This window comes from Sphaerodactylus townsendi, linkage group LG01 (assembly GCF_021028975.2).
Source record: "Sphaerodactylus townsendi isolate TG3544 linkage group LG01, MPM_Stown_v2.3, whole genome shotgun sequence".
Classification (NCBI taxonomy): Eukaryota; Metazoa; Chordata; class Lepidosauria; order Squamata; family Sphaerodactylidae; genus Sphaerodactylus; species Sphaerodactylus townsendi.
In genome coordinates, this window is record NC_059425.1 from 23,983,338 (window position 1) to 24,101,578 (window position 118,241).

The 118,241-nt window shown below is 46.2% G+C and overlaps 5 protein-coding genes across 9 annotated transcripts; 3 read left to right on the forward strand and 2 right to left on the reverse strand.

Annotated features, from left to right (window-relative positions):
• Nucleotides 1–1,431: 1,431 nt before the first annotated feature.
• TSACC (TSSK6 activating cochaperone) lies at nucleotides 1,432–12,946 on the reverse strand. Its single transcript, XM_048513869.1, has 5 exons — nucleotides 12,701–12,946; nucleotides 8,802–8,870; nucleotides 5,653–5,679; nucleotides 4,008–4,163; nucleotides 1,432–1,859 (listed from the first exon to the last, which is right to left on the reverse strand). Exons 1-5 carry the CDS (start codon nucleotides 12,780–12,782, stop codon nucleotides 1,636–1,638), a joined length of 558 nt encoding a protein of 185 aa, XP_048369826.1. The 5' UTR covers nucleotides 12,783–12,946; the 3' UTR covers nucleotides 1,432–1,635.
• Nucleotides 12,947–13,113: 167 nt separating this feature from the next.
• Nucleotides 13,114–30,805, forward strand: CCT3 (chaperonin containing TCP1 subunit 3). The gene is made up of 14 exons (XM_048513858.1): nucleotides 13,114–13,264; nucleotides 15,796–15,857; nucleotides 16,519–16,569; nucleotides 16,704–16,766; nucleotides 18,225–18,321; nucleotides 19,765–19,882; nucleotides 21,148–21,334; nucleotides 22,463–22,612; nucleotides 23,250–23,382; nucleotides 23,486–23,567; nucleotides 25,417–25,597; nucleotides 26,655–26,900; nucleotides 29,105–29,236; nucleotides 30,426–30,805. The coding sequence occupies exons 1-14, from the start codon at nucleotides 13,234–13,236 to the stop codon at nucleotides 30,528–30,530; spliced, it is 1,638 nt and encodes a 545-aa protein (XP_048369815.1). The 5' UTR covers nucleotides 13,114–13,233; the 3' UTR covers nucleotides 30,531–30,805.
• A 5,557-nt stretch (nucleotides 30,806–36,362) lies between these two features.
• Nucleotides 36,363–53,833, forward strand: LOC125442509 (glycosylated lysosomal membrane protein). Of its 2 annotated transcripts, none has more exons than XM_048513880.1 (6): nucleotides 36,363–36,488; nucleotides 42,179–42,436; nucleotides 45,541–45,738; nucleotides 47,570–47,788; nucleotides 50,710–50,984; nucleotides 51,759–53,833. In XM_048513880.1, the coding sequence occupies exons 1-6, from the start codon at nucleotides 36,402–36,404 to the stop codon at nucleotides 51,925–51,927; spliced, it is 1,206 nt and encodes a 401-aa protein (XP_048369837.1). In that variant the 5' UTR covers nucleotides 36,363–36,401; the 3' UTR covers nucleotides 51,928–53,833. The 2 variants fall into 2 exon arrangements, with proteins under 2 accessions (XP_048369837.1, XP_048369845.1); XM_048513888.1 differs by lacking the exon at nucleotides 36,363–36,488 and adding an exon at nucleotides 36,494–36,528.
• TMEM79 (transmembrane protein 79) lies at nucleotides 37,682–67,597 on the reverse strand. 4 transcript variants are annotated; one of them, XM_048513923.1, is made up of 4 exons: nucleotides 67,460–67,597; nucleotides 63,123–64,053; nucleotides 60,109–60,322; nucleotides 37,682–37,720 (listed from the first exon to the last, which is right to left on the reverse strand). In XM_048513923.1, exons 2-4 carry the CDS (start codon nucleotides 63,865–63,867, stop codon nucleotides 37,711–37,713), a joined length of 969 nt encoding a protein of 322 aa, XP_048369880.1. In that variant the 5' UTR covers nucleotides 63,868–64,053; nucleotides 67,460–67,597; the 3' UTR covers nucleotides 37,682–37,710. The 4 variants fall into 4 exon arrangements, with proteins under 4 accessions (XP_048369880.1, XP_048369871.1, XP_048369857.1 ...); XM_048513914.1 differs by lacking the exon at nucleotides 37,682–37,720 and adding an exon at nucleotides 42,918–43,048; XM_048513900.1 differs by lacking the exon at nucleotides 37,682–37,720 and adding an exon at nucleotides 56,331–58,557.
• An 8,489-nt stretch (nucleotides 67,598–76,086) lies between these two features.
• Nucleotides 76,087–116,464, forward strand: SMG5 (SMG5 nonsense mediated mRNA decay factor). The gene is made up of 22 exons (XM_048513949.1): nucleotides 76,087–76,363; nucleotides 79,539–79,637; nucleotides 82,813–82,936; nucleotides 84,901–85,057; nucleotides 88,696–88,785; nucleotides 89,258–89,347; nucleotides 91,333–91,411; nucleotides 92,125–92,250; nucleotides 94,603–94,671; nucleotides 95,212–95,420; nucleotides 96,890–97,027; nucleotides 101,392–102,102; nucleotides 103,105–103,274; nucleotides 104,471–104,546; nucleotides 105,764–105,939; nucleotides 108,409–108,567; nucleotides 109,760–109,819; nucleotides 111,384–111,543; nucleotides 111,811–111,901; nucleotides 112,264–112,338; nucleotides 113,852–113,990; nucleotides 115,644–116,464. Exons 1-22 carry the CDS (start codon nucleotides 76,293–76,295, stop codon nucleotides 115,725–115,727), a joined length of 3,153 nt encoding a protein of 1,050 aa, XP_048369906.1. The 5' UTR covers nucleotides 76,087–76,292; the 3' UTR covers nucleotides 115,728–116,464.
• Nucleotides 116,465–118,241: the final 1,777 nt, after the last annotated feature.

Consider the following 118,241-nt stretch of genomic DNA (forward strand, 5'->3'; position numbering starts at 1 on the left):
CTACGCCCCCCAATAGAATAACAATAAAAGGTGCCAGGAACCGGCAGACGGGAGATTCGCTAGGAACACGGACCTCCGGTCTCCCGCTGCTGGCGATCTCCACCAGATGTTATCTCCGCGTCTCGTCTCGTTCTTGCGCTGACCACGTGGGTCGACTACATCCCCCATTACATTTCCAAAGCTCCACCCCCCATTTGTGGAGTTTTTGTATTTTTAGTAGGTTTTTTTGGTTTTTGGCCTGTAGGGGGCACAGCTTTTAGGCTAGCAGCACCAAAAATTCAGGGATTTTTTGGGGAGACTCTCCTGATGATACCACCCAGGTTTGGTGAGGTTTGGTTCAGGGATTCCAAAGTTATGGACTCCCAAAGGGGTTGCCCCCATCCCCCATTGTTTTCAATGGGAGCTAACAGAAGATGAGGGCTACACCTTTGAGGGTCCATAACTTCAGAACCCCTGAACCAAACTTCACCAAACCTGGGTGGTATCATCAGGAGAGTTTCCTAGATACCCTGAAAGTTTGGTACTGCTGCTAGCTTAACAATTGCACCTCTGACAGCAGGCACCCCCCAAATTTCCCCAGATTCCCCTTTTAAATCCACCCCCTTCGGCATGGATTTAAAGGGAGAATCTGAGGTCTCCAGTTTAAACATTGAAAGTGATGCTGTTTCAGGATGGGGGATAATCAACCCCAAAACAATATCACTTTCAATGTTGTTTTAACTGGGGATCTCAGTTTCTCCCTTTAAGGTGGATTTAAAAGGAGAATCTGAGCTCCCTAGTTTAAACACCATTGAAAGTGATACTGTTTGGGGGTGGATTCCAGCATCACAGCAGCTGTTGGGGGGGGGGGGCGCAAAACTCAGATTTTGCACCAGGCTCCATTTTCCCTAGCTACGCCTCTGCCCGGAGGGGAGGGCAGAAGGGACTGCTGACTGGGAGCCCTGCCGGTGGGGGGAGGGGGAGGGCAGTCTGCTGTCCCCGGCCTCAGCAAGCTGCTTTTATAAGCACTAAGGCCAGGGGCGGGGCTTGGGAAGGTGTGGCCACACCCCCAGGGGCGGGTGGAGGCATGGCCCCCCTGAACCCACTCCATTAAAAAATCTATACTACGCCACTGCCTTGTTGCTCTCCCATCAAAGTACCAACCAGGACCAATCCCGTTTAACCTCCAAGATCTGATGTCCAGGGCCTCATCAGCTACTTTTGGGAAAGTCACTTCCGCACAACCTAGCCTGCCTCACAGATCTTGTTGTTAGGCTAAATATCAAGGAAGGACTTTGCCTGTTAGAAAAGCCGTAGAATAGAAACTACTGCTAGACCTTTATTTACAACACATCTAGGCAAGTAGGATTGTGTAAAGGACCCCTTAGGATATCTTCCCCACTTCTACAATGTTCCACATAACAGATTACTGCAAAAGGGAGAATCATACTGTAAAATGTATAATTTTTTATTTTCAAGTTCCAACTCGCTCTGCATCCCACAGCATTCCCGGCTGGCAGAGAAACCCACATTCTGCAGCCATAGGTAATACACAAAGACCTTGCATGATCACGGAACGCGCCGTGGCGGCACAATTGCTCTGGGCAGATGGTGAGGGTTTCTGAGTCGGAAGGAGGAGGTAACTAGTGCATGCTGTTAGCTGAGGGGCTGGGGTGAGGAGGCCGACCCCTTCCTGGGGCGTTGCTCTGACTGCCCTGGGGATTCGTGGCTTTGCTGCTCCTGCACAGAGAGGGCATTCACGGTATCTCGTATGTCCTCTAGGAGTGACAGCTGCGCCTGAGAAATCTTTGTTTGAACCTGGATGTTGTTGTGCATGCACTCCAGCAGGCCGAAGCATTCCTGAGGTTGATGTTCAGGCGCTGGGGAGGGAAAGGAGAAATGGGCTTGTGCTGGCTTGTTGGGTTCACCTTACATGGATTTTTAGCCTTGCCCTTCCCTCAAACTCTGGACACACATGAAGCAGCCTTACACTGAAAGAACCCTCAGACCAACAAGATTAGTATCATCCCTTCAAACGGGCAGTGGCTCTCCAAGGTCTAAAAGCGAAAGAAAAACAGGGCTAACCTGGGAAAGTGTCACCAAACCAAAAAAGGGAGAGAGACGGCAATCTAGTAAAGCCCCTGCATGTTTTGCTACATAAGCTTCATCAGAAGATCAGCATTCCCTTGTGCTGACCCTTTCCACGGCAACTGAGGCCCCTTCCACACACATACCGCAGAATAGCAGGAGCAGCTCAATCCCACTTTCAGTGCGCCCATGGCCATGGCTGGATTTTTACCTGTCGAGGAATAGGAAAATCCACTTTCAAACAATTGTGAAAGTGGACTGAAAATGCATTATTTTGCATGTGCAGAAGGGGCCTGAGTTGTGTTGCTGCAACAAGACAATAAATTTGTCACCTGTTACCTGGCATCTTTTTTTTTCTTGAAGTCTCCAAGGTTTAAGGCAGAGCTCTTTCCCATCTCCTACATTCTGATCCTTTTAACAGGAGGTGTTGGTGATTGAACCCTGAGCTTTCTGCATGCAATGTGGGCACTCTACCCCTGAGCCAGGAACAAAATTACTCAGAGCCTTTTTATTCATTCAAACTAAACCCAGAGATTAGATGGGCTTTGCTGCACACAATAGCCTTTGTGGTTGGTTGATTACATTTGTAGACTCCTCCTCCTCCTCCTCATACACTCTACTCTGAATTCCCAGATCCAGCATCTAATAGGCTGAGGGGACCAGATTCTGAATCCAACACTTTCAGTAATGTTTTCTCTCAAGCAGGTTTTGGGAAAATGGAAAGATAGGAAAAATCCAGGAAATAGACATCTGGCATGACAACGTGAAAGGCAACTATAAAACTGATGCAGTTGGGGCAGGGGATACAGACCAAGAGCTCTATGTGGAAGCAGGCAGCTGTTCCTGTTGGCAGCAGAGGATAGGGCTTGCAAAAATGGGTTTAAATTACAGGCAGAAAGGTTCCAACTGGATATTACGAAAAAAATTGCTGTAAGGGTTGAGCAACAGTGGAATCAGCTGCCTACAGAGGTGGTGAGCTCCCCTTCACTGATAATCTTTAAGCAAAGGCTGGATAAACACTTGTCTGATATGTTCTAGGCTGATCCTGCATTGAGCAGGGAGTTGGACTAGATGGCCCATATGGCCCTCTCCAACTATTTGATTCAAAGTCAGTTTAATCCTGAAGGTATGAAGACCTTGGTGAGTTTGCTGTGGCGGGAAGCTCTGTCAGTGGGAGACAGCGACAAGCCTCCTTTTAGTGTCACCTGACACACTGTAGGGTGTCTACCAACATGCCATTTCTTCAGGTTCTTCCTCCATTCTTCAGGTTCTTCCTCTGCTCTCTACTCTTCAATCACTCTTCTTGCTTCTCCCTTTCTCTGAACTTCCAATGACATCTTCCCAGTCTCCAACCATTCCTTGTGTGAAGTTGGAAACCCCATCCCAACTGACAACTTTCCCATCCCTCACAGAAACTGGATTGCAAATGACAACATTCCCTGAGCAATTAAACATTCTATGGAATCACACCAGCATAGCCAACCAGTCTCAGACCACCCCAAATGCACTTTGGCATAGTGGTGAAGAGCAGGTGCATTCTAATCTGGAAGAACCGGGTTTGATCCCCTGCTCTGCTGCCTGAGCTATGGAGGCTTATCTAGGGAATTCAGATTAGCCTGTGCACTCCCACACACGCCAGGTGGGTGACCTTGGGCTAGACACTGTTCTTCGGAGCTCTCTCAGCCCCACTCACTTCCCAGGGTGTTGTGAGGGGGGAAGGGAAAGGAAACTGTAAGCCACTTTGAGTCTCCTACAGGAGAGAAAGGGGGAAATAAATCCAAACTCCTCCTCTTCCTCTTCTTCTTCATCATCATCATCATCATCCACTGAATTTGGCGTGTGGCACAATCACAAAAAATGCTTGCCACCACTAGGTTACACCTTCTAGGATACCTTACTAGACTCAACATGTGAAATAAAACAGGATTTCCATCACTTACAGAAATGTCTCTTTCCTTTTCCTATCCTAGCCGTCTGAGTATACGGAAGGCCTGGGCTAGGCTTCCACTGAGTGGATGGAAGCTCTAGGAAACTGGGTGAGGGTTTGGCAGGACAGTGGCCCTTAATGGAAGTGAGTGGGCCTTCAAACTCGCCTCCTGTTGAGAAAGAGAGAGAACAGAGGAGGAAAAATATGTTTTGCATGGTCTAAATGTTGGGAAACTTGGGATCAATTCACATATTATTTTCCGGGGTGGTGAATAGTCTCATGTCACTCGTTTCATAGGCTTTGGTAAAACCTGGTATTTCCTGTCTGAGGGAAATATTCTCCTGCCTGAGAAAGAGCAAACTAAGCACATGTGTCAAGGCTAGCATGCATCTGTTGCAGAAAATGGCAGTTATGAGTCGAATTTTACCATGTAATTATTTGTGTTCTCATCTTTTGCCATTCCATGTTTCATCCTCTACTGCTGCTGCTGGAGCTATAGTGGAGCCACCCAAGCAAGTAATTCCAGGGTGTGTGTGCAAGATGAGCCAGCTATTTCCCCTACTTATCGGGACTTTAAAAAGGTTTTTGAGGAGAGGGGAATGTGATAAACTACCATCCCACTGGAAAACAGACTGTAAAATCGAACTCATTCCAGGAGCTAAGTGGCCAAAGGGATGGTTTTACCCCATGAGTCTGGCTGAGGCGGTAGCCCTCCATGAGTTTTTGGACAAGAATTTGGCACGCAAATTTATTAGACCAACCACTAGCAAACTGGCTGCCAAGGTTCTCTTCTGGAAAAAGAAGGCTGGGACCCTGCGGCTATGTACAGACCTTAGAAGCTTGAATGCAGTATCTACGTGCAATAAATACCCCCTTCCCCTCATCAAGGACTTATTCGCAAGGTTGGGGCAGGGGAAAGTGTTCACCAAATTAGACTTATGAGAAGTCTACTATAGAGCCCGAATAGCCAAAGGGATGGAGTGGATGACAGCTTTTAACACCTGTTATGGCCAGTTTGAGTACAAAGTTATGCCCTTTGGACTGAATGGGGCTCCTAGGGTATTTATGAATTTGAACAACAGGGTGCTGCAAGATCTCCTATTAAAGTGTGTAGGGGTCTATTTGGATGATGTGTTGATCTATTCTAAGACAATGGAGGAGCATGTCCAATTGATGCGGGAGGTGCTGAAAAGACTGCTTCAAAATGAGCTCTATGTTAAACTGTCAAAATGTGAATTCCATAAAGACACAATTGATTTTTGGGTCTATAGGGTGTTGGGGGGAGGAACTGAGATGGATCCATCCAAAGTGAATGATGTGTTGGGATGGCAAGCCCCCCAGCACCGTAAGCAATTACAATCGTTCTTGAGATTTGCTAACTTTTACTGTGACTTTATTCCTCACTTTGCTGAACTCTAAAACTTCCTGTTCTGCTTTTTGCATTAAAAAAAATTAAATTCCTTTTTAAGATGTGACAAGTAGGACTGGCAGTAGTTTCATATTTATAATTGCTCCTAACAAGAAGGCCTTGAACATGTTCTGGGGATAGTGAAAGCGCACCCCAAAAGATGGCAACTCTAATTATGTTAATTGATTGATTTTTTAAAAAATTAATAAGTTTAACTTTGGCTAAAGACAGAAAAAAGCAAAACACCTACGTGGGACTTGCGAAGATCTTCTGTTACCTGAAAAGACAACAGTTATTGTGCTTTTAAAAATTCATGTGATACATTTGCTTCCTATACCAAGCATGATCATTTAAAAATAAAGTCCTTTCTTCTGATGCAGACCCCCCCCCCACACACACACACACACTTCCCTGCACTGCATCCCCACTCAAATCCTTGGCAGCAAACTGAGCCGAATCGCAGTCATTTGATAGCGCAGAGGTAAAGCTGGGCAAGAGGAAGCATTTTCATGTTTTTCTTTGAAAGGCACATTAAGGACATTAACAGCCCAATCCAAAGGGCTTCCCTGTGGTGCAAAAAGCCCCCCCCCCCCAAAAAAAAACTAGCAAAAATCTCCCAAAGGGGATAATGAAGATAGGCCACAAAAAAAGTAGCCAACTCTGTCAGCGGGGGGGGGGGGGGGTGGAAGCCAACTAAGGTTTGCTCCACTGCTGGGCCCACCCTTGAAATGCCCCAGTCATGCCAGTGCAGCTTTCTGCCAACAGGCCAAGGGAAGGACAATGGCTTCTGGTTCAGGCACTGTGGAACCACACAGTGCCCGCCTGTCTGGTTAACTTACCCTGACGCTGGCACATTTGCCTCTTGTGCAAGCATGGTTGGCACTTGTGCCAGCACAGGGCCGCACTGGCTCCAGAAGTGGGTCCAGCCCCCCACCCCAATTGGGCTGCCTGTCTGAAAGAATGCAAACATTACAGCAGTGAATCACAACATGGTGCCCGCTGGTGCTGTGGCACCCACAGATGCGTTTCCTGGCATTCCACTTGCTTCTTCTCCAAAGCATCTCCTTTTTCAAATAAAGCCGGTCCTGGCTTCCCTCCACTTTGTTGCAGTAGGAAATACTTCAGAAGTACACAGGAAGCATCACTGCAAGTGAGCACTAAGTCTTCACGAGTGGGAAATGATACTGATCAAATAGCTGAGATCGTGGGGTGGGGGTGGGGGGCTGAACTTTCCACATTCACTGCGGTGCCACTGACTCTTATTTATATATCAAAAGTATTTATACCCTGCCTTTCTATAGTTACATTCACAGCAACTTCCAAAATATAATGAAATATAATACAATACAGTGACATATACAATTACAATAAAACCAATAATAAATCCTAGTATAGTACAATACAATCACACCATACCATATAAAATCAAGTCTACAACAAAATAAACCTCTAAAACATACATCTTTTGCTAAGACCTAGATGTTAAAAGCTGTTTGAAATAAAAAAGTCTTCACCTGATGATGGAAAGAGAGCAAGGAGGTGTAGGCTTTTCAAGAGTGTAGAGGGTATACTGGAGCCCACATTCCTGCTAGAAAAGCAGTCAAACTCACAGCCCTCCAGATGTCATGGACTACAGTTCCCATCATCCCCTGCTAGCATGATGATGGCAGGGGATGATGGGAACTGTAGTCCATGACATCTGGAGAGGCGCAAGTTTGACACCTACACAGCACTTCATGGCCTGGGACCTACATGCCCAGTTACTCCTGACAGGCCCCGATACGCTCACCTGAGCAAAGTATCATTCTGCAGAATGTTTGAAATGAAATTATCTGAGAAGTTATTTTTACAAAGGAAACAGGAACGCAGCAAAACAAAAGTTCTGCAAAAGATACTTTTATGTTGAAAATAGGATTGTAGTTTTAACGCTGAAAAAAAATTTAGGTTGTTCTCTGCCCCACCCCCTCCAACTGCTTTGTTCATGGGATATATTATTCTGTTGTTATTTTATTTTTATCTACTAGTGTAACTCAATATTATTGATTTGTTTATTGCCTAAGAAATGAGACTGCAAATGAAGTAAATAAACACACTTACATAAATAAACAAACAGTAAAATGAACAATAAAATAAATAAACAAGCGGCCTCCACTACCTGATTCTTGGCTTGGAATCTCCTAACGTCTTATGAAGTCTCCCAAATGTACGTAATTGGACCCAGTCTCCAACCTCTCATGATAGCTATTTTACGGCTGGTCCATCCCCATGGCAGCCTCTTTGTTGTGCCGCTCCCTGCTTGTTCTCATAATTCCACAAACACCCACAGGTTCAACAAGTGTATGTGTGGGGGGAGGGGGGGTGCTCCTGAATAAACTATGGCTTTTTTGGCTATTTTGACCATTTCTGGGTCTTTTAAAGCCAAACTGAAAAATACCAGGGGAAAAATGATGCCCAGCCCCTACTCCTGATAGTTCTCTGTAATAGAATTGCTAGAACGGGCCAAAAGGTGGCATTGCGAATATCAATCACAAGGGATCAGCTACCACCGTGGTGGCGAACCTTTGGCACTCCAGATGTTACGGACTACAATTCCCATCAGCCTCTGCCAGCATGGCCAACTGGTCATGCTGGCAGGGGCTGATGGGAATTGTAGTCCATAACATCTGGAGTGCCAAAGGTTCGCCACCACTGAGCTACCACAACTCCAGTAGGGTTTCCCTTGGTTCTATAAAACTGCTGATGTTGATGTCCTTTCTCAGACTAAGATGAGGGTTTGACTTAAATTGTAGGGACGTCTCCTTGTCCTCCGGAACTCTACAAAGGAGAAGAGTTTGGCTGAGGATCAAGAAGTGGTGGTGGAAAGTGCTGTCAAGCTGCAGCCAGTCAGTGGCAACCCATTATGGGGTTTACAAGACAAGAAATGTGCAGTGGTATTTTGCCACTGCCTGTCTCTGCATAATCACAATTTAAGTCAAACCCTCATCTTAGTCTGAGAAAGGAAGTCAACATCAGCAGTTTTACAGAACCAAGGGAAACCCTACTGGAGTTGTGTCACTTGATCCCTTGTGATTTGATCTTTGCAATGCCACCTTCTTTGGTGGTCTCCCTTCCGGGTGCTAACCAGGCCAACCCTGCAAAGATCCCAAGCTGTAATGAAATTGGGCTAGCTAAGCTGGAAGACTGGCTATTTTATGCTTGGCTTCTGCTCTTCCATCAGTCTCTATCCCCAAGGCTGTGAGTACAGGCAGGCTTCATCCCTTGACCCATCAGATCCCACCCCATAAGCTCCACCGCCTAGACCTCAAAGGAAGAGTGCCTTTCAACCCAGCACCGTCGCTTCAGCGTAAGATGTAGACTGAGCTTATGACCTTGCATCTGGAGTAGAGCAGGCCAACCTACTTTTCCGATGCTGCTTTTCATCCTGAGGGTTTACATCTGGGTCCATCCGAACAGGACTGGAGGTTGTGCCTACAACAGAGAGGGAGAGAAAGGGAAGAATTGTTACTTGCATAATTGAATGATACAAGACAGTTCATTAAGGGCAGGGGGAATAAACTCTGAGGCTGGAAAGCAACTCCTCTTTGATATGCAGTGAAGGGAGAGGGATAGGTTTTTTTATTTAGGTCAAGATGGTCTTCCGTTTTCTCCCTGGTTTCATACCGCTGCAGTTAGAAATGAATGACAAATTAGAGCATAGCCATTTACCCATTGGGTATCCAAGGCTTTGGCCGCTTAAAACAGCAGATACAATCCTTTCGTGGGCCTCCAAGTTAGAACAGGGGTTCCCAACATGACGCTCGTGAGAACCATGGCACCCACTAGCACCCTTTTGGGCACCTGCGAAGTGTTCTTTAGATAATGGATGGGGCCAGGGAGGGCTTTTATGCAACAAGGCTTCTGATTAGCTGTTGGAGATTTGATTGACTGTGCAGGTTTTTTTCAACATTGCTTTGGCACCGGCTGTCACTACAGCACAAGGACCTGCATTGTGTTACTGATGTTAAGCTGTGGCAATCCTTTCTGTGGCTGGCTCTGCCTCCTGTAGCAGCCATTTGGTTGATGCATAGGTTGCCAGATCTGGCTGCTGACAGAAGAGGGAGGGGTGAGGTTGCCAAGAGGCTGGGGAACTCTTGTAGATTTCCGGAGGACATGGACCCCAGTGGGCAACAATGTCACGCAGTCCACTCTCCCAAGCAACATTTGGTTCCAGGCGAACTGATCTCTGCAGTCTGGAGAGGAGCTTGTACTCTGGGAGATCCTCAGGCTCCACCAGGACATTTTGCAGCAGTCGGAGTTTTCAGAGCAGACTGCAGTCCCTCACGGTTTCAAATGGTTGCCCTTCAAACAAACTTTTGTACATTGTGGAAGCACAAACATATAGAATGTATGTTCTACTAGCCTTGAAGCTTGGATGAGGCCTTTACACATCCGGGTTCTGGTTTGCTTAGTAGACTTTTATTGTAATACATAGGACCTTTGTTTTGTACTACACAGGATTTTAAAATCAGTGTTATTAGGGTCTGTATTTCAGATACCTTGTGGTACTGTTGTGTTGGACATCCACTGGTGTTGGACATCCACTGAACTTATAACAAGACCTCTTCTGAAAGTAGACAGCAATGGTTGCTAGCCTTCTTTTGGGTTGGAGGCTGGCATCCCTATTGCTGTGCCCAGCATTCCATGTTAAATTTCCAAATGTACCCACAAGTTCAAAACGTTTGAGGAACCCTGATTTAGAGCCTTGGTAATGCAGCAGACCACGTGCTTAACATGCAGAAAGTCCCCAAGACAATGCCATGTATCTCCAGTTTTGGAAAAGACCTTTCTCAGCCTGCGACCTTGAAGGACTATTGCCAGACTAGCCCAGTGGGGTTCATGAACTAATCTCTGTATAAATCAGCTTTTGATGCTACTATAATTCCACCACTTGGTTCAGCTGGCACCTCCTTTTTTGCAGAGGTAAGGCCAGACATGCATCCAATGAAGAAAAAGATCATCTTGAGAGCTTCTGCTTTCGTTGGTTTAAATCAAAACAAATTTCTGCACCTTCCAGTTGCAACCCTATGAGGTAAAATAGGCTGAGAGTATTGGACTGGCCAACAACCATCCACCAAGTTTCCATAGCACTCTAGATTCCAACACTCTAACTGCTGCAACACAGACTTTCCCATGTGGCATTAAGCTGCACCTTCCAACTTCTATGCAGCCACTAAAACCCAGGAATCTTCTGCCTTCTTCACATTTGAAATACCCAGAGCTACTTGCAGCTCTGTGCCAAATTTAAGTTCTCAATTCAGATGCAAGAGAAGTTTTTTTTTTTAATTATAAAACATTTACAAAATAATTCATGTGGAGAAAATGGATAGTTACTTTCACTTTCTAGGAAACAACCCTGTTGGTAGAGAATTGGTACTTTATAAACCACAGTAATGGGAGAACCAGCATGGTGCAACAGTTTGAGCGTCAGTCTACATCTACAAGTTGGTTTATGCAGTTGCTTGGGAACACAGTAGAGTTTGGGGTGCTGCGTGGTTTCCAGGCTGTATGGCCGTGTTCTAGCAGCATTCTCTCCTGACGTTTCGCCTGCATCTGTGGCTGGCATCTTCAGAGGATCTCAGACACCACACAGCACCCCAGTGATTCCGGCCGTGAAAGCCTTTGACAGTACAGTAGAGTTTACTTCTGAGAAAGTTTTATGAATGAGGACCAGGCAATAAGTAAGGTTTTCAACCTCTAGGTGGGGCCTGGAGATCTACTGAAACTGTATGAGGATCAGGTTATAAAAGCCTCATTTGCAAAGCAGGTATGACTTGCTGGAGTTTCTTCAACAAGCAAGTGAAGCTCATACAGCCTTATTCCCTCATCTGCAATATGAGGTTAATAATACCAGTGCATCTTACATGGCTGTTGAAAGGAGTGTGAAGTGTGTAGAACACTATACCCTTCAAGCAATATTATTCACAATATGAGAGAAGGCCACGCATCCAGTAGGAGCCAGCATGGTGTAGTGGTTAAGAGCAGCTGAATTCTAATCTGGAGAACCAGGTTTGATTCCCCACTCCTTCACCTGAGTGGCAGAGGCTTATCTGGTGAATCAGGTGTGTTTCCACACTCCTACATTCCTGCTGGGTGACCTTGACCTAGTCACAGTTCTCTCTGAATTCTCCCAGCCCCACCTACCTCACAAGGTGTCTGTTGTGGGAAGAGGAAGGGAAAGGAACTTGTAAGCCACTTTGAATCTCCTTGCAGGAGAGAAAGGGGGAATATAAATCCAAACTCTTCTTCAGTATAATTGGAGGATATTAAAGATATTAATTTATAGTGTGCACTACAGGTGGTGTGGTCCAGTAATGGGGCAAAAGTTTAAAGCTGCATGATGAACAACCATGGTCTTCTTTCAATCCTGTCAGTGTGACAGACAAGAACCAAACAGCCTTCATATTACATGGACCTAGCTAGAGATGAATTTGTTATACGTACCTTGAATGCTTAGGTAAGTAACTTCAGGAATAGCTGTGAAAGGGAGGCCTGAATGTAAGAGGGAATATAGTGTGATATAACAGCCTATGGGTTGGTATTTCAGAAGAAAACGATGACTCTTTGTTAAGCATTTCAAGGCTATTATGGAGATACAGATGTAGACAAGCAGTCCAGGCACTAAGAAAACCGACCCAGAAAAGACAAAAATGTAGTAAGTAGGCTAGGAATAGTCTTAAGATGGTATGGGTAGAAAGCTCCAGAAGAATGTTCTGCATCTATACTAAAATTACTCACTGCTTTGCATAAAAGTTCTGGTCACCAGAGATTGGATGAGCCCTTCCCCCTTTCACTTGCTGGACAACTCTTTATTCAAACAATGATTTTTCAACCTTCCAGCTGGCGTCCTTCGTTTGGCTGAAGGAACACCAGGAAAAGGCCCAGTTTGGCTATCAAGTGTATGTTCAACTGTATAGATAACCTTCCCGTCTATCTATGAATCTATAAGCCCTATCTCTATATATGGTCTTATGCACAGATATAAACTATTAGAATCTATTCCTCAGATTATGCTGACAGAATAGGGACTCGCTGCATAACGGACGCTTTTAATAATTGACTTTTGCACCGCTAAGCACGTGTTGAGAAAACAGCCGCCTACTGTTCCCATAATGCCTAGCAATACTAGAGGTGTAAGTCCGGCCTGAGCCAGGACTTCAATTCCCATGATGCCCTTAGGCAGATAAGACTACAAATTCCATGATGCCTATTCTTGGGCTTGGTGAGACTCCGCAGTTCCTTCGTTGTCCCCCAAAACTCGCCTTTGGGGTGTTGCTGGTCAGACCCAGAGTGGACCAAGTGTTGAAGCGACCGTCGATGCCAAGGTTTCCCACCTCCATCCATCCAACCGCTGACTAAAGAGTTATGCGCGTGCGCTGTTCTCCAACCGCCGCTTTTAAAACCTTTGCGCAGGCGCAGTGGGTTTCACTACGCCTCGTTCGGCTCTGCCGCACGCATGCGTTCAGAGGAGTGGCCACGCAAGCGCGCTGCTTCGTCCCTCTAAAGCGGCTCTGCACGCGCTGGAGTGAATAAGGAGGGGCGGAGAAAAGAACAGCCAGCAAAGTCTCGTCCGTTGTCTTGTCAACCAATCTTGCTTGACGAAAGTGGGCGGTACTCTCGTGACAGAGACTACTTCTCTATTGGTCAAAGAGGCCGCAGTGGCCGCGGTGATTGGCGGCCGCCCCTGAGAGGCAGTTTAGGCTGTCCGGGAGCGGTGAAGCGGCGCTTTTCTCTCCCTCCCTCTCTCTCCTCCAGAAGGTTCCTTGCCGGTTTAGTTGCTCGCCTCGTCGCGGAGATGCTGGGCCCGCGCCCCGTCCTCGTGCTCAGTGAGTTGGTTGAGGGTGGGGCGGGAAGAAGGACTTTCTCTCTCGTTTGGGGGGCCCCCAAATAGCCCTTCTCCCCCGCCCTAAAAGACCCCCCAACATTCCCCCTCCTAAAGCCTCTCTTCCAGTTCCCATCAATGCCCAGGTACACCCTCGTCCCCTCTCGAGTGGGGGGATTATTGGGAGCCCCTCCTGATCCCCCTCAATAAGCACCCTTTTGCAGTCCCTTGGGAGGATTTTGCTCCGCGTTCCCTGCACCCCGTGTGTCCCCCCTGCGCAAACTGATCTTCATTGCCCCCCTCCCCCATATTGTATTCCACATCATCCCCAGACTTTTTGCTCCCCTCCCCACGTGTGCATATGGGGAACCCCGCCCTGATTTCCCCCTTTCCAGCTAAATATTCCCTGTCATGATCATTTTCGGTTATTTCAACCAAGTGCGTGTCGAGAACTTCTGTGCAGGGTTTGGTGTCTTTTCATCCTTTTCCCTCCTAGCTGACAACCCCAGTTGTGTCCTTCTGGGGAGCAGCTAGTGATTTTCTTCTGTCGAGATCTCTCACAGTTTCCTTCCTCTTGCTTGTCTCCCTGCCCTCACCCACTGGCGGGCCTGTGAGTTCATCTTCTCCTTTGTGCTGTGCCCCTTGCCTTTTATGCACAGCCCCCCTCCATACTTACCTCCATTCAAGCCCCTTTTATGTTTCCGTGTTTCATTGTGTTCCACAATGATTTTCTCTATAATCTCATCCTACCTTTTGTGTCCACACCACCAACAAGTGTGGGTACTCCACTCTACCTCCACCCCCCATCACCTTCTTGTATCATGTCTGTTTGGGATCCCCACCCTACCAAAAGAATCATTCTTCCCATATTAAAATCTATTCACTCCTTCCAAAGTTATCATAGGACCATAAAGTGTTTCCTATTGTTTTTCAGTTTTATTTTAAAAATGTCCAGAACACTACAGAAATAACAAGGCTATGAGTCCTGCCCCAAAATATTTTTCCATTGCCTCTGGCAGTTGCCTCTGTATGTCTCCTCAATGGGAGAGCTTGCCTATTTTGTTTTGCTTGACTTCACGTACTTCCCTTGAGTATTGCATTACTCCCGAGTCTCTGTGCCATTTTGAGTCCGCCTTCCTTCCATTCATAAAAAAGAAACTGGAGTGAGATTTGATGCAACAGTAGATTTATCCAGCACAGGAAGTCACCTGATATGGATGTGGATCCCTGGCACATGTGTGCGGCAGATAACGGGTTGTCAAAATGCTAGTGGGGCAGAGGCGAAGAGCTGAATTGGGCCAAGTGGCATTTGTTAACGTATGTGTGAGAGAGGGAAGAGTAGAGCCTGAACGCAGCTTTCTGGCGTGCCATAATGTCTCTGTTGCAGGCATAGACTTTGTGAGATAATTGGGTACCTCTCCATTGACAGACCAGTAGATTTCTTTTGGCCAGTCTCAAAATGTAGATGTGCTTTGGGAAAGGATAAGAGAAAAGCAGAAAACTGAAATTAGTCAGTGATGGCTTTCCTGATATAGTCTCTCTCTTTCCTAACTGCTTGCTGGAGAAGGGTTGCTCTTTAAAGGCTCTTAAACAATAGTCTTTTGTTCAGTAAGAATGTTAAGTCTTTTTTGGAGAAAGTGTGCGCTCTGCAGCGAAAGGAGATTTTTTCAAATGCACGGGTTTTCATTTTTTTATGGAAGGTATGTGAAGGTGCCCCATGTTCTCTAGAGCTACCCAGTGTCAGGAAGCTCTCTGGGTGGTTTGTGGCCAGTCACCCTTTCTTGTTCTAACTATTTCATAAAGTTGTTGTGAGGATAAAATGAAAGGAAAATCCTATATGCCATCCTGGGGGGAAGGGGGGGAGGAAGGTCGGGTAACAAGTGTCACATACCTAAACATTACTGAGTGCACATCTACTTACCATACCGATTTGTCAAAAGAGACTCTATTGCATTATTGAGCAATTCATCAGCTGGCCATATAATGGGGCGACAGTTCAGTAGATTGGCAGTTTATTGTGATGGGTTGTGAAAGATGGTGACAAGCCAACACTTTTACTCCTGCTGCATCCTACTGAGCATACCCTTAGGAGCACAATAGGGGAAAAATTGAGATCTGCAGTAGAAGGGGGAATAGACAGAAATGACTGCCCTCTCCCAAAGTTGGAAGTGCCCTGAAGTCTTGGGAGCTGCATATCTGGATTTAGTGGCTTGTCTTTGTTTAGAAAAACAAAACTTTGCAACAAATGTTGTTCCAGTAGTAATTTGTACTGTTGTATCCTCGGTGTACATAAATAAGCAACCCAGACAGCTTCTCCTTCCAAGGAATTTAGGATCTAGCTTTCAAAATCTGGCCATGGGGCAAGGAGGTATTAGAGCAACCATGGAAGCAAAGAATGGATGTGACCCAAGGCAATTATACGTACTGCTGTTTTGTTGCAAGTGGTGGGAACAAATGGGGATAAGGTGTAAAGACTATCAGGAGAAATTTAAATCAACTGCTTGTACTGTGTTTTTTATTCTTTATCTGTTTTAGGTCAGAACACAAAACGTGAGACTGGCAGGAAAGTCCAGGCTGGAAACATTAATGCTGCTAAGGTATGCTTTCTTGATATGAAACATATTGCAGTTGTGGCTAGGAGATAAATGCGGTTTGTCTGTTTGTCTGCCAGTTGCAGTATAAAAACTGATCTGTAGCCAGACTACTAATAAGCAGTGAGTTGGAATCTACAGATCTTTTCTGCTAATGGTGCTGCTTACCATTGAAACAAAGTAAGAATATAAAAACAAACCACAGGACAAAAACAGCATTGAAATTGTCCATTAAACATTTTAAAAGTTGGTAAGATACAACATGGAGTTTGAAAGCCTAAAAGAGAATAAAATGAGCCCTGGACAAGCCTGAAAAAAAAGGGGGGGGGGCATTCCAGAGACAATCTGCCACCACAGAAAGTGCCCAGTCTCTAGTTGCCATCTGTCTCATCTCGGGGGGGGGGGGGTGGCTGTAGCAAGCAGAGCATGAGAGGCAGATTTTAAGTGGCAGTCTGGATAGTAAGGGAGGAGATGGTCCTGCAGGAATCTGTGCCTGGCATGTCTGAATACGAGAGGTGGCTGGCAGCTACAAGGGGTGGATAGAAGAGAAAATTTGACATGGAGGGAAAATTTGTTTTAACTGTGAATTGAGGGCTTGTGAAGAAGAGGTTTGTTCCCCTTGCAGACCATTATTAGTTTTTTCTTAAACTCTGTGTTTTTTTTCCAGACTATAGCTGATATTATTAGAACATGTCTGGGACCAAGAGCCATGATGAAAGTGAGAAATTCGTTTTTCCTTCCTTGGATTTTTAAAACTCATGATAAAAATATACCATGAGTATAGTTGTGCTTTTGATTTGACTGACACGTTTCTTGGAAGCTAACAAAAATACTCTTAAATCTCTGACACAGATGCTGTTGGACCCCATGGGTGGGATCGTCATGACCAACGACGGCAATGCTATCCTAAGAGAAGTAAGTTGACGTCATTCTGACACCAGGTACTTGATGTCTTAGTTTGGCTGAAAGCATGGAAGAGCTAGCGTGATACAGTGGTTAAGAGCAGCAAACTCTAATCGGAGAACCAGGTGTGATTCCCCACTCCTCCACATGAAGCCTGCTGGGTGAGCTTGGGCTAGGCACAGTTCTTTCTGAACTCTCTCAGCCTCATCGACCTCACAAGGTGTCTGTTGTGGGGAGGGGAAGGAGTTTGTGAGCCATCATGAGACGACTTACAATAGAGAAAAACAGGATATAAATCTGAATTCTTCTGTTCTAAAATTTGTAAATTAGTAGTCTCCGCTAAATAGTGCTTGAGACTGGAGAAACAAATTAGGATGCCTCAACTATAAGCTTGCTTAACAGCCTCCCTACGCTGCCGAAAAGCCCTCTGTAGGTGGTGGAGCGTCAAGGCAGCAGCACCATCCCCGCCCACCTGGGCCTCTGGATTGAACTGCTCAGCTTCCTAGCACTACATTCATGCGACTGACATCTACTGACTTTCTTACTGCTTTTCCAAATAGACCCCCCCCCCAAAAAAAACCCCTGCATTCATCTAGTTCATACTGTTGCTCTGAGCCTCACTGCCTCAATACCCAGCCATTGTATTGATCTTTCCTCGCATTCTCATATATTAGTGTTCCTTCAGTCTGGGGCATTCTACTGGCTGCACCACCTTGTCCTCCCCCTAAGTTTGACAGTTAGTCTTGCCCAGAATTGGGTTTCACTCATCTTCACCGGATGGCCAAAATGGAAGATACGAGGGAAAACTAGCTATTAGGTATTAGGTAAACAATACTGTTTATAACACAAACATCTGAGAATATTTTTGAGAGCAGAGATCTCATGCTGTAACTGAAAATGTTTATCTCAGCGGTAAATGGTCTTTAAGCTTTAACAGAATTATTTACAAAGGTATATTTTGAAGTTTTGGAACAAGTCACTCTGTTGTAAAGATCTATGCCCTGCATTTTGACCAGTTGATCTCTGGGGTGGCTTATAACAGATCAGAACAAAACAAGATGGCTTCAGATGGAATGTGGTTCCTGGCTCACCTCTGTGCAGTTAAGCAGTTGAAAAAGATGCAGATGAATATAAAACCTTCCTTCCCTCTCCGTGGTGTTCTGACTACTGCTATTGTTCTTACGCAGTGAACCTAGGGAACTATCCCCTCTTGAAGTTTGCCACCAAGCTTTTCCTGTTGGTTATCTCCCACTCTTCCTTCATAGAATACAACAAACATATGATACTTCCAGCAGTGTTTGGGCCAGGTCCTGTAGCTTCAGCTTTTGAATCTAAATATACACCTTCTACTTCCTCCAGCTCAAAATTGGCCCCATTCAAACCTTTAGCGCATTTCAAGAGGTTCCAGTTGAGCTTTGGGAAGCAGACATGATCCAGAACTTAGAGCCTATGCTTCCTTCATTCTTACAGATTCAGGTCCAGCATCCAGCTGCCAAGTCCATGATTGAAATCAGCCGCACTCAGGATGAAGAAGTGGGCGACGGGACCACATCTGTCATTATTCTTGGTAAGATCGCTTTGTGCCTGGGTACAGTTGGTGGCCACACGACTGGTGTTTCTAAAACCAGAGGTAACCTTGCTCTGGAGTAAAAGTGCGGCTGCTCCCTTGGATGCTACGGGTTGGGTGTCATCTCCTTCAGGAGGGAGACCATTAGGACTCTTCTGCTGCATACCCTGCTGAAATGAGTGGGAGAATCCGAAGAACATGTGTAGCTTCCATTCATTTCAGTGGGGCTCAACGAGGGAGTCTGCCTTAGTGGATTAGGTTTGTTTAGTTTGTAAGCTGCTTTTCTACACAAACATTCCCAATGTGGTTTATGTAAAAATAAACTAATTAAAGCATAAATTGAACAGCTTGTAAGAGCTTTATGAATGGCACTGGATCTAGACATAGTGGAGGATGCCTCTCTTTCCCCTGATGTTCTAGGCCAGGGGTAGGGAACCTTTAACACTCAAAGAGCCATTTGGACCCATTTTCCATGGGAAAAGAAAACACTTGGAGCCGCAAATAATTTTTGACATTTAAAATAAAGATAACACTATATATATTGGGGGTTTTTAACCTTTTACTCAGCTCATTCTGAGAAGCGCATGGATGCGTCCGCCCTGCTGCCTGCAGGGCGGGCAAGGATGGGGCCAGCGGCTCAGCCTCGCCTGCTGCCGGGAAAGCGCCCACCCTGCTCGAACAGGGCAGGCGAGAGGGGAAGCCAGCGGCGTGGCCCAGCCGGCTGCGGGCCATTGGTGCGCCTGCCCTGCTGCCTCCAGGGCGGGCAAGGATGAAGCCGGTGGCTCAGCCTCGCCGGCCACCGGGAAAGCACCCACCCCGCTCCAACGGGGCGGGCGAGAGGGGAAGCCCGCGGCTAGGCCCAGCCGACCGCGGGCAGTTGGTGCGCCCGCCCTGCTGCCTGCAGGGCGGGCAAGGATGGGGCCGGCGGCTCGGCTCGTGGAGCCGCAGTGCAAGGGCAGAAGCGCATGCGGCTCTCGAGCCGCAGGTTCCCTACCCCTGTTCTAGGCAGTGGAAGCCTGAGGCAGGGGTTACACCCCATGTTGATTAGTTTGGGGGTAGAGGCACTTGCGTGTTCGTGAACCAATTCAGGAGTCATCTCTCCTTGAAATAAGGCCGATATTGGCTAGCGAAGTGGAGATGCCATAGACTCCTCATGGGGCAGACCAGAAAAGGAAGCGACCTGTTGATCTAGAGCAGCTCTTTGTGCCTTGGGCCACAAGGAGTGCTGCTGTCTATTCTTCCTGTTCTGTGGCCAGAAGTTCTGAAATCTTAGCTGCCCTTTCCACTCCAGCTGGGTAAAAGGCAGTGGGGAACAGACTAGGGGACTGAAAGCACAATCTACTTTAAAATACCTGCAGTTCAGAAGTGTTTGTGTTGTGGTGATGCAAGTGTAACACAGTATAGGCAATAGTTCTGTTTTCCTGACTTCTGCTTGCTGTTTAGCTGGAGAGATGCTGGCAGTGGCAGAGCACTTCTTGGAGCAGCAGATGCACCCGACAGTCATAATTGGGGCATACCGTAAAGCACTGGATGACATGATCAGTGCCCTGAAAAAAATCAGGTGAGTAGGATGGCCCTAAGTGGGAGAGGGGGAGCACAGTGGGTGTGTGAATTGTGAAGTGCTGGCTGCATCTCTGGACATGCTGTGGGGGATATGATGTGGGAAGTGAATCTTATAGAAGGGAAGTCATGCCAGAGGTATAACACTTGAGTTAGTACTAAGATACTTCTCTATTGGATCTGCATGTTAGAATATTTATTTATTCATTCATTTATTAGATTTCATAGACTGCCTCATCCCCGGAGGACTCTAGGCATTTCACAACACAAAACTAAAGAGCAGTCGATAAATAACTTAAATTAACTCTAAAAACATTAAAATCAGTATGCAGCATAACATCCCCATATTAGCGGCACCCGGTCTTAAGGCTGGGAGGGACTGGCAGCACCCCAGATGGAATTAATATAGAGCACTGCCAGAGATGACGCTACGACAGGGCCTCACAAGGGGGCAGAGTACAGACTACAGAATACAGACTCTAGCTTTGTGACAGAGCATGCCATTTCCAAGTCCAGATTCGTGATAGCAGAGCTAGGAAAAACCTTATCTCGCTTCCGTTCAGAACAAAGAACTGGACTAGATGGACTGATGGTTAGGCAACATAAGGAAGCTTCATAGGTTCGGGAGAGACTGTAGAGCCAAGTCTCCATTCCCAGCATCTCCCAGTTAAACGATCTTAGGTTCCAGTTATGGGAAAGATTTTTCCCTGCTTGACGACTTAGAGAAGATCTCCCAGTTGAAGTAGATAGCATTGGTCTAGATGAGTCAATGACGGGACTAGGATAACATTACAAATTGAAATGGATTTTAAACCCATCAAATTGCTACAGCTTCCAGCTCAGGTAGGTGCCTGAAGCAGCTTTAGGGATTTCTGACAAAGAACTCTTAATGCTTTCAAACTGAGGATCCATAGGGAGAGCCAGGACTATTTTTTGTGATGATATCGAGTTCTCCCAAGTCCGAATCCTTGTGCACTGGCCTACCCTGCTTAGCCAGAAAAAAAGAGCAGAACCTGATGAACAAAACTGGGATGTGTCCAGTTGTTGGAGAAAACTAATGGATATTGGCACGAACTTTTATGAGTACTGGAACTTTTTTTAACCAAAACACTATGGGGACCTGTGATGGCTAATTTGTTTCCAACATTTACAGTTGCTATATTGTTGTTCCAAAGTCATCTATTCAGCGGATTAGGAAGGTGAATAGCAGTTAATGTTTGTTTGTTTTTTGTCTTCTGGTTTGTGTGCCTCACGTGGCTTCCACAGCACTCCAGTCGAAGTCAACAACCGTGAAGCCATGCTTAAAATAATCAACAGCGCCATCAACACCAAGGTGATCAGTCGCTGGTCAGACCTGGCCTGCAACATTGCCCTGGATGCCGTCAGGACTGTGGAGCTTGAGGAGAACGGCAGGAAAGAAATTGACATCAAGAAATATGCCAAAGTAGAAAAGGTGCAAAGGAGACCTGTGTGTGTTTGTGTTACTTTAGCAAGGTGGTGCTTACTGTTGGTTGATGTGGGCAGAAGGGATTTGGGAATAGATGACATTTCCTTATTTCTGGTTTCCTCAGTATGTAGAAAAGGAGGTGTTCGTGTTTAGCTCATAGTTTGTTAGATTGGAAGAGCTTTTTTTTAAGGCAAGGAACTCTCGCATCCTTCCTTTCTCTCTGATATTTCTGCTAACAAATACATTCTTCTCTGGAAAGATTCAGCACTTTGGCCCCACCAGATCATACTTTGGAGGAAGGTGTATTTAATTACTATTTTTCAGTATCTTTAAATAGTTTATATAAGAAGGAGCCTAATAAAAGTTGGGGAGAGATTTGTGGCTGCATCTGTGTCTAGGCCCAGTAGGCATCTTTCGTCCCCTGGGTTGATTTCCTCCTGCCTATCAGAAGATGAGGCTCAGTACTGCTTCTAGGCCTGGAGAGGACTTAGCTCAGTTGCCTTATGACACAAACATCCAGGATCACTGAGTTGTTTAAGGCTTAATAGTGCCTTTTGCTTATTCCAGATTTTATGTTGGTCATGTGACTAGTTCACACGTTTCATTCAGGCTAACAATTAAGTATCACCAATCAAGTAAGTCAGGCACTCATAGTGATACTGATGAAGACTTCGAAAAATGCTGGATGCGTTTCTTCACTGATTTCACTGAAAAAATTAAGTGACTTTTCTACTACAAGAATTTATGAATGAGTTGATGATTTGTAATATAATGAAATTTGACTGAATTGACAGTTTGAAGATAAAACTCTGGTATTTGGTATGGATATGCTAAATGAGATAGTCCAACTTAATTGTTAGGATAGTATATATTGATGACAACCTTATGGGGTTTATGTATTGTGATACTTACAATTGATAAAAGTTCATTAAAAAATACAAATTTCTGTTGATGTTTACAGCCTGAATGCAGCGTGTGAACTGTTGGATATTTGGATGTTATAGACGTCGCATTCATTGTTGATTGTAATTTAGGTCATGTGACTAGGCCATGAAGGAAACTCATTTGCACATCTCCCATACTCCTTTGCCTTGCTACAAAAACTGAATGACTCCTGGCCTCTTAATCCCCCAGATTCCTGGTGGCATTATTGAGGAGTCGTGTGTCCTACGTGGGGTCATGCTTAATAAAGATATCACTCACCCTCGCATGCGTCGCACCATCAAGAACCCTCGCATTATCTTGTTGGACTGCTCTTTGGAGTACAAGAAAGGAGAGAGTCAGGTATGTCTGCTGGAAAAATTGAGATTCATCAGGAATCGTCCACAGAGGTTCAAGTATGACTTGGGAACCGCATGGATCAGAAGCTTGTTTTGTATTTTAACTGGGGGAGATTACCCAGGAGTAAATTGTTACTTCTTTATGTAACCAGTTCAGCAACCTCCCATTTATTTCTGAGGTAGGGCTAGGGCCCCAGTGGTGGCGAACCTGTGGCACTCCAGATGTCCATGAACATCTGGAGTGCCATAGGTTCGCCACCATGGGGCTAGGCAAATAACTTCTGTTCTTGGTTCTTCCCAGTGGGAGAAAACACACAGCCCATGCCCACTGCAGTTCAAAGCAACAGGGCTTTTGGGAGCTCCAGCTTTGTGAACTTCCCAGGCATGCAGCTCAACCGGGACACTTGCTTTTATCTCCCACCACTTGGAGAACTTTCATCTTTTAAGTTGGCAGCAGTGCCAGCTTGTTGCACAGAGGCAACAATTATTCAGGCTAGCAACAAAAAGGAATGGAAGAAGCTTCTGTTGAAAAGATGCTTCAAAAAGAAGTCTATAAACTTGCCTTTCTAAAAACAAACAGAAAAGCTAAGCTTCTTAAGAAGCTGGACTTGGTCAGGACCGTTGGCATTCTTTTCATGCAGACGGACATTGAAATCACCCGCGAGGAGGACTTTGCCCGCATCCTGCAGATGGAGGAGGAATTCGTTCAGCAGATTTGTGAGCACCTGATCAGAGTCAAGCCAGATCTCATCATCACAGAAAAGGGCATCTCAGGTAAGCGTCCTGCCTACTCTGGAGGTATATATGAATGGGGCTACAAAACCTCTAACTTGTATGAGTGTCTGTGGTGCTTAATGGGCTTTTCTCTTGACTTCAGACTTGGCCCAGCACTTTCTGATGAGAGCCAACATCACCGCCATCCGCCGAGTGAGAAAAACAGACAACAACAGGATTGCAAGGTGAGGCGAACTTGAGTTGCTGCTGGAACCCCTTTGACATTTTTGTAGTGTCATTCCTGAGGTGCTTTTGCATCTCTTGCATTTCATTCATTTGCACTGGATTGATAAGAGGGCAGCTGATATAACCAGGGCAGAACAGGAGGGTGAAGAGTGCCAGATTTCCCATTTTCTCCCGTGTCTGTCAGCTGTCTAAATGAAATCTTCAGACTGATTGCTGCTTGGGCAAGTGTTTTTTAACTGTGGAGGAGTTTGGGAAGCATGATAGAGAGCCCAACAGAAACTTCTTAAAGCTTTCCTTCTGATGCCAGCTATTGAGGAAGAGCTGGCTGATGGTTTCAAAAACTCTATTGGAATTTCTGCAGTTATAAGCCAAAGAAGCCTCGTTGCCTAACGTAACTGTAAATATTTCTGGAACTCGGCAGAGCAAGGAAATTGACAACCTGACAAGGAAATGGATTTTCAAAGTCATAAGAACATAAGAACTAGCCTGCTGGATCAGACCAGAGTCCATCTAGTCCAGCACTCTGCTACTTGCAGTGGCCACCAGGTGCCTTTGGGAGCTCACGTGCAGGATGTGAAAGCAATGGCCTGCTGCTGCTGCTGCTCCTGAGCACCTGGTCTGCTAAGGCATTTGCAATCTGAGATCAAGGAGGATCAAGATTGGTAGCCATAGATTGACTTCTCCATAAATCTGTCCAAGCCCCTTTTAAAGCTAGCCAGGTTAGTGGCCATCACCACCTCCTGTGGCAGCATATTCCAAACACCAATCACACGTTGTGTGAAGAAGTGTTTCCTTTTATTAGTCCTAATTCTTCCCCCCAGCATTTTCAATGAATGCCCCCTGGTTCTAGTATTGTGAGAAAGAGAGAAAAAATTTTCTCTGTCAACATTTTCTACCTCATGCATAATTTTATAGACTTCAATCATATCCCCCCTCAGACATCTCCTCTCCAAACTAAAGAGTCCCAAACGCTGCAGCCTCTCCTCATAAGGAAGGTGCTCCTTCAATCATCCTCGTTGCCCTTCTCTGCACTTTTTCTATTTCTTCGATATCCTTTTTGAGATGTGGCGACCAGAACTGAACACAGTACTCCAAGTGCGGTCGCACCACGGCTTTATATAAGGGCATGGCAATCCTTGCAGTTTTATTATCAACTCCTTTCCTAATTATCCCCAGCATAGAGTTTGCCTTTTTCACAGCTTCCATGCATTGAGTTGACATTCCCATGGAACTATCAACTGAGACGCCCAAATCCCTTTCCTGGTCTGTGACTGATAGCACTGACCCCTGTAGCGTGTATGTGAAGTTTGGATTTTTTGCCCCTATGTGCATCACTTTGCATTTTGCTACATTGAACTGCATTTGCCATTTCTTAGCCCACTCACCTAATTTATCAAGGTCCACTTGGAGCTCTTCGCAATCCTTTGTGGTTCTCACCACCCTACATAATTTGGTATCATCTGCAAACTTGGCCACCACGCTACCCACCCCTACTTCCAGATCATTTATGAATAAGTTAAAGAGCAGTGGTCCCAAAACGGATCCTTGGGGGACACCACTCCCTACATCTCTCCATTGTGAGAACTTCCCATTTACACCCACTTTTTGCTTCCTGTTTCTTAACCAGTTTTTAATCCATAGGAGGACTTCCCCTCTTATTCCTTCATTGCTGAGTTTTCTCTGGTGAGGAGACTAGCACTTCCATCTTTAGAATTGATCATTAGTGGTACCTTAGTGACAAAGTCTGTCTTTCAAGAAAGGAGTCTGTGTGTGTCCAGAATTGTAATTCTGTTGCTTCCAGGTTCAAACAGACCCTCAGCATGGGGGGGTGGGTCTTTTGTGTGGCAGGGCCTGCGGAGCTCGTATCGTCAGCCGTCCAGAAGAGTTGCGTGAAGAGGATGTGGGCACTGGGGCAGGGCTTTTTGAAGTGAAGAAAATCGGAGATGAATACTTCACCTTCATCATTGATTGCAAGGAGCCCAAGGCCTGCACCATTATGCTTCGGGGTGCCAGCAAAGAGATCCTAGCAGTAAGTAAACTACAGGCTTTAGCCTTTTGAAAAATGAAATTTCTGGGGAAAGGTGGGTAATGGATTTTGACTGAGAGTGGGGGTGTTTTGGAGTTCTGATTTTAAAAGCATCCCCAAATCTGAGGGGGGCCTATCTTTGAATTAAAAAAATTAAAAACTAGTTCAGTGCTCTGTCCTATTTCAGGACGGCGTCCAGTACCTAAAGAAGTACTTTTCATGCAGCTGATAGGTCATGACATAGTTTAATTTTGAAAGGATTTGAAGACGCATTGCATCTTTAACACCCAAAAAGTTTCTTTGGAACTGTTAATTAAGGAATAAAGGCTACCTGCCTTCAGTAGAGTCCAATTCCTAATTGGAAGAAGGCATTTGAAAAGGAAATAGTAGCTTAGTGGTAGATCATGTGTATTATATACTGAAGGGCCCAATTTCAGACCCTGTTTTATCCAATTAAGTGGTCTCAAGTAGCGGTTGAGGGGGTGTCTTACCCTGAAGCAATGGGAGGGACAGTACTGAGCTAGCTAGGTCAGGGGTAGGGAACCTGCGGCTCTCCAGATGTTCAGGAACTACAATTCCCATCAGCCCCTACCAGCATGGCCAATTGGCCATGCTGACAGAGGCTGATGGGAATTGTAGTTCCTGAACATCTGGAGAGCCGCAGGTTCCCTACCCCTGACCTAGGTCAACTAGTTCTCTGACAATATATAAGCTAGCTTCACGTCCTCCTAAGAAACAATAAGAGGGCACTGACTCCTGCAGGGACCTAGCAGCTTCCTTTGGGTATGGGTGATATCTGTGATCACTCAGGCACTCCCACTACAGATTTGCATCCAGTGCTGAAGGGTGGGCAGAACTACCAGGAAGAGCCTGGTTGGAAGGTAACAAGGACAGAGCTGTGATTTATGCAGTGTAGCCAGCTTCCTCTGTGGGTAGGTAGACTTGATTTCATTAGTTAATATCTTGCAGCATGCTAGTAATTCTTTGAGCGTTTCCGTAGCTTGCTGTACCTTGTCCGTCCATGGTGCAAACTCTTTGCTCAAACCCTCCCTTCTTACAGGAGGTGGAGCGCAATCTCCACGATGCCATGCAAGTTTGCCGCAACGTCATGATAGACCCCCAGCTGGTGCCGGGAGGTGGTGCTTCCGAGATGGCCGTCGCTCATTACTTGACAGAGAAGTCAAAGGTCATGACTGGAGTGGAACAATGGCCCTACCGAGCTGCTGCCCAAGCCCTAGAAGTCATTCCTAGGACACTTATTCAGAACTGCGGTGCTAGCACCATTCGTGCACTCACTTCGCTACGGGTAAGGACCATGTTCGTGCTGCTCCACTATGGCTGCTGCTCTAATGTTCATACTTGGTGGGGCTGGCATGCCTGTCAGTCAACTCACTGGGTTTAAGTGTTTCAAATAGTCCTGGCTAGCCTGATCTTGTCAGATCTCAGAAGCTAAGCAGGGGGTCAGTCCTTTCAAGTATTTGGATGGGCGACCTCCAAGAGAGAACCAGGGTCATAATACGGAGGCAGGCAATGGCAAATCAACGCTGAATGTCTCTTGTCTTGAAAACCCTATGGGGGTCACTTAAGTCAGCTGTGACTTGATGGCAAAAAAAGTCAGGGTGGCAGCCAAAGAGAACAGTTTAGTGAATTGTTCACTTGTCTAACACTGGTCAGTTAATTTTTCATCATTACAGTTAACTGATTTGGTTTAGCCATTGCACCTACTGATAACCAAACTATGCTTCTTTTCTGGTAGATCATTTTAAAATAATATCTGACAGTATTTGGTCAGTTAGATAGCAGGTACTCATTTGAACAGCAGTTTGCCAAGCCTTCTTTGACCAAATTTCTCTCCTTAGTGTATAAATACAAACCGAACTAAATCTTAGCCTTTCAGTCACTCTTCCTGCTGCTGTTTGATGGATGTCTAAAATGGTCCCTGCGATGCCCACTCTTATTGCTTTACAAATAAGTGTAATAGGTTCAAAATAATGTCTATTTATTCCTTTCTCTATATATATTCTGCTGTCACCAGGAATCTAATTCCCCACCCCTTTATTCTTTCATCTGAAGAAGTGTGTCCAAGGTTTAAAGCAGTTCAAAGGGCTATGTGGTCCTGAGGAAATTACTAGTGTGAGAATCCTGGTTACTTTTCACAAATTAAAACTTTATTTAAATATGTTCTGTAGCTTAAAAGTTTCAAAAAATAATTTACAATAAGTAAAACAAACTGAGGCAACAACTTCTGCTGAGGTGATGTTCACTTTACATCAGTCCGTTCTCTCCTTTTCATCTCTGAGACCATCATAGGATCTAACTCCTTTTCTGGCCTCTTAAAGGCCTGTTCCACATGGGCCAGAAAGACTGGCATGGGGCCCGTAAAAACGCCGTTGTGGGGGGAACTTTGCACCGCTGCTGAAGCACAGCTGCAGCGGCATCCCCCCCCCCCCAACAACGGCATTTTTGTGACTTGCTAGTTGAGCAAGTCTTTTTGAAAGCGGCATCTTCCCGCTAGCCCCATGCAAAGAACACTGGCGTGAGGGCATCGCTTTTAGGCACTGCCTATTGGTTTTGTTTTCCTACCTTTTCTTCCTTCCAGCTCTGGAGGGCGGGAGGGACATGCCCATGCTGAGTTGGAGGGCAGCGTGTGCATGTCCCTCCCGCCCTCTGGAGCTTCGGAGTGAAGAAAGGGTAGGAAAACAAAACAGACCGGAGGTGTCTCCGTGCAGAGCTGCCTCTGCTGCCTGCTGCTGCTTTGGGGCCACCCACACGGGCCCGTGCAAATGGTTCTGTGGCTTCACCGGCATGAATTATGCCGGTGGCCAGCTGCTTCTTCCGCCAGTGGGGAACAGGCCAAAGTTTCTACACATTCTGACTCCGTTTAGTTCAGACTGACTCCCTGTCAGTCTCCAACAAAGACTGCTGTATCTGTCCCAAGTTATACACACGCTCTCTCACACACTCAGTCCTAGCTCAGACTGACACTCTCAAGTTCTGTACAAACTCTGATTTAGCTTAGCTCACACTGACCCTGTCAGTCTCCAGCACAGTCTGCTGTCTCTCCCCGATTCACATGCACTCTCTGATTCTCTCTCAGTTCAGCACAGATTCTACTCAGTCACTCTCCAGTGTAAACCAATCACCACGCTCTTTCACCCCACTTTCCTACTACAACTTACCTCTCAGTTTAAAGAAGCACACACATAATTTAAAATGTTATGTCCCTCCGTGCTAAGTACTGTCCATGGGATAGCCATGACAAGGGGGGAAGGGGGGGGGGAGAAATGAGAGTTACAGTGTGGATCTTAAGAACCCAGTTTCATTTTCAAAGCAAGCTGAGTGGGAGCAGAAGATGATTGAATGGGGTCCTTAAATTACCATACAGCTAGCATCTGATATTTTCTGTGTTTTGGAGGCAGGGGTGGGGGTGGGGGGATTGTTGGGCTTGAGCCGTCAGTGGAAATCAGCCCTTCTGGCATCTTAACATTCATTGCTTTCAACTCCTTACAGGCAAAACACACCCAGGAAGGCAGTCAGACCTGGGGGGTAAATGGGGAGACTGGAGCCTTGGTGGACATGAAAGAGCTGGGTATATGGGAGCCTTTGTCAGTCAAACTGCAGACGTACAAGACAGCTGTGGAGGTAAGGATATGCTGGAAGCATGAGGCTGTTGGGACTCTGGTAGAACCTGTGGCCAAGAGGGAGAAGATGTCAGTGTTGTCTTATTTTTCTCCAGTGCAATGTCAGTTCCTCTTTTTTTTAAAAAAAAACAAACCCCTCCAACATCCTTCCTGTGTCTTCTTGTATTCTGAGGAAAGTGGGAGTGTTCTGTCCGAGAGGGGGCATCCAGGCTGGGCTACTTCTCCCACTAAGAAAGCGGGGCAGTTCATGAGCCATGTTTGTGATTCCAGCCAAGGGGAGGAAGGTGCTCCCTGGTCTTGTTTTTCTCTGCAGTTAGACTATTTATGTTCTCTTTCAGGTTTGGTACCTTCTGCCATTCTAGTTTTTCTGATACAGCTACTTGCTTGCGCACCCACTCTCTTTCTGTGTAGCTAATAAACATGAGGAGCAAATACAGTATAACGTAGAATGGAAAGAAAGAAGTATTTGAACCGAACCATAGCTTTGATTCAAAATCCATAGAATTAAGCAAGGATCTAGCTCTCATGGAGTGGGAAGACCATTTGGAAGCAACAGCAGAGAGACAGAAGTGAACTAGGGAAACCAGAGTTCAGTTCACTTTCCTGCTGTGAAGCTTCCAGGTCCAATTCTGTCCCTTGGTTAAACCTCCCTCCCAGTGTTGTAAAATGTGGCAGTGGAGTCAGTTTGTTAGATATGTATAGAGATCCACAAAATTGTTCCCCCCTACCATTTTATTCTCCTAACAGGGCAGCTGTTAGACTAAGGCAGAGTCAGACTACCCTGTTTCCCTGAAAATAAGTCAGGGTCTGACATTAATTTTTGCTCCCAAAGATGTGTTAGGGCTTATTTTCAGGGGATGTCTTATTTTTTCCCATGATTTTGCGCCCCCCACATGACCAGATCAGCCACGTCGGGGAATCTGTAACTAGGGCTTATTTTTGGAGTAGGGCTTATAATTCAAGCATCCTCCAAAAATCCTGAAAAATCATGCTAGGGCTTATTTTCGGGGAAACAGAGTAGTAGGTTAGACTAAGGCAGAGTGACGGCCACAAGGTCACCCAGCCGGCTTCCACAGCATGAGGATTTGAGCCTTACAAACCCAGTCAGGGGATTGGAGTGGGATTTGTCTCTGCAAAATTCTCCTTTTGATCATTACCCCTTCCTTATTGTTCTTCCCCCTTCCATGCAGACTGCTGTCCTCCTCCTGCGTATTGATGACATTGTTTCGGGGCACAAGAAGAAAGGAGATGATCAAAATAAGCCGTCTGCAGCCCCAGAAGCAGCCCAAGACTAACTCTGCAGGTTTAGGAAGCCTCTAAGGGAAAGCCACGCACCTTGGATTGCAGGATATGGAAGCAACCTGAACCACGTTCCAACTGCTGCTTTCCTTCTCCACTCTCAGTTCAGGTGCAGTCAGAGTCCAAGTTTGTTCAAAGTTGGCCAGGGAAAAGCGGGATTGCTGACCATGTGTGAGCTCCCCCTGTTCTGTTAAGGAGACACTGACGCTTTATTTAAGGTATATACTGTAGCTTCTTCGTGGCTTTGATAATAAAAACGTCACTTCACGTTCATGGCTTAGATCTAATTCATTTACCCTATAACTCCATCGTGTTTTTTCTCCTTGGGTGAGCTGAAGTACAGCTATGGTTAGGGTCATTTGCTATACTGCAGCAGTAAATGCAGGTTTGTAACAAGATACTGCAGCCCTTAGGGGATTATGTTCAGTCATTGGTTATCTGTACGATGCAACTGTTTGCAAACATCTGACCCATACATTCACTTGTTGCTATATGCTTTTCAAAGCGTTCAGGCACATATTATCTCAGGGGTCCCTGAGTCTGTTGAGCCTGTGGGAATTTTGAGAACAGATGGCGAGTGCCACAGTAGAAGGGCGGCTACTAAGTAGGTGGGGCCAATCTAAATCCTCCAATTGCAAAACTAAAGGATTGCACCAATTCTAGGAGGTTCTAAGCCCAGTCTCCTCCTCTGATGGAGGCAGTTGTTTCCAAATGGGTGCCCTCTCTGCAGTCACAGAGGTGACGCTCTTTTCTTTTTTTGACCCATCTCTTGTAGTGGAGGAAACTGACTGTAAGCTTTGGGGAAGAAGCAACTGGGTGCTTGGAAACGTATAGATACTCACGGGCACCATATTGAGGATCACTGCATTGTCTTGTCATGCAATTCAGTATCTATGCTTTAAAAATGCATTGGATGCCCAAAGCTAAACTATGTAATAGATACAAAGGGGCTCAAATCAGGGCAGTGAGCACCTTCCAGTGGCGTAGTGGCTAAGAGCAGCAGTGGCGTAGTGGCTAAGAGCAGGGGCTGAGAGCAGGTGCACTCTGATCTGGTGGAACCGAGTTTGATTCCCTGCTCTGCCGCTTGAGTTGTGGAGGCTTATCTGGGGAATTCAGATTAGCCTGTACACTTCCACACACGCCAGCTGGGTGACCTTGGGCTAGTCACAGCTTCTCGGAGCTCTCTCAGCCTCACCCACCTCACAGGGTGTTTGTTGTGAGGGGGGAAGGGCAAGGAGATTGTAAGCCCCTTTGAGTCTCCTACAGGAGAGAAAGAGGGGATATAAATCCAAACTCTTCTTCTTCTTCTTCCCCCATGTTGCCATCTCCCTCTACAGGTCCCTTCATATCAAATTTACCTGCTTTTGTGGGTTGTCAAGCTGAAAACACAGTCAATGCCAATCAAAATTCCTAAGCTCTTAAAATTACTATTATGAACAAAGGACTAAACACACGTGCTTACAAACTTAAAATCAATATAAAAGGAAAAGTAATGGAACTGACGGCAGTCGTGGTGAGGAAGCAATTATTTTAACACTCTTGACATACAAGGCTTGTTACATGTACAGGGCAGCTGTGTAGTGCCTTGTTTATTGAGAAACCCAAGACTGGTTGGCACAAAGTGGGGGGAATCCTTATGATGCTCTGTGCCCATCTCCAGTACAGCTCAAGGGGAAAACTTTAAGATTGGTGCCTGCTGCCTTGAGCCGCTTAAACTAAAAGGTGTCTTATAGAGTCAAAGGGAGACAGCTTTTGAGGATTTGAATTTGTCTTCAGCCACAAGAGATGAAATATGTACTCTGACTTCTATCTTTATCGTGCCTGTTTCCATAGAGTTGGAAACACACTTGGGTATTTGGAGAATAGTTCTAAGAAACTTGGATTGTACCCGCTGCACAGCTGCAAAACAAGAAGCTGGTGGTCCCAAGCGAGAGCCACACAGAAGCTCTGCTTGTGTCTTTACTTGAAACAGGAATGTAGCATGTGTGTCCCCTCCCTGGAGTACAGTTATTCCTTTGTGTCTTGGGAAAGGTGGCTGAAGAATTTGGAAAGGCCTTTGTTTACCAGACTATATGATCACACACTTCATCCTGTCTCCTAAAAGAGATTCCTTTGGTTTATAATGTGCTACTGTATTTAAATATTAGCTGGTTAAAAGATTACCAACTTCAGTGCTGCCAGTGCAATGAAAGTCCTCTTTTCTTCTTTAAGAAACATACAGCTGGGAAGGGATCTCATCTAGTCCACCCCCCTGCACAAAACATGAAATTCACAACTATCTTCCCTCCCATAAACTCCTCCAGTTCCCCCTGCTTTATGCCCAGAAGAATTAAAAAAAAAACCCTCCTTGTTCTCTTTCCCAGAGAAAAATACCTTCCTGACCCCAAAGTGGCAATCAGCATTACCCTGGCCATATAAGAAAAGGCCATGACAGCCGAGCACTGACTCATCCCTTCCTGTCCTCCCTCACATGATTTGCCTAAGTTCACAGAATCAGCCTTGCTGTCAGATGGCCATCTTGCCTCTGCTTAAAACACCTCCAAAGGAGAATCCCAACACCTCCCGAGGAAGCCTGTTCCACTGAGGAACCGCTCTGTCAGGAAGTTCTTCCTAATATTTAGCTGACAACTGTTTTGATTTCATTTCAACCCATCGGTTTTGGTCTGACCTTCTGGGGCAACAGAAAACAACTCAGCACTATTCCCTAGATGACAGCCCTTCAGGTGCTTGAAGGTGGCCATCACATCATCTCTCAGTTCCTTCAATCTTTCCTCACAGGGCTTGATCTCTAGACTCCCTCACCATCTTTGTTGCCTTCTGGACACATTCCAAATTGTCACTATCCTTAAACTGTGGTGGCAAAACAATGCAGTACTCCAAATGGGGTAAAGCAATGCCCTCATTTTACATAATATGGCCACGATGGTTCTGTGGATGCCACCCAGAATTGCTCTTGTAGCTACCACACGCTGAAACAACTGTAAAATGAGGCCAAACTGAAACACACCACCAGCAGACCAAACAACCTTGAGCCAAGGGACTTTGTATCATTCAACAGTTTTTAAAAACTATGCTACTGTGCTGCACACATACAAAGTTGCACATGTAAGTGCTAGCTGATGGGTTTGAATTGTGCTTAACATGGTTTTTGCCCTGGAGTTTACCTATTTTCAGCACTGAACATGCCTGTACAGGCTGGAATATTAATATGTCCTTAGCTATGCTTTCACAACAGGATCTAAGCTACGGCATTCACTGTGATTTGTAGCATGGCTTAGATTAAAGGAGTGTCCATTTCTAAAGCACAAACCTATTTAATCAACTCTTATTATAATATCCACCTGCCCGCCCACCCCCTCTTTCTTATTATAATTTAGAGTGCTATTGAGAGGAGAGAGCTGAGTTCCTTGAGTTATAAACATCCATTTTGAAATATATTACTGGCGTCATAGAATTTGGAATGTTTTAGTGGTACATCAAAAAGTTCTTAGTTGTGTTTTAAAATTTGTGTTTAAATGTTTTACAGGATTTTATACAATATTGTTACATAAAAGTTGTTAGCTGCCTGAGCCTGGCCTGTGCTGGGAAAGGGTGGGATATTCAATTGAATAAAGTAAAAATAAAACAAAACAAGCTCTCACACTTTCAATTGACCTCTTGTATTACAAATTTAAGAGTTGAGGTGAGGTAAGTGGGTGTGCTGCCCTGTCTGGAAAACTGATCATACCCCAACAACAATCCTTAAGATTAGGCTTATCATCTTGTGATGGGAGCTTCGCTGAAAGAATGACAGCTTGTTTTTGAACCAGACAAATTGTGGTTAAACATTAAACGTTGGTAAGCCGCAGCTTCCACCCACCAATCCAGCTCTGCAGATAAAAAGAAGAGAAGAGTTTGGATTTATACCTCACCTTTCTCTCCTGTAAGGAGACTCAAGGTGGCTTACAAGCTCCTTTCCCTTCCTCTCCCCACAACAGACACCTGGTGAGGTGGGTGGGGCTGAGAGTTTTGTGAGAACTGTGACTAGCCCAAGGTCACCCAACAGGAATGTAGGAGTGCGGAAACACATCTGGTTCACCAGATAAGCCTCTGCCACTCAGGTGGAGGAGTGGGGAATCAAACCTGGTTCTCCAGATTAGAATCCACCTGCTTTTAACCACTACACCACGCCGGCTCTCAAGAATAAATAAAATCCTGTAGCACCTTATAAAAACTGTTCCCAGATAAACTTCTGGACTAGAATCCACTTCTTCAACCACAATGAGTAGACTTCAATATGCCGTCATACCGTACTTCACTGCCATAAAGTGGATTTTCACAAGCACTCAAATCATGATGCATCTATTGCTGTAAGCTTGGAAGGGTGCTGAAATGGAATGAAGACTGATTTAAAGAAGTAGGTGATAATTTATGAACCAAAATGACATTAAGTCTATAAGTTTCTTATACAAGTAAAAGACGCTCAATATAGACAATTGGGACAGTGATGAGAAAGGATTGGTAACGGTGCTGGGTCTCTGACAAAGATCCCAGCAAATGGGCAGACTCCTGGGAAAGCAGATATTCTTCAGATAGCTGGGGGCGGGCAGGGACTCTTAACTTAAACTCAGATCCTGCACAAGGGTACATACAGGGGTCTCCAATGTGGGGACCATAGTGCCCACTAGGTGTTTTTGAAGCTAGGGAAGACCAGGAAGGTCTTTTGCCTAACAAGGCTTCTGATTGACCACTGCACTGCTGTGTTATTTTTTAAATGTTGCTTTAAAAGCAGCTGAGGGGAAGCCCGCGGTGCGGCCCAGCTGGCCACGGGCAATTGGTGCGCCCGCCCTGCTGCCTACAGGGCGGGCAAGGATGAAGCCGGCGGCTCGGCCTACCAGCCACTGGGAAAACACCTGCCCTGCTCCAATGGGGCAGACAAGAGGGGAAGCCCGTGGCGCAGCCCAGCCGGCTGTGGGCAGTTGGTGCACCTGCCCTGCTGCCTGCAGGCGGGCAAGGATGGGGCCAGCGGCTCGGCTCGTGGAGCCTCAGTGCAAGGGCAGAAGAGCCGCATGCGGCTCTCGAGCCGCAGGTTCCCTACCCCTGCTCTACAGCATCCTCCCCTGGCTCCTGAAGAGCTGGAGAAAGTGTCCAAAAGGGCTACCAAGATGACTTAGGATCAAGGTGAAAAAGTCTTTCCTAGGAGGAAAAACAAGTCTGGGTCTTTTCATTTTAGAAAAAAAGATGATGGGGCCGGGGGTAAGATATGATAAAGATTTATAAAATTCTGCATGGGGTGGAAAAAGTGGAGTCAGAGACTCTTTTCACCTTTCCCATAACACTATAACTAGGCAGCATCCCATAAAGTTAACAAGCAATAGATTCAGGAGTGACACAATCCTGCTTTACGCAACCAGTGTAATAAATTGTGGAGTTCATTGTCAGTGGAAATAGTGGTGGTCACAAGTACGGCTTTAAAAGGGAATCAGATGAATGGAGGAGAGGTGTATCAAAAGCTACTAGGAACGGTGAGTAAAGGGAACCTCCACATCCAGAGGCAGCAGATCTTTGAAACCCAGTACCAGTTCAGAAGGCAACATCAGAAAAAGTTCTCCTGCTGGTGTCACAAGATTCTCAGCGAGTGTTTTGCCTCCATCACTCTATAAGCTCAGCTAGCTACGCTGGTCGCCTGTCCAGCCCGGAAGGATTCAAATAAACCCTAATAATTCGACTCGCTTCAACTCTCTCTGAACTCCGTGCAGCGGCCCCATGACGAGGCGCATGCCCCTTTAAGGGGTGGGAGGGAAATGCCTTGCCCTTTTAAGAAAGAACCGGAATGATCAGTTGCCGAATCATGTGGCTGGCCGAAGAATTGCTACATTGAAATCAACATGCTGGTTGAACGAAGGTGGGCTTTGCTGCCTCTCCTGTGGTTGGTGGGCAGCTTGGCGGGGAGTCCGGAGGGTTACAGGAGGAAGGTAGGTTGGAAGTCACAGGCGGCTTTCTGGACTCCAGAAGGTACCCCTTCGTGTCCTGCTAAGATTTATCTGTTTAAAATAGTCATCGGCGTATAGTTTCAACTATAGTCTGTTCTGTACCTAATGCTTTTAAAAAAATTGCTGCTGGGACTTACACGTGCCTGCCTGCTATGCAGTCTGGCCTAGGGAAGCTGAATCCTCAGTGTGTTGAATGAAAATGGGGATTGGAGAGAAAGAAAGGCACTCTGTGTATGATCAGAGGCACGCGCTTCTTTTCCTCTGTTAGTCCAGCTGAGGGACTGTAATCTCGCCGCAAGCGTCATGCGCAACAGCAGGCCTGCGGGGTGGGGGAGAAGAAACAGAGACCAAAATAATTGGGAGTTGAAGAAGAAAGTGCATTGGTCTTGGGGTGGAGAGATCTGGTTGAAAATCCCAGTGTGTCCCAAAGCTTTGTGAGTTGTGTGGCAGTTCAGAATGTGGACTGAGGTCTAGGGGGCTGCCAGTTTTCAGCTTGCTGTGCTCGAACTTCTCCCCAGCTTCATCAGCAATATGAGGCTAGTAGTTCTGGATTTTTATATGTTCTGTAGTATCATGCAGCATCTGGTTTTACTGCTTTTATGGTCTCAGCCAATATTGCTCCCTCCCCCCACGACACACACACAATAGTGATAAACTCTGGTGCCTTTTGAAATCTGTTTTGCATTTTGCCCCATCTATAATTAGGGTTGCCAACCTCTAGGTGGGTCCTGGAGATCAGGAATTACGGCAGATTTCCGGAGTTCCCCTAGAGGAAATGGCTGCTTTGGAGAATGGCATCTACTCCATCACAACCCTACTGTGCCCCTCCCCCATCCCAGATTCTGTCCTCCCCAATTTCGACCCTAAATTTGCAGGAAGTTTGGCTGGGCAGCCCTGTGATCTAGTCCAATTCAGTCTGCAAGAAGCACTTTGTCCCCCTTTAAAATTCTACAAGATTCACAATCAGGCCCTGATAAAACTTTCGCTTTCTCTTTCCTTCCGCTTTTTAGAAACTGAGCATCCAGCTTGGCACAGCATTCGGTGGAACTGTAAAGCTTGCTTGCCTCTCTTGGTTATATTTTAATTGGTCCTAATCAAAGATCATGGGGGCTACTTGCTGTCTTTGCACCCATGTCCGTGGTCTGCTTATAATGCTGAAAGCGTTCTATAATTCTGTTGTAATTAGATGTCCATGGGCCAGTCGTCATCTTTTCCTAGGAGGGAAAATAGGGTGACAGTCTAATAAAGGCAAGGAGATATGACTTAAGAACAACGCCTGGCTCCCATTTTTTCAGGGTGAGATTTCGTGCGAGTCCCCAGTCTGAGACTCAGTTCTGACAAAGTTCTGAGGTTTAGCCCAACTCTAGTGCAATTCCACGTATGCTCTGGTCTTGTGTGGGCCTCCTGTGTAGAATATTCCAACTTGGGTCTCACCCGAGGGTTTTTGGCTCTGTGATTTTGCCTCCTTCCATGTAGAGGAAAATGCAAAGCCTGGACCAAGCTTTTATCTGTATTTATTTAGTATTTGCAATGAACACCTTTCATTAATCCTCCTTGAAATTCACCTTGATCTAACCTTAAAGCCTTGCACCTTAAGGGGCCACCTAGTTTGCCTATAATATATGGATGACCTCCCCTGTTCCTGTTTGATATTTTTGAGACAATCTGTTTCAAAAACAAGCTCAGCGTCACAGATACAGCAAAAAACATAGAGGATGTTGTGGTACACATAATCAGAACAAACCTGACCTCAGGTAAGCTTGCCGAAGAGCCCCAGAACAGAATAGACTTGAAGGGCAGTAAGAAGAAGAGGGCAGAGTGGCAACAATTATATGGCTTTGTGTAGATTAGAAGCTGTCTAACCCATTATCAGTAGTTGCAATGTTTTGAGGCCCAGGTACAGCCAAATGTCTGAGAATTGCAAGAATGTCAAACTTCGCAGAAGTGAAGTTATGATACAAAGGTGGGAATAATTGGTTGATGGTCAAAAGATATTCATGGGTATGAGAAGCCTGTAATCACTGTTTTTAAATAGACTTTGCCAAGATAAAAAGTAGTGAAAATGAACTAACTTTTAAATATATTCTGTAAGGTTATTTTAAGTGTGGTGTATGGTATTTGAAGTTATGAGATGAGTCAGCCAAGAACGTGCGCACTTATCAAGTGCAACAGTTAGCTATTGTTGGGAGATTATTTTAAAAATCCTATCAATGGAGGAAGCTATACTGATTGGGAGCATCTTCTCAAATGGGACTCTTTATCTGTGATCTGCTTATTTTGGGGGTTAGAAATCTTTGTGGACTCATGTAGTTGTTCTCCTTTAATTATATATATAATAAGGATGGATGATAGTCTATGTTGTGGATGTAGTCTATGTTAAGAACAAAATGCCCATCTCGCTGGGGATAAAATGTAGGCAACTGGGGGAAGGCAATGGTAGATCACCCCATAAATGTAGTCTACCTAGTTAACATCATTATGTGATGTCTCCTTATGGGTCACTAATGACTTGGTGCTTTTACAGGGGGCTACCTTTACCTAAGAATGCAATAATTGTGCTTTAATAAGCAAGCTTGGAATAGAAGCAGAGAGTCTCTCATAGTATTTACTTGTGCACTATACCCAGAACGAACCTACAATTTTACTGAGGTGAATCTCTGCCTAGGAGTTAAATTATCTGGTATAGGAAAGCTACAACTTTAGAAGTTTAGGATTTCTTAGGTACACACCTGTACCAGAATCAGACCTGGCCAGACTCACTCAGAACATCCAAAAAACTCAACCCAGAATTTCATGTTCACTGTGTCTTCACAAGGTACACAGTTTTAATTTGAGAAATTCACTGCCATGAGTTGTGGTAATAACCACTAACTTGGATGGCTTTTGAGGGAGTCAGAGAGATCTATCCAGAGGTGGGATCCAGCAGGTTCTCACCAGTTCCTGAGAGTGGGTTACTAATTATTTGTGTGTGCCGAGAAGGGGTTACTAATTGGGTCCGCTTTTCCATCTCCACGCCCTTGCCTCCCCGAGAAGCATACTGCCTTTGATCGTGAAGGTTCCATACAGCAATTGCGACTAATAATGTAACTCGCTGAACTGGGTTAATCCCTTTCAGGTACTGCAATTCATTGATTCATTGATTCGTACCTTTTATCTCACCAGTCTCTATCAAAGAACCTGTGTGTTTCACCATTGCTGTGTTCAGATTTGTGAGTTGAGGCATTTTCTATAATGTGATGATGATTTAGAAATGACCTGGTGCAAAAAAAATTTGGGGGGGTCGTGGTGGGGTGGCTGCCCATGGGGGGGCATCCAACTCAGGTTTTGCCCAGGGCTCAGGTTTGCCTAGGTACGCCTCTGCCCCCTTTGCTGAGGGTGGGGGGGCTGGTGAGGGAACCTGTTACTAACATTTTTGGATCCCACCACTGGATCTATCCACAGTCATTAGCCGTTATGGCTAAATGGGAAGCCTCCACATTTAGAAGCTCTAAGTACTAAATGAAGGGACAAACTGTAGGAGAGAGATGTTGTTGCGGGGGTCCTGACAGGGTTTCTCTGGAGGCATCTAGTTGGCTACTAGTGCAGATGCTGGTCATGATGGACCATTGCCCTGATCCAGCAGGGCTTTGCTATTCGGTCGTGTTTAGTTTATTCACCCCACTTCTTCCTTTGAGGCTGCTGGTGACAGTGAAACAAATCTGACTGTTCCCTGTGAACTCGAATCCAAGTTTGTGATAATACCAGCGGAATTACTCATTTGCAGTGAGGCGGGCTTGTTTTTTATGTGCTCTGCCCAAGAAAAAAATTCTCCTTGGTAACTTGCCAAGGGATGAACGTTCCTTGTTTTCTGCACTAAGCTGGTTTTGTTTTTCTCTGAGGAAGAAGTAGAAACGCTTATGTGGGCACTTTTCTTGGGAACTACAGAGAGCGTGGGTGTCAGCTGGTTTGCTTTGTCTACAAAGGCTTTGATGCAAATAAAACCATTAAAAAACTTGTAAATCTTTAACTGATCCAAAGTAATGTCAGTTTCCTCTTGCGAGTGAACCACTTCTTGTTCCCTGAAAAAGCACCTGAAAAAACAGCTACCAGGACTTCAGACCCCGACTTTCAGTTCAGAAAACTGTGTCCCTAATTCTAGAAACATGGTGACACCATTGGAAGACGTTCTGCACATGCTCAGGGACACTTTTTAAATTCTGCACACAGTCTTGGTGTGAAATGGGTGGTAAAAAATCTTGGGGGGTTGGTCAGGCGAATAGATCCAACTCTCACAGATCAATATTCTCCAAGGAGTCTTAGCTGGGTGTTATATAAGGGCTGGGTGCTATAATGTTCTCACGCGCCGGTCAGAAGTAGATACGTTTAATTATTTACATTTATTCCCACCCCAGGGCAGGTTACAATAAAAACCATACAAAATCTAATCCATGAGTAGTCAAATCACGATATAACCCTAAAACGATCTAAAATCTCAAACACCCCACCCACCCACAAAAAATTGAGGGGTGTTTGGACATCTGGGGGGGGGGGCTCCCAATGGGGGGGAAATCAGCCAAATGCCTGGAAGAAGAGGATGGTCTTTGCCAAGTGCTAAAACTCCAAGAGAGTGGGCACCTGGTGAACCTCTGGAGGGAGGGCATCCCAAAGTGTAGGGGCCACTATCGAGAAGGCCCTCATCCCCGCCCCCCAGTACCTCTGAATGGGAGGGCAGCCATGCCCACCTCCCACTCTGACCTCAGTGTCCGGGCAAGAATATATGGGCGGATTCACTCTTTCAGGTACCCAGGTGTTAATAATATGAATAATAACATGAACGTTCTCAGGTGTTAATGATATGAATTTCTCCACTTCTCTTTTGATGCCAGAGAAGCCAGTCGCTTGCGGTGTGGATGCCATTGCAGTAATTATATATTTTCTTTGTCTGTCCATCAAATTTCATTTAGCATTCTAATGATTCTGGGTGGGGGGAAAAACTTATACACTCTCTCCACAGTACGTGTGACGTTATAATCCTTTGTAATGTCACTCCTTGTCACCTCCTTTCTCCTAAAATAAAAAGGCAGCAGATGCGAGACCGTTGTAAAGAATGTATTGTCCCGATTGGGCTCACTTGTGCTGATCATTTCTTGGCCTAGTTCAGGGTGCTGGTATTGGTTTTTAAGCCCTACATAGCTTAGCGCCAAGATATTTGAGTGATCCAAAGTCTGTGTGTTCTCTTCGATTTTTTTCTGTAAGATTGGAAAGCATCCCGGTCAGAGCTTTTTAAACTGTGCTTTAAGGTGTTTTTTCAACAGGGTTTTTCTCAGTCTGTCCCCTGTCCCCCCCCCCCCAAAAAAAACCACACACATTGGTTCTGTTCAGGTTACCACTAGTTCCTGTTTCATTATTGTGTTAAACTTATTACATATTTTTATAGTATTGATGTCCTTAATTTTTAATGTTACATAAACATAAAGGATAGAATTACTGTTTTAACACTGTGGGTACTGTAGAGTGAGGACAGGTTTTCCACATCACCATCAACAACCTGTTCTCAGCAAAATTGCCCCCCTGCAACCCACCTGAAAGAGAAGTCAATGTAACTAGCCAGGGTCTGGCTTGTTATGCTGGAAGTGGGAGTTCTACTTTGTGCAACTGAATTAAACTTTTGCATGAATGTCTTTTTTTTTTAGGTCTCCATGGAATACAACCCTGGGTTAAACAGCTCCTCTCATAACCTCTTGCATGTCTGGGCTGTGGGCCACAATGATACAATCCATTATGTATGGAGCACCATTGGGGCACCCACAGTGTTGCTGGTGTACACGGGAAGCCAGAACAGCACCCTTCATGTGAACTGGACCAAGCTTTTCTCCCCCTCTCCCTATGGAGCCATCTACGTTGAACCCGCTGACAGTGTCTTGTATTCCACAGCAGTGATCTTTGCAAAGGTGGGTTCCAAGAGAGTCTGAGGATCGCCAACCTACTTGAGCCTGCGAGCTCTTCTGGAATTTTGAGAGGGTAGTGGGTGCCATTAACAAAATGGCTGCCATGAGGAGGAGGTAGAAACAGATTTTGCTTTGAGGAAGAGATGCAATTTGGTTTTGGTTTCCAAAGCAAGGGAGGGCTTGCTCCCAGTGTGGTGCGGGAAGAGGCTGACAAATCCCCAGGTGTAAATCTGGGCCTGTGTGTAAACTGAACACACATGAGCACTCCCAGTGAGCTTTGCTGGTTAATCAGATGGTAAAGAGGGGATCTACAGCTCCCTGTTTTCTTCCATTTGTTTCAAGCCCCTTTCCATTCTGGACTTCCAAGCAGGGGCATACCATCCATGGGGACATGGGGTAACCCATGTGTGTGACGTAACCCATGTCCCCAGACGCACATAGTCCTGGGTGCCGGCACCAGCTCCAGGCGGTAGACCTGGACGCCTGCATCACCTCTGAGCAGAAGACCTGGATGAGCTCCAGGTAGTACACCTCAGTGCTGGCACAAACTCCAGGCAGCAGACCTAGATGCTGGCACAGGCTTCAGGCAGTAGACCTGGGCTCTGGACGGTTGACCTGGGGAGATGTGGAAAATTCAGATTTTGTCTCCAGGCTCCAGTTTTCCTAGATACGCCTCTGCCGCCAAGATTCAGGCTGGAGAAACATCTTAGGGCCAATTGGCCATGCTGGCAGGGGCTGATGGGAATTGTAATCCATAACATCTGTAGTGCCAAAGGTTCGCCACCACTGTCTTAGGGCTTCCAGCTCCAAGTTGGAAATTCTTGGGGATTTGGGAGTGGAGTCTGGGAGAGGCAGGGTTTGGGAGGGGAGGGGCCTCAGCTGGCTGCAATGCGATGGATTTAGGCAAAACATCAAGGCACCAAGACAGTTTTATCATTGTTATATCAGTCATCCTCACAACCGCTCTGTAAGAAAGGCCCTCTTTACAATTATTATCTTGCTGATAGGATTGACTGAGAGGCTGAGTTGGGGAAACAGTTGACATAAGGATACCTAGAGAGGTAATGATTGATGGGAGAGCTGAACCAGGGGCATCCCGGCTCATTGTCCCCTTTTTACAATATTTCTGTGCTAGTATACAGATATGCTGCATCAACAAGCAGCCGACTTTGTGATCTTCTTGATATTCCATTGTGTGCAAAATGTGGGGTCAAACGATAACTACAAAGGATCCCTTGTGGGCTGTTTTGAGACTTAGGAGATGGGGCAAAATCTGACCCTATGCATTTCCTAGCAGACTCAATTCAAGGTGCTGGTATTGACCTTTAAGACCCTAATAACTCGGGCCATTAAAGGCAGCCTTTTCCTATATGAGATGACTCATTCACTCCAGTCATCTCTTGAGTGAGACCCAGGCCCTGCAGGACTTGGTCCAATTCCACAGGGCCCGTAAGACTGAGATGTTCTGCCAGGCTTACGGCTGGGGCTGTGACCCTTTACATCTCAGTTGACCTTCATATCCCCCTCTCTCTTGTGTGTTAGTATCTTTAATTGTTTTTTTATTCCTTTCCCCTTCTTTTTCTCCTTCCCTCCTTCTCCAGGACCCCCATCAATGTACTATTAAGGGTGCCGCTTGAATTTTTACAGTTGGAATTGTGAAGTAATAGGATTTTAATTATTGTAGAGATTCTTAACATTCATGTTTGAACTGTGATGCGAGCCACTCTGTGGCTGACCATGACCGGGAAAAGGTAACATACAAATCCAATAAAAGAAATAAATTGGAGGCCCTCCTGCGGTTGCCACTCCATCTGAGACTAGAGGGGTGACAACCCAAGAACAGGGACCAAAACTTTGGAACTCCTTCCCATGGAGATTCATCTGTCTTCCTCTGTCAGTGTCTTCTGCCAGTTGATGAAGATTTTTTTTTTATTTAGTTGGGCTTTCCCCCAATAATTGCTGTTGGCCTCCTCCCTGGTTCGGTGTTGTAGGCTTATGTATTTTTATTGAATCATTGTAAATGCTGTTTTAATACTCAAACGATTTAATGCTTTCATATTTGCTGCCTTAGAGACCTAATTGGGTGGAAAGGCGGCTTAAAAACATCTCAAATGATAATAAAGGTGTTGATGTCTGATGAGGGTGAGAAAAAAACTTATTTTTTCGTACGAAAAAAACTACTATTTTTCGTAGATTCCTTTTGGTTCATCTTGTGAAGGTATGGGGTAAATCCCCTATAGCAGAGTAGCACAATATTCTCACATTAATTCACAAGCAAAGTGCTTCGCAAGGCAAAGCGAAGAAAAGTGTCTCATAGTCCTCAGTATATATCAGTGATGGCGAACCTTTTCGAGACCGAGTGCCCAAATTTCAACTCAAAACCCACTTATTTGTCGCAAAGTGCCAACACGGCAATGTAACCCGAATACTGAGGTTTTAGTTTAGAAAAAACGGTTGGCTCCGAGGCATTCGTTACTTGGGAGTAAACTTGGTGGTAGTCGGTGACTTTGCTTTGAAGCAACCGTGCAACTATTCCAATGGGTGAATCACGACCCTAGGAGGGATTACTCTGAAGCAAGCCCCATTGCCAGCAACTGAGCTTACTCCCAGGCAAAGGATTGCACTTTAGTTCTTCGCATGAAAATCAGTGGGGTTTAACAGCGTTTTACAGGGTTACCTACACTGCTTCCCCAAAACTAGGTCTTAGGTTTAATGCTAATATCCAAGCCCAGAGACCCAGGCCAGCCTAGATGTGTGTGTGTGTGTGTGTGTGTGTGTGTGGAGAACTCTTTTTGCGTGTGCCCACAGAGAGGGCTCTGAGTGCCACCTCTGGCACCCATGCCATAGGTTCGCCACCACTGGTATATATCCTCAGTATATATATATATGCAGCCTTATATCTGGTTTACTGGCCTATCACAGTTCTTTACCAATCAATCCCAGAATGACTCTGTGTCAGGTGTTACCTGTCAGTTAGCTGTCAGTTAGATTTTGATGATCAGACAGATGTTACATCAGTGCTCTGACAATCTTCATCCAATGCAGGTTAGCAACTGGATTGTGGAAAAAGCTGTACATTCATGGGTTTCTCATCTGAACATTTCTAGGTGTTTGAGTACAACGGTGTCAACACGTCCAATCTCCTCAAGGTGCCTGCAGATCAGTTCTACCCCACCTATGATTTGGCCAATTTTACATGGGAAAGCCTTGATGGCAAGATGAACGAGACCATGCTGACAGCTACATTTCAGGGTGCTGCCTCAAGCCCCCATGGAGCCTTTGGGAATGGCAGTATATCCTTTGAGGTAAATAGCAGGGCAATTGAGTGTTTCTTAAGCAGCAGGAAAGAAACTGAGCAGAACAGAGGATGAGAAATGATGGGTTGGTTAGGAGAAGGTGGATGTAGGGGACTGAGAGGCAGAGTATCTGAAAGGAGAGGAAATATCTGTTCCTATAAGCCTGAAATTATGGGCAGGGCTTGGAGGAATTTCGGAAACTGGAGGGGGCTAGAGTTCCCTGTAGTTGGCCAATGAAGCCTTCTTCCTGACTTAGAATCATAGAGTTGGAAGAGACCACAAGGGCCATCAAGTCCAACCCCCTGCAATGCTGGAATACACAATCAGAGCATTCTTGAGAGATGGCCATCCAGCTTCTGTTCAAAAATCTCCAAAGAAGGAGACTCCACCACACTCCAAGGTAGTGTATTCCACTGTTGAACAGCCCTTTCTATCAGGAAGTTCTTCCTAATGTTTAGGTGGAATCTCTTTTTTTCACCTTGAATCCATACCTTGTCTCTATCTCTGGAGCAGCAGAAAACAAACTTGCTCCATCTTCAACATCACATCCCTTCAAATATTTAAACATGGCTATCATATCACCTCTTAACCTTCTCTTCACCAAACTAAACATACCCAGCTCCCTAAGACCCTCCTTGTAGGGCATGGAATGCAGACCTTTTAAGAACATAAGAACAAGCCAGCTGGATCAGACCAGAGTCCATCTAGTCCAGCTCTCTGCTACTCGCAGTGGCCCACCAGGTGCCTTTGGGAGCTCACATGCAGGATGTGAAAGGAACGGCCTTCTGCGGCTGTTGCTCCCGATCACCTGGTCTGTTAAGGCATTTGCAATCTCAGATCAAGAGGATCAAGATTGGTAGCCATAAATCGACTTCTCCTCCATAAATCTGTCCAAGCCCCTTTTAAAGCTATTCAGGTTAGTGGCCATCACCACCTCCTGTGGCAGCATATTCCAAACACCAATCACACGTTGCGTGAAGAAGTGTTTCCTTTTATTAGTCCTAATTCTTCCCCCCAGCATTTTCAATGAATGCCCCCTGGTTCTAGTACTGTGAGAAAGAGAGAAAAATTTCTCTCTGTCAACATTTTCTACTCCATGCATAATTTTATAGACTTCAATCATATCCCCCCTCAGCCGTCTCCTCTCCAAACTAAAAAGTCCCAAACGCTGCAGCCTCTCCTCATAGGGAAGGTGCTCCAGTCCCTCAATCATCCTTGTTGCCCTTCTCTGCACTTTTTCTATCTCCTTTTGCCATTTTGGTCACCCTCCTCTGGACCCATTCCATTCCAATATCCTTCTTGAATTGCGTTGTCCAGAACTGGACACAGTAGTGCAGGTGAGGTCTGACCAATGCAGAATAGAGTGGTACTATTGCATCCCTTGGTCTAGACACTATACTCCTATTGATGTAGCCCAGAATTGCACTGGCTTTCTTGGCTGCCGCATCACACCGCTGTCTCACGTTCAGGTCTACTCCCAGATCCATTTCACATGTACTGTTGTCAAGTCAGGTGTCACTCATCCTATATGTGTGCATTTCATTTTTTTCTGCCTAAACGTAGTATCTTACATTTATCTCTGTAGAAATTAATTTTGTTAGTTTTAGCCCAGCTCTCTAAGCTGTCCAGGTCCGTTTGAATTCTGACCCTGTCCTCTGGGGTATTAGCTACCCCTCCTAATTTGGTGTCATCTGCAAAATTGATTAGCATGCTGTCTATTCCATCATTACCACTGGATAACTTCTCATCCCTCATCACAGGTAGCAGAAGCAAAGACATAAGTGAGGAACTAACTTGCCAAATTATCTTCCAACATTGATGTAATCCTTCCCATCTTCAGGTGACGGCTTATGAAGAGAGCAGTCGTGACACCCAACTCCCCCATCTCCTCCACACAGCCAACTGCTCCAAGGTCAACTTTGTCGTGAATGGGGTGCCACCACGGGGTAACCACTCCCACTTTGCTCTGGAAATCATCACAGTGGAAGAGGGAGGGGAGCACAAGCGCATGGACTCTATCCGCTCCATTGATGATGAGTATACCCCAACAATATTTGAGGTACAGTGTAGGCTTGTTGTTGGAATTCTTTCAATACCAGGGACTCGAGACCTGGGGCACCCTTTTAAACAAGTATAATGTGCCTTTAGCCAAAAAATTAGATTTGGCTCCATGCACCTGAGATTATGGAAAGGTGTTTCTGGGGTATGGCAATTGGGGCTAGGCACAGTGATTTTCAAACAAGCGTCAGCCTTTGTGTAGAACTTAACTATTGGATAAGGAGCTAGCTCAGGGGTCTGCAACCTGCAGCTCTCCAGATGTTCATGGACTACAATTCCCATCAGCCCCTGCCAGCATGGGATTTGTAGTCCATGAACATCTGGAGAGCCGCAGGTTGCAGACCCCTGAGTTAGAGCAAAGTTGCCTTCTAACATGTTTTTTTGTGATGGGTTAAAGCAGAGTTTGGCTAATAGAATTTCGACAGAATTCTGGGCATGCCAAGTGGTGCAAATGATTTTTTAAAAACATTGAAAGTTTTTATCCTACTCTCCTCCACAGAACTTGTGATTATGGTTCTCCCTATCCCTGTTTTTATATCCAAATCCAAATCCAAAACCTTTATTAGGCATAAAACCAGTGCCAAGAATTTCAAATACAATAAAAAGATCATTATTGCTCAACTTTCAGTACACAGAGTAAAAATCTAGCAACAGCTTCTGAGATTTCAACATTAGAATTATTTAGAAGCTTAGGCTGTTTTTATATTTGCAACAGTTCTGTGTTGAAGGTTAGGTGGTGAGTGGCCCCTCAATGAACCTTGAGTGGAGATTTCAATCTGGGTCTATGTGTGAATTAATTCCTCACATCTTCCTGGGTCATCTTTATGTTGAATATCCGCTGGGTCCTAATGCCTGCTTTCCCCATCCTCCCGATTCCCTGGGAGTGTTTTAAAACCTTATTTAAGTTCCACTCCAATCAAAATGATTATTATCTGTCCCGGGAAACATAGCACTTTGATAAAATAGCATTTATATTGTTTTGGACACCTATTATCAAGACTTCCCTTTTTGTAAAGTTTCCCTGCCATTTTCTTTCCCACAGCAGGGGCAGGAAAGAAAATGGAGCACGCAGCTTTATAAAAAAAGGATGTCTTAATAACAGGCATCTGGAACAATATAAATGCTAGTTTATCACAGTGCTATGTTTTCCAGTATAGATAATTGATTCAATGGAAGTGAACTTAAATAAGGTTTTAAAATGCTGTCAGAGAATCGGGCCACTTTACAGTGCTGCCACATGTTGCTCCGACTTCCGCCTGAGCATGCGCGACCTCACTTAGTTCTTTTTGTTGAGCAGAGTGTACATAGTCCTATTCCAACAGTCTTAACCACTATACCACACGGCTTTCCTCAGATAAAATTCTAGCCCATTCTGCCCAGTCACTGATGAGAGATTAACCCATTCACACCTTTAATTGCTTTAGTTAATGTGATGTCTAGGCTATGATTGACTTGCTTTAGAGGCAGTGTGGTGTGGTGGTTATACTATCAGGCTAGGATCTGGGAGACCCACGTTCAAATCCTGGTTTTGCCATAACATTTGCTTGGCAATGGTGGGCAAGCCACTCGCTCTCAGATGAACCTGCACCACTGGGCTGTTGTGATAAAATGGAGGAAGGGTTCAATGCATAAACTGCTCTGAGTTCTTTAAAAGAAAGTTCTGATTTAAAAAATATTCTGAGTAAGTTAGTGATATAACATCTGTCCCTGTTGTCACCTGAGAAAAGAACCCGATTAGGTGGTCTGGAAAAAATGTGGTTCCTGCGCTCTTCCTCCAACTTTCTGTTTTAGTACCCAAGAGGAGACGCAAGAGATGTAGATCAGTGGTTCTCAACCTTCCTAATGCCACGACCCTTTAATACAGTTCCTTATGTTGTGGTGACCCCCCAATTCTAACATTTATCCATTTTACAGATGGAGAACACTGATGCAGAGAATCTTAGGCGACCCCTGTGAAAGGGTCGTTCGACCCCCAAAGGGGTCGCGACCCACAGGTTGAGAACCACTGCTGTAGACACTGCTACGATTCATATGTTTGACTCAAATTTTTAGCCTGGATTTGGAATGTCGGCAACTAGCAAAGCTAACAACTGATTTAAAAAGTTCAAATCCACCAACTTTGTGCTGTGCTAGTCTTCTATCAGGATTGTTCCAAGCTTAAAGAAAATAATCCTGCAAGTTTTAAACTGACCATAAACAGATGATGGGGTGAGGGGAGTAGTTCTGAAGAAAAAGGCATACCCTGGGTTTAGATATGTGCATTCATTGCAGGAATCTTCATATTAAAAGAGGCATTTTCTTCTTCTCTTAGAGGAGAGAAGACCTCTTCTGAGTGGGTACTTCTCATTTTCAGCCTTACCATTAGTTTTTAGAAGATTTCTTCTATTTGGTTGGTCTAACTGACTGAGGTTGCAGTCAGTGGTGGGATTCAGCCCATTCATACTTGGTAGAACCAGTAGCTACTTTTTTGTCTAGTTTGGAGAACCAGTTGTAATCCCACCACTGAGTCCCACCACCAGAAGTTCGGAACCGGTTGTTAAATTATTTGAATCCCACCACTGGTTGCAGTCCTTTGCATGCAATACTTAGATGCCAATAGGACCTGGACATTTTGAAGTAAAGAAAAAGGTTTGCATGCAAATCTAGTTTTTTTTATGTAGGGAAGCATTAAAGGTGCCATGAAGCACCGTTGTCCTCTCTGGGCTCTTTTCCCCAATTCCCAGAATTCTTTGCAGTGTCCAGGCTTCCATTGAAAGAGCTTTTCAGCTGAAAACATAACGCAAGGATTTTCTAAAGAAAGAAATCTTTCAGAAAAATCACTGGCCTTGGAGAGATTGTTGTTGAAAGAGTTACATAGCGGCCACCCATATTTCTTCTGTCCAATTTGATAGCTGCCCCCTTTCTCACCTCACTCTCCAACAGATGGCGCAACTGGTTTCTGTGCCCCACAATCACAGCACCATGACCAGTTTCCTCCAATGGAAGACGACAGCATACAGGTCCCAGCATGCTGAGCGGGCGGACAGCATCCATTGCCAGTATTACCAGTTGCAGACAAACTGCATCGTTCCCAGGTCTAGCATAGCCCATGCCTACTTTCTGGAGGACCTTGAGAGTCACTATGGTGTAGCTGCCATCAATATTTCCTTTGGCAGTGAGGACAGCAAAGCCTATGAAGAGGGACGCTACTTGAGCTGGTGAGAGGTTATCTTTGAATTGCTGGGTGGTGTTTTTTGTGTGTGTATATGACATCTTAAAAAGCACCTGCTGGGATCCAGAACTACGGCATGAGTGGTTCAGATCTCACGGAAGGTCATACGCAACCGCTCAGGGGAAGCAGTCAGCAATAGACATTAACAGAAAGTTCAGCTTCTGTTAAGGAAGTATAAGATTTTGAGTTTCGTTTATATGTTTAAGGTGGAGAGAGAAAGTTCATGCTAGGCCTAAGTGTGTTTATGACAGTAAATAGAGTCAAAAAGGCCCTAACTTGATGTGTATTATAATCAACACTATCAATCTACTTGGTATTCTAGAGCAGGGCTTTCCAACTTTCTCAAGCCTGCAGGCACATTTGAAATCCTGACATGGCGTGGTGGGCACTGCAACAACATGGGTACTGCAGGAGGCACAGGGAGCCACAAAATGATTACCACAGAGTAACTTCAGTGGCAAAGTGTAGATCCTTCTGCTGAGGTGGCAACAGCAGTGAAAGCAACATCTGTGCAGCCAATCAGAAGCCTTGCTGGGCTAAAGCTCTACTTGGCACCATGCACTTTCTAAACACACCTGATAGGTGCAAAAATGGGTGCTGGCAGACACTGAGTTAGGGAGCCCTGTTCTAAATAGTTGCATCTTGGCAATGGGGGAGACTTTGGGGAGGGAAGGGAGCAACAGCTACAAATGGATCATCACTAATTAAGGTTTCTCCTCTCACTCTCCCCTCTCTCCCCCAACACTGCCATCCCTTGTAGGTCTGCCCTGATTGGATTTGGTGAACCACCAAAGGACACTTTTTCCACCTTGGTGATTGCCATCCTTGCTGTGGGACTGGGGACTCCAGTGGTGCTGCTGGTTGCAGGGAGCATCACTGCATTAGTTACACGAAGGAAACGGTATTCTGAATATGAACCAATCAACTGATCATTGCGAAACCAGAGGCCGACAGTTTGTCCCGGACTGTGAGACCAAACTAACCTCAGACTCTTTTCTGGTGTTTGTTCCAAAGGGAAGCTGCTATTGGGGCGAGTTATTTACTACAGGGTTGCCTCATGGTGGCATCACTGATCTCAGAAGAGAGACTTTTCATATGCTTTGGTACCCTTAACAAGACTTATGGCGCTATTTCGGGGTGGGGATGGGAGTTACTTTCATGTCCAGACATGCGGCTTGTTGTGAACTGAGGAAAAGAGCATATTTAACAGTTCAGCTACTTCGGACAACCATTTCTTTACAATGTTTGCTTCTAGTGCTCAAGCAATACTTGAAAATGATGCACCACTTAATGTGTTCCTTTGGGATACACAGGGCACTGTTTTCAGTTTGTGCGTGACTTCGGTTCTACGTTCAGTGTGTCCAAAACAGTTCTGTGGTTTGTTTTTTTGTCTTGGGTGTGTTTTAAATTAGGTATGCTGGACAGGTTGAATTTACTTTCCTGTCTCCAGATATCTCAAGAAATTTTGGGGCTGAGGAAAGCTGGATTTTATGGGGCTCTGTTCCCAGTTTGCACAGACATTCAGTTAAAAATGTTTACTTTTTTTTTTGGCCTGTTCAAGGAAATTTTTACCCTAAAAGCAGGCTGGTGGATTTTTTTCAATTTTATTTATTTTATTTTATTAAATTTGATACCACTCCCTACCCCAACCAAGGGGTATTTTCTATTCTCAAAAGCTGGCTTGGAAATGATTCCTTTCTTTAGATTTCAGCTGTATTTTCAATCAACATTAGACCTCTCCTTTACCGGCTCCCCCTCAAAAAAATGTTCCCTTATGTCTTTAAAAGAAAATTTTGTCTTAATGCAGGGAGGATATTCATGCAAAACTGCTAATATTGTTGATTCTTCTGCTGTAAAATGCTTCATTTGGCTGACTACCAGCATCTCCAAATGAGGCTCCCGTGAAGCTCTTCTCCTTTGAAGATGGAGGCATGGCAGCAGTTTCCGTAGATATAAATGACTTTTTAAAGCAATGTTTTAATTCTTTTTTTTTCAGTGGTATTACTGTCAAAATTGCTGGAACCTTGGTCAGGGAATGGAAACTAGCTTTTTAATTTTTTTGGTATTTTTAATAGAAAAAGGCTTACTGTATCACAGTAGTTTTGTTTACAGGCTGCTGCCTTCTAAAGACAGACAAAATTGCACTATAAAGTTACACATCTTTTTTTTCTCGTAGAGGTTAGTTTCCTCTGCCCCACAAAATATACTGGTTTATTAATGCCCTTCACTCTGAGCAAAAAGGCTGGTTTGTTCCATTTGGCCTTCCTAGTTGTCTCCTGAGCTGGTAGAGGGCTGAATTGGGGCTTGTGCTAAGGTCAGGTAAAACCTTTCAGCCTTGGTGGGAGTCGAGTAATTCCTAGTTTGTTGTTGGTGTTGGCCATTTTGTTTTACTCCCAGAGGGATACTTCTCAGCATTGACGAGCTGTGATGTAGGACCTGTGATACTTGTGCCAGATGCCTGCACATGGGCATGTTTCATGGATCCTGACCCATTAGAAGACTTCCCAGCCATTTTGGTTCTTAGCTTTGTCCTTGGTGGAACAGCATGTTCTTCACTAGCCCTGCTTCTCAGCCTTAGTGTATCTGAGGCCAGAAGGTACCTGATTACATGAAGTCTTCCATTGAGATGTGGACTTAAACTGAACAGGTGTAACTTGCGGGGAGGGGGGGCTTTCAGGATGAGTGAATTTGTGGTTTCTGCTCTGCACAGCATTGAAATGTCATCAAACCAGTGCTTTTATTTTCTGTGGTTTTTGGAAGGGGGAGGCTCGGGTTATGTTTGTCTCCCGTTTTATCTGTCTTGGACCAATTAAAGAAGTTTATTATTTTTTTTCATACTGTTTTCCTTCAGTTGCTGTGTGCTGGAGTTTAGTTAATGCAGCGGTTCTCAACCTGGGGGTAGGGACCCCTTTGGGGATCGAACGATCCTTTCACAGGGGTCGCCTAAGACTCTCTGCATCAGTGTTCTCCATCTGTAAAATGGATAAATGTTAGGATTGGGGGTCACCACAACATGAGAAACTGTTTTAAAGGCTCACGGCATTAGGAAGGTTGAGAACCACTGAGTTAATGGAAGTGAAATGTGCTGTGGGAAAGCTTAGGCTCTATGAGAAATTGTGTAAAGAGAGAACGATTTGGATATATCTCCCTAGAAGTGAAATTGACTAAACTGAAATTATCATATTTTGGCCACATTATGAGAAGACAGGATCATATTGGGAAAAGTTAAAGGAAATGGGAAAAGAGGAATGCCCAGTATAAGATGGGTTGACTCAATGAAGGAAGCCACGGTCCTCAGTTTGCAAGACCTGAGTAAGTAATAGAAGCTTTTGAGGTCATTCATGCATAGACTTGACAGGCTTAACTGAACCTTCCTCCAGAATTGATTCATTCTCATCACTACTGCCCCGTTTCTGTCACTCTTTTCAGCAGCTGGTGGTGTGCTTAAGAGCAGGTGTATTCTAATCTGGAGAACCAGATTTGATTCCCCACTCCTCCACCTGAGTGGCAGAGGCTTATCTGGTGAACCAGATGTGTTTCCACACTCCTACATTCCCTCCTGGGTGACCTTGGGCTAGTCACAGTTCTGTCTGAACTCTCTCAGTCCCACCCACCTCACAAGGTGTCTGTTGTGGGAAGAGGAAGGGAAAGGAGCTTGTAAGCCACCTTGAGTCTCCTTGCAGGAGAGAAAGGGGGGATATAAATCCAAACTCTTCTTCTTCTAATAGGTAGACTGCCTTTGAACATAAACGTTCCATACAGGCACCAGGGATGATAGCTAACCATATAAGTTTGTCAAGTCCTTTTTTTACCCATAGAAGTCAGTCTTCTGATGGCAAATTCTTTAAGACAGTTATGCTTACTATTTAGTACTTCTGTCGTCTGTCCTGACCCTATTGTCCATCAATTGCAATGGGTCTACCATAAGAAGAGAAAACATTCTCTCTCATTTCCTTCTTACCATTTTTGTTTTCATAAAACTCTTTCATGGCCCTGCTCTTCAGCTAGTTGTACACCTTGGCCTCTCTGCTGCATTTGCAGGAAATTGCAGGCTACATACAGTTCTGAGAAAAGGTATCCACTATGTCATATGTCAGTGGTGGCAAACCTTTGGCACGGGTGCCAGAGGTTGCACTCAGAGCCCTCTCTTTGGGCACGCACAAACAGAGTGCCCCCCCCCCCATCTAGGCTGGCCTGGGCCACTGGGCTTGATTATTAGCATTAAACCTAAGACCTCGTTTTGGGGAAGCAGTGTACGTAACCCTGTTAAGCGCTGTTAAACCCCATTGATTTTCATGCAAAGAACTAAAGCGCAATCCTTTACCTGGGAGCAAGCTTGATTGCTGGCAACGGGGCTTGATTCTGAGTAAACCCTCCTAGGGTCGTGATTCACCCATTGGAAGAGTTGCATGGTTGCTTCAAAGCAAAGCCACCGACTACCACCAAGCTTACTCCCGAGTAATGCATGCCTTAGAGCCAACCGTTTTTTCTAAACTAAACCCCCAGTATTCAGGTTAAATTGCCATATTGGCACTTTGCGATAAATAAGTGGGTCCTGGGTTCCCATTTGGGCACTTGGTCTCAAAAAGGTTCGCCATCACTGTCATATGTGTTGGGCATGCCTTTAGTTAAAAATTCTTACCAACAGGGCTCCACACTGTACCCTTTTCTGTAGCAACCTTGGCTGTCATTTGGGGAAATAAAAATGCAGGAGAACGAGACAGAAACTTCCTGATCTGGTGGCAGAATTGCAGGCTCTTGCTGCCTTAGATGTTTGCTAATTGGTGAAACTGTTTCAGACCTATCAGGAAGGTGTTACTTTCTGGTTTTGCAAGAATGTAGGAAGTGGGAGAGCTTAAAGGTGTGTCACACAGGAAGGCTGTGCTAGGAGAAAACTGCAGTTGAAAATGTGAAAAAAAGCGGGGAGGGTGGATTTGTGTTGTCTTTCCCACATCAGAGGGCAAGTTACTTTCCTTGAAGGGAAGCATATGCAAGGGAAGCAATCTAAAAAGAAAAAGCAACTGCCTGTCTTACAGTGGCTTGGTTTATGCTATCTTCAGCCTGTTTTATGTTGCTTGGTAATGGTGCCTTTGTTCCAGCAGGCCCAACTAGACATCATAGGGGATATTCTTGCAGGATGCAAAGGTGGGGAGGTGGGGCAATACTTTTTTTTATTGAAAACAGAGCCTGTGGGGGAGAATAGCAAAGCCCCTCCCCCTTGCCCTACCTAAATTGGAATGCTGGAGCTAAGGGGCAGAATTTTACTGTCTAGTTCAAAGCAGCCTTTATTTTAACAAACCACCCCAATCACAGATACACAGGCAGACAAACCTACTTCTATATTATCTTTATTCCACCCTTCATTTGCTTCTTAACTTAAATTGACTGACAATCAAGAATAACACAGATTATATTTTTATTATTTTCAGCCAGAATTGAATCTCAAAGCAGTACACACAATTTAAATATATATACACACACACGACAGTAAAACTCAGTACAAATGTTCTTGGACAAGGGACAGAAAGGTGCCTGTCTATGGGTTACTCTTTCTCTCTGATGCCTTCTGTCTGGGGGTGGGGGGAGCTGCAGCTGAAACTAGCCAGCATACAAGGCTGTCTGGCTACCAGAATGTGCTCCCCTTCCAGTCTGAAACAGAGGAAAAGAACCCATCCTTCCATGGGAAAACTCTCCCCTCAGGAAATGTAGACTCAAAAGGAACTATAGGACAAAGGACAATACTCTTGTCAAAAATGCAACCCGAAGTGGCAATCTAATGCTACTATGTCTTTGTAGGCAGACAACTGTGCTTATCCCCATTATTTTAGGTAGCAAGACAGGTGCTTTTTTTGGAGCAGCAAGCTATCCTTCGCTCACTGAGCTCATTCTGCAAAAAGTTATCTGAAGTACAAGCAAGCCAATACATCAGTGTTTCCCAACTTTTTCAACATCACGGTACCCTTGACCTCACTCTTCATATCTCACGGTACCCCTGCCATCCCCCCACCTTCCCCTCCCAGGGTGAAGGGAAGCACTGGGGTGGTGGTGCGGGAATTGGCTGCTGACCTTTCGGCAGGCCTTGCCTCCTGGGCTAGCTCCATGTCCTTGCTAGCGCCAGTGGGAGACACCACAAAAGTGAGGGGGGCCGGTAGTGTTGCCGCGGTACCCCTGGGACATGCTCACAGCACCCCAAGGTACCACGGAACCCTGGTTGGGAATCGCTGCAATACGTCAATTCAAAGCAAGGGAGATAAGGAGCAACCTTAACATGGGAAGAGAAGATGCTTTTTTTGTGACCTGCAGCAGTAGCTGAGGAAAAAGCCTCAAGGGAACGATGCCCAGTTGGGAAAAAAACAGCACTGGACTAAGCTGACAACTGGTCTAATTCAGCAGTAGGGACTGCCTTCTTTATAACAAATTTAACTTGCATGGGGCAAGGACAGGGTACATATGATTGGCTCAGGCTACTGCCACAAAACACCCTCTTTCAAATTTCAAAATCTTGGAAGAGGCAATATAGTTCAGTCCCCATTTCACTCTGGGTCTGATGCAGTTTGGTCTGTGTTAGAAAGATGTTCCTTGTTAAGGCATCACACTTTATTAAGCCTTGTAGAGGGACATCGTTTGCTAGGGCTGACAACAGCAACTTGGGAAATTCCTAGAGGTTTGGGGGAGCTGGACGGGGAGGGCAGAATGTGCAGCCTGGATGCAATACCATAGGAGTTGCTCTCCAAAGATCCTGTTTCCTCCAGAGAAGCTGATTATTGTAGTCTGGAGGTCTCCTGGAATCCTTGAAGAAGTTCAGGGCCCATCTTGACACTGATAGCCCTACAACTTACTTCCCCCCATTTGTAAGGACAGATTTATATATGGCTCCCTCACCTGTTTTGTCATCTAGTTGCAACTGACAAGGTGGTCCCTTAGGATTTCAAGGCAAGAGACATTCAGAGTTGGTTTGCCATTGCCTACCTCTGCATAGCAACTCGTCTTCCCTGGTAGTCTCCTGTTCAAGTGCTAACCAGGGCTGACTCCGCTTACTTCTGAGATTTGATGGGATTGGGCTGTTCAGGTCCAGGTCACAGTCCCCACCATTACAGTTAAACCATTTTATAAAAGCAGAGATATATGGGCATTTCAACTAACAGCAGAGAAGTTTCCTATTTTGAGGCCCAGCCAGAGTTTACCTCTTGTGTTGGAGAATGTCCTCATTGTTGGCATATCTTAGCCTACGCCCTCTACCAAATTAACACTTCTGAGGAAGTCCCTCACCTGTTTAACCCATCAGTCATTATGTTTATGTCTCCTTCACCTCAGAATCTGTTTTTTTCTGGCCAATGTTGCTTCACCCCCAGTATCTAGGCCTGGAGCCTTCCAACTGCCTCTCCTTCTCCAATGGCGTCTCTGCACTGTTGTCTCCTATGGCAAACATACTCTCTGGGTCCACGAGAAACATGCTGTAGAGGTTGAATAGAAGCATGGCGACAAGGGGCAGGAACGTTAAGCCAAAGCCAAACCCCCGGAAAGAACGGCCCATGGCATAAGCTAGCCAGTACAGAAGCCTGAGGGGGAAAAAAGAATGAAGATAGGGAGATGGTCAAAAATATGACAGAGAACTCCATAATAGACCTTTCCTCCAAGAAGAACTTTAATCCATTTTAGTGATGCCAGTGGAGGGTGGGGGTGTTAACCAAATGAGTAATCTTGAGGCAGCAAATGAAGGGTATAGATCATTAAAAGGGAAATAAGATTTTTGCTACACATTAAAAACCCATCATAGTGGTAAAGTTATGCCGGTCATCCCAACTGCCAAGACCTCAGTTCTTTGAAGAGCAAAAATATTTTGAGGAAATATTTGAGGGAGCAGCTGTTACTCCTTGGAGTTATTTGGACGTTTGTGGATAGAGTCTTCACAGATCCTACTAAACACCAGAAATATTACAGATCTTTGTGGCAGCTTAGCCAGCCTGGTTGTTTCTCCAGAGATAAATAGACCAGTGTGTGAAAAGGGGTTTGGTTGGTAAATGAAAGATAACAAAATACAAGCTATCTCCCCACAAACCTGTAGAATTATCACAGACCCTGCTTCCAGAATATTAAAGAAGAAGAGTTTGGATTTATACTGCCTTTCTCTCTTGTAAGGAGACTGAAGGTGGCTTACAAACTTTCCCTTTCTCTACCCACAACAGACACTTTGTGAGGTAGGTGGGGCTGAGAGAGTTCTGAGAGAACGGTGACTAGGCCAAGGTCACCCAGCAGGTTTTATGTACAGGAGAGGAAAATCAAAACCAGTTCTCCAGAATAGAGTCCACTGCTCTTAACCACCATACAATGATGGGACTTTTTATATTCTTTCTTCACAATACCACTTAGCGTGGTATAGAAGAGGAGTTTAGATTTATACCCCACTTTTCTCAACCATAAGGAGTCTCAAAGCAGCTTACAAACTCCTTCCCTTTGCCTCTCCACACTTTGTGAAGCAGGTGGGGCTGAGACACTGAGAGAACTGTGTGGTAGTTAGAGTTCTGGGCTAGGATTTAGGAGATGCAGTTTGCATTCCAACTCCAACATGAAACTTACTGGGTGACTAAGCCAATTCTAAGCCTAACCTGTGTCACAAAACAAGAGAACAATGTTTGAATGAGCTACTTTGGGTCATTGCGGGTGAGGAAAGAAGCATATAAATTAAATAACTAAACACTGGCTACGCTTCATAATGCATCAGACAGACACTTCCACACTTCCTCCACTGTGATGATCTTGATTAAACTCTTTCCTGTATCAATACATTTCCCCAGCTACCCAAATTAAGCTAGCCATCAGCTAGGCTGTTGTGGGTTTTCTAGACTGTGTGGCCATGGTCTGGTAGTTTTAGCTCCTAATGTTTTGCCCTCCTCTATGGCTGATATTTTGAGAGGCATGCAACAGGACGATGTGTTTTTGTCTGTGGCACAGGAGAGAACTAACACTGCCAGACCAGGGCCACCCAGCCCAGAAAACCCACAACAGCCTGTTGAGTCTGGCTGTGAAAGCTTTTGACAATATACCACCTGGGAGAATTCCCCAAGACAGCCATGGTTGCAGAAGGATGCTGGCAGGACAGCTTCTCTTACCGTGAAATGGCAAAAAGGGCTGTCAGCAGAGGAATGAGCTTGAGGCCTTCCTGAGGCAGGTAAGTGGAGAGAACGGCGATGTTGAAGAAATACAGGATGAAGAGGTGGACCGACTGGGACACATAGTGGCGGTGGATCTCAACTTCCCGCCGCAGCTCCCCAAAGGGCTGTAGAGAGGAAAAGCACAGGCGGGACAAGCCGTATACAACCATGCCTGGAGTGGAAAGGAAGGCCAAAAGAGAGCACATCTGAACATCAACGCGTGTTTTTTTTCTAGCAGACACCAATCCTGTGCCAGTGGTGATATAAACTGCGCCCTAAGGGCCAAACTAGACAAAGACAGTTTTTCATAAGTTGGGTGTGGATTCCCCAACCAGGCTTTCAAACATTTAACACTTCTGGAAACCCATTGGCCAAGTTCGCAGGATCCCAATTGGGAGCAGAACTGTAGCATGATCGCACAGGGATTTTGGCCTCCCCTTCACAATTCTCCCAGTTGGGAGTACTATTAGACCAGGGGTAGGGAACCTGCGGCTCAAGAGCCGCATGCGGCTCTTCTGTCCTTGCACTGTGGTTCCACGAGCCAAGCTGCTGGCTTCATCCTTGCATGCCCTACAGGCAGCAGGGCGGGCACACCAATTGCCCGCGGCCTACTGGGCTTCCCCTCTCGCCCGCCCCATTGGAGCTGGGCGGGCGCTTTCCTGGTGGCCAGCAAGGCCAAGCCACTGGCCCCATCCTTGCCCGCCCTGCAGGCAGCAGGGCGGGCGGTATCCATGCGCTTCTCAGAATGCGTGGAGTAAAAGGTAAAAAAAACCCAAAATATACAGTGTTATCTTTATTTTAAATGTCAAAAATTATTTGCGGCTCCAAGTGTTTTCTTTTCCCGTGGAAAACGGGTCCAAATGGCTCTTTGAGTGTTAAAAGGTTCCCTACCCCTGTATTAGACCTACTGGGAAACTGTACATGTTGGGAAAACAGCACAGGGGAGGCTGAAGCCACTTCCCCCCTCCTCTGTGGTCACGATCCCATCAGTATGACGTTTGGTTGATGGCCTGAAAGTCAGGTCAGAAAACCCTCACCCAACTGACGAAAAACTGTCCAATTCGGCTCTAAAGAAAGATGGATTCAGGAACCTGAATAAATAACACAAGCCTGTGTTACTTTGCTTTTCAAATATTTTCCAGCTGTACCAAGCTACCAGGTGCAGTCCAGTTTTCTATTTCTACCTTTGGGGGATACCTTTTTTCATTTTTTAAAAGCTAATTACTAGACATGTCATTCTTCAGGGGTCAGTTCCATCCCCAAGGACCCAGAGAGTTCAGTCTCAGAGTTGTCAAGACAAATGTTTCCATGTGATTCACTCACTTGTCTCTAATGTCTTACACTGTATTTTTATCACTTTGGGAGCCATACTTTAGCTGAAGAGAAAGTTATAGAATATAATAAACATTTCTGAAGTTCATTGGAAGGTAGCAGCCAGTTCTGGCACCTGTCTCTATTGCAGCATTTCTGAAGGGTAATCAGGCTGGTTATACACCACCTAATTGTTTTCACAAAAGGCAACAAGTTATACAGCTTTACAGTAAGTTAGATCTCTAATTGAGATACTTGGATCCTCTCAACCTCATTCTTCACAGGGGTGTTATGAAACCAACAGTCTCTGAGCTCCTTGCGGGAGGGAAGGAGGCAGATCCATGGAGGCGTATTCTGTATGAAACAATATTTGGTCATTGCCGGAAGCATATTTTATTATGACATCTTGCTTTTGCCCTTCTTCCAAAGAGCTCAGAGTAGCAAACCCAGCTCTCCCGCTTCTTATGCTCATGACACCCTGCACAGTAGGTTGCAGGAAGTTAGTAATAGAGTTGTGTGTACCGGAGAAAAGTGGGGAAGAAATATTTTAAAGAAACAAAAGCAAGATTTTTCAGTGAGCTACACGGCAGAGTAGGAATTTCCTGCTCCTGTTCTACCACTGTCCCAGACACGGCCTCATCTTTCATTGTTTACAGGCAAGCTCTCTACACTCCATACTACATGCTGAAGATTTAAGAAGGAGAATACCTTTAAAACAACTCACATGTTTCCCCTCCCCTTGTGGTGTGTGTGTGTCCTGCTTCCCTAGCCTTCACAATGTTTCTGACAGATCTACTTAACAGTACTCCAAACACCGATTGCAGTCATCTGGCCCTGTTCTTTCCTACAGTGTTCAAGGTTAACCTTCTAAACTTCTTCCAACTGCAGTCTGATATATCTTCAGGTTCTTTAAAGAAGGAAAATCTATTTTAACAAAAGATGTAAAACGCAAATGGGGACAGATGGAACTGTGATGTGTTTGCAACTGGCCAATCAGTGCTGTGCAAAGCCGGCTTCTGCTGCAAACTGACAGAACAGGTTTTCCCAAAACTCAATACAGTGGAACAGGTGTGCTTCCAAAGCTTCTGGACTGTCCTAGACAATGTATATTTCTAAACCACACAAGAGTCTCAACAGGAAAGCGAAAATGTCCTTAAAAATATCAGAAGGAAGCAGACATCATGACCAGCACAAGCTTCCTCCCTGCATAAATGCAGACTCCAGAACTGGCCACAGAATTCCACACTGAGAATCTCCTCTTTCTTCTCCCCGCCCCCAATAAAAGCAAGGTTCTAGCCTTTACGAGTACAAACAATAGACAAGTAAAATATAAGAGAGGAGGTGAGCCAGTGTGGGCCCTACACTTTTTCCCCTCCCCAAAACAAGCGGGAAATGAATACATTGTGCAAAACAAATGGATCGTTAAAAATGTATTTATACAATCAATAAAGACTGCAGAATATAGCTTGCTGCAAATGCATGAGGAGATGAAGCCTGGGATTCTCCCACAATACTTTGTTTATGAGCTCCTACCAGGGACATCTAACTGGTTACTACTTGTAGACAGGATGCTGAACTAGTGATGTTGCTAGGAAATTCTTTGTCCCTTTCTTACAACCATCCTCATGCTAAAAAGACACAAACCATAAAGTTTTGCTCACCTATGATGATTGGGAAAGAAGCAAACACCCCACAGCGAAGCGTGTAAACCAAACGGGCACTCATGGAAGACATCAGAGGTGCATCAAAGGGCAGGAAGACGTATGCGCCATAAATCAGGCAAGGGAAAATTATTGTGGCGCCAATCATGGATGCCACAGCTTTAAGATTGGCAGAGTTACAGTTGCGGCACTGTAGGCACTGCACCCTCTCAGAGAATGACTTGGCTCGGTCTCCATCACAGCTTGGCAAGTCATCGAACTGTGTGGAATACCCACGAGCGATGAAGTTCTGCTTCTCGGGGTCACCTTTCTCCTTTTCGCAGCGCACAATTTCCTCTTCGTATTCCTGTTTCCTCTTCTTTTCGTCCCCTGTTGGGGTGCGTTGGATGCAACAAGGGTCAATGGGGACGAAGACATGAGCTGCCACTTCAGGCATCCCATTGCTATCCCCATCTTCCTCACTGGTGGTGACAGCTTTGGGAAAGACTTCATCCACAACAGACCCCTTATTGGCATCTTCTCTGCTCCCCTCCGGATTAGGCCTCATGTCACTCTCAGATACTTCAGGCACTGGAGCCTTACAAGCGGAACTGTGACAGCCATCACTCCACCGTAGGGTAGCCTCCGGATCCTCAGAACTCTGCTCGTGAGGGTAGCTTTGGTTCACCTTGTCCCGTGGCAATTCGTTCCCCAAAACCACCAATGCCACCTCCTCAGAAAGGATAACAGAGGTGGTAGCTGCCATTTTGGGTCTCCAACCCTTTCAGAGCAATCCAAACTCTGGCAACCCCTGGTACTGCAAAGGTTTATCAAGCTAGATGTCCATGACTGCAATTTCTTCTTAGCTCACGAACAAAATATCTCAGTGGAGATTTGGGAAGGAGAGGTGGTCATCTGTGGAAAGTTTAGGCTGTGGGCCATCTCATTGTCTCTAGAGTGGAAAGTACACAAAAGATTTAAAGACGTGCACACATAAGATGATTTCATAAACATTCGGTAAACTGAGACTCCGAGTCAAGACAACATTGTTGCTTACAAGGAAATCACAAGGTCAATTTTACAGGAGTTTATAAAGGAATGAATAAAAGGAGTTCTAGTCCATGGTTTATCTTTGAGAGAGATATCAAACATCAAGCTTGGAGGGGAAGGGATGTAATCTGACCTGGACTTTGATCCTGATTTCAACTGTTGAAAGGAATGAGCTCTGGTTACTGTAGAGCTACTGCCTGGCCAGAAACCAGAACCAAATTTAACCTGAACGTTTCCTTCTTGGCCTGCTGCCAGGTTTGAAAAATGTGTATCCTGGGGGGGACGGGCTTTAGCCAAGCCACCCAAAAGTCTCTTGCTCCTTTAAAGCAACCCGACACATTCTCCCTTCCCCTTTATTCCTGGAACTTCTCCCCAAATGTAGCCCTATTCCCATCTCTCTTCTTTTCAAATCCTCATAATTAATTCATTTTGTAAAGTTGTTGTGCTGGATCTAGATTGACTTTTTCACAGGCAAAAGGACTTCAACCTGCAGAGTACAATGTTATTGTTTCATCCCTCCTGCAACAGCCCAAAATCTTCCTCTCATCCTTTTTCTGGGAAGATTTTGGATGCTTTTTGAGCTGCTGTGGGAGAGAGGAAATGAGAACATCACACACTGCAGGCGGAAGTCTGCCTTGATTCCTTAGTCCTCATCCCCAGACCTGAAATTCCATTCCACCAATTTGTCATCAATGAAAATAAGATGTTTGTGGCACTCCTGTTCTTATACCAAAAAAAACCTGCTCGCTTCTCCCTTAGATCCAATGCACTGCTGAAGCCTTTAACCTGCCATAGCTGATTCTCCATTGAATTAAGAGCCAAGATAGTGTTTGTCCAATATAGAAAAGCATACTTACCTGATGCTTTCCTAACCTATCACCCTCCAAAAGAGAACTCAGCCTCTGCAAGGTGTTAAACTGCAGCCATGCATTTGTCAACTGGTGCCTTAATGTCCATGCACCTGAGCACATCAGCCCTGGAGACAAGATGCAGCCACTCAGACAGAGATTTCACTTGCAAAAATGCTGAGGAGGGAACTGAGCCCTGAAGCAGTGACAGTAATTTGCACTCACAAGGATTAAACAAAGCATCTCCCAAAGACAAAATACAAACAAGAACAGCAATTTGCTAACAACAGGTAACAAAAAAACAGGAACGCTGCTTGGTAAATAAGGGTAGTTGTAGCTTATAAAGTATTTACTATTGCACATATTCATATTTGTTCTCTATTGCACATATTGCACTATTGCACATATTCATATTGTTCATATTGTTACCCCCTTTCCTCCCCCAATCCCATTTATTTTCTTCAAAGTCACACCTGTCAGATTGGGGGGGGGGGCAGGACCTGTCTTTTAAAATCTGTAACCCCACCCCTCCCAGTTTCAGTGAAAAATGCAGGCTATAAAGTAAATAAATAAGTAATTTGTGGGGGGTGGGGGTGGGAAAGCACCACACATACACAGATACTAAAGATCAGATAGTCCAGGCGCATGCACTTTTATAGGACATCACCACAGCCAGCACAAACTTCAACTTGTAAATTCACTTCAACCCTGATATCTAATTCCGGATTGCTGACCAATAACTAAACCATACTCCGCCAATTCAAATAGAGTGCCCAACAAAGTTACGCTTCCTTAACCTTGGTCTGCTGTGAAGTCTGAACTGATGCCTACAACTACAACAGCCTTGTGTAAAGTAAGTCGATACTGAGAGCTGAAAAGTGCCCCATAGTTCATTGCAGAACAGAGATTCAAATGAGGTACATACTTGTCAATCTATATCGTCCCCACGTCCCTAGTGGAATGCTGCTACAATTCTAAGGAAGAGGAGGAATTGTTGTTTGGATTTATATCCCACCCTTTCTCTCCTGTAAGGATACTCAAGATGGCTTACAAGCTCCTTTCCCTTCCTCTCCCCGCAACAAAGTGGGTGAGGCTGAGAGAGTTCTGGAGAACTGTGACTGGCCCAAGGTCACCCAGCAGGAATGCAGGAGTGCGGAAACACATCTGGTTCACCAGATAAGCCCCCACCACTCAGGGGGAGGAGTGGGGAATCAAACCCAGTTCTCCAGATTAGAATCCACCTACTCTTAACCACTACACCATGCTGGCTCACTAAATGCAGTTTCCTGGAAGTAAGCCCCATTAAATAAAATGGGTCCTATTTCTAGGTAAACCAGCTTTTGGGCTGCTCCCTTTAGCACCAACATGAAGAATGTAAGAGGGAAAATAGTTTAGATCTAAGAAAAAAAGAGAGACAGGATTTTCACAGGGATAGGTAAATTAGAGTGAAAATGCTGAGTCTTCCCATTCCAGCCCTGTTAAATGATGTTCAAATTTGCCCCGAGAGAAAGACTATGGAGGAGGGCATCAAGACTATATTGTTTGAAGGCTTTCCCAGCTGGAATCAACTGGTTGTTGTGGGTTTTCTGTGTTATCTTGCTGTGACATACTTCTGGAGATGCCAGCCACGGATGCAGGCAATAACTATCAGACTATGGCCGTGGTGGCGAGCCTATGGCACTCCAGATGTTCATGGACTACAATTCCCATCAGCCCCTGCCAGCATGGTCAATTGGCCATTATGGCCACACAGCCTGGGAACCCCACAACAGCCAATGTCAAGACTGTTGCTACAGTCTCAGTCTGGGGACCCTCTATGTTTGGGAGTTCCTAGAGTCACTGTGCTAGAACTTAAAACCAGGACAGGCTTTTACCCTGTCCCCTTAAAACCTACCTGAAAATGGCCACCTCTCTATAGCCCCCAAACTGTGAGGGCATTCTGTGATGTTCGGAGGAGCCCTGGCACAAAAATAACACATTCCTGCACTAAACCTTGGCATAATTTACAATAACAACAACAATACTGATTCCTGGCCAATGAGTTAAAACCAGATTTTTGGCACATAGTAGCATAAAGGATGATTACACGGAAAAAAGCTAAATCCGCAAGGGGGAAAGGCAAGACTACGTAATCCACTTCAATAGGGTCCCTTTGATCATTTTACAGTTCCACCCTATCAAAAGTCCCACACGTAGACATGAGACCATCAGGCGTAAAAAGGAGAGCAAGAAAGAAATCGCCGCAATCAGGAAAGTGTTTGAAGCCGGTTTAGAACAGGAGGCAAATCATAAAGGCAGAAGTGAATTTACAGGGAAGAACAACCTCCAAAAACTTCACAGAAAAAGAAAGAAAATGGATCTTACCCAGGCAGAGATACGCATACATAAACTCACCAGGCCACACACCCTTCGCCCTGTTACCTGCTCCACCCAACCCACCTTCCCCTCTTTGAAACTCACTTTTTAACCTGAGGAAACAAAACTGAGCTTGCTCCCGATTGCTAGGAAGTAAATCCGGTTGCTGAAGGTCTGCTTCTGCTGGGAACTGTAATGCGTATTGTAATGCTTCCCCTGTGCTTTCCCTTGGACTTTCAAACCAGTCTAACCAGCCCAGGTGGGGCTTGCGTAAAAGGACAGGAGGGCTGGCTGGCTGGCTTAGACCCACCCTCCAGCACCTTGAGGCGGGCCAAAACGGTTTCTTTAAAAATACGTCAACTGAAAAATGTAGCTGTATTCACCCACATATAGTAAAAAAAAAAATTAACAGCAGAACTAGTTTACTCAGATACTTGGTTAAATCAAGATAAGAAAGAATGGTGTTACGACACTGTAAAGGCCCAACAATGATTACAGCATTCATGGCCTTCAATTGAAGAAGAAGAATTTTGATTTATACCCTGGCTTTTTCTCCTGTAAGGAGACTCAAGGCAGTTTAAAACGCCTTCCCTTTCCCTCTCCACAACAGACACCTTGAGAGATAGGTGGGGCAGAGAGTTCTGAAGGACTGTGACAAGCCCAAGGTCACCCAACAGGAATGTAGGAGTGGGGAAACAGATCTGGTTCACCAGATAAGACTATGCTGCTCATGTGGAGGAGTGGGGAATCAAACCCAGTTCTCCAGATTAGAGTTCACCAGCTCTTCACCACTACATCATGCTGGCTCTGTTTCCATAAAACTTGGAAAGGGGAGGGGAAATTGATTTTAAAAACTCAGCTGCCATAAACTCATCCGGTCTTTCATAATCCTACAATATGTCATTCCAAAATGCAAAACAGGTGGATAAGCAAGCCAGTCTTCCTTTCGGTTTACACACACTACACACAAGCCAGTCTTCCTTTCGGTTTTTACACACACACACACACATGCACGCACGCACGCACGCACGCACGCACACACATTTAGAAAAAAGGGAAACGTAAAAGGGAAACATCTTTTTAAACTTGAGCTCCATCTGTCTCTGTTTTTGTCCCTGGTAAACGACCGTTCCTATTTTTTGTCTTTGAGGGAATAGCTTGTTACATTTTAATTTGGATTTATTTTTATTTACATTACTGGTAGTCAGCTGGTCTCATTGGGGCTCAAGGCAGATTACAGAATATCAATTAAATCGGCAGAATGTTGCGTCCAATAGACAATGCAATAAGAATTGGCTTGTAAAAAAAAGTCTGGAACCAACCAAAGATCGAAAACAGTGGTTAGACATAGCATAAGTATTAGCCTGACACACATTAAACAATACAAAAAGAAACCCACATACAGCAACAGATACAAGCTACACACAGTATACTCTATGTTGTATTCTCTATAATTGTATACTCTACAATCCCTAACCCTTTCCCCCCAAGCTGCTTTCAGAATTGTTTTCTTACACAATAGCTCTACTTTCTGCACAAAATTTTTGTTTTGCATTGTTTTTTGGAAAGCCATAGAGGTAGGAACCTTCCTGACCTCAACAGGCAAATAATTCCATAAAATAGGAGCCACACCAGAGAAGGCACATGAATGGGTGGTAGGGTTGCCAGGCCCCCCACCAGCCAGAAGCAGAGGGTGGGGAATGGGAGCGTTGCCAGATCCAGGTTGGAAAATTACGAAAGGTTTGTGGATGAATCCTGGGGAGGACAGGGGTCTCAGTTAGGTCCAATGGCATTGAGTCCATTCTCCAAAGCATCTACTGTGTCCAGGGGAATTGATGAGCTGTGATTTTGGGGGATCCCCATGTCCCACTGGACATTGGCACCCCTAAAAGACAGTTGTTGATTTTGTCCAGTTGCAGGGTGGTACCTGCAAAGTGAGTGAAGATGTCATGGTGGAACATTGGGGACTGACTGGCCCCACAGGGACCAAAGGCATAAAGGGGTTGTATGTGATAGCCAGTACCTTAAATTGCACCTGGTGATGGATGGGCAACCAATGGAGCAACTGCAGAATGAAAGTGAGGTATGCTCTGTCTGGCTCCTGATAACAGCTGAGCTGCAGCATTCTGCACAAACTGCAGTCTCTGAATTGACTTGTGGGAGAGCCCTTGGCAGAGAGGATTACAGTAGTCTAGTCTCAATGTTACCATGGTATGGTAACTCAGGTAGCCAGATCATCCATATCAAGGTAGGGGGCCATCTTGCAGGCTAGATTTAGTTAGAAAAAGTGTTCTTTGCAGCTATATTAATTCCTCCAGCAGTAGTGTTGGATCCAGAATGACCCCAAGGCTCTTAGAATCATAAGAGTTGTAAAATACCACAAGGGCCATCAAGTCCAGCCCCCTGCCATGCAGGAATACAAATCAGACAGATCAGATGAATCCTATCAGATGTGGAGAGTATAATGTCTTTCAAGGCCTCCATAATCTTGATCAACACTATCTCTGTTCTGGTATTCATGGCTTTTCAAGTCTATGTGCTTACAGTGTGGGGGCAATTTTGCGCCCCCCATGTGACCAGATTAGTTGCGCCCGGGAACAGGGGTTACCCCTTGTCCCGGACAGATACGCCACTGCTTTTAATTGTGACATTCTACCCAGTTTCCCTGAATATAAAACATCCCCTGAAAATAAGCCGTAGTAGAGGTTTTGCTGAAGTGCGAAATATAAGGCATCCCCCAGAAGTAAGACGAACAGAACACAGAAAAATAAGACATCCCCTGAAAATAAGACATAGCGCATCTTTGGGAGCAAAAATTAATATACGATCCTGTCTTATTTTCGGGGAAGCACGGTAGCAAGGTAAACCTTTTATTCTAACTTCAGCCACAGCCATTTGTACCTGTAAGCAGTGAAGTATTCTGTGCTTGCAGTTTTATGACATCTTTGAGTTTGCAGCTGGGCTCTAACTCACAGACAAATGGCTGTTCCTATGGCTGATTTATTGGGTGCATTCTCAGATGGAAGGCACGTTTCCACACGCACCAGTGAAGAATTGGCCATCTCCATATATTGCCATATGTTTATTCATTTACTACACCAGTGTCCTGGCCGTTATTGGTTTAAAAGCAAGGAGTGGTTTGTTCTTTAGGTGGAAGATATGCTAGAAAAATGTAATTGTTCTTATCAGTAAATCAAAACAGCAGCTGCAGCATGGGAAATAGCCACCTCTGCACTATGAGACACATAGCCATCTGTCCTTTATGTCCATGTGCACTAAAGAAAAAAGCCCTTCATTCCCAATTGGAAGATTTAATTTCTAGAAACCCTGGAGAAGGAGCTGACCTCTAGAGCATGATAACATTAGCAGTTTCACACAATGAAGTTTTTAAGCTGCTTTGAATTGCCTTTGGATGATAGAACAGAAATATATTAATAAATGAATCCAAAAGGCCCAAGCAGGAATTGTGATTTATCAGGGCATATAGGGTTGTCAGTTCTGAGCTGGGAATAACTGAATATTTTGCAGGGGGTGGGGGCGGGGAGCCTAAGAAGGAAAGGGTTTGGGGAGGGACATCAATGGAGTATAATACCATGGTGTCCACCTTCCAAAGTGGCCATTTTCACTTGGAAATCAGTTGCAATAGTGGGAGATTTCCAGCCACCGACTAGAGGCTGGTAACCCTAGAGACGGAGATTGGGAAATGGGATTTTCCTGGTAAACAGAGACACTGAGTTAGGTATGGGAACTATATATTTAACAGGTAGCCGGAGACTCTTCCTGTACTGTTACTGGCAGTGAAGAACAGAGAACTTTGCCCAGCATTTGTTTCTCCAGTGATCCACAGCAGAGTCCTTTTTAGTGTTCAATGAAGACCTCTTTTTCCCTTTTCACAAATGGAGGATATAAGGACATAAACTCTGCTGGGTTAAGCCAGCTGTCCATTTAATCCACCATCTTGTTTGTCAGGTCCTATTCCAGTTGTTGGCAGAGATGCTAAGAGTTTCTGGAGGCAAAAAAAGTTTACATTCCAGAGTGCTTGTCCTGTAGCTTCCAGTAGCTGCCTGAGTACTTGCTTGTCTACATTTGTAATACCTATTCAACCTGTACATTTGCAAACTGTAATAAAATCATGAGTGGAGGGGTCCATTGCAATCCCCTCTAGCAGGAAACACGCGCTAGGCAGGGAGCAAATTCCCACCACAGAAGCATGCACAACACTATTTCATTGGTTTATGTTTCTCTATATCTCTGTGATAAGCTTGGCAGGAGAAATATTGACTACAGTGTCCTACTGTTCTATCAATATTTGTTTTGCAGAATTGTACTTTGCCTGAAGTGGAGATAGGTTTGCATTGCAGACTTGAAACTACCCACTCCAGGAAGCAATGTTGTTTAGTGAGGTCACTCTCAGAGGGAATGTTCCAAGGACTTGGGAATTAAGAGGGTGTTCTGTCTGTCGTGCTGACCAATTCATTTGGTACTTATTTACATCCTGGTTTTTCCCCAAATTGGACTTAAAAGCAGCTTAGAATGTTGTTCTCCCCTCCTCCACTATCTCACAATAATTCTCTGAGGTAGGCCAGGCTGAGTGTTTGTGGTAGGCTCAAGGTTATCCAGTGAGTTTCCACGGTAGAACTGGGAATTTGAATCTGGGTCTTCCAGGAACCTAGTCTAACACTTTATCCAGTACTAGCTGCACTGACAAACTAAAGCCATCCTCAGTTTTCCTTTTTCACTCAGACAAAGCTTTTGAGTATAGTGGTGGTACATTGAAGTATTACATTAATTAATCTCTTGAAGTATTACATTAATTAATCTATTACATTAATTAATCTCTTGTTAGGTCCCCAGCGACACAAACTCTGGGATGACTTATTCAACAACAGGTGTGCATGTGGTCTTATCCTCTGTAGAAGAGTGCCGTGGTCTGACCACTATGTCCTGAAGGCTCGGATTGATGCTCCTATGCCCCCCCGTCTAGGTGACGGGCATATTTTAGCCCGCCCACGGAGACTAATGGAACCAGAACGGTTCCAAAATGCTCTACGGGAACTCCCGCCCACTGGCGCTACTCTAGATGAGCTGGTAGAGAGCTGGGACACCAGGCTCTCTGAAGCCGTCAACGGTATCGCTCCAAAGCGTCCTCTCCGTACCCGCATCAACCCGGCTCCTTGGTACACCGAGGAGCTGAGGAAGATGAAAAGGGAACTGAGACGGCTTGAGCGAGGGTGGCGGCGGGTACTTGACGAGGGGTCAAGACACTCATATCGATCGTTTATGAAGTCCTATGAGAGTGCTGTGAAGGAGACGAAGCGGGCATATTTTGCTTCCGCTATTGAATCTGCTAGTTCGCGCCCAGCACAATTGTTTCGTGTAATTCGGACGTTGACGACCTCTTCGATAGGTCCAAAAGAGACTGATTTGGCATTAGACTGTGAGGCTTTTGCGAACTACTTCACACACAAAGTCCTGACCCTCCGCCAATCCCTCCCTGCCACTATTGATACGGTATGTGAACTAGAGGCCCCTGGGCCGTCTTTGGGTCCTTTCTTGGACCACTTCAGCTTACTTGACCCAACGAATGTTGACAGGATCCTGGATGCTGTACGATCTACCACTTGTCCTTTTGACCCGTGCCCTTCCTGGTTGGTGAAAGCCGGCAGGGAGGAGCTTCGGAGCCACCTGTTGGATATAGTCCCTTGAGCAAGGAGTTTTTCCTGGTCAGCTTAAAGAGGCAGTGGTCCACCCGCTCCTAAAAAGACCGCACTTAGATCCTGGAGATCCGGCCAATTACCGCCCAGTTTCCAATTTACCATTTTTGGGCAAGGTAATTGAGCGAGCGGTGGCTGCTCAGCTCCAGCGATTTCTGGATGACACAAACGTACTGGATCCCTTCCAGTCTGGCTTCCGCGCTGGTCATGGGACCGAGACGGTGCTGGTCACTGTTGTGGACGACCTCCGACTACACTTGGACAGAGGCGGTTCGGCGCTGTTGGTGTTGTTAGATCTCACCGCAGCGTTCGATATGGTAGACCACGACCTTTTGGTCCACCGCCTCGCTGGTATCGGGGTTCGAGATTCAGCCTTAAATTGGCTGATCTCGTTCCTCCGAGATCGGGGACAGCAGGTGGCATCGGGGGGTGAGATCTCCAAGCGTCGCCCCATTATGTGTGGGGTGCCGCAAGGAGCGATACTCTCCCCGATGCTTTTTAATATCTACATGCACCCCCTGGCGAGTCTAGTTCGGAGTTTTGGGCTGCAGTGTCATCAATACGCTGATGACACCCAGCTCTTGTTCACAATGGAGGGCAGCCCGACCTCGGCCCCTGATGCTCTCCAGCGTTGTCTTGATGCTGTGGCTGGTTGGTTGAGTGCAAGTCGGCTGAAGCTGAATCCCACTAAGACGGAGGTCCTGTGGCTGGGCCGGGGGGAATGTCCAGTGGCCTTTGGCCTGCCTACCCTTCTTGGCGAGACGTTAAAATTAACTTTGTCTGCCAAGAGCCTGGGGGTGACTCTGGATCCATCTTTATCATTGGTGGTCCAGGTCACCCAGACAGCCCAGGCAGCTTTTTACCATCTGCGGCAGGCACGACAACTGGCCCCGTATCTCTCCCGTTCTGATCTGGCCACTGTGATCCATGCCACGGTCACCTCTAGATTAGACTACTGTAACTTGCTCTACGCGGGCTTACCTTTGGCCATGATCCGGAAACTGAAACTCGTACAGAATGCGGCAGCCAGACTCCTTTCTGGAGCAACAGCAAGGGACCGGATTACTCCGGTCCTATACCAACTGCACTGGCCGATCAAGTACCTGGGTCATGTTTAAAGTTTTGGTTTTGACCTTTAAAGCCATTCGCGGCCTTGGCCCTGCATATCTAAGGGACCGTCTCTCCCTATATCGCCCTTCTAGGCCCCTCCGTTCATCGGAGGTGGACCTACTGGTGATCCCTGGCCCCAAGGTGATCCGGCTGGCCTCTACAAGGGCCAGGGCTTTTACGGCTCTGGCCCCTACCTGGTGGAACAGGCTTCCAGGTGAGATCAGGGCCCTGCGGGATTTACAAAGTTTCCGCAGGGCCTGTAAAACGGACCTGTTCCGCCAGGCGTTTGGCCAGCCGGGATGTCAACTCCGCCATAAGAACATCTGGCCTCCCGTGGGTTCATAAAAAGGGGAATAGAATAGCTGAAGCCATCTCTAGTCTAATATTTTATGTATTTTAATTAACTTATATATATGATGCTTTAACTTTTTATTTTGTTGGAAACTGCCCTGAGCCTTCGGGGAGGGCGGTATACAAATACAATTAATTAATTAATTAATTAAACAATATTAGTGGTAGTTAGGACTGCCAGCTCCATCCTCGTCACCATCGCTGCACTATATCCTTGTCACCAGTGGGGAACGGGAGTAGGGTTGCCAGCTCTAGGTTGGAAAACTCCTGGAGATTTGGGAATGGAGTCCAGGGATCTCAATGGGGTGGGATGTCATAGCATCCACCCTCCAAAGCAACCATTTTCTCTAGGTGAATAGATCTCTAGATCTCTATAGATCTCTACAGACAAACTGACATAGACATAGGAATCCCCAGGTCCCACTTGGAGGCTGAAGGCCTTCCACACACCATTAGGAATTGTTATCTGCGGATACGTGCGGTCACAATGATATGTTGAAGAGATGGACAGTTCGCCCCTCCCACTGCCCACACTAATCTATGCAAATTAACTGTGTTGCATGTAAACTGTAGTTGAGCTGTTAGTGCCAGATTATTGCCTTTCTACAAGTTGCAGTAGTTACCATAAACAGGCATATACAGAGGTATTATTGACTTGAATGAGAGATGAGATCTAACTCACATTGAAGTTTTGTATTGAATTTAGTTGCCAAACTAGGATTATTTGAAGAACATTTGAACACTTCTTTCCAGTCAAATTCATAGTAAAAGATATGTGGATAATAACAGTGCAACTCTTAAGAGTTACACATTTTAAACTCAATCAGTTTAGAAGGCTGTAATCCCTTTAGAATGGCACTCATGTACTTTACAGGAATGCTATATGGATACTACGGAAATGAAGAGAACTGAGCACTGTGTTTACATAAATGCTATAAATCACATTTGTAATAAAATATAAATAATTATATATGAGAATGCTTAAATAAAACAGAAGAATCTACACCCATACAGAATGAGATAGTGGAACCTGTATATCTATTATATGTCTATAACTATATCTATATGTATACAGATATATAAAATCTGAGCCCTGCGGGGAAAGGGCGGAATATAAATTAAATACATTAATAATACTACTAACAACAACAACAATAATAATAATGGAAACTTATCTATCTCTCCGATCTTTCCCAAAACCTGACTACACTTGCCTGGCACTACTATTGCCAATAAAATTTATTTGAACGCTGTCTGAACCCAGACAAATTGCCATATTGCCCGCGCTCTAGTCCTGGCAAACTCTTGCGCGCCAAATGGTCTTTCGGTCAAGCTCTCGCGACGATCTCGCGAACTGAAGCCACCGAAGTCCCTTCCCCTTGCCAGCAGCCGGCGTTTGACGTCACGACGTACGCTCGTCCGACCTGGAGTCGACTGCGGCAGTAGGGACGGCGAGTGCAGCCATGGCGGGCGAGCCAGTTCTCGCGAGAGCGGAGGCCAGGTCGCGCGATAGTTGGCCGAGGGGGGGGGGCCGCGGCCGCAGCCGCCGGAGGAGCCAAAGAGGGAGGGGAGAGAGGCCGGGCGTGATGGCGGCCGAGAGGGGCCGGTGGCGGCGGCTGGGGCAGAGGAGGGGGCGGCGAGAGATGCGGCAGCAGCAGCAGCAGCCGAGGGTGGAGCGGCGCTGCAGGGCGGGGCGAGCTTGGAGCGGCAGGTGGTGCTGCTGAAAGAGCCTCGGAGGCAGCCGGAGGGCCAGGCCGGGCGCCATGAGCCAGGGCAGCGGAAGCGGTGGCGGGGAGCCTGAGGCCAAGGCCCTCCACACCAAGCGGCTCTACCGGTGAGTAAGGGAAGCCCGCTGAGCAGGGTCGTAGGAGCAGGACGTGCAGAGGAAGCCGGAAGGTGACATGGCCCCGGAACCTGTGTAGATCTATTCCCCCAGTCATTCCCCCAGGTAGGGCATTCCGCATTCAAGGAGGGCTTCCGACCCCCAGATTCTCTCTAGCCAGGTAAAGGTCTCAAGGGCAAGAAGATGCACCTTCAATTTTTACCTTCCTTCAGCACCTGGGATGGAGATCTATGGGGTACAGCCCGCCAGTTCTCCCCCTTTTCGTTTCCCCTGACCAAAGTAAATGGTGATGAAGCACGCGCACGCCGATTAAAAATGGGCATTTTCTCACTTCCTCGTAACATTTGTTCTGCCCCATAAAAGGGATCTCTGATACAAAGAGAGCCATGGCTCTCTACCCCACCACTCCATCACTTTATTTCTATTGTTCATACTCTACTTTGCTCCCCCAAAGCACCTTATATTGTTTTCTTTTCCACAGTATTTTCCTTACAACAACCCACTGAGGTAGGTTACATGGAGTGTGACTGAACCAAGGTCACACAGCAAGCTTTGTGGCAGAGTGTGAATTTGAACCTAGGTCACTTGGGTCCTAGGTTGATACTCTAAATTGCTGCACAACATGTTGGAAAAGGTCCATCAATTTCTGTCTGTCTTCCCCCCCCCCCCCCCCAATTTTATAGGATTCTTTCTCACTTCCTTTTGGCAACTCATCTTTCCTTCTCCTGCCATTGGTTTATTTGTCCCTATGTCCTTAATAGAGCATTATAGAACACACAACTTGTATTTTGTGGGCCATCTGTTATTTGGCTGAGGTATATAGTAGGAGCCAAAGAGGATAGGAAAAGGTAGAGTGTGATAGCATCAGAAATGAACATAAGGGGTGTTAGCCTATGCAGTAGCCTTTTATTTATGTACTTCATTTATACCCTGCCTTTCTCCCCTGAACAGTTTTCTTCTCTCCTCTTTTTTATCCTCAAAACAACCTTGTAAGGTAGGTTCGCCTGTGCGACTGGCCCAAGGTCATTTAGCTTCCACAGCAGATTGGGGTTTGGAACCTGGGTCTTCCAGATCCTAGTTCAATACTCTAACCACTTAACCATGTTGTTCTTTTGCCCACTTCTGCACAACACTCCATCTGAGTTTGTGAAGAATTGGTCTCCAGTCTACGAAAGTTTATCCTGCAGTAAAATTGTTAATCTTTAAGGTGCTGCAGGAAGGCTTTCATGACCAGATTCAACCGGTTGTTGTGGGTTTTGCAGGCTGTGTGGCTGTGGTCTGGTAGTTTTTGCTCCTAGCATTTCATCTGCATCTCAAGACTGACATCTTCAGAGGCATGTCATGGGAAGATGTGTTTCAAGACATTTCAGCAGCCCCCCCCCCCCCCTTCCACTTAATAGAGATTTGGTTCTTTCCTTCCTGACACTTTCACAGAACTTCACTGGGATTAGGTGTTTGCCAGTGATCTTGTAGGTGAGATGCTTTCCTATGGGGGGGAAGTTGACTTTTTCCCAAGGTCATCTGCTAAGGCTATAACTGTTCTTGTTGTTGAACCGTGGACTGAAACAAGCTGGATGACATGGGCTCAGACCTGAAACTAGAGTAGTCCTCCTGGAAGCAATAAAGATGACAAAATTCTTGTAATTGGTTTTCGTCCCTGGAGCTTGGCATGCATCTCCATTTCTGGGTCTTTTAATAGACTACAACATCTAATTTGTTTCTCCCCAATGAGTAAGCTGAGTACCAGACATCAGAATGCACCAGTCAGGCTCAAATGCAACCACCCCGAAGCTGCATTGCTGTCAAGTGGGGTGGTAATTCCAAATGGTGAAGGCTGTTTGTTGTTGCTGTTCTGTTGGAACAAATCTGTGTATACCCGGGCACAGAACTAATAGTGATTAGCCCACTGCCTCATATTTTCCCTGCGCATGTTTTGAGGGTACTGTATGTATATGATATCCTTAACCTCCTACCCCACCTGCCTGAGCAAAGGAATTTGCCTATTCCCAGTAGCCTTGCTTGTAGTATTCCTTGTCTTGCTGTCAGTCAGACCTCTGAGGGGAATACTGGGCATGCAGCCCCTGTGTCTGCCTGCCAGCTGTTCAGTGGAAACTCAGCAACTTTACCCTGTGATTCTCTGCTTTGCCTATGTCTGGCCTATGAAGCATCTTGATTGCAGAAGGCTCTTCCTAAAGCTGCATACCTGAAAGGCACTTAGTTTGAGCATGCTGGCTCTTAACACTTTTTGCACATCGTACTTGGCATTTGTGCGTCTGTATGGCAGAACAGGGATTCTAATGCATCTTAGTGGTGGCAAGTTCAAAACCTGGTTGGTGGTTGCCAAGAATGTGGTGTTCTTATAATGAATTGCAGTCTTCTGTCTGTGGTGCCAAGATGCCTTTGGTTTCCATTGATAAGAGTGTGAGCTTCTGGTATCTCCTTTGGCCATCATTTAAAGGCGCAGTTCAGAGGAAACGAAGGAGCAATCAGCACTATAGTGACTAGATCAAACTGTGCAGTCAGGATTTGGATTCTAGTAGTTGGAGATACGGTCTTTGTTCCTTAGAGACTGACGGTTCAGTTTATGAAATTAAGTTCCAGACAGCTCGTTGTTGACATTCCTCCCTTGTACCAAAAATCCCTTGTATTAAAACCCAAAAGCCCATTAATAGCTTCAGGGCTAAGACGTTATTGTGTCAGATCTGTTTGTGCCTTAAAGCCCCTTGTCAGGTGCTGCATTTTCAACTGTCTGCATACAGCAGCAGAGCTGGAGATGGTGAATATGCTGGGTCATTGCTCACTGGGACTAGTAGTGCTCGGAGATGTCTGAGATGTCTCAACGGTGTTCACAGACAGGAGCCTTGCCTGGCTCTTATCCTGCCATAGCTATAGAGAGTGATTCATTCAATATAATTAGCTTGGGGTGTTTCACTGCAGCACGCTAGAATCCCTCATTTCTGGAGACAGGCGTGGTTGTCTTGGATTACTGAATTTTTTTTGGGGGGGGGGAGGTGACTCGTTATGAATCTCGTTACGTACGTTCGGACATGCCTTTGACAGCCAGGTATAGGAGTCATCAACTGAACAGAGAATCCCCGTGTACTTCCCAAAACAGCATCTTCCTGATCTTAATGTCTTCTGCCTTTCTGTTTGTGTGTTGTCGTAGAGCTGTGGTAGAAGCAGTGCATAGATTGGATCTCATTCTTGGAAACAAGGCAGCTTATCAAGAAGTATTTAAACCGGAGAACATCAGCCTGAGAAACAAGTAAGCGTATTGTGATTTTCCCTGGTCTCCTGGTACAGAAATGGAAATCTAAGGCCACCTTGGTGAGGAGGCCACACAGTTCCTCCAGCACTGGACCCTGCTTGTTAGAACATAAGAAAGAGCCTGCTGGATCAGACCAGAGTCCATCTAATCCAGCACTCTGCTACTCGCAGTGGCCCACATAAGAACATAAGAACTAGCCTGCTGGATCAGACCAGAGTCCATCTAGTCCAGCATTCTGCTACTCGCAGTGGCCCACCAGGTGCCTTTGGGAGCTCACATGCAGGATGTGAAAGCAATGGCCTTCTGCTGCTGCTGCTGCTCCTGAGCACCTGGTCTGCTAAGGCATTTGCAATCTGAGATCAAGGAGGATCAAGATTGGTAGCCATAGATTGACTTCTCCTCCATAAATCTGTCCAAGCCCTTTTTAAAGCTATCCAGGTTAGTGGCCATCACCACCTCCTGTGGCAGCATATTCCAAACACCAATCACACGTTGCGTGAAGAAGTGTTTCCTTTTATTAGTCCTAATTCTTCCCCCCAGCATTTTCAATGTATGCCCCCTGGTTCTAGTATTGTGAGAAAGAGAGAAAAATTTCAACCAGGTGCCTTTGGGAGCTCACATGCAGGATGTGAAAGCAGAATGGCCTGCTGCTGCTGCTCCCGAGCACCTGGTCTGCTAAGGCATTTGCAATCTGAGATCAAGGAGGATCAAGATTGGTAGCCATAGATCAGGGGTCGGGAACCTTTTCCCCTCAAAGAGCCATTTGGCTCCACCCCCCCTCACCCCCCCCCACTCGCTGGCACGCCCCCCCTCCGCTCCCCTGCCAACTCGCTCGCTCGCGCCCCCCCTCCGCCCTCTCACACACACACACTCGCCTGCAGGGCAGGCGTAGATAGGCCCGGCGGCTCGGCCTTGCCGGCTGCCAGGCGAGTGATGCGCCCGCCCTGCTCCTCGCAGGGCGGGTGAAGAGGTGCCCGGCGGCTCGGCCGGGCCGGCCACCGGGGGAACGATGCGCCCGCCCTGCTCCTTGCAGGGCAGGTGAAGAGGGGCCCCGCGGCTCGGCTGATGGAGCCGCAGAACAGCGGCGGAAGAGCCGCATGCGGCTCGCGAGCCGCGGGTTCCCGACCCCTGCCATAGATCGACTTCTCCATAAATCTGTCCAAGCCTCTTTTAAAGCTATCCAGGTTAGTGGCCATCACCACCTCCTGTGGCAGCATATCCCAAACACCAATCACACGTTACGTAAAGAAGTGTTTCCTTTTATTTCCCCCCAGTATTTCCCCCCAGCATTTTCAATGTATGCCCCCTGGTTCTAGTATTGTGAGAAAGAGAGAAACATTTCTCTCTGTCAACATTTTCTACCCCATGCATAATTTTAAAGACTTCAATCATATCCCCCCACAGACATCTCCTCTCCAAACTAAAGAGTCCCAAATGCTGCAGCCTCTCCTCATAAGGAAGGTGCTCCAAACCCTCAATCATCCTCGTTGCCCTTCTCTGCACTTTTTCTATCTCTTCGATATCCTTTTTGAGATATGGCGACCAGAACTGAACACAGTACTCCAAGTGGGGTCGTACTACTGCTTTATATAAGGGCATGATAATCTTTGCAGTTTTATTCTCAATTCCTTTCCTAATGATCCCCAGCATAGAGTTTGCCTTTTTCACAGCTGCCATGCTTTGAGTTGACATTCCCATGGAACTATCAACTACGATGCCCAAATCCCTTTCCTGGTCTGGTTCTCATGATACAGCAAGCCAGAGTGGCTCTTTCATGCAGAATGAGAATCAGGAGTAGCTTACAAATGTACGTAAAAAAGGCATTAGCCCACAATACACTTTTCTTGGCTCACGAATTTCTCCCCTCAAATGTATTTTCACATCGCCCAGTATCTTCCCAGCAAGCAAATGCTTGGTACTCATGGTGCTGGCTAGGATACATGCCTTCTTACTATGTTTGAGTTCAGTAGCACCTGAAAGACCAGCAAGATTTCATAGAATCATAGAGTTGGAAGGGACTGTAAGGTATAAGTTTTCCAGAGTATAAGCGTTCTAATGGAAGGAGCTTTGACTTTCAAAAACTTATCCCGCAACCGTGATACAGTGTTCAGAGCAGTGGCCTCTGATCTGTAGAACTGGGCTTGTTTCCCCACTCCTACACATGAAGCCTACTGGGTGACCTTGGGCTAGTCGCAGTTTGTTCAGAACTCTCTCAGCCCCACCCTCACAAGGTATCTGTTGTGGGAAGAGGAAATAGAAGAGTTTATAAACTTTTTCAAAAGCTTCTCTACCTGAGCTCTTGGGACCAGGTCCTCCTAGGTGACCAGGCAAGCCTAACAAAATCAGAACCATAGGATTTGATTTGGACAATGTTGGGACTGATAGTGAACTGCATATTTTCAATCAGATCCGCGAAAGACTGAGGGATCTGGAACATCATCGTTTCTATCCAACAAAGACGGCTGTATGCTCTCCCCGCTCCCTCGGAATACAACCAAGTTACAGAGCAAGAGCTAAATATCTCTCATCTCTGTTATCCATTAACCAACTCTGTGCATTCATGCTAGCACACCTCAATATTTTCCCATCAGCGGAAACCTCAGGGAGATACCTCCAGATCCCTAAACATCAGAGACTGTGCCGTTGCGGATGTGGATCTATAGAAACCATAACTCATATTCTTCTGGAATGCTGTCTTCACAGTAACCTGCGCATGATTTTAATTCACCCTCTGCTGCTTCCAAGACTTGAGCACTCCAAGTTCCAGGCCACTCGCTTTCTGCTAAGTGACTGTAATCCATCGATCACCTTGGCAGTGGCTAAATTCTTGGAGAGCATTTTAAACACCTGTATTTAAATGTTTTAAAAGTTTTCTCCTTTAAATGGAAATAATTTATATGCCATTAAAGGTTAAAATGAAATGAAATGAATGACCAGGCAAGCCTGCATGGAGATTTTCTGGCTGCTTGAACCGTTACCATCCCTTCCTGTCCCTTTGGAAACCTTGTTTATCCCATCAAGGTTGTGTGGCAGAGATGGGTCACTTCAGACTGTGAATGTGTCCTTGCTGTGGGGGGGTTGTTTAAAGACTTCAAATGGCTCTGTTGGCTCGGTTTTAAAGTATAACGTTCCCTCCTTTTCTCCCCCATCCCAAAACAATTCCCTGCCACAGGTTACGCGAATTATGTGTGAAGCTGATGTTCTTGCACCCGGTGGATTATGGAAGGAAAGCGGAGGAATTGCTCTGGAGGAAAGTCTACTACGAGGTCATCCAGCTCATTAAAACAAATAAGAAGGCAGGTCATCAATACCTTTTGAGTCCTGAGTGATGGGTTGGTAGGGTTAACAGGTGGAATGGACTGTGGCGCAGGTGGTTAAGCTGGGTCTCTGGGCTCGGCTGCCGAGCATGCACAGAGGCCAGTGTGATCCTCTTCACAGGCAGTTCTCCTCCTTGTAGATGAGTGATTGGATTGAATACAAGCAGTATGGAAAAGGGAGAAGGCTGCAGACCTGAAAACAAAGGGGAAGGGGGATGTCCAGCAAGTAAAGAGCTGGTGCAGTGGTTAAGAGCAGGCGGATTCTAATCTGGAGATCCGGGTTTGATTCCCCACTCCTCCCCCTGAGCGGTGGGGGCTTATCTGGTGAACCAGATGTGTTTCCGCACTCCTACATCCCTGCTGGGTGACCTTGGGCTAGTCACAGTTCTTCAGAACTTTCTCAGCCCCATCTACCTCACAAGGTGTCTGTTGTTGTGGGGAGAAGAAGGGAAAGGAGCTTGTAAGCCACATTGAGTATCCTTACAGGAGAGAAAGGGTAGGATATAAATCCAAACTCTTCTTCTATTTCTGCCTGCAGAGCCCAAACAAGGCTCCCTTCACCCCTCATAGAAGGTCTTCCGGTTCTCCTTGCTTCTACTGCAACTTCCCATGCCTCCTTCCACATAAGCACCCACTGCCTCCCATGGCAGTACCTCCCGCATCCCTCAGCCTCAAGTAGCTCAAGGAAAGGCTAAAACATCCTTTCTTTTCACTCTGGTCTGATTCTGACTGAGCGGATCTGTGTGTGTTTGAGCTGTTTCAGTTCAGACTGCAGGCAAATACATCAATGATACAGTGCCCCTCTGTGCAAAAAGCATTATTTGCCTTTGGAAAACTAGAATGTCAAGGTGATACTCTGGCTGAGTTGTCTTCTCCCAGATATGGTAGTTATGGGAGAGCATTCAGACACGTGGGTTCCTGTTTGCAGTTTGAAGTGGTCGTAGATTCTTTCTAGCTGAACCATTGTTGTGGGCTGCCCAGGACCTCTTGCTGTGGGTGACACACTTCCTTTCCTTCTCGGAAGTGCTGCATGGAGGAAAGGAAGTGATGGTTGTTCTTTGCCATTGGGCTTTTATGATAGGTGGAAGCAGCGGAAGAGTGCTGTGGGTGTCTTCTGTGCCTTCTTCATTGGAAAAGAAATATGGTAGTTTTTCCACTACAGTGTATTGACAAAGGCTTTCATGGCCAGAATTAACTGGCTGTTGTGGGTTTTCCAGGCTGTGTGTCCGTGGTCTGGTAGTTTTAGTTCCTAGCGTTTCACCCACATCTGTGACTGGCATGTCATAGTAAGGTGTGTGTGTGTTTTTTAATCTCCAAGGCACACAGTCTACACTGTGCCAAAGAGAGAAATACACCTTCCTGTAACATGCCTCTGAAGCTGCCAGCCACATATGTAGGCAAAATGTTAGGATCTAAGACCACAGCCACACAGTCTGGAAAACCCACAACAGCTGGTTGTGCCACTACACTTTGGGTTTTTGCAGGAGGAGAGAGAAACTCTCACTAGAAATGCTGGTGCTTCTTGTAAAGGCCAGGCTTAGGGGAGACACTCTACTCCTGTTTAGGGAAAACACTGGGGTCTTGTGAAGTGAATTTTTGGAGGATACAAAAAAACACACCTCTTATCTCTTTGGAAGAAAGCAATGGTTTTTCTCCTGTAAGTCTGGCTTTTGGTGGAAGCCCAGGAATTCCTGGTTGAATGAATTTAGAAGCCCTGGAGGTGGTACCATGTGGATTTGCTTCTAAGGTGGTCAGGTGAGGGACTTTGCAGTCACAGGTGCAGTGGTGAATTACTAGCACTCGGGATGTACATCAGACGTTCTGTAAGGGGGCAGTGTGGAGGGATCAAAGCAAAAATAGATTGTTGCTGAGTTAATCTGGGACTGTGCCTAGTCCTGCGGAACTATTGATTTTACTTTCTCTCTTCTTTCTCCATCCCACAGCACATTCATAGTCGCAGTACCCTGGAGTGTGCCTACCGTACTCACCTGATTGCTGGTATCGGATTTTACCAGCACCTTCTCCTCTACATTCAGTCTCACTATCAACTCGAACTCCAGTGTTGCATTGACTGGACACATGTAACAGATCCCCTGATAGGTTAGTATGCGGGTGTGGGTGTAGTTCACTGGCTCATCTCCTATGGAGCACATGCATAAGGATTTGAGCTGCTGCTGTTCCGTTTCTCTTTTTCCACCTCTTCCTTCCTGCACCAGCTTCCCAAGACCTGGGTTAACCCCCCAAATGCTGATGCTGGCCATTGTGGAATTTCAGGTGGTGTGTTGAGGAGTGGGATTTGGGATGCTGCTGCTCCTGTACCTGTGGAATTTTTGCCTTAATGAGCAGAAGGGAAAGATGATTGGGGGGTGGGGGGTGGTTCTCATTGCAGCCCCTTGGGACCATCTGGCTTTTTGTCCATGCAAGTCCCTCAGCATCAAGTTCTGTGGAGGTCTTGAGAAACTGCTGGGGAAGGATGGGAAAGGTCTGCACCCCGATTCTTTAGAACAGGGGTCTGCAACCTGCGGCTCTCCAGATGTTCATGGACTGTTCCCACCAGTCTATGGGAATTGTGGTCCATGAACATCTGGAGAGCCACAGGTTGCAGACCCCTGTGTTAGAACCACGGCCCTTTTATTGTATGTCACGTTTGACTCCTTCAGCTCTGCCAGTTGCTTAGTCTCTTTTGGGACAGGCCTTGGTCTGGATTTTGCGTGTCGTGCTTCAGGCAATGTTTAACTGGGTCTGGCCCAGGTTAAGCCCTAACGAGGCTGAATCCCACATCTCTCGAGCAAGGCATCTTCTAATATGAGGCTGCCTTCTTTCTTCGGGATACCAGGCAGGAAACATCTCCTTGGTGGCTTTGGCTCCTAAGAATGAACATATTGTGAAGTCTGCCATTTCCTGGCTCTGCCGGTAATTTGTGGACGTAGCAATTTAGCTGAATTCTTCAGACTATCTCACATGTTTGAATAAACCCAGTGCTGTTGCTAAAGCTGTACATGGCTGGAATGTGGTTAGTGATGTTTGGAATAAGAAGTATACACCAGAAGGTCTGTATGCAAATATTTTGAGTGTGATACGTTAAAAATGGCAATTCGTGAAAACTTTGTACTGAAAATGAGAAATCATTGGATGCTGATGCGGATTGCTCCCATGTTGTTTTTAATTGGGTTATTTAAGTAAACTCTTAAAAGTTCTTATTTGGCTTCAGGTTTAATGGAATGCTTTTAAATGTTGGGGTTGTTAGTTGTGTTAACTCTTCGTAGCCTTATTTAGATTGTACTGGGCTGGATCCAAAGAACATATCCCCACCCCCACCCCCCACCCCCACACACACTTGATCTCCCTACACTCCTTACCCCTGAGAGCCATGGGATCCTCAGGAGTGCTGTAGGGGATCTGTCAGAAATTATGGGAAGTGATGAAAATTTCTTTGTGAGCTGAAGTACAGATGGGCCCCTTGAATCCCACCCATTACAAGGTGCTTAGAATTCTGTATGGCTTAAATAGGGTAGAAATGTCTAATGTTGTTCCAATGGTTGGGCCTTAGCAGATGAGGACTGAGGGAGGTTGTTTTTGACTTGAAGGTGTTCTGAGCCTTCTGACTAGCAACCTGATTATTAGACATGTTCAGCAGAGGAAGTCTATCATTGCCTTGTGTCTTGTCTCCCTGAATAATGTGCGAAAATGCTGGTATCCCTGGCAACCGTTGCCGTGAGAATTGCTCTGGGTATCACTGCAGAACTGACGGAGTCCTTCAAATGACTTTCATATCAGGATTTCTTTGACATGTTAAATGCACTTGGCGTACCTAAGCTGGACAGTCTTCGTGCATTTTTTACTTCCTACAGAAGTAAAATTTATGCCCAGAAGCGGGTGGGAGAGATGTCCCTTCTGCTGATAAAGTTTCAGGCAACCGTTCCAACAGCTTCTGAGAGCAAAGTGTTTAAAAAAGAAGGCAGCTGTGGGTGGGTGTAAATTGAGTACTTTCTATACCCTTGACTGTTGTACCCATTTAATGCATCTTATGCTGTGCCCATGTTCCTGTGATCAGCCAGAACTGGCTTGTACCGCCTCTGAGAATACAGCCTCAGCAGAAACACGGCACCCTTTCCAGCATGGGAAGAGCCCTGAGTGAGAACCAGTGTGGAGTCATGGTTTAGTGTCAACTCTAATCTGGATAGCCAGCTTTGATTCCCCACTCTCGTACATGAAGCCTGCTGGTTGACCTTGGGCCAATCACAGTTCTCTCAGAGCTGTCTCAACCCCACCTGCCTCACAAGGTGTCTGTTGTGGGAAGGGAAAGTGGTTGTGAGCTGTTTTGAGACTCCTTAAAGGTAGAGAAAAGCGGAGTATAAAATCCAGTTCCTCTTTAGCTGGAAAGAGCAGATTCAGCTGCACTTCCTGTTTCTAGTTTCTAGTGTACAGGTGACTGTTTGCTCCTGCTGCAGCAGTGCAAACATTTTGTAATTGCCAGACAGCTGGTCCACCAAGGTTAGCAACACCACCTGTGGCAGCTGCTGTCCAAAGTCCTGGGTTGAAAAGGGTTTTTCCTAGGCTTGCCATTTGGTGACTTCTCTACCGCCCAGCTGTGGCTACTCCATTTTCTTCAGGCAAAACTTGTCCAGGATGAAAACTTTGATCTTTCACTCTTGAAGCAATAATCATGCCTGTGAGGCCAGCAATACAGTGAATTATTCACGGGGCCGCTTGATCAGCCCAAAGGTGCATCTGGCCCAGCATCCAGTTGCCGGCGGCACCAGGCCTCACAAACATTCATGAGCAGAGCACAAAGAATGCAGCTGTTCCTTGTTGTTGGTCCCCAGCATTTAATAGTTGGAACAAAACTGCCCCACAACACAGAGGCTCCTTTGAACAACCATCGGTGAAGCTCAGTCTGAGCTGGCTTCCTTTGCTGCATCTTGTAGTAGTGAATTGCACAATTGTCAACATTATATCATCATGTGAAGAAGCATTTCCTTTTGGTTTGTCCTGAATCTGCAAGCAGATTAACTTAATCCGTGTTTTGCGGACGAGTGAAGTCTCCCTTCTGCACTACGCATGAGTTTATGGAGTTACCGTTATGCCCTCTCTAGTTTTGGAAGAGAAGAAAACAACGTCCCCTTTCTACCCTCATAAGGTCCATTTAGGCGGCTAGGGAAAACGCACATACGAAATTACATCTTAAAAGCGATTAAAATCAACAAAAACACATCATTAAAACAATTAAGGCTAGAACTAAAATCCACACACAGAAATTGTAAAAGATTGTAGCCGTTAGATTAGTGTGAGATAAATTATCTCATTAAACTTGCAGGGCTGTGCGTACAATAAAACCTCAGGCACCAAAACTTACAGGGAGAACCTGAGAAATCTGCAGCGGGAATCAGTTTGTTGCTGATTTCTTGCATTATTTATTCTGATAGCCATGGGGGTGGAGCTGTGTAGGGCATGACACTGAAGTACCACTCCTTGGCCATGAGAGGGTCTCGGCTTCCTTAGGATTATGGCCCACAGGCCTTTTCAAGCTTCGTTTTTCCTCTCCTGAGGTCCTTGCAATAGCTGCCCTTTGTATAGTCCACTTGGGGAATCATGTAAATGTCTGTGCTTGGTCATGTGGGCAAGGGCTTGTATGGGTTGTCGTTTGGGAAGGCTTGGATCTTGCATATGGCTGCTGAAGCCAGCTTGGTGTCTTCATCGTGTGGCTCATCTGAGTTGTTTAATTATGTCTGGCCTAGGCTGCAAGAAACCTGTATCTGCGTCGGACAAGGAGATGGAGTGGGCTCAGATGGCCTGCCACCGGTGTCTGGTTTATCTGGGAGATTTAGGTGAGAACTGGTATAGAGTAAATATTTAACATGTCCTGTTTCTCATCCAGAATTTTAAGGGATGAGTACCCTTCTGGCCCTTGCAATTTATGACTGACTTGTAGGGAAAAGGAGAAGCAGACTGCCCAGGTAGTTGATCAGAGAATGGCTTGGGCTAATCCACCCTCTCTTGGAGACTCTCCAAGGCCTTAACCTCTTCAAGGTGTATTTGGGTTTTGGCAGCCTGGGTTGACCCAACAGAGTGGGACCGTTCTCATGCTGTGTTTAGATGTTATTAGGGATTTTAATGCAGCATTTGTTTCTTTAAACTTGTTAGCTACCTAAGTAAGCAAATTTACTCAGCTCAGTGAGTAGGAGTTCATAATTTCACTTTTCCAGCAAGCCTACCAAGAGGGTTTGCCACACTGTGCCGATTGACCAATTCCAGGTCTCTAGGTGAATCATAATGCTCTGACATGGGTGTTCTTTTCAGCACGGTATCAGAATGAACTGGCAGGCGTGGACACAGAATTGCTGGCCGAGAGGTTTTACTATCAAGCCCTTTCAGTTGCGCCGCAGATTGGTAAGTGCATAGTCCAACTTCTCTGCCTGAAATATTATTTATTGTAACTTGTGATGGAGTTGTGCTGTAGATCTAGCAGCATCACACCTACAAGTTAAAAAGGTCTTTGATCTCCGGATGGGGAAACTACAAAGGCCATGGAAACTCACCGAGGGCAGGAAGCTAGCCAAAAGGGGAGCTTCAAAGACTTTGGGACCGCATGGCAGGAAGGGAAGTTTTCCTGGAGAGTAAAGGACAAAGGGCTAAGCTAAGAGAAGCACCTCTTGGCAAGAGGTCCCAACCATAAGAATGTACTCAGCTGAGAAATCTCTGTAACAACATTTATGTTTCATTTCTTTGATTTCTGTTTTTTCAATAAATCTTTGAGAACGCAGCTGTCTGGAGTCATTGGAGGGAAAAGAACCCGGGATTGGGGTGAGATAAGCGTGGCTCTCCCAAGCTTGATCTCTGCCTCAGTCATCATATGGTGTCATATAACTCTAGGGACGTTATGCGGAGGTGGTAGTAAGGAGACTGATTTGTAGTGTCTTTGGAAGTGTGAAGTGTCGGAGTACGAGGAGTATGATGTAAGTGGAAAGAGACAGGAAATCCCTGGGCATTCAAGAGGCTGCTTGGGTTTAGGGGGTGGGTAACAGAGCTGTAAGGGAGTGATGAACTTTGTTGGGGGTGAGATATTGGAGTGTTGATGGGTTTGCATTTAGGGAAAGGGGATTGCTTTACAAGTTTGAACTGAAACTTTCACTCTCTAGGAGAAAGCAGTTTCTAGACATTCTATCAAAGCTGTTTTTCTTTCTTTTTTCCCCCCTTCCTTTCTTTGAACATCTTCAGTCCTGCTTTATGGCCTGAGAACTGCTTAAATCTGTTTAGAAAAGAATCCTCTAAACAAATTCACGAGCAGTGGTTGCAGCAAAGGGTGCCAGGATTAACAGGCAGAATTTCCTGCCTTGCCCTTCCTTTCTCCCCACTCTTTGTCATTGTCTGCCACGCTGCCTGTCTGGCACAGGAAGTAGTCACGTCTCTCTTTTTTTTTTGAGATGCGAGATTGGTAATTAGTGACCAACCCAGATGGGCTTCCATTCTAGCCCCTAGCCTAGCACATCTTCTTATCCCAAGGACCTCACTCAGCTTTTTGTGCACCTCACCTGCTTTCCTGTCTAAGTTGGCTGCAGCCAAAGCGCCTCTTCCATCCCCTCCTCTGCAGCATGGACAGCCCCAGAGGCTTTTGAGTCTTTAAGCATTGTGGTTGCTTAAACTCCTGTTCAGGACCCCAAAGCTCTCTCTCTCTTTGTGTGTGTGTGTGAGAGAGAGAGAGTGTGTCACCAGCTGGTTACATAATAAGAAGAGGAGCCTGCCACTGCTTCTTGTTTTGTTCACTCTGGATAGGAGGGGGTTAAAGCTCCCATTACCCCTGCCTCTGATAAGGTAAGAGCGAGTCAGAGTATCCAAGCCCACATTCCTGGCCTGTCATCCATTGCAGAATTATGTCCCTGTTAGACATGAGCTGTTGGGACCCCAATGGAGCAGACCTGGAGTATATCAGGATTTCTGAAGCTGAGTAAGGTGTGGACCAGGTGTAAACAGACAGTACATATATTTGATAAATAATGAGTTGGCTCCATGACCTTCACATTCATCAGCCCTGTTTCCATAAGGTCTAGATTTACTCAGACCTCACAAGCCTAATACTCCAGCACCGAGCTCCTTGGGTCTGCCATGCTGCTTGTCTGCTCTTAGAAGTCCTACCTCTCAGCTGCACCCAAGTGCCTCATCTTCTTTGCCAGGGAAAGGCCCCCTCACTGCACTGGCTCCCTCCCGTCCTTGCTAGCCCCTTGCTTCCACCTTGAAACCCCCCCCCCATTTCTAAAATACCATATTCTGTGCTTTGCAGGTTGGTTGTAGTGCTTTGCATCACCAGATGCCACGTTTTGTTTAAATATCTGAACTACTACAGGTAGCATCACCCTCACTTTGCCTTATTTTTTTAGGGATGCCCTTTAATCAGCTGGGGACACTGGCTGGGAGTAAATACTACAATGTGGAAGCTACCTACTGCTACCTGCGCTGGTGAGTATTTCCCACAGAGCTCACTGGGGAAGGAGAACGTGTTTATGTTCGCTGTCTGCCTGCGGCTGTTGCTCATGGGCCTCAAAACTGTTTTCTTTGTGCAACATTGCTGGTTATTTTCCAGCTGCGTGTCCTGCCGTTGGGGGCAACAATCACTGGAATGCTGCTCAGGTGGTTGCTGAACCTGACCAATCTGGACGATGGCCTCTCGGTCACCAGAACACAGAAATACTATACCTCAGCTACAGCAACAAAGACTGAAACTTACAACTAGCATAAGCAGCAAGCAGCAGAAGCATTTAATGCATGCATGAAGAGCCAAGCACCCCCAACATGCAGATAAACAACAGATCTCACACAAAAGCACAGATGCACATAGCGTCCAATTCTGAACGTCGTCCAAGATGAGCCCCCTGGTTCTTTTTGCTTGTTTGGCTGTCTTGCTGCATCATGTGAAAATTGTCCATGTGCTTGAAAACGTGCGGTCAGTGAAATTATAGAAAGTGAAGGGGTGGTTTAAAAGATCATCATGCCCTGCGGAACTTTACATCCTTCTTTTGGGATGTGTCATGGGAAAGAAGCAAGTGCACACACATTTGTTTAGATTTCCCTTTAGCTTGTGAGGTGCAGCTTTTCTGACTTAAAAGAAAATGGAGTGCCAGACCTGTGAGAAATTAACAGGGTTTTTTTTGTGGAACTCTGTGCCTGTTCAGTATCCAGTCAGAAGTGTCCTTTGAAGGAGCTTACGGGAACCTCAAACGCCTTTATGACAAGGCCGCCAAAATGTATCACCAGCTGAAGAAATGCGAAACCAGGAAATTGTCACCGAGCAAAAAGAGGTAAGAGTTGTTCAGGATGAAACCTGAAATTATCAAAACCGAAGAACATTTTAGGCGTTGGTTGGCGCCTGCAATGGAAGCTAAAAATTCCCTAATACTTGTTCACATGGCCAGCTGCCTGGATTTGGACCTCCAGATCCTTTTATCTGACAAACCCTCTACTACTGTCCCTACAGCTTTGCTAAACATCAGTTGAATTGTACGTAATCAAAACTTTGTCCACATTTTCACTTGCACAGAGGAACTTTTTCATCTTGTAAGAAACAGATTATGCAGTGCATGTTTGAGAGCCAGTGTGGTGTAGTGGTTAAGAGCAGGTGGATTTTAATCTGGAGAACCGGGTTTGATTCCCCACTCCTCCACCTGAGTGGCAGAGGCTTATCTGGTGAACCAGATGTGTTTCCGCACTTCTATATTCCTGCTAGGTGACCTTGGGCTAATCACAGTTCTCTCAGGACTCTCTCAGCCCCACCCATCTCACAAGATGTTTGTTGTGGGCAGAGGAAGGGAAAGGAGCTTGTAGGCCACCTTGAGTCTCCTTACAGGAGAGAAAGGTGGGGTATAAATCCAAACTACTACTCCTCGTTCTTCTCCTTCCTGGGTTTTCTAATTCTCTGTCTGCATTTCCTGGAACTCTAACCCTAACCCTTTTCTACTAAACGGCCCTCCTTTATTACTGAGCCTGCTGTCTTTGAGTGACAGTTTTCAGCCCCGTGACCAGGAGAACAGAACACAATATAAAAGCTGGTCATCGGGGATGTAAACAAAACTGGATTTCTACCCTGAAATGTTCTGTAGTGAGACACAGGGATCAGTGAATGAGCAGCCCACAATGAACAAGCCATGTCTCTAAGAACATCTAGCAGTTGCTTGTTTTGTGTGGATTATTCTATCCTATAATATCCTGGATCTTGAGCCTGTTTTTAGAAGAAGAAGAAGAGTTTGGATTTATATCCCCCCTTTCTCTCCTGCAGAAGACTCAAAGGGGCTCACAATCTCCTTGCCCTTCCCCCCTCACAACAAACACCCTGTGAGGTAGGTGGGGCTGAGAGAGCTCTGAGAAGCTGTGACTAGCCCAAGGTCACCCAGCTGGCGTGTGTGGGAGTGTACAGGCTAATCTGAATTCCCCAGAGAAGCCTCCACAGCTCAGGCGGCAGAGCTGGGAATCAAACCCGGTTCCTCCAGACTAGATACATGAGCTCTTAACCTCCTACACCACTGCTGCTCCTTTTACTTTTGTAATATACTGCATGAGAGAGCTGATATTTGGGGTGCATCCATTCCTGGTAGCAACCTTATTCTGGTATGCCAACACATTTCCCTGTCCTCTTAGCTGCTATAATGAAGCCTCATGTTGACATTTTACAGATAGGAATGAGCCCAGGGGGTCCTTCAGCTCGTCGCTCCCTCTCCCTTTTCCCCTGAAATGCAGCTCAGTAATTGGATGCTTCTCCTTCCCTGACAATAGCAGATTGTCATTCTGTCTGAACTAGGATGGATTGGGATATTAAAACGTCTTTTTAATTACTACTGTACGAGGACGGCTGCTGTAATTGCTTTCTTTTCTGCTTCTTTCTGATTTATGCAAGATGTGCTAATTGGTTTGACCCCTTCTGTTTGGAACGTTTGGGGTTTTTTGTTGAACGTAGCTTGTGAACCTGTGTTTAAACACGGAATTATTTTTTTTTAAAGCCCAAGGCAATACTGCAAAGGCTACTTAGCTCAGACTTGGCTAGTGGCGATGACAAACAGAGTGACCCCTGCTTGTATCGGTTGCCACTGGCTGGGTCCAAGCCAGGTGCCTTTTTAAGCACTGCTGGTGCTCCACTGAGCTTGCTCCTGGGTACCAGAGACCCTTCAAGGCCACAGTTCATCAGGAAGTTAAAGGGACAGTCTGCTGCTTGGAAGGGTGGCAGCAGTCAGGTAGGGACAGATCTTCATTTCATGCCACCATCTGATTCTTAGGGCAGAATGGCTTGCTGCATGTCCTCTGTGTTTGCTGCTGTGACAGCAACTTGGCCACAAAAAGGAGTGTGAGGGACTCACATACTACTAAATACTACTAAACAGCAAGGGGCACAAGCCTTTTAAAAAGCATCAGGCTTCTTTGGTTGCGTAAGATGATGTTTTGTGAAATTTCAGGGGAAGGGCAGGTGGCATACGGTTGGGGCTCTTTTTTTTTGGTTGTGCATGGCACTTTGTCATCTACAACCATGATGCCTCTTCCCTGGCTTCTGCCTTTACAGCCCAACTGTTTCTCCTCTCCTGTTTTCATGCCTCTTTCATGTGATCCAGCCACTCAACCCAGGAGGCACCTGCTAACTGTTCCCCATGCGTTCCTCTCCCCCATAGGTGCAAAGATATTAAAAGGTTACTGGTGAGCTTCATGTACCTCCACAGCCTCCTGCAGCCGAAGAGCAGGTAAGAACTTGGAATTATGTATAAACCTTAGTATAACATGGTACTGAAACCTGTTGCTTTTCCATCTGGAAAATGCCTAACGGAGTCTGGGTTGTCTTTTCATGAGGGAGAACTTCTTACCCCTCCGTTCTGTGTTTTGGTTGTGTTTATTGGGTGCCATGGGCGTTTGAATGGGTCCTCTCGTCACTATGTGGGGTGTAGTTTTGGGTTCTACTTGATGCCACGTACTGTACAAAGTTCTGTGCTCCCAGTTTGAACATGGTGGCTTATTGGACTTGCCATGTGTATCTGAAAGTCTGTAGACTCCCTGAGTCCCAGCCACGCTTCACTGATGAGTGGCAGACACTGCCCATGTGATCTCTGTTTAAAATAGCTGATTCCTGGGGTCACATGACCAGTAGTTGAGGTATTCACAACCAGGTGGTGTGGGGGGGGGGGAGGGAAGGGTTCTTCAGCTATTTTTCCCGTGACTCATGTAATAACTGCTTGCCATATTAAGGAATTTTTCTGCCTCTTCTCCTTCTGCACCTCAACACTTAGCTCCGTGGACTCAGAGCTGACGTCTCTCTGCCAGTCGGTCCTGGAGGATTTCAACCTCTGTCTGTTCTATTTGCCCTCTTCACCCAACCTGAGCTCTGCCAACGACGACGAAGAGGAGTGCGAGAACGGCTACTCCTTCCTGCCAGACCTCCTTATCTTCCGTATGGTCATCATCTGCCTGATGAGTGTCCACAGCCTCAAGAGGGCAGGTAACCAGCATGTCACTGCAATGCATGCTTCCCGGGCGCCAGATTAGCAAGACTTCTACTGGGGTGCTGTTTGCAAGTCGCCTAAGGGCTTGTCTGTATCTATGGTCAGTTTATTACAAGCTGGAACGGGTCCAGAGGAGGGCGACCAAAATGGTAAAAGGTCTGGAATCCAGGCCCTATGAAGAGAACTTAGGGAGCTCAGGATGTTTAGTCTGGAAAAGCGACGGTTAAGGGGGGACATGATAGCTATGCTTAAATATTTGAAGGGATGCCATGTCGAAGAGGGAGCAAGCTTGTTTTCTTCTGCCTCAAAGACTAGGACACGGAGTAATTGATTCAAGGTGCAGGGGAAGAGATTTCATCTAAACATTAGAAAGAACTTTCTGACTGTCTGGGCTGTTTGACAGTGGAATTCACTGCCTCGGAGGGTGGTGGAGTCTCCTTCTTTGGAGGTTTTTAAACAGAGGCTGGATGAACATATGTCAGGAGTGCTTTGATTGTGTGTTCCTGCGTGGCAGGGGGTGGGACTTGATGGCCCTTGTGGTCTCTTCCAGCTTTATGATTCTATGGGTTGGCACTTCTGAAACCCTTCAGAGAACATAATCGAGGGGATGGGATTGGCCTTGTGCCACTGCATTGTGGGGGGAGGAATCTCAGACTGAAACTGTCAGAATCCTCCTGGTGTATCTGGGCATTCGTGGGAAGCCGTCTTTTCATGAGGGAGAACTTCTTACCCCTCTGTCCTGTGTTTTGGTTGTGTTTATTGGGTGCCATGGGCGTTTGAAAGGGTCCTCTCGTCACTATGCGGGGTGTAGTTTTGGGTTCTACTTGATGCCATGTACTGTACAAAGTTCTGTGCTCCCAGTTTAAACAGCTGTCTAGCCCAATTGTTGTCTCCTTTCTCTGGCAACTGGTTGGGTACTGTGTGAACCAGGATGCTTAAAGTCGACCACTAATCTGATCCAGCAGGGAGGTTGTTATGACAGCTAGTCTTCAAACGCTTGGGAGAGGTCTTTCCCAACACCTGTTGCCTGAGATCTTTTAACTGCAGGTGCCAAGAACTGAACCTAGCAATAAATTTGGTATGCGAAGCAGGCTTTCTCTCGCTGAGTCACAGCTGTTTTCAAAGGTGGCTTGTCTTCTCCCCAGGATGGAAGCTATTTATAAATAGGACTGTAATAACTGGTGGGTGGTGTACACATTTCTGTATACAGTGAGTCCAGATATTCATGCAACTGAAAGATTGGGGTTTCTAGATTTCTTTAGACAATGGCTATGATAATCTCTGAATCCTGATCATATGGCAAACCTTAAGAAACTGGATTTTGCAATGAACATGGATGCGTATGCTGTGAAGTTGGAGGCCACCCTAGTGAGGAGCCTGGTGCTTTCCCTTCCTGCCTTTGGTCTCAATGGCATCTTTAGTCTGCTGCCGTGTCTCTTCCACACCCCCTTGTCTCTCTTTGCAGGCTCCAAGCAGTACAGCGCAGCTATCGCTTTCACGCTGGCCCTCTTCTCGCACCTCATCAACCACGTCAACATTCGCCTGCAGGCAGAGCTGGAAGAAGGCGAGAACCCAGTTCCAGCCTTTCAGAATGATGGCGCAGGTAAGGGCAGGGATGTTCCCCATGAGGATTTTTCAGCTCCCTTCTGGTTCAGTCAGCAGCCCTTCCTCACCAGGTTTTCTGGCTCAGCTGTTCAACGAGCCACGTTGAATAAGAGCTTTTGTGACCAGGTGCAGGAGGTCGGCGGCAGCCTTTCTGGTCCAGTTGTTCAGCTTTCCCAAGCGCTGTAGCATGCTGTGCAAACAAAACCCTTCTTTCTCTTTTTTAAAAATACATTTATGTAATAAATTGCACACACCTCTTGATCTCAGGGTGTCAGTTTCCCCGTTCAGACAATAACTCCCTTGATGGGTTCAAGGATTTTATTGAAGACTTGAGAAAGGCAGCAAAAGACAGTTCTGGTGAAAAGGTGCCAAAGCAGTTGATAATATGTTGCAGCGAATCCCCACCCCCCATATGTAAATCAAAACAATTAGAGAAAGTCCAGCCTGAAAACCCGTCCCAGCCTCTGAGCTCCAAGCCCAGGGAAACAGATAAGCAGTACCTGCAAAGCTAAAGTTCACCCCATTTATTTCCCCCTCCCAGCAATGGCTTCCTGACACAGGGACAGTTTGCTGGCACATCTACTCTGCAGACTTAGACTGGTTTAAGTCAATCTCTCCCATCGTGGAGTGGTAGTTATCAGTGGAAGAAGGTATCTTTGAGTAAGTGCTCATCCCGCTCCTGTATAGGTCCTGTCCTTCCAAATAGGGTTGAAGGATCCCTGACAGCATTATGAGCATCTAACCAGCCTGCAGCTTCCGAGATTCTTTACAGGAAGCCAGGACAGTTAGTGGTATAAAGAAGATGCAGTTTGGTACTACCGATATGTTCAATCAGGAGCATATTTGTGGCCAGCCTCACTGGCTTGCCTTCATTTCATGTTTTTTTTCTGAGGTCAGGTTATCCTTTAAGGGAGATGTGAGAGCTGTGTTTTCTGATTCTTTGGTTTGAGAGCCAGTGTGATCCAGTGCTTAAGAGCAGCTGACTCTAATCTGGTGAACCAGGTTTCTTTCCCCACTCCTCTATATGAAGCCTGATGGGTGACCTTGGGCCAGTCATAGTTCTCTCAAAACTCTCTTGGCCCCACCTACCTCACAAGTGCCTGTTGTGGAGAGAAGGGAATGTGATCGTAAGTTGCTTTGAGACGTCTTTCAAAAGGTAGAGAAAAGCTGGGTATAAAAACCTACCGTGGCATAGTGGTTAAGAGCACGTGTACTCTAATCTGGAGGAACTGGGTTTGATTCCCCGCTCTGCCACCTGAGCTGCGGAGGCTTATCTGAGGAATTCAGATTAGCCTGTACACTCCAGCACACGCCACCTGGGTGACCTTGGGCTAGTCACAGTTTCTCAGAGCTCTCTCAGCCCCACCTACCTCACAGGGTGTTTGTTGTGAGGAGGGAAGGGAAAGGAGTTTGTAAGCCCTTTGAGTCTTCTTGCAGGAGAGAAAGGGGGGTGATATAAATCCAACTCTTCTTCTTGACTGACTTTATCTTCTCCTGTGTACCACTGAGAGAAAAGTTTTAGATGTGTCCTTCCTGTTCTTTTTTTAAAGCGACATTAAGCTTCTTAGTTATGGGTAAAAGCTTTTGCAACAGGGTGGAAGAAGGCAACAGGATTGCTTCAGTTTATTTAGAATAACCTTAGAGGTCACCGTAGCAGCCTCTTGTTGCTTTGAAACTCTCCCATAAGGTTCCACAGCTGCAAGACCGGGAGGTTGCCTTGGCCAGTGCAGGTTTTAAACATCTCCCTGTAGGATTTTGTGTAACAGTGGAGAAGGAGCTAAGCTCCTTTAAGTCATCAAGTGCTATTGATCTAACAGAAGAGGATTATAAAAGCCCAGCACAAGATTACTTAGAGCAGAAGTTGGCTTCTTTTTAATCAAGTCTTAGCTTATAGCTTCTTAGCCTTCTTGGCAGCAGCCCGACCTTAAAGGCTCAAGTATCCAGGCTTTACAGAAACCTAAAACCTTGCCTATCCATGCCTTCACATGGTTTGTAATAAAAGAAAGCTTTCTAGCATCTGATCAGTGGAACAAGTTTGTTACGTTGGTGTTCTTCAAGCTTTTTCAGCTGTGTGCACCAAAAGATTTTTAAAAAACGAACATTATACGAAACAAAGTAATCCAAATTCTCTGCCAAATCTGAATTTTGTGACTGGTATCAGTTAAGCAGATTTGCATGTTCTTTGCATAAAACCCTGTATTTTAAAACTATTTTACTAATGTGGCAAGACAAAGAATAGCAAGGGACTCCCTCCAGTCATTCATCTGCCGCTGAAGTAAGATTTGAAGGAATCAACTGGCTGTTGTGGGTTTTCCAGCCTGTGTGGCCGTGGTCCAGTAGTTTTAGCTCCTAGCGTTTTGCCTGCATCTACGGCTGACATCTTCAGAGGTATGTGTTTCTCTCTGTGGCACAGTGTAGACTGTTCTGTGTAGTTGCGTATCTGTGTTGTCTACATCCCAGGTGGGAGGGGGAGAAGGTGCATTTGCTATGTCTGGATAGAGTTCATTTGCAGATGCATTTGTGTTTGTCCTGGTGATTTGAATGTGTGTGCTTGATCTCAGAAACTGGAGTGAGGTGAGCTGGTGGAGTGCAGGGAGGGACAGAGTTTATAATGTCTGGTGGATTGTTAAACGGTGTTTGAAAAATCCTTTGGTCTTTGTGTTTTTAGTACTGGTAGCCAGGTTTTGTTGATCTTCAGACTCCCTTTTTGTTGAAACTGTCTTGGTGTTTGTGAATGCTCTAACCCAAGCTGGGCATAGGACACAGAAATTGTTAACAACTCTAACCGCTACTACATCCCACTACACAAGGAAGCCATTGAAATCCACAAACACAAAGAGACCCAGCGTGGTGTAATGGTTAAGAGCAGGTGGATTCTAATCTGAAGGACCGCGTTTGAATCCCCACTCCTCCATCTGAGCGGTGGACTCTTATCTGGTGAACTGAATTTGTTTTCCTGGTCCTCCACATAAAGCCTGCTGGGTGACCTTGGGCTAGTTGTGTTCTTTGGAACTCTCTCAACCTCACCTATCTCACAAGGCCTCTGTTGTGAGGAGAGGAAGGCAAAGGAGTTTGTATGTTGCTTTGAGTCTCCTTAAAGGAGAGAGAGAGAGGGTATATAAATCCAAACTCGTGTTCTTCAAGACTGTTTCAACAAAAGGAAGAGCATCTCCAGAAAATGAATAAAACCTGGCTACCGGTACTAAAAAATACCAAGACCAAATACCAGGGGCTTTTCAAACACCATTTAGCATTCCACTAGATACTGCAAACTCCTTCCCTTTCCTCCACCACCTCATCTCACTTTGGTTTCTGAGATGAGTCACACACATTTAAACCACCAGAACACATGCCAGTGGGCCTTCTTGCCCTCCCACCTGGGAGCTGGATAAAACAGATACACAGTTGCATCGTACATTCCACATTGTGCCATGGAGAGAAACATCTTACCTTGACATATCTTTGAAGATGCCAGCCAAAGATTCAGGCAAAACATTAGAAGCTAAAATTACCAGCCCTGCAGACGTTTGGTATTTGGAGGTAGACCTTGGTTTATATCCTCTCTTCTCTTCAGCCTTCAATCTCATTGAGGTACCTTGAGGTTAGGTCTTGAATTGGGTGTAGTACAGGGATATGCAGTTCAGTGACTGCCTTCCTCCCCCTATCTTGATCCTTTTTGCTGCTTTGGCATTGCTTTCCTGTAAAAGGGGGGTTATGCACTCTGTTAGCTTCATTTACTGCCCCGTCCCCTCCCAGCATCATCATAGAGAAAAATTTCATTGGTTTTCCACACAGTCTTTAAAGATGCCTGGCAACAAGCATTGGCTACTCTGGCTCCTGGTAATTCCTTCCTCCAACACTGACAACAGTGGCCTCAGTTGGCATCTTTGTTGTGCAGTGAGTAAATGGTAAAAATTGGGGGCAGAGGGCTGCTTATTATAACTTCATGTTGTAATAAAATTTCTTGCAAACTGCCCCCCTTTCATTTCATCCCTGTTTAAAAGTTCCTCTAAAATCGATTTTAAAGTTTTAAATTAGGACTATATCTTTTAATTGTACGATGTTTTAAACTCTATATGTTTAAATGACATTGCAACCTGTCCAGAGAACTTTGGGGATGGGACGGGATATACAACTAATAAAATAAAAATCCTTAATAGAGCTAATTTCTCCTCCCCAAGTCCGCAGCTATGCAGTTTCCAACCACTACAAATTCTGAAATTGTCTGGTGGCCTCCTTCTGTTTAATATCTACCCTTTGTGTTGAGCTTGAATTTGACCCCGGGGCCTTCTGTTTATGATGACGGGTCCAGATTCTCAGCAGTGTCTACTCTTGTGTTTGTGTGTGCTTGGCTATTTGCAGAGGAGCCTGAAACCAGGGAGCCATCCAACCCTATCGAGAGAGAAGCTGAAGCCGACCTGGCCAACCACCGACCCAGCGAGGAGAAGCGGAAAAGCGAGACCAAGAAGAGCAAGAAATACTCACGCCTCTCTTGTCTTCGCCGCCGCCGCCATGCCCAGAAGGTGGACGAGAGCGACCTGAGCGAGGGCTTTGACTCCGATTCCAGCCCCGATTCCACCAAGGGGAGCGACGGGTCTGAGACGGGCTCAGAAAAGAGCGACGAGGAGGCCGAGGCAGCTTTTGACATGGAGACGGACTCTGACATGAACAGCCAGGAATCCCGCTCAGACTTGGAGGATATAGAGGACGAGCCGGACGCAGAAGGGGGAGGCCAAGCAAGGAGCGTGAGGAGTGAAGACGGGGAGACCTCAGGCTCCGTGGAAGGCGAAGGGAGGCTGGCGGACTCTAAAGGCCCTGGCGTCCCCAAGACTGAGCCCTCGGAGCCTGTGGCTAATGGGCCAGGCTCACTGGGCACCAGCGACGCCAGCATAGCCAGCAACCTCCAAGCCATGTCCACGCAGCTCTTCCAGACCAAACGCTGCTTCCGACTAGCCCCCACTTTCAGCAATGTCCTCCTCAAGCCCAACTGTGAGCCGCCCATCCAGAAAGAGGTGGCAGACAGCAAGCCCTGTGTCAATGGGGACCTGGAGAAGCCCGGCGTGGCTGAGCAAGGTAAGACGACAGCGGGAGCGCTGCGTGGCAGACAAAACATTTTTTCCAGCTCGGGAAAAGGGTTTACACGGAATTTCCCCTTGGTGGCCTTTGGCCTGGAGCTGCCCGATTTTGGTTCTCCCAGTTGCACAGAGAAAGAGGTGAATAAGTGGGATATATCTTCCTTGCCTTTCCCCATCTGTCCTCACTTTTATTGATTGATTGATTGATTGATTGTTTAGATTTGTAGACTGCCCCATCCCCTAGGGGCTCTTTGCCCCCTCCTAGTTGTCCTTGTGAAGGTAGTCCTCATAAAAGTAGTAGACAAACTGATTACAGATTTTGGGACATGTGTGGATGCGTACACACACGCACAGTATTCGATAGCTTATTTATCATAAGTCCATTTACAGTGGTCATTTGGGTGAGATTTTGTCTTTAAAAATACATCTGTTCACAGTACCTGTGTGTGAACTACTGGTAAATTTATTTGTTTCCTTCATAAAACAGAAGGGAAGACTGTTGTCAGCCACCTTGGGTCCCCACTGAAGAGAAAAGTTGGGGTATAAATGAAAGAAAAAATATATATCTCACCTGCTCCTAGATGGGGAACTAAAACTGCTCACAGTGTTACCCCATTTTATTTACACAACAGCCCTGAAAGGTAGGTTAGGTTGAGAGTGTGAGACAAGCCCATGGTCACTAGGAGAGCTTCCGTGGCAGAGTGGGGATTTGAACCTGCGTTTCCCAAAGCATGGTCCAGCTTTCCTTGGGCATCCGTATTTCTTTCCTGCATAAGTGACTGGACAAGAACATTTTTGCCTTGCCTTGGTTAAAATTGCTAGGGTTTCTGGAGGCCAGATAAAATGGCTGGAGAGGCTGCTGCCTACAGTGGAGTCATTTTGTTCTCTCCTCTGTGTGTGTGTGTGTGTGTGTGAGAGAGAGAGAGAGAGAGAGAGAGAGAGAGAGAGAATCATTTGCATACCTGGATTTCATGTTTCAATGCACTCTTTGTGGCTCCAGATGATGCTTCGGAGTCGGAAGAAAGTGTCACCAGTAACAAATCCTGCAAGAACGAGCGTTCTCTCCAAGAGAAGCTGGAGATAATAACCAGCGAGGGGCTGCTGCCAACTGTCAAGGTGTTCCTAGACTGGCTGAGAACAAACACAGACCTTATCATTATGTGCGCACAGGTAAGCATTCATGCCAGGGCGTGAGAGAGGAGGTCGGATTTCACGTGCTCAAATGATGTCAAAAGAATCCACGCTGAATTTAGTAGAATCATAGAATCGTAGAGTTGGAAGAGATCACAAGGGCCATCCAGTCCAACCCCCTGCCATGCAGGAACACACCATCAGAGCACCAGGTCCTGGTTTGGTGATTAAAAATGTGCTTGTTTTTGCCTTTGAGTTCAGATCTGGCCTCCTGGAATTGAGGGAGTTCATACTGCAGGGGTGATGTGCTTAGGGGTGGATGTAGTGGGTGGGGCAGTAAGTATGGGGATTGCAGTTAGTGAAGCAGCCAGATTGTGGCCTACAAGCAATGTCAGGATCTGCATGCCCGGAGGTTTTCCCCCTTGGTCCTCAGGGCAGGCAGGTGCCCACATACTTTCACTGGAACACTCCTCCAGTAAAGCGAGGACTACTAGAAACTTGTTACATAGCTGCAGTCTTCAGAAACCTTGTTTTTGCCAGTAACAATTTTGATTATTAAAAAAAATAGTCCTCTTATTCCACTTGTCTGGGTAGGGAGCTTTAGAGAGGTGTACCTGAAACCCAAATTACACGCTTCAAACACAGGTCTTCTAACTTTGGCGAGACTTAAGTCCTTTCTGCACATGCAGAATAATACACTTTCAATCCACTTTCAGACTTGTTTGCAAGTGGATTTTGCTATTCTGAGCAGCTGCAAAGTGGATTGAAAGCGCATTATTCTGCATGTGCGGAAGGGGCCTTAAGGTTGTAACGGTGCACAGTGGGAGAGCAAGGGAAGGTTGAACCTTCTTCCTACCTGCCATCTTTCCCCCACAGCTCTTCTCTGAGCTAGCTGGGCTCGTGATTGGTATCACAGTGGGGCTTATGTGCTTCCCAGTTGCATGGCCTTCTGGCCTTTCAAACAAATGCTTTGCTTTAGGTCTAACTGGGCCGTGCATGTCTGAAGGCCTTGTCCTAGTCCTGTCGCTTGTAGTATAAGCTTGACGTTAGCCTGCCTCTTTCTTGAGGTAACTACGTGAGGAAGAGCTAGGTTGAGCAATAATGACTTGAAGAATCTTCATGGTTGAGGAAGACTGTGCATCTGGGTCTCCTGGGCCAAGAACTGCACTTCCGCTGCTCTTTTTAAATTTGATTTCCATTTGTTAATTTTCGTTTTACATTTTTCATTCCCCTAGAGCTCTCAGAGTTTGTGGAACAGACTTTCTGTCCTTCTGAACCTGCTCCCTTCAGCTAGAGACTTGCAAGACTCGGGTAATGCTGCAAAAACTTTCCTTTTATTGTTGCTGCCTCCCCTCAACTCTTTCTGTGCTGTTCAGATACCACCTTCCTGAGTTTGGGGTGGGGCCCTCCTTATGTACACTTTGTTGTTTTGCGATCGTTATAATTTTGTGTGAGAATACTAGTCCTGTGGAGCCTACTTCTAGCCACGCCCATCCCCTATCTCAGCGACCGTCCAGAGTTACCCATTTTTAATTGTGTGGAGATTTTGGAACCAGCTTGTTTCTTATGAATTGTGCTATCGCAACACAATCTCAGTGTTGGGCCTCTTTATGTTAATGCTTTCGTTCAGTCCATGTGCTGGTCACTGTACAAAACACAAGGGGTGCAACTGCTGCTTGGGGAGGTAGAATTTCCCCATCCAACACCCTCTCCTCTTTGTTCCTTAAGCCTACCAGACCTGACTGATAATGGAGAGGGGTGGATGGCAATGGAACTGTCCAAATGTACATGACACTAGAAGACTCCTCGAAGCACAGATCTGTTTCCATTTCAATGAATGGGCCAGTCCGTCTTTCCTACCCTCTCCTCTTCATGGACTGACTGCATACTCGGTGACTGCTGTCTTTTGAACTAGCAGTTCAAGCCAGAGAGCAAACCTGGCCTGGAACCATCCTAGCAGTTGGGCAGGACTTTCTTTGGCCTGTGGCTTTCCAGGCTTCTCCAGCTGGTGTTTTACTCATCCTGAAATGTCAGGAAAACCAGAAAGTTGCCATCACCGGCGATTCTCCTTCTCATGTCACTTGCGTCATCGGTCCCCTGCCTTTCTCCTCAGCGAAGACCCAGAGCAGCTTACATTGCTGTCTTCTCCTCCATTTAATCCTCCCGACAACCCTGTGAGGTAGGATACACTGGGAGAGAGAGAGAGAGAGAGAGTGTGACTGGCCCAAGGTCGCACAGCAAGCTTCCCATGGCAGAGTGGGGATTCGAACCTGGGTCTCCCAGAGTGTGGTCTAGCACTCCAGCTACCACACCTAACAGGTGCTCTGCCGGGCGTGGAAGTAGGAGACTCGATCCCATGGAACATTTTTGTTGGAAACGGGGTTTTTTGCATCAGAACTTGAGTGGGTAACCATTTTTGAATTTTAGACAGGAGATTCTGATAAGGGCCATGGTGGGTCTGTGTCTCTGGTTGCTGTTCTGTCTCTGTGGTAGGTGTTGAGTGATTGTTCCGTTCCATCCTCTTCCAGGACTGGCCTTTTGCAATGAGGTGAAGAACATGTTGCCAGGATGCGAACTTCCAGACCTGAACGCCTACTTGCTCCTGCCGGAAGATGTGGCCCTCCGTAACCTTCCCCCGCTGAAGAACGCACACAAGAGATTTAATTTTGAGCAGGACAGGCCTGTGCTTTCAGAAACCGAGGAGGTAAGAGCCTGGTTTTTGGAAGTTAAGGAACACATTAAAATCACTGATTTTGGAAGATGGGGAATGTGAGAGAGTACAAAGCATTTGTTCAGCTGCATGAAATATAGGTAAGCTAGCCTGAAGATGTACTGGGTTGAGCAACTACCCATAATAATTCTGGATTTTTTGTTCTGTGCCTTTTCTTGATGTTCAGATGCGCTTTTCTTGATGCTCAGAGCGCTTTTTCTTGATGCTCAGAGCAGCAGTGGCGTAGGAGGTTAAGAGCTCGTGTATCTAATCTGGAGGAACTGGGTTTGATTCCCAGCTCTGCCGCCTGAGCTGTGGAGGCTTATCTGGGGAATTCAGATTAGCCTGTACACTCCCACACATGCCAGCTGGGTGACCTTGGGCTAGTCACAGCTTCTCGGAGCTCTCTCAGCCCCACCCACCTCACAGGGTGTTTGTTGTGAGAGGGGAGGGGCAAGGAGATTGTAAGCCCCTTTGAGTCTCCTGCAGGAGAGAAAGGGGGGATATAAATCCAAACTCTTCTTCTTCATATGCCACATTCTCCCTGTAAGGCAGACCAGTTTTGCTTCCCACACACTGCAGGTAATTGGTTTCTGAGGCAAAGGAATGCTGATTGGCGAAGAGGCTAATGTAGGTGAACGAAACAAAAGAGATCCAGCACATGTTTTCCAGCAAGAGATCATGGTCAGCTGCTAGCTTAGATAGCTTGAAAGAAGAGACTAGACAGACTCGTGGAGGGGGCAAATCTATCAGTGATGGCTAGCCCCAGTGACTAAATGGAACCTCCCAATCCTGTAGCTGGGGGGCAAGCAAGAGGGGACCTGTGAGCACACCCTCTGCTAGGCATCCGGCCGGGTAGGCCACATTGGCCTCATAGGAGCTGGGCTACCCTTTGGAACAAGCAAGACGCAACTCTGGCTTGTATTCGCAAGCGCTCTACTTTCATCAGATAGTTAACAGCACTCTTGTAAGCTTGAGCTCCTACCTCACATTAACTTCCCTCCCTCTTTCCCTGATTCCCTTTTATCCCTCTTAGGAGGTTCCTTCCCTGCTGGAAGCTCCTTGCTCCAGCTTCCTAGTGGCCAGCGAGCTGTCTGTTGTGCCCTGCCAGCCTGGGACTGGCTCTTCAGCTTTCCTGGCCCTCCTCTTTGATTGCAGCCTGGTTGGGGCTGTGCCAGCCTTGCCCCATTCTCTAAAGCTGCAGTGGACTATTAATTGCTACTTGGCCAGGGCTGTGCTATCTCCATCCTTTTCCTTGGAATTGCTGATGCTTGCTCTTGCTGCCCACGTCCTCCTCTAATTTCCCTTCAATTTCTCCCAGCTTCTGACTTCCTGGAGGTCTCTATTCCTGCTGCTAAGACCAAGGGTAGGACTGCCAGTTGTAGGGTGCTCCAGGGTCCCTGGATGAGTGTCTGTGACGAGGAGAGGGCTGGAACAGGCTGGTGCTGGAGAGCAGCCCTGTCTCTGGAATTTTTTTAGGCTTGACTGGTGAGCTTCGGCACGTTGCTGAGACACAGGATAAAGATGCTGGAGTCTTTGGTCTGAACAGCAGAGTGGTTGCTGCATATATGTAGGGGAGCCTTTCAGTCTTGGTGATCCTGTAAACCCAAATCACAGAAAAACCCGAAAAGCCATGTCAGCTTTTTTCAAACGTATCTTTTACCAATAAAAAGCCATGTGTATTCAAAAGCCCAAATGCTCTTGGGGCTGTTTTAGCTTTTTAACTCTCCCTCCCCTCCACTGCCATTTTGTGGGAGTCAGTAGTAGAGGGGTGGGGGAAGGAAAGAGAGATCTCCATGCGGTGCTGAGCACTGCTTGGAGGATCTGTCCATCACCACTGCTTTTCAAACTTTGCGGAGCTTGGAATGCAGGGGCGGGAGGGAGACAACACACCTAGCTCATTCCCACATGCAGGATTGGTCTCCGCCCCTGCTTTTCAACCCCTGCTGGGTTGGGAAGCGGAAGTGGGGGTGGGGGGTGGAGGGAGATCTTGCATGCGGATGGAGCTAGTTCAGCCCTGCACATAGGATCACTCCCTTGTCTTTGTTTTCTAAGCCCTGTCAGGCTTGGAAAGCAGGGGCAGGGGGAGAGAACGCCCAATCCTGCATGTTAGCGCAGCCCCACATGCAGGATTGTTCCCTTGCCCCTGCTTTTCAAGTTCTCTGGGGCTTTGGAAGCACTGGGCGGGGAGGGCAGCTGTCACCCCTTAGGGCTTGGGAAATGGCAGGGCGTGGGAAGAGAACTGAACAAAATCCAGGTTTTCAGTAATATTTTCAATAACAGCTGAAGAAAGCCAATGGATATCTTATTTATTCAGCTTTACCAAAACGTTCTGGGTTAAATACAACAACCCTGAACCTGAAATTTACCGATATTTTGTACACGCCTAGAAGAGCCTCTGCTGTGCTGCTGAACCGATGCCTGCCCTTTTCCCTTTCCGATGCCTGCCCTTTTCCCTTTCAGTCGGTGGTTCGTATCTGCTGCATCCGGAGCTTCGGCCACTTCATCACCCACCTTCAAGGCAGCATCCTGCAGTTTAATTCTGAGGTCGGGATCTTCATCAGCATTGCTCAGTCTGAGCAGGACAATTTGCTGCAGCAAGCCCAGGCCCAGTTCCGTATGGTGAGCTTTCTGGGGCAGGGAGCTCAGGCAGAACTGACACACATTTATTTCTGAGCCAAATAAGGACCTCCTCCCCTGCCCCTGGTGTATACCTTTAAAACCAGAGATCATGTAACAGAATTCAGCATGTTTGTAGAATTCTGCCCTCTAAGAAATTCACAGTTCTTCCTTCCAAAATGCAGGACTCTTACCCTTGTCAAGTCAGGGTCACTTGAAAGTCTATAGGAAGTGGTTGTGGTGGGTTTTCCAGGCTGGGTGGCCGTGGTCTGGTTGATCTTGTTTCTAATGTTTCGCCTGCATCTGTGGCTGGCATCTTCAGAAGTGTATCACAGAGGGAAGTCTGTTACGCACTGTGCCTAGTGAGAAGGGAACGTTTAGTGTATATATTGTCCATGTCCCAGGATGATGTCTTCTATAGGAAGTGTCTTTATGAATCCCTCAAGGGTGATGGGGAAGAGAAGGAGAGCGTGACTTTGGTCCTGCTGAGCTTGTTGTTCTTCTCCCGTATTTAGGAGGAACAGAAGCGTTAGTGTTTCTGTTGCCCCACAATTAAAGGCATCTTAGTGGATCATGAGATTTAGTACAGTAAATCTGCATCTTAATAACATGATCCTGTTGAAGGAGGAGGGGTGGAAGCGTATTTCCAGTTACATTTGACAGAGTGGTCTGAAATTCAACAGGGGTGGATTGAGGGGTGGGGGGTATGGACATGCATTGAGGAAGTTGCATGTGCTTGGACTTGGGTCTTGGGGGCTCAGGCAAAGGCTTTATGGAAAATGTCTAGTTTGTTAAATGTATGAAGTGTTGTGGGAGAGAGCAGCCCCCTCTTGTGGTGGAGGAAGGTGCTGCTGTTAGTGGAACAGTGCTACCAGATCCAGTCTACTGACTGTACAGAGCCCTGTCTTCCCATTGCTAAGAAGGGCCCTGAGAAACCTCTCCTCTTGGGCACTGCTGCCTCAAAAGTTTCAATCATGGAAATTTTTGTTTCTAACTTCTGATTGCTATTATCAAACCTCTGTTGTTTGTATGAGTCTCTGGTCTTACAACTTAAGCTCTCTTTTGCATATATAAGAAAAGGCAGAGTTTAACTTTTATGATCACTCCACAATTGCTGTCACGTAACATTTAAATCACACAGAAATAATTAAGGGTGTGTTTATGCCAGTTTAACTTAGTTTCCATTTCTTGCTAGGCTGCTGAGGAGGCACGCCGGAACAGGCTCATGAGAGACATGGCTCAGCTTCGGCTGCAGGTATGACTGGAGGTGAAGGGGGTGGGTGGGAATGTAGTCTGAGGATTTGATAGCATCTTGAGAGCCAGCGTGGTGTAGTGGTTAAGAGCAGGTGCACTCTAATCTGGGGAACCGGATTTGATTCCTTGCTCTGCCATTTGAGCTGTGGAGGTTTATCTGAGGAACTAGATTAGCCTGTGCACTCCAGTACACGCCAGCTGGCTGGCCTTGGGCTCGTTACAGTTCTTTGGAGCCCTCTCAGCCCCACCCTCCTCACAGGGTGTTTGTTGTGGGGGGGAGGGGGGAAAATGAGTTTGTAAGCCCCTTTGAGTTTCCTTACAGGAGAGAAAGGGGGGATATAAATCCAAACTCTTCTTCTTCTAAATCCCTACACTGAGACATGTGAAAGTGGCGCTTGCATGCAGTATGAATTGGGACTGAAAAGTACTTGGCTAAATGAAGGCTATGCTTATAGGCAGATCCTCTGGCCTAGCAAGAGAGAAGGGGCCATTGTTGGTCAGGTCATGGTGCTGATTGTGCTAAAGTGTTTTTTAACTTTTAAAAGAATCTTATTAATATTGCAACAGACAGATAATTAATAAATTAGACAACTATATACAGAGCTTATTACTTTTCTAACGATTCAATTATATACTAAGTCACTTGGTTTTGAGACCCATGATGACCCAGACAAGAGACATGTCTCTCTAAGGCAGGGGTAGGGAACCTTTAACACTCAAAGAGCCATTTGGACCCTTTTTCCATGGGAAAAGAAAACACTTGGAGCCGCAAATAATTTTTGACATTTAAAATAAAGATAACACTGTCGTTTTTTACCTATTACTCCACTCATTCTGAAAAGCGCATGGATGCACCCGCCCTGCAGGATGGGGCCAGCGGCTCGGCCTTGCTGGCCGCTGGGAAAGCGCCCACCCCGCTCGAACAAGATACGCTGCCCAGCCGGCCGTGGGCAATTGGTGCGCCCACTCTGCTGCCTGCAGGGCGGGCAAGAATGAAGCTGGCGGCTCGGCCTTGCCGGCCGCGGGGAAAACGCCCACCCCGCTCCAACGGGGCGGGCGAGAGGGGAAGCGCGCAACCCAGCCGGTGCGCCCGCCCTGCTGCCTGCAGGGCGGGCAAGGATGAAGCCGGCAGCTCGGCTCATGGAGCCGCAGTGCAAGGGCAGAAGAGCCGCGATATCGCGGCCTTTCTCGCAGCCGTGCGAGGTGTCCTCACTACCCCTGCCTCTGCATAGGAAAAGGGAGGCTATGAAGTTCAAGGGTAAAGCACCTGTTGGTTTTTAGCAAAAAGTCTAACCTCCAGCCCTTGCTTGGCATCTCTCATTAAGAGATCTTGTGTCAGGGGAGGCCTTTGCCTGGGATATTCAGGAACTGCTTACAGTGGAGATCAGCAGTCCTGAGCTGGAGAGACCAACAGTCTGATTGACTTAACACAAAACACATCCCTCTCCGTGCAGCTGGCTGCATCCTTCCCAAGAGGCCTCCTGCATTTGAGGCCACGCTCAGGATTTTGGGGGAGTTGCGGGAAGATTCCTCCCTAAAGCCATGTGCTTCCCTCTCTTCTCCAGCTGGAGGTGTCGCAATTAGAAGGGAGTCTCCAGCAACCCAAAGCACAGTGTGTCATGTCCCCCTACCTTGTCCCTGACACCCAGGCACTCTGCCAGCACATCTCCACCATCAGGCAGTTGGCTGCCAGCGGAAGGTTTATCGTCATCATCCCACGGACAGGTATGTAGGAATCATGACTCTTTAACCTTTGCACAGTGCATTCAAGAGCATTATATTACCGTAACATTACAAAAGCCTTGAAAGGCAATTGTTCCTTGTTGGATGTCAGAAAAAGAGCAGCTTTATTAAGAGAACTTAGTGGATTCAGAACAAAGATGAGATTCAAACCAGGATACAGTAAGTGGGTGTGAATTTAGGAAGCAGTCATAGCTCCTGTGGGGGGAGGTGCAGGAAATGGTAAGGATCTTTCTTTTGTTTCCTCGTTAGTAATTGATGGCTTGGACTTCCTGAAGAAAGAGAATGCAGGTGCTCGTGACAGTATCCGATACTTGGAGGCAGAATTCAAAAAGGGAAACAGGTGTGTTGGTCTGCCTTCCCTGTGGATAGTACTTAAGAGTGGTGTAGTGGTTAAGAGCATGTGCACTCTGATCTGGAGAACCGGGTTTGATTCCCTGCTGTGCCACTTGAGCTGTGGAGGCTTATCTGGTGAACCAGATTAGCTTGTGCACTCCAGCACATGCCAGCTGGGTAACCTTGGGCTAGTCACAGTTCTTCAGAGCTCCAGAATCATTTGGCCATGCTGCAAAATCTTCCTTTGTTCCTCCCATATCTAAAACTTGGCCTGCCACATGCAAAGATCCTCCTGGCTCTTGCAAATTCAGGTGAATGCTGCTCATACCTGTGGCCTCCCTGAGACAGAGTCTGATTTTCTGCCTCCAGGTACATTCGCTGCCAGAAAGAAGCGGGAAAGAGCTTTGAGAGGCACAAGCTGAAGAGGCAGGATTTAGATGCTTGGTAAGGTTGATGCTCAATATCTAATTAAAGCAAATTATGCAAATGAAGTAAACGTCATACAATTTTTAGCAGCTGGGAGGAGCAGTGAGCAATGCAGGGTTCTCAGACTCCCCCTGGAACCTCTGTCCTGCCCTCACCTCTGGACTCTGAGATTTCACGAGTGTTATTGTGATGCTGTTGCAAAGCCTTTTTCTTGACTGCAGTGACAGACAGTTGCTCTCAAAGGGTGAGAAAAGCCTCCCTTGCTTGTTCTTAGTAGGTGACCATGAAATCTCACTGCTCCTCATCTTTCTGCTGCTTTCCAATTGTTTTGAAAATGGTGACTGGCGCCCTACCCCAAAAATAACCCCTATCATGATTGTTCGGGATTTTTGGAGGATGCTTAAAATATAAGCCCTACTCGAAAAATAAACCCTACCGGTAGTTACGGATCAGGATGGTGTGATCCAGCAGGTGCTCCCTGCCAATGAGGCTTGCAACCCACATGAGGGCCAAGAGCCCGCCTTAATGAATTTGTGAAGGTACCGTATTTCACCTAAAATGAGCCCTACCCCGAAAATAAGCCCTAATGCATCTTTTGGGGCTAAAATTAATGTAAGACCCTGTCTTATTTTCGGGGAAACACCGTAGTGTCTGCTCTGGCAGTTATTGGCAAGATTTCTGACCCAGAGGTCTTTCCCACCTTCTGTGGACTTAACATCTTTAACTGGTGAAATTGAACCTGGTATCTTCTCGTGTTCTCTGTTCACGTGGCTAATAGCGAAGCCCACACTGGTCCTCTGGTATGGAGCATGGCACAGAATCCTAGGTTTCCAGGACAGAGGTTCTAGGTGTAGAAAGAGTTCTGTAAGTGGAGAAACCTTGGAGAAATGTTGGAGGAGGCTACATGTAGTTGAACTCCATACAAGCTCTGTCTTCTGCTGTTCTCCTGATTTATTATCCTTTGCATTATCCTTCACCACCTTCGGGGAGCAAAACCCAGATCACGTTCTCATGAATAGGCCAGTTAGTCCTGGCGGCTAAATGAAGATTCCATGTTCAGAAGCAGTGCATCTCTGGATGCCGATTGCTAGTGGGATCGTCAGTAGGTAGGGCCGTTGCCTTCCTGGCCTGCTGGGTGGGCTTCTTGGAAATATCTACCTGGCTGCAGCAGTCAACTGTTAGCACTAGATCAGGGGTCTGCAACTTGCGGCTCTCCAGATGTTCATGGTCTACAGTTCCCATCAGCCCCTGCCACATGGCCAGTTGATGGGAATTGTAGTCCATGAACATCTGGAGAGCTGCAAGTTGCAAAACCGTGCTCTGGAAAGAGTAGGGGTGGGTGGGTTGGAACCGATCCAACAGAATTGCTCTTCAAGCAGATATTCTCAAGATGCCTCGCTCTCTGCTTCACAGCCACGTGTATGGACACCTAGACTTGCTACAGATGGGGAATGGTTTGTTTACCAAGATGGATGGGGGATGACGTTTGACCCTTCCCTTTGTGCTTTTCCCTTCTTCAATGCCAATTCAGGAACCTCTATAAAATACTGGACAGCTGCAAACAGCTGACAGCATCACAAGGAGGCAGTGAAGACGACACCACAGGGATGGTGACCGTCATCACAGGCTTGCAGGTGGACGACCCGGGCAAACTTTCAGCACCCGTGCAGGTGGGTAGATTCCAGAACAAAATCATTCGGGATTCTTGGCGAGAGGCAGGCCTCACTGTGCATTCACTTAACGAGTGGTTTATTTGTAATCTATCCCACTTACTGCCTGCAATGGCTTCAGAACATTTTGCAACTTCTCTTGTCCCCCAGTGATCCGTCGTTGGCCCCAGAAGTGCAGTGACTTGGATGGAATGAACTCCTATTTATTTTATTTGTTTTGATCTCAGCCTCACAGGGTGTTTGTTGTGAGGGGGGAAGGGCAAGGAGATTGTAAGCCCCTTTGAGTCTCCTACAGGAGAGAAGGGGGGGGGCTATAAATCCAAACTCTTCTTCTTCTTCTTAAATGATGGACCGTAATGAAGGTTGATGGTTGAGAGTTGGTTAAATAAGCGAAGTTGGTAAATATATGTTCTGTAAGTTGATGTAAGGTTCTGAAAATCTTCAATGTTCTCAGAGCCAAACAAGGAGAAGGGTGCTGTTGTTCCTACTGTTGGCTATAGGGAGCACTTATAAAAGGGAGGATGAACATGCCTGGAGTATTAGCCTGCTAAAAACCCCTAGAAATGGTAGTCAGGTTAGAATGTTTACAGTATGTGACTATCAGAACTAAGGAGGTGCCCTGAGAACTGAAGAGCTTTTCTCTGGCTGATCTGCTTTTTAGCCTATTGTTCAACCTTTTCACCATTATTACTTTAGGAAGCAGAGAAGCCAAAAGGTGTTCAGGGGAACCAAACTGGTGCAAAAGAAAAGTGGTGTATAACAATAGAATTTTAATTTTTATACCGGGTATTATCAGGCTTTGGCAACGTGGCGTTGTCTGTTTCTTTTCCTTTCCTTTATCGGAGTTTGGTTACCTTGAACTCCTTTTGGCTTCTCTGCTTCCTTTGCAGTGCCTCCTGTACTTGCTTTTAGGGGGTGATGGAGCAGGGGGCAAAGGCAACCTTCTTGTGTGAGCAACTCCTAGAATTCTGCCCCTTCAGATTATGGAAGCTGCCACGGCAGCTTCTGTGTTTCCGGTTACCACAAGAAAATTGCACCCTGTGAGCAAACAATGTGATTGAATGTATTGTTGAAGGCTTTCGCGGCCGGATTTAACTGGTTCTGGTGGGTTTTCCGGGCTGTGTGGCCGTGGTCTGGTGGATCTAGTTCCTAACGTTTCGCCTGCATCTGTGGCTGGCATCTTCAGAGGTGTATCACAGAGGGAAGTCTGTTTCACACTGTGTCTAATGAGAAGGAAAAGTTTAGTGGGGTATATTGTCCATGTCCCAGGGTGGACTGATAACACTATTGTGCACATCAAACTGTTATGTTAAGTGCACACCAAACTGTCTACTTAAATGGACATGACAAAGATAAAAATTACTCTTCTCCCGTGTTTCATAAATGGTCTCTGGAAATGGGGGCATGAAAGGGAAACTTGCCACTGGCAAAGTAGTCAAAAGCCGAGTCTTTTATGATTATTACCGAATGCTCAGGGACCGTATCACATTGGTGGATAGTATAACTTCCTTGCCTTTCAAGATTTCCAGGTAGAAACCAGTTGGCTCCTGTAGGAAGATCTTCAGCCTATCCTTGGTAGGAATTACAGTGATAGTAGAAAGCAATCCGACTTCTTCTCTCGGGGTTCCAACTGCCTTGTTCTTCATTTCCCAGTCTGCCATCCAGGCGGCGGCCAACGCCAGCGTCGAGGTGAAAAACGTTCTGGAATTCTACAAGCAGTGGAAGGAAATGGGTTGAAGACACAGAAGCCGCTGGGTTGGTTGAAGCTTTGTCTCCTCGTCTTGCGACGCGCAGCGTTGGAAAGGAAGAAGTCAAAACGCGGGCGCTCTTTGGACACGAAACCGCAGCCGCAACAACCCACGGAAATGAGCCATCGGGGGGCGTACGCATGGATCACAGGCGCGCATGCGCACCCCGCCATCACCTCCCCCTCTCTCAGAACAGGTGGTGTCCATGGCGGACAGCGCAGCCGCTCTGAGAAGAGAGACGTATCTCGGCCAGACGGAGGAGAGACGGTCTCCTTTCTCCCAGCTGATGGAGACAGGCGAGGATGGCGAGTGGGAGGGGATCCATTCATCTCCACAAAGCCTGGTTGATTTCTCACCTTCGGAAATCCACAGGCTGCTTTTTTTTGTTTTTTTCGGGGGGGAGGTTTGCCTGCGCTTACACAAAATAGAATTTCACGATACTTTCTGTCTCATCCATGCTGTGGAAACAGAAGGCCGAAAGAGCCGGTGATCCTGAGAGAGGGGACCAGGATATGCAGATGGCTCTCGGAGGGGGGGACTGGCTACGGGAGAAGTGGACATGCCCACTTCCCCTCCCCCCCACTTTTAAAAAGGAAATGCCTGCCTTCTTGGTCTTTCTTCCCCCTTTACAAAGGGTTCGGGACTTCCAAACGTTTGAAAGACTTAAAGGCAGCAAACAAAACCACGATAAGCAAAAACAATGATAAAAGTATCTTTATATGGGAAGTTTTAGGAAGAAAACTTATTTATTTCCTTTTTTCCTTACTGGGGCTGAGGGAGGGAGATGAGTTAGGTGTAAAAAAAAGTGACTTCTCCATATGCCTCCCTTGCCGCGCCTTACCTCTCTGTCCAAAATTTCTCGTGTTTCTTTCCTTTCCCCTTTTGCTTTTCTTGTAAATTGTTGACATGTTTTGTGAGTGGTGACGTAGATCTGGCTTGGGATGCTTGGACAGGGAGTGCAGACCTCCCCCCGCTCCCCATTACCCCTCCCCTTTCCTGGGGTTAAATGAAAATGTAAGCATGGTGCTGACCCACCCCTTCTATTCCTCTCTTGGCTGGGAGCAGTGACTAGAAAGGGGGCTGGATGTGTGGTTTTAAGTTTTTTGGGGGGCCAAATGTCACTTGTTCTACACATTAAGCAAAATTCCTCTTGCCCTTTCTCCCTCCCAACTTTTCTACGATAGGAAGATGCTGAGAGTACAACGATGGTCCCTGTTTCTACCAAAAAGATATTCGGTCAGATTCCCCTTCCAGTCAGGTACACCTTGTGCAAACCAGGTGTACCACTTGCCCTTTGTTAAAAATGCATTTTCTCTCCATTTCCACTTGCCCCACTTTTCAGTTATTCTGGGAAGAGAACCAGGTAAAGTCTGTGCCTTGGGCGGCACCGTGCGCCATCCAGTGGTTCCATCTTGAACAGCAGCAGGTTTTTTCCCATTGTCCGTATGGCTTCGGCATTTGGCCCTGCGCTTCTGTTGCTCTCCCCCATGGGCTTGTTTCCCGGTGCTTCTGCTCCCAAGTGGGAATGAAATCCCCTGTCCCCGTGTGGTGTTTCCAGATGTGGTGATCCCTCGGTCCACATCTGACAAGGAGAAATTGAGAGCAGGAACTTTGCTGCGTCTGTTCTCTACAGAACTCACGGCAAGACTTGTGGTTGGAAGCACAAAAGGGTCGGGCCCTGTGGATCCACTCAGTGCCCCTTTCCCCCCGACACAAGCAGGGAGGTCTCCTTGCGCCCAGGAGAAGGCAAGACAAATCCATGGGATCCGGCCTGGAATTCTCACAGCTGTGTCACCTGTCCTGTCTCGCCATTTACTCCAGGCTTGGTTGACAGGGGCAGGGGGAGAAATCATCGGAGGTGAGGGTGGGAGCTTCTGTGGCCTCCTTAGAGTAGCAAGAAGAAGGGAACGCCCATCCGTGTGTCTAGAGAATGCAGAAATGCAAAATCTTGACAAGGGGCAACTGCTTAAGTGGGCTTAGTGGGTGATAAATGAGATGGGACCTCAGTTGAAAGAGGCTTCTTGAAATTGAGTTCAGCTGAAGAGTTAACCAGGGGATATGTGTGTTGTGTTGTGTGTATGTGTGTGTGTGTGCATGAGATAACATGGAAAGGGAATTAAAAAAAAAAAGACTGGCACAGCTTGTGAACTAGCAAGCTGTATGTAGCTCTCTAGCCATGTGCAGAGACCCATTAGGGACAAGAGAAGTCTCCTGTATTTGGCGCCCTGTCTGAGTCAGCAAAAACGCAGGTGACACACCTGACAAGCCCCAATTCACTGCTGGCTGACTTGGCTGGTCAGGACCAGTATATGCATTTGCAGCATTCACTGATCTTTCCTTTTCATTAACAAAAAATGCCATAATGAGCGTTATACCTTTAAGAGAAGAGAGATGTGGGTTCCATGAAGGGTTTGCCTACTTCTTGATGTGGATTCCTACCGTTCCAAAGCCACGATTCTCTTAAAGGGAAGGTGAGCAGAAAGACCTTCAGGCACAATTTGGA

Excerpts from the sequence above, each read along its gene's own strand:
- SMG5 (XM_048513949.1), top strand. The coding sequence starts at position 76,293 with ATGAGCCAGGGCAGCGGAAGCGGTGGCGGGGAGCCTGAGGCCAAGGCC. Across the intron at positions 104,547-105,763 it reads TAGAGACTTGCAAGACTCGG|GACTGGCCTTTTGCAATGAG; the intron begins GTAATGCTGCAA and ends ATCCTCTTCCAG. Across the intron at positions 105,940-108,408 it reads TGCTTTCAGAAACCGAGGAG|TCGGTGGTTCGTATCTGCTG; the intron begins GTAAGAGCCTGG and ends TTTCCCTTTCAG.
- TSACC (XM_048513869.1), bottom strand. The coding sequence starts at position 12,782 with ATGGATGGAGGTGGGAAACCTTGGCATCGACGGTCGCTTCAACACTTG. Across the intron at positions 8,871-12,700 it reads TGACCAGCAACACCCCAAAG|GCACAACCTCCAGTCCTGTT; the intron begins GCGAGTTTTGGG and ends TCTCTGTTGTAG. Across the intron at positions 1,860-4,007 it reads AAAAGGAAAGAGACATTTCT|CGCCTGAACATCAACCTCAG; the intron begins GTAAGTGATGGA and ends TTCCCTCCCCAG.
- TMEM79 (XM_048513900.1), bottom strand. The coding sequence starts at position 63,867 with ATGGCAGCTACCACCTCTGTTATCCTTTCTGAGGAGGTGGCATTGGTG. Across the intron at positions 60,323-63,122 it reads TTCTTTCCCAATCATCATAG|GCATGGTTGTATACGGCTTG; the intron begins GTGAGCAAAACT and ends TTTCCACTCCAG. Across the intron at positions 58,558-60,108 it reads GCCCTTTTTGCCATTTCACG|GCTTCTGTACTGGCTAGCTT; the intron begins GTAAGAGAAGCT and ends TTTCCCCCTCAG.
- LOC125442509 (XM_048513880.1), top strand. The coding sequence starts at position 36,402 with ATGCTGGTTGAACGAAGGTGGGCTTTGCTGCCTCTCCTGTGGTTGGTG. Across the intron at positions 45,739-47,569 it reads ATGGCAGTATATCCTTTGAG|GTGACGGCTTATGAAGAGAG; the intron begins GTAAATAGCAGG and ends TCCCATCTTCAG. Across the intron at positions 47,789-50,709 it reads ATACCCCAACAATATTTGAG|ATGGCGCAACTGGTTTCTGT; the intron begins GTACAGTGTAGG and ends ACTCTCCAACAG.
- CCT3 (XM_048513858.1), top strand. The coding sequence starts at position 13,234 with ATGCTGGGCCCGCGCCCCGTCCTCGTGCTCA. Across the intron at positions 16,767-18,224 it reads GCAATGCTATCCTAAGAGAA|ATTCAGGTCCAGCATCCAGC; the intron begins GTAAGTTGACGT and ends TCATTCTTACAG. Across the intron at positions 25,598-26,654 it reads CCAGCAAAGAGATCCTAGCA|GAGGTGGAGCGCAATCTCCA; the intron begins GTAAGTAAACTA and ends CCCTTCTTACAG.